The sequence below is a fragment of the Meles meles genome, chromosome 12 (genome assembly GCF_922984935.1).
Source record: "Meles meles chromosome 12, mMelMel3.1 paternal haplotype, whole genome shotgun sequence".
Classification (NCBI taxonomy): domain Eukaryota; kingdom Metazoa; phylum Chordata; class Mammalia; order Carnivora; family Mustelidae; genus Meles; species Meles meles.
In genome coordinates, this window is record NC_060077.1 from 76637841 (window position 1) to 76782019 (window position 144179).

The window sequence follows — 144179 nt, forward strand, 5'->3', positions numbered from 1 at the left end:
GGTCATGATCTTGGGGTCCTGGGATCAAGCCCTGAGTTGAGCTCCTTACTCAGCAGGGAGTATGGTTGTCCCTCTCCTTCTGCCCTCCCCCTCCCTGCTTGTGCTCTCTCTCTCAAATAAATAAAATCTTTTTTAAAAAGGAGTCTGAATAATATCAATGAAAAGAGGGTTTGAAGAGCAACTGAAGAATATGTGCTCAAGATATTTTATTATGAAGTAAATATAGAAACTCAATTTTAAAAAGCATATAGTAGAATTTTACAAAGACAAAGAAAAAGTGGGAAATAAATCAGGTAGTTAGAAAAATCTTTTAAAAATATATAATTATAATAAATATAAAAGGACAAAAAAACAAATGTTTACAGATTGGGGAGAAAATTGAGAATTATGCTGGTCCTACTAGACAAACCTTAGACATTATGATGTAACAAGATTGGAAGTAAAAAGATTTTTAAAAAAGAATATTGATAAAAAATTTGTGTATGTATATTAATAACTAAGTGGACTTTAAGTTGAACCCCTCATAGTGATAAATGATGATATGACTTCAAAATATATAAAGCAAAATTGAAAGAGGTACCTCAGTCCTCATACTGGTATCATATCAGAAGCATGTTGAATCGGGAGCGTAGGTTTCTTTCTGTTGGGCAATAATGAGACCCTCTTACTTCATGTCAGTGAAGACCATTTAGGAAACCTGGACTTCCACTGCCACCTGAGAAGTCACCCTCCCTTTCCTCACTTAGAGAGGTATGAAGGAAGGCTTAACACTAGGGAATACTAAGGAAGAGAGTTAGGACTTACCACCCATTGGTAATGAGGCCATTATCTATCACAGTGTTAGCAGAGGCCACCAGAGAAGTGGTAATGAGGCACTCCTACCCTTCCCTGCCAAGGAGTTATCAGTGGTGATCTGCTGGGAAACTGGACTCCCTCCCCTTCCTGGCAATAATGAGGAGGTCCACCTTTCAGACATGCAAGAGAAACCTAGACTTTTACCCCTACCAGGCAGTTATAAGACATTCTTCCCTTCCTTTGCTGGAGTGGTGTTAGTAGAAGCCGGCTAGAGTAGAGATTTAAAGAAGATCAGGAGTCTTATAATATAATACCCATAATGACCAGGTTTCAGTTGAAAAATTACTCCTCATATCAGGATGACTGGAATTAGGAAGATCTCACACCGAATGAAAAAAAAATCAATTGATACACACATTAAGATGAGAGAAATGTTCGGATTAGCCAACAAAAATTTTAAAGCAGCCATCATAAAAATGCTTCTGTGAGCAATTATGACTAACTTAAAACTAAAGAATAAAATAGAAAGTCTCAACAAAGGAATGGAAGACATAAAAAAGAACCAAATGAAAATTCCAGAACTGCAAAATTCAGTAACCGAAATAAAAACTCAGTGGATAAACCCAACATTAGAGTGGAGGGACATAAGGAAGAATCAATGAATTAGAAGATGGAGCACTAAGAATTACCCAATCTGGAAAACACAGAGAAAATGATCTGAAAGAGTGAGAGAAGAAAAGAAAACCTCCCCAAACAAACAAACAAACAAACAAACAAAAACAGCCAGAGCCCTAGGGACTTATGTGAACATAACAAAAGATCTAGCATTCATGTGATCAGAGTGCTGGGAAGAGAAGAGAAGAGAAGGAGGGAAGAGCTGGGGGTGGGGGGGACCAACAAACCAAAACAAAACCCACAAAGAAATAATGGCTGAAAATATCAAATTTCCTTAAGACATAAACCTCAAGATTCAATAAGCTGAACAAATTCCAAAGACAATAAACTCAAAGAAGTCACACCAACACACATTATAGTCAAATTTCTGAAAACTGAAGTTAAAGAAAAAATTTGAAAGCAACAAGAAAGACAACTTCATTATGGGAGAAAATAATTGAAATGACAGAGGATTTCTCATCAAAAACAATAGAAGGCAAAATGAACTAACATATTTCAAATGTTGAGAGAGAAGAACTGTCAACCCAGAATCCTATATCCACTGAAAATATCCCTCAAGAATGATCAAATCTGGGGTGCCTGGGTGGCTCAGTGGGTTAAGCCGCTGCCTTCGGCTCAGGTCATGATCTCAGGGTCCTGGGATCGAGTCCCGCATCGGGCTCTCTGCTCAGCGGGGAGCCTGCTTCCCTCTCTCTCTGCCTGCCTCTCTGCCTAATTGTGATTTCTCTCTGTCAAATAAATAAAATCTTCAAAAAAAAAAAAAAAGAATGAGCAAATTTAACATAATTGAATTCATACAGAGTGTATTCTCTACTGTAGTAGAATTAAATAGGAAACAAAAATGGAAAGACAACAAAAAATTTGCAAACCCTTGCAAACTAAGCAACAAATTCCCCAACAAGCCACAGGCCAAAAGGAAATCTTAAGAGAAATGGGGAAAAAAATTGAATTCAATGAAAATGAAGTGATAACATATCAATTTTTGTGATGTGGAGCTAAAGGAGTACAGAGAGAAAAATTTATAATACTAACTGCATACATTAGAAAAAGATCAATATAATAAGCTAAGCTTCTACTGCTATAGCCTAGAAAAAGAACAAAATCAATTTGAAGAAGAAGGAAGGAATAATAAACAGCAGATACCAGTAAAATTGAAAACAAAACACAGTGGAGGAAATTAATGAAATCAAGAGCTGTTTCTTTGGAAAGAATGATAAAATTGACAAAACTCTAGCAAGATAGGTAAAGAAAAAAGAGAGAAGGCGCAAATCACTATTATCAGGAATGAAACAGAGCATATTGCTATATACCATATTGACAACAAAAGGGTAATAAGGTAACCCTACACATGGCTCTCTATGCATAATTTTAACAACTTAGATGAAATGTACAAATTCTTCAAAAAACACAACTACCTATAACTTACTGAATACGAGATAGATAACTTGAGTAGCTCTATGATTATTAAGGATATTGAATTTGTAATTAAAAGGTTCCCCCCAAAAAAGTCTCCAGGACCATATTTTTTATTGAAGAATTCCATCAAACGGTTAACAGAAGAGTTAGCCAAATTTAACACAATCTCTTCCAAAAAACAGAGGAGTAGGGCACACTTTCCAGTTCATTTTAAGAAGTGAGTATTACCCCAAACCAGGAAAAGACAATTTAAACAAAGAAAATTACAGAAGAATATGTCTCATGAATATAGATGCAAAAATCCTTAACAGGATAGTAGTAAACAGAATTTAGCAATAAATAAAGTAATTATACAGTGTGATCACATTACTGATGCAGGGCGGGTTCAGGACTTGAAATGAAAGGATGGCCATTATTGCTGCCTCCTTTCAACATTTTACTGGAGGTCCTAGCCAGTGACACAAAACAAATAGCAAAAAGAGAGATACATAAAAATTGGGAAAAAAGGAAGTAAAATTTGAGTATTTGCAGTAATATGATCACTAACATAGGAAATGAAAAACAATTTACAAACTATTAGAAATAATTGGAAAATTTAGCAAGATAAACATGAAGTCAGTTGCATTTCTATAAGCACACAGCAGACAACTAGAAAATTAGAGACAAGATGACATTTGCAGTGTGGTCAGAGAATATCATGTACCCAGAAATAAATCTAACAAAACCCGACCAAGACTTCCACAGGAAATTACAAATTCTCGTTAACAAATGTTAAAGCAAACATACATAAATAAAGAGATGTATCATGTTTATCAGTAGGAAGAGTTAGTATTGTAAAAATGATATAGCCTTCATATTGATTTATAGATTCAATACAAGCTCAATAAAGTCCTAAATGGATTTTCATGAAGATGAATACAATCTTTTAAAGATTTATTTGAAGGAATGAAAAGCCAAAAGTAGCATGCAAGTCCTGAAGATGAGCAGAGAGGGGAGATGTATCCTGCAAGATATCAGAATTTATAGTGAGATTACTGTAATGAAAATAGTGTGATACCAGCAATGACATACCCCTGTTAGCCAACAGAATAGAATAGATGCCCAGAATACATCTGAGAATGTGTAGAACTTTGGAATTTGTTAGAAATGGAAGTAAGATTAATGGAGAAAGGTGGGCCTGTCCAATAAATGGAACTGGAAAGATGGTTATTGTTTGTTTAAAAAAATGCCAAATACAAAAATGGTTCCAAAGGCACTAAGAACTTAAAATCTGAAGTCTTAGTAGAAAAAAAATTAATTGAATATTTTTTACACCTTGAGATAAGACATTTCTTAAACACTACAGAAAACATTGATTATAAAAGAAAAGATTAATAAATTTGCATACATTAGAGTTAAAACCTTTTGTTCATTAAACAAATTTTAGGGATAATGAATGGCAAGTAAGGACTGGGCTAAGATAGTTACAGTATACACAACAAATAAGGATTTAGTATCAATAATATGTAATTAAATTTTAAGTCAAAGTAAATTTCAAAGCATTGATAGTAAAGTGGGCAAGAGACATGAACAGTTATTTACAGATGACAAATCACTTATGTCCATTAAATACATGAAAAGATACTCAACATTATTAGTCATCAGGGAAATGCAATTATCTAGATCTTAATTAGGTAACACTTTGTATCACTTTTATTGGCAAAATAGAAAAATTTGACACCAAGTGTTGGAGAGGATGTGAATCTACAGACTCTCTTATTTATCACTGGTGGGAGTGTGAAATGATTCAACCACTTTAGAAAACAGTTTAGTATTTATTCTTAAAGTTTAATTTCACATTCTTTAAAATCTAACAATTCTTCTCCTAGGTATTTATCCAGGAATAACTTTTGGATATGTACAATCAAATACACATAGCACATTCTTCAAACAGCAAAAAGTTGAAAATAACTCAAATGCTCATTAATAAGACAGTGAATGAATATACTGTATTATATTTAGAGAGTCAAATATTAGCTTTTAGTTGATATAAATGAGCTATGGTGACGTGAAACAATATGTATGAATGTTAACAATCATCATTAAATGAAAAAACTTAGTCTCCAAAATATTTACAAAGTGTTTATAAAGCAAAACAACTAAAATAAAAATATATTCTTAAGGAATGTGTATTGTTTTGAATGTTGTTTATGTATGCCTATTAGCCCCAAATAGTGGAAAAAAAAACCAACTCAATAGATATTGCTCGAGATGATAGAGTAATGGAATAGCACCATAAAACACTTTCTAAGAGCAGCATTTTGTTTTGTGAATCTTGGACATTGATGGAGTAGAGCGTGTTACGAGATAAAGGTAAAGGAGCATTCAAAGAAGAAAGGATTGAGAACTGTAAGTACAATCGATGATGGAGCAAATTTGAAGATGAGAAAGGAATAGACACAATAAACGCAAGAGATAGAAGAGTTGGCCACTTTTGGGGAATGGGAACAGTTTTTCTACAAGGTCTCTGGGAAATCTGTAAGCTCAAGTCTCTGAGTTTTTGGTTCTATGCTTTAGTTATGTATTGTTGAATTTATTCTTTTATGTCTTTTGGGTCATTATCAGATTTATTTTATTGTAATACTTTGAAATACTTGGTTAGGTTGGTATTATGGGTAAGTGTGCTTTGGAACATTTCAGAAGTGAAATGAAATGGTTTTAACACTAAAATTTAATTTTTTGTAGACTGAAGAATAGTTAAATTTTTAAAAGATTTTCTGGATTTGTTCTAGTGTTCTCTAACAGTCTACCATAAAGAAGAGTTCGATTGTTTTGTTTTGATTGTTTTGTTGTCATTTCTTTCTTGGTTTTGTTTTGATAGATTCTGTAACCCTGCCTCTACCAAAAGCATTTGAAGTGTGGTCTCACTTTTGCTAAGGAGTGACTATGCCTACAGAAAACATGTAGGTAGAATAAGTTAACTGCACACTCAAAATAATGTCAGTAATTATGCCCCATATTGTTCATGGGCCATATGCTTAGAACAACAATTATGGTCATACTAGAAGTAGAAAATAATCTGTCTATTCAATTAATGTTGTTCCTAACATGAGAGTATGGAGCTTAGTTGTTCATGTCGCCTTCCAGAAGAGAAGAGGTCAAATAAAATGGGAGGAGCAAAGTGGCTTTAGGTTGACTCATGTCCCTAGGAAGCACATTCTATAACAGTCTGGATCCCCTTACTATGACCAATCCTCCCCGTGTGGGCCGGATCCCTGGATGAACCTGGATCTTGCTGCACAGGTATGTTTGGGCAAACTGTGAATTAGAACAATTTCAGCTTCCCAACTTTTTGACAAGTAGGATCTGTCTATTGAAGAAAGAAAAAAATTCTCTTAAGTCTAGGAAAATTTACATTTAAGTAACTTTAAATCATTTCCCTCCCCCACCTGTCTGTGCATTCCACCTGTAACTATGGAATGCAAAGCTTACCTCTCAGATAAAGATATTCTGAGAGCAGACAGCAGGCTGCGGGTGGGAGAAATTTGGCAGGAAGAGGGGTGGGACATAGGCACTTGCATCGTATTCTGTAAGATGTACAGTGCCACGATCTGAACCTGCAGTTGTCTAGGCTCCAAACACCTACATCTGAGACAAAACTTTTTTGGGGAGGGTGGAGAGGCAGAAAATGATACACTTCGTCCTTTCCCAGCTTTCAGAATTAAATCTAATTAGCCAAAATAAGAATTCTATAAGCAGCTTAAAGCCAAATGGGAAATCCACGCACAGTGGAAGGCTAGATCAGATGAATACGAAAGATTAAAGAGAAATAGTGATGTCCTGTGGGATAAAAATGGCAAAACCAGAAGATTTTACACTTAAGCTGAAAGATGCAATAAGAATAAGAAAAGGATAAAGGCAAATATCCTTTAAGCAGATTCAAGTCAAGCAAAACACTCAATCAGAAGGTTGGCAAGGGAAGATACAAAGAGCAGTAGAAGAATGTTTTCATGCACTAGATACATTTGAATATATAAATCCTGATAATTTCATAGAGGAAAAGAAAATCCCAGCATCACTATTTTTTTGAGCATTTGTTGCTTATAGAGAATTTATGTCATGAAAGTTAATGAAAGACCAACATGATAGTTACATTTTTAAAAAGATTGTTCTTATGTAAATAGCAGTTTACATAAAACAAAACATTTGATTTAAAATGAGAAGAATACTGTCACATTTTGCATTTCCCGGAGAGGTCTTCAGTGGAGGAGAGATGGATAATAAATATAAATTTAATCATATACTGATGCAGGAGAATGAGTAGCATCATGGTCAATATCACGTTTATAGTGATCTCTCTCCTTTTGTTTCTGTGTGTGTGTGTGCGTGTGTACAAATACATTTTCATATCTCACTATTTTTATCTTTTATACATATACATGTACACGTTTGGGGGAGAGAATGAAGAGAGCAGGGCAAATCATTAGCAATAAAAAGTTGGCAGTAAATTTCTGCCATTCAGAAAGCTCAAAGACCCATGATGCATTGCAAGATGATCAAGGCCATGAAGTGCGTTCAAGAGAAGACAGAAGTAAAATTTCACTGTAGCTTACTTTGAGCTGGAGACCACATAGATGCATTGTGATGCTTAAGCATAGGGTATAAGAATTATAGCTACCAGCTTACGCATGACTTCGTTTACCTGGAACTGCCACCTTAAATGGGCGGACAGTGCTCCTTCCCTTTGTCCTTTTTGTTCTCCTTGCCTTTTCCTGAATACTGCAATTTGGCTCTTTTCCTCTGCCCCCATTTTGCCAGCCACCCCTTTTGCCACAGCACATGCCTTCTCCTTAAGTCTGGTTGCTCTTCTGAGGTATGGGAGAAACTTCTGCTAGTTCGTTGTGCTCAGCTTTACCTCCATTTCTCCTTGTGGGAGAACCTCCTTCTAATCTTATGTGCTCCTTCTAGTTGTTTGTACTGTTGTTCTATTCCACAGGGATCCAAGTAAAAGGAGAGGGCTCAGAAGGAGAAAGTGTCGACAGCTGTGTTCACCCTTGGAATCAGTCAGGGCTCAGTGTAGGGAGGAGAAACATCCCTCAGGAGTAGCTACTTCTTGGGCTACTGCTAGTGCTGGTTGGAAGCAAGGGCACCTCTTCAGCTCCCCTTCACAACAGGAAGCTGGAGAGTGGACCTCCAAAGAGTGGTGTTGAAATTTGGAAGGGTGGTGCCACTGACTATTTTCTTGCTCTGCTGACTTCTTTGTGTGTGGCTGTGTGACTGTGGAACATCTTCCCCTCAGCAAGGGTTGAGTATCTGTCATCTCACTGCTCTCAGGCTTCCGCATGTGATTTCTTTGAGCCAATGGCTCGTGAGTGGAAGTGACGACATTCCACAGCTGGTAGAAGTTTTATAAGGCATTGCTTACTTTATCCTCCTCTCTGTATCCTCTGCCTAATAAACAGTAAACAGGTCTAATAGGGGCTGTTCTTTGGCTCAGGTCCAGAAATACAGGTATGCAGAAGAGAACTGTAAATTCGCAGCCTGCCTGCAACTGACGTGTGATGTGAACTAAAATATACATTTATGGTTGTGAGCCACAGGACACTGGGTATCATTTATTACTGAGGTTGCTTTTGGTACTTGAAAGTGGGTCTGGGCTGAAACAAGACCTATTTTTTTAAGCTTGGAGAGGAATAGTAGAAGTTTAGGTAATTATTATTTCAAAACATAAAGTATTGCAAAAAGGAGAAAATATGTACACTTTGGGGGAAGCCATTCCTTTAATGATGATTTTCAAAGATTTTTGGTAGCAGAATCTTTTATTCAAATGGAACCCAGAAATAAGGGGCTTTCTTCCATGAACAAAACTGATCATTCTGCTGTCATTCTTTGAAGAGTCGGTTCCCATGAAAGGAAGTGGACATTGGGAATAGGACGACCCCGATCCCTGCTCTCAGGGCCTGGATACCAAGGAATCTGGGCATACTCAAGGATATTTCCAGGTACCTGGGTAAGGATGGCCCCAGTCCTTAAGTACTGAAACCATCTGAGACAGTTGGCAGCAGAGTAGACAACCCCCTGTGGGAAAGATCTGTTAGCTGGCTGTTTCCTGTGACCTTGAAGTCACAGGCTCTATAACCTAAATAGATGAGAGAACACAAAAGACACCTCCTCTCATTCCAGTCAACTCTCTCTACATAGCAGAAGGAAACTTGAGAGTGGGCTGATGACCTTCCATTAGTCAAATGGGGGAACAGATTTGTTGAAATGTAGATATACAGATAGCTTGATTAAGTTATATCATTTATACCTGCAAATTGACAAAATTTGAGGATGTGGTAGACTTAATTAGTGGTCCCAATATTTCATCTCCCCTCCATACTTTGTCATGTAAAGATAGCATTCCTTCCCACAAAAGATGTTATGTAACTCTATGCCACTTGAATTCGGGCTTCACCTTGCAACTTGCTTTGGCTAATGAGGTCTTAACACGCTTGATACAGCAGGGGCTTGAAATGTGCTTGGCCATGGGTCTTGCCCTTTTGCTATCATCCCCAAAAGAATATGCCCTGGCTGGCCTGTTGGTCTGAGGAGAGTGAGAGATATATGAAACAGACCCAGCCCAGCTCACTGACTGAACAAGAAATAAATGCTATTGCATATGTCACTGAGATTTTGAGGTTAATGTTGCATGACCATAGTTGACTAATATTGGAGGATATTTGCATTATGATACCAAAGTTCAATGGATACTTTAGAGACAGGAGGATGAGGATAATGAGAAGAAACTGTTCTTTTTCTGAGTAGATGAAAATAAATCCTTGTGGGCAGTAACAGGTGGTTAGAGTGGAGAGGAATGAAGGCAGGCCATTCTCCATGGTATCTGAGGAAGCAAAAGGTTGGAGTTCCCGAAGTTTCATATTCATTGTTAGATGTGAGCCTCCATGAATGCAGTTTTTACACTGTGATTTTAAGTGGATGAATGCAAGTAACAATGGACAAAAATGCAGACTTGAAGGAGAAAAGAAGAAAGACTGATGGGTCAACAGTTCTAATGGCTTCACTATTGTAGCTTTAGACTGGAGAATAAAAGTTTCTAGGCACACTGAAATCTGGGAGAAATACCTCAAAACCCCCAACTCCTAAATCCTCACATTTCTAACCATCTGATAGCCCATCCAGCTGCAAAAACCATTTGTTACCTTGCTAGGGGTTTTTGCTCTTAGAGGTAGATTGGGCTTTGTAGTGACCATACTGGGCAAATCATAGTTGGAGTGGTGAGAACAAGGGGAGAAGTGCATTTTCCCTCTGTGGCGTGGTCCTCTTTGATCTTCTCATTGTCAGAGAGAAAAGTCCCCATTGACCCACAACTGACAGGGTTCGCTTAATGTGAAGATAACAACAGGTGGATGGTACAGGGAGACCTCCCTTCTGCTCCCTGTCTGTAGCTAAAGCAGATGAAGCAAACAAAAAGGAAGATGTTGAGAAAGTGAAGATCCAGGAAACAAAAATAATTTGATCTTTCTATGGACAATTTTGTCAGTGTTCTGACAGTTGATGCCCTTGTTGTAGAAAAAGAAATCACTATATCCTTTCCAAATGAATTAATCTCAATTAATAACATACAAAAATACTACATGGCAATATTAGACAATGGGCATATCACATTTGAGGAGTATTTATTTTAAAAGTTTTTGTGGTATATTTCTTTCAAAGTACAATTCTTCAATAAAATAAATTATGTACTATGATATTCTGAATTGCTTGAGCAAAAAAGGAAATAGAAGTCTGAGATCATAAGATTTTTTTGAAGGCAGATGCACCAGAATTTGTACATTTAAATGTACAATTTTACAACTTTACTCAAAATATTAAATATGCTTCTCTTTTAGAAATGCTTTTAGAGCTTGCAGCTCACTAACATGAATATCCTCAATGATGGTACATGTTTATTTTTAAGGGTGAATTTTATTTCTGAAAATAACTCAAGTTATTTTGATTCAAGTTTTTGGGCAACCCAAAACAAAAGCTTTTAGGCTGCATTTCCTCATATGTTTAACATATTGGCTCAGATGCATCTGTGGAATGACTTACTACTCTTAGGGAGACAAACTTCATATCTTGATATATTCGATAAAATGAAATTAATCTCTGTAATCAGATCTTGTACCTGAATCAGAGGAGATTAGTGATGACTCATGCATCTTTTCACTTTTAGTTTTGGGCTTTGATTTTTTTTTTCTTTGATTTAAATTAAAAACATTGTGGCTCAGTTTGACTGGGAATTAGACATCTAGACATTTTGTCAAACATTATTGTGGGTGTGTCTGTGAGGGTTTTTTCTGGATCGGACTAACATTTGAGTTCGTAGGCTGAGTAAAGCAGGTTGTTCTCCCCTGTTGGATGGGCCTTGTCCAGTCGATACTTGAACAGAACAAAAAGGCCGAGTAAGAGGAAACTCCTTCTCTCCAATGTCTTGAGCTGGATCTTGGTCTTTTCCTGCCTTCTGACTGGAACTGGAAAATCAACTCTTTGTAAGTTTTGACCCTGATGGCTTTTGGACTGGAATTTGCACCAGTCAAGCTTGCCAACCACAAATCTTGGAACTTCTGAGTCTGTAATTCTGTGAGCCTTCCTTATAATAAGTACATTCCTCTTTCCCTTCCCTTCCCTCCGCTCCCCTCCTCTTCTCTCTTACCCCATGCACTCCCTTCCCCTTCCCTTTTTATTAATTCTGTGTCTCTGGAGAGTGCTGACTAACACAACTTCTCTGGCTAAGATTGGCGGAGAGTGAGGGAATTGAACCTTTAGACATAGAGCTTTAAATGACTTCAACTGGTAAAGGCTGGATAAATCTGAGAATGACGTTTGGTTTTATCTTAGTAACTGCTATATTGAGAACAATATAGTACTAAGTTATGTCCCTGAAGACTTCTATTTAAGCAAATAAGTGAGTTGTATTGATTTAGTGTTTCGGTTATCTATTAAATCAACACATTAACTTTAACTGAATGTCTGCCAAGTTCATCTGCTTATTGAGAGATTTGTAAAATTAAGACCATATCCAAAACTTAGATGGCACTTGATGTAATATCAACATTTCTATTATGGTTTTGTACTAGTTCCATTGTATTTCAACATCAGGTTTATTAAATAAACTTTAAGGTTACAATTTTGAAATGTGAAGGTTTTTTTCAGGTTTTTTAATGTATCGAGACAATTGAACCAGTGTTAATAAAATATTCCAGGTGCATTTTGTAATTGGTTTCTCCTTTACATATTTTTAGCAATACAATCAGGAGAAGCAAGTTAATTCTGAAGGAGATTTGCCAAGGTCATTTCCAAGTCTATATGCTCTGGGGTTAGGAATTGAGACTGGATGTTTTATTGAGGAAATATTTGGTCTCTATGACAGCATGGCTATTGTTCTGTATATTAAGAAGGCTTATGTGCTCTGATAACACTTTAATAACAAATCATTCTGAATATCTCTAAAAGGTTATTTTTCCAAGAAATTTTCTAAATTATGTGCTAACTTGTTACTTTGCCAGCTTTTCAATTTTATGTCATTAAAGAAATAAATGCAGACAACAGTAGCAAATTACAGCAGCATAAAACCCCTTTGTAAACCACATTCTACAAAGTTGAATGGAGAATAAAATAAAATGGGATATACTAGATAAGACATAGTAAATAGTAAGTATATTGAATATATTGGAACTTGCTTGGAAAATTAAAAAGTGATTACCAAATGGAAGTATTTTCGTGTTCAAATTTTCTGAATGATAAAAAACAAAACAAAACATCAACCATAACAACATTAAAAGCACTCATAGCTAAAATATTACCAAGAAATAGTTTAACAGATTTTATAAAAGGCCTTCTTTTGACCCTTACCAAAGGAATGAGATCTTTATTTCTTCTGTTGTAGAATTTTTTCAGAGTGGAAAAGAGTGTCAGACCTGTTTGCTTCTTGCTGACCTCCCATGGCCTCCTAATCACTAATGTCAATAGGAGGTAGGATTCTAGAGGACTCCCCCAGGAGAAGCTGATGTAATAAGAGAAGTTTAAGTTATAATCAGAGTAATTACTTGAAAATGTAAAAGACATACAAAAGGCTCACTACATCATTTCATATGTTTAGGCGGGACATTTTTAATTTTTTGGAAGATATACCGGTTATAACAGAACCCCTCATCAGTAATTTTATTTGGACTGACAGGGGTGCCTGGTTGGCTCAGTGGGTTAAAGCCTCTGCCTTCAGCTCAGGTCATGATCCCAGGGTCCTGGGATTGAGCCCCGCATCGGGCTCTCTGCTGAGCAGGGAACCTTCTTCCTTTCCTTTCTCTCTGCCTGTCTCTGCCTAATTGTGGTCTCTGTCTGTCAAATAAATAAATAAAATCTTAAAAAAATTTTTTTTTTATTTGGACTGACAATATGGCACCCTTCTGACCAGTAGAAGAAAACAAGAAAGGGGTGGACGGGGCTTAATTTTCAGTAGGTAGCTTCCACTTGATCCCTCTATTTCCATCAAAATTCTTCAGCTATGCTCTTGAGTTTATCAGATGTCCCCATATCCAGAATCTTTTGCTTTTGCTGAGAACTGTGGGCTGTGGGAGAAAAATTCCTGCACCGTGATGGTCCCGGTAGAGAAGGGTGGAGGGGATCCAGGAGTTTAAGTGTTCTGTAAAACAACTTAGAACCTCTTGTGTTTTCAATAACTGCTGTCCTCAATGTTTCTGAGATTCTGTGGAGCTAATTGGCTTACTTCTTGCTGATTTCTCCTCCTGCAGACACCTAGTTTTTAACTTTCTCCTCTCTGTGAAGTGACTGGTATTTATCCTTCTGTTTTTAAGCTTCTGACATAGTACTGATATATCATGTTCTTCTGTCAGATCTCTTTTTGGTTCGTGCTTTAATGATTTTTGTTTCACTTAGAAAGATCCTTTTCTGGGGTGCCTGGGTGGCTCATTTGGTTGGTTTGGCTTAGTTCATGATCCCAGGGTCCTGGGATTGAGGCCTACACGGGTCTCCTTGTTCAGCGGGGAGCCTGCTTTTGCCTTTCCCTCTGCCTGCCGCTTCCCTTGCTTATGCATCCTCTCTGTCAAGTAAAAAAATGAAATCTTAAAAAAATCCTTTCCTATCATTTTACTGGGGTTTTGGAGGAAGCAGAGAGAAATGTGAGTGTTTAATTCCCCATGTTTCATTAAAATCTCTAAAGTATTTTTTATTTCACGGTGACACTATGGTTATTCTCTTTGTCTTTTTTACATTAGAGTGCTTCCAGGGATCAGGGCAGCACTTGAATGTGTTTTTTATTGATATAAAATGTAATTGTTAATACCCATTCATGAAAACAACTATCACTAATCGGAATAGTAGGGGAATTTTCTCAATTTGATAGACTATCTACCAAAAAACAATAACTAATGTCGTACTTAATGGTTAAGAAACTCGAAGCTTTCCCCCTAAGTTCAAGTATAAGGCAAGGATGTCTCCTCTTACCACTCCCTGTAAACATCATACTGAAAGTTCTTGCTAATGCAATAAGGCAAGAAAAGGAAACAAAACATAAACAGATTTGGAAGAAAGAGATAAAATTGTCTTTGTTCACAGATGATGTGATCATCTGTGTAGGAAATCTGAAAGAATCAATAGAAAAATCTCCTGGAACTAGGAAGTGATTAAAACAAGGTTTCAGGATACAAGAGAACATACAAAAGTCAATTTCTTTTCTATATGCCAGCCATGAACATGTGGAATTTGAAATAAAAATTCAATACTATTTTTATTAGCAACCCCTCAAACAAAATACTTAGGTATAGATCTAATAAAATATCTATAAGATCTATATGAGGAAAACTATAAAACAACTATGAATGAAATAAAAAAGGAACTAAATAAATAGAGAGATATTCCATTTTGTGGGTGGGAAAACTCAATATTGTCAAGATGTCAGTTCTTCCCAACTTGAACTATCTATTTAATGCAATCCTACACAAAAGTTCTTTCAGGGTGTAGAGGAATTGATCCTGACATTTATATGGAGAGGCAAAAGACCCAGAATAACCAATACAGTATGGAAGGAGAAGAACCAGTTGGAGGACTGATAATATTTTCGTTCAGGAATTACTATAAAGATATAGTAATCAAGACAGTATGGCATTGATGACAGAATAGACAAAAAGATCAATAGAATAGAATAGCCCAGAAATAGACCGTATTAAATACATTCATCTAATCTTTGACAAAAGAGCAACGACAATACAATAGAGCAAATGTAATCTCTTTGATGAATGGGGCTGGAATAACTGGACATCCACACACAAAATAATGGGTCTAGATACAGATCTTATACTTTTCACAAGAATTAATTCAGAGTGGATCATACACCTGAATGTAAATTGCACAACTATAAACCTCCTAGAAGATAACAAAGGAGAATACCTATATGACCTTGAGTATGGTGATGTCTTTTTAGGTTTAACAACAAAGCACCATACATGAAAGAAATACTTGATAAGCTTGACTTTGTTAAAATTAAAAACTTCAGCTCTGTGAAAGACACTGTGGAAAGGATGAAAAGACAAGGCACAGACTTGGAGAAGTTATGTGCAAAAGATACATTTGATAAAGAATTGTCCTCCGAAACAAACAAAACACTCTTAAAAGTCAACAGCAAGAAAACAAACAACCTTATTGAGAAATGGTACAAAGATCTTAGCAGACATCTCACCAAAGAAGATATACAGACACCAAATAAGCATATGAAAAGATGCTTCACATCATATGTCATCAGGGAAATGCAAACTAAAACAATGAGATACTACTATGCACCTATCAGAATGGCCAAAATCCAGAACACTGACAACACCAAATTCTGGTGACAATGTGGAGCAACAGGAACACCAGTGGGAATGCAAAATGGTACAGCCAATTTAGAAGACAGTCTGGTGATTTCTTATAAGGCTAAACATACCCTTACGATACAGTGCTTGTTGGTATTTACCCAAAGGAGTTGAAAATTTATGTACACATGAAAATTTGTATACAGATATTTATAGCAGCTTTAGTCATAGTTTAGCCAAAACTTGGAAGCAACCAAGACGTCCTTCCATAAATGAATGGATAAACTGTGATATGTTTCAACAATGGAATATTATTCAGCACTGGAAACAATGAGCTATCAGGCTATGATAAAACATGGAAGAACTGTACGTGCATATTATTAGGTGAAAGAAGCCAATTTGAAAAGACTACATATATATGATTCCAACTATATGACATCCTGGAAAAGGCAAAAGGCTAGAGACAATAAAAACATCAGTGATGGCCATGGAATAAGGAGGGGAGGAAGAGACGAAGAAGCAGAGCACAGAGATTTTTAGGGCAGAGAAAATACTCTTTATGATATTATAATGATAAATATATATAATTATACATTTGTCCAAGTCCACAGAATATACCACCCCAAGAGTGAACACTAGGACAAACTATAAACTTTGGGTGATTATGATGTGTCATCCTTGGTAATAAATGTAACATTCTAGAGAGTGCTGTTGATATGATGGGGGGTGCTATGCATATTTGGGGCAGGGTTGTATAGAAAATCTCTACATTCTCAATTTTGTTGTGAACTTAAAATTTCTCTAAGAAAATTAAGTCTTAAAACAAAATACAACTGCTTGGGCATATCCAGACGTTGAAGTAGGCCCCCAGAAGGGTGTTGCATGACATTCTGAGGACCCTCTTGAGAAGACTCTGTGCTGGATGTTTAGCCCGTATTACCTCTAAACTTCACAACAACTCTGAAACACACTATGATTGCCACTTTACAGATGAGGAAACATGTTCATTGAGGATGAGTGACTTACTCAAGGACAAGCAACTAACACAAGATATAGCCAGCATTTGAAAGTGGGTCTGGTTAACCCCAGGCCTATGGATTTTCCACTTATTACTGTTTCAGTTGTCCTTTGTTACTATTAGAACAGTGTTTTAGAACTATTTATAATATGCCTTTTAGTACTTTATATGTGTATGTATACATGTATTTATGTATCCCACTTTTAAACAATGTTGTTAACTTTTATTGTGTGATTTTTCTTTTAGTGGTTATTTGAGGAAAATATAGACTAATTCTTATTTTGCACAAACTATTTAGAAAAGATTATAGCCTTCTACTTTAATTTTATAAGCTCTGTTGCCGTAGAATCGTAATATGGTTTGGAGCCTTGGGAGTGGCACTTGGTAATGTCCCCTTGACCCTGAGAAGAATGTAGTCATCCACATAATTGTCCCTTTCTGGGCAGGTGCAGCTACAGCTGCTCCAACGAGGAGACGTTGTTCATAAATTAAAACCTGTTAGTTGAGAGCAGACTACTTACATATAGGCTAGTGAAAATTTCACAAAGGATAGAGCTAAATAACTAAAATCACCTTCACAAGTAAATGAAACCCTTTGTATATGCTTGGTACTCAATTTTTTTTAAAGAGTTTTATTTATTTTAGAGAGAGTGAGTGAGTGAGCAAGAGCAAGCACAAGCAAGGGGAAAGGGCAGAGGGAGAGGGAGAGGCAGGCTCCCCGCTGAGTTGGGAGCCCAACACAGGGATCGATCCCAGGACCTAGAGATCATGACCTGAGCTGAAGGCACTTGCTTAACCCACTGAGCCATCAAGGCGTTCCTTGGTTCTCAGTTTTTTAATGAGGTAAATTCTATCAGAAGCTCCTTATACTCATTTTCCTCTGTGCCTCACATTTTTATGGCAGACTCGTTCTAACCATAACTTTTTGATTCTCAAGACATTTCCTTTGAGCAAGTGGGAATTACCATTTACTGAAGCTTAAGTTAACTGAAAATTAAATTAACTTTATATGAGATAAAGGAACTTGTACAAGATAATGGAATAAGCATATGAAATCAGAGGTTTCTCAATGCATAGGGAGATAAAAATTTCTTGCTGGTGTGTATTATTTTATATAGTATGTATGCTAAAAATATTTCTTAATCTTAAGAAAATACATATTATATCACTTTATGTAAGGGGAAAAAACATCATTGTCAAGTGATACATTCCAAAGGAAATATGCCAGAAAATATAATCTTTTGTGATATCAGAAAATTTCCAGAAAACAATTCATTGATTGAAGCTGTTGTCTCATGAAATTATGCTTACAGAGAAAAAAATTTTTGCCATTCCTCCCCAAAGTTCTTAATAGAAATGAAGACTTTCTTTACTTTCTCTGTCTCTTCTTGACTACTTAGCCGTATTAATTTATATTAATTTTCTAGTGACAGAGACCAAGCTGACAAGGTCAGAGATGTCAAGGATAAGCTGGTATTAATAAAGAGAAGCACTCAGATTCCAAAGGAGGGACTGCTGGCTTTACAAGCATTCCACAGGGAGAAGTAGAGTAAGGGGTCACATAAACACCCACACTCAGGCCTCTGCCTTTACAGTTTTCCTTTTAAATGCCAGGACTCCTTTGCTTTCCACCAGGGCTAAGAATTTTTAATCTCATATTAGAGACAGATAATTTATACATCTTTAAATGAGACTAAAATCAGAGTAAGTTGGTGACCACATCCTAGACTATAAATCTGGAGCCTGCTGTTGCTCATTGGCAGCTTTTCTGACAGAAGAAAGAGAAACTCCTAATATTGTATAGGCTTCAGAAAAGTGCAAGGCCAAGCACTAATTGGCGTGAGGTGTATTATTGGCTCTACTGCCTTTGAGCAGCTGTGTGACCTCAGGGAATTTACTTAAACTGTCTGCTCTTCATTTTCCTCACATGTATTAAGATTAACTTAGACTAACAATTTCTAACTCTTAATCCCAAAAGATCTATAATTCTAATTGGAAGCCCCAGAGTGGGAGATGATCTAAGCAGTTATGGGTAAAGATAACTTTAGGGGCGCCTGGGTGGCTCAGTGGTTAAAGCCGCTGCCTTCGGCTCAGGTCATGATCTCAGGGTCCTGGGATCGAGTCCCGCATCAGGCTCTCTGCTCAGCAGCAAGCCTGCTTCCCTCTCTCTCTGCCTGCCTCTCTGCCTACTTGTGATCTCTCTCTGTCAAATAAGTAAATAAAAAATCTTTAAAAAAAAAAAAAAGATAACTTTAATATTAAGGCAATACAAAGGCATACAGGTGCATGAGGCAAACGGACTGGAGAATATAAGGAATTCTTTTTTTAGCCAAGACAAAAACTATTAGACTATATCCTACATGAAACAAGTTAAAAATGAGGCAAAATTTCTAAAACAATACTTTTCAAGACATTAGAAATCAAGCAGCAGACAGTGCTCTCTGAGACACGGGAAACAAATGGGGTGAACTATAGAATGGCCTCAGCTTACAGCTTTGGTGTAGCCTCCGGCCATGATGCAGGGAGGTGGTCCCTGAGTTCCATAGATGGAGCTGGGGATCTGGAGAGGCTAATGTGTTTGGGGTTCACGGGACAGGATTCAGAGAGGAGATCGCTGCAGAGAGAGAGAGAGAGAGCGAGAACAAATTCCGGAGATTTGCAGAAGGTCCTTGAGTCTTCAACTGAGTCCTGATCAGTTTGTGTCCATGAGGAAACAGAGTGACACTGGGAGAGAGCTACTGGGTGAGGGTGAAGGGGACAGTCCTCAGAGCTCACACAGGGCTTTGGTACAGCTCCTGTTCACCCGAACCAGAGGGTAAAAACCTCATCATTATGGGCATGGGGTCAGCATCAGGACAGAATCAGCCTTAGACTAAATGCTGCTCTGATCCCACCTCACAAAGGTTGAAAATAAGACCTGAAAGGATCAAACTTTTCACTGAACTGTGAAACTTCTCACTTAACTGTGTCCCAAGAAGCTCAAGAATTTTTATAAGAATACAAAAAGATCCAGTACCCCAAAAGATAAAATTCATGAGTGACAGTTAATAAAAGTTACTAGGCAGGGGCTCCTGCGTGGTTTGTTGGTTGAGTGTCCAACCCTTAGTTTTGGCTCAGGTCATGATCTCGGGGTCCTGAGAGTGAGCCCTGAGCCTAGCTTGGCACTCAGAGGGGCATCTGCTTGAAGAGTCTGTCCCTCAGCCTCTCCTCCAACTCACACCCGCTCTTTCTCTCCAAGTAAATAAATCTTAATAAATAAATAAATAAATAAATAAATAAATAAATAAAAATGACTAGGCATTTATAGAAGTAGAAAAAAAAAAAAAACCCAAAATAGAAAACCCCTCAAAACCCCAAAATAAACCAACAGAAACAAACACAAAAAGATCCAACAACCACCCATAAAGAGGAGAAAAATCGTTCACTGGAAATAGGGCCAGAAATGACACAGATGATAGAATTAGTAGCCACTTATTATAACTCTATTCCAAATGTTTAAAAAGTTCTAAGAGAAATTAAATATATTGAATAGAGACAAGGAGGGCTTAAAACGAATGGGAAGACTTCAAGAAGTGTAATATATGTTTAATTGGGAGATGAGATGAAAAGAAATTATTTGAAGAAAAATTTCTAGGTTTGATGAAATCTGTAAACCCTCAGATAGATGATGCTCAGTGAATCCCAAGCACAAGAAGCTTGAAGAAATGATACCAGAGTCCTTAAAACTTGTGATAACAAGAAAATATTAAAAGCAATCTGAGGAAAGAGATCTGAGGAAAGACCAGTTATGTACAGAGAAAAAAGATAATAGATTTTCATCAGAAGAAATGTACGTTGGAAGACAATGGAGCACATCTTTAATGTACTGGAGGGAACAGAAATGGTCAGCCGAGCGTTCTGATAAATTTGGCTTCAATAAGATTAAGAACTTCTGCTGTCCAAAAGATTCTGTTAGAGAATAAAAAGCCACAGAATGGGAGAAAATATTTATGATTTCATGTATATTGTACTTCATTTAATATTTGCAAAATTTCATGTCTGATAAAGGATTTGTATCCAGAATAGACAATGGAACCTCAGAAGTTACAGGTAATACATTCTTCAGTTAAAAAACTGACAAAACATTTGCACAGACACTTCTTCAAAGAAGATATATAATTTTTATTACGCACACGAAAAGATCTTCAGCCTCTTTAGTCATTTGGGAAATGCACATTAAAACCATTATGAGATACTTCCACGCAACCGTCCGAGTGACACAAATCAAAAAGTCTGGCCAAACCATATGTTGATGAAGATGTGGAGCACCTGGAATTCTTACACACGGCCAGCGAGGCTGTAGAATGGTGCCACCACTTGGAAAAACACTTTGGAAGTTTCTTAAAACTTGAACCTACATCTACCATATGATCCAAGCATTCTACTTCTAGGTGCTTACCCCAGAGAAGTGACAAAGACTTGTAAACAAATGTTTATGGTGGCTGTATTTGTAATAGCCCCAACCTGGAAACAACTCAGATGTTCATCAACAGCTGAACTGTGAGCAAACTGTGGTGTATGCAACAGAACAGAAAACTGCTCAGCAGTGAAAAGAAATGCGCTATTGATACAGGCTGTGGTGTGTGCGGAGGCGTCTCAGATTACTACAGTGCTGTGCTAGTGCATCTCTTTTTGCATCCTACTCCGTGTCAGGTGTAATGCTGGTAAATTCACCCACGATAAAGATTGTGCTGGAAATATGGGGAGACCTGGAGGGGAGATATCACTTCCTAGTAGAGGCTCAGGGGAAAAGATAGGCAACTCATTCCTCACACAGTTTGTGTGTAAGGAGGAAGCTGACTGGCTGCAAGTTCAAGGCAAGAATCAGAGGTGATGTGGTGGGGTCTGCAGCATCCCTAATATCTCTTCTGTCTGTCTGCTTATCTACTTTTCTGTCTGTCCACCTACCTACTTACCTATCAATCTCTTCGCTTTGGAGATTTTATTTATTTATTTTTGTTTTGAAAGATTTTATTTATTTATTTGAGAGAGAGAGAGAGGGAGAGAGCACAAGCAGGGGGAGCAGCAGAGGCAGAGGGAGAAGCAAACTCCCTACAGAGCAGCGAGCCCAGTGTGAGCCTTGATCCCACGACCCTGGCTGCTTGACCGATTGAGCCACTCAGGTGCCCCATGGTTTGGAGATTTTCAATATTTTAGAGATCTGCATCTCCAAAATATCCAAAATTGGGGCGCCTGGGTGACCCAGTCAGTTAAACATCCAACTTTTGATTTCAGCTCAAGCCTTGATCTCAAGTTCCGAGTATAAGCCCCATGTTGGGATCCACGGAGGGTGTGGAACCTGCTTTAAAAAATTAAATTCAAAATCAAATGTCAGCTTTTTAATGTTAATTTTTGAAGTGATTATTTGTGATATCAGGAATAATATTTCAAATTTCTCATGGTCCTTCAGTTCTCTTTTTTTCTTTTCCACCAGAGGTGATAAGAAAGTTCCCAGAGTTTTTAGGTGAAAGTTTTTGGGCCTAATGTCAGATATTGGGAGTGAGATTCAATTACAACACCAATGGATTCTTTTTCATTTTTAAGAAATCATAATTTTAACTTTGCAATGCTTCTTTTAGAACAATGTAAGGTCAGATACAATGAAGGGCGCTAAGAAGAGATTTGAAAAGGATGTTATGTGAATATAGGCATTGGAGCCAAATTACTCTGACAGAAGCAGGATCAGGAATGACTTCAAGGAGGAGAAAGTTTTGGGTCGTGTTTTGTAAAGCAAGGTGAAACTCCAGCAGGAGCAAATGGCATTGGGCCAGTGGGCATAATAACGTGGTAGAAGAGGAGAATGCTCAGGGACAGTGAGGGATGAAGAAACCTGATTTGCTGGAGGGAGATGGAGGCTCTGTGTGCCACAGGGAAGAGTAAATGCTTTTGTTCAGCCTTTCTAGTTCGTACAATATTCTGCTTAATGAAATAGACGATTGCCATCTATTTCATTCATAGACTTCGAGTTAGGAATGTAGTAAAATGAGCTTGCATCAGTGAGAATTCAGTTGCAAAAAAATGAAATGCCCCAAATATCTTACGCAGCATGGCAGTTGGGTGCTTTCAGAACTGTCGAGAAAGCTGGAGAAGGAGATTGCAGGCACACAAACGGGCTAGGCTGGGGGTAACTGGGAGACGCCACAGCGTAAGTGCATGTTCATTTTGTGATGCCAAAAGAACTCTAGAATTTTTCGATGCCTCAGTTTGCCTGGGATTAACACGTAGTAGGCACCCTGGGAATGTTGAAAAAGATCAATGAACATATGTGAAGGGCAATATTCCATAAAAGTATAGATGTGCCCTTTAATAGAAATTTCATTCTTGAATCTCCCAGGGGCCTGGCACCATCACGCATTAGTAGGCAACTCATCAATAGGCACATAAATGAATCAGATATTTACCGTTATGGTAATTTCAAATGGATTACATCCATTTTTACCACTCTTTAAAAAGGATGTTGTATATGTCTAACTTTGAGATTCTGTTGCATCAGCACAATTGATGATATGATGCTCTTTATGTAATAAGACTTCACAATAAAAGAGGAAACTCCTTGTTTTTTTAAATCCATAAGTGATGTCAAGGAAAACGGCTTTTAAGTCCTTGAATGTTGATGTCTGCTGGTTTAAGAAATGTGCCTGAACACATTTGATCTTTTTCAGGTTGGGTGGCTGCCTCAATGCATAGCCAGAAATGGAGGAAAACACTTGGTTAATAACATCCTAACTCCCCTTAATGTTTTTGTTTACTCCAGCCTTGCATGACCAGCAGCAGGGTAATTGTGTTAAGTTTGGGTAAAATAGTTCTCATCACACAGACCCCCAGCAGGGCACAGGAAGTTAGTTTAACTAAACTGTATCTATTTTGGAATAGAAATACAAGTACTAAAATAAAAACAGAGAAAATCTTTTTCACGTTAAGGACATTAAAAAGCCGAATGGGCTTGGCTGCTGGCTCAGTTAATAGAAGGTAGATGTCATAACTTAAAATTCTTGATTATTTAGGAATTCTGAGAATCCTCTTTACTGTTAGATGAAGAATTTCTTTGTAGAAGCAGATACATCTGTCTATCTATCTAGGTATCATCTAGCTGCTTTAGAGATACAGGATATTTTATATTTTATAAATATTTTATATTTTATAGATACTTACATATTGATTTATATGTATCATACTGTATTTATAAATACATGTCTATAAAATAGAGAGATTTTGTACATATATGTGTGTGTTACATGTATATGTGTGTGTATATATATATATATATGCAGAGAGAGAGAGAGAGAGCGCGCTCCAAAATATCCAAAAATCAAGCATCAGCTTTTTAATAATTATTTTGAAGTGTTTGTTTTGTAGCATCAGGGAAAATATTTCAAAGCCCATTTGGAGGAACGTCATCGCTAAATAACCTGTAATGGTACAGTATGGGAGTATAGTCATTGAACCAGGAGTCAGGGCTGGCATTTTCCCATTTCCCTGGGTGATTTCATCTCCTGTTCTAAAAATAGGATAAAATGGAGATGGCTTCACGTGCTTCCACCTCGCACATATGTCCCAATCTTCTCCATCATTGAATTAAAAAAAAAAATGTACTTGCAAATGAATCATTAATTCCATACGGAGTTTTCTTCTGTTTTCCTGTGCAGGTAACATTTTGTTTCACAAGCATCAGTCACTTAGTATTTTGGGTTTGGCTTTTCTTATAATAAACCACATTACTCATAAATGTGAGCAACGCTTTTGGTTGTTTGTTCCAATTTGTTTCCCTTTTATGAAGCAATGCCCCTCAATCCTCGGTTTAGTTTTCAACCTGACAAGCAGGGCCAATTGGGTATCCCAAAAGGTACAGATTTTGATACCTTGATCTGAATGTGTGTTTCTGTTTAGCTTCTAATAAGATTCTGAATGTGACTTCTCTGTGACTCAAAAAAATTTTAGAAATTGCAGTTACACGGGATGTCTACTGAACTCAGTTTCTAATAAAGGAATTTTTAAACGCTCCCAGTCCCTCTCTCTTTACTCGAACCAAGAATTCATGAGGGGAAGTGACCCATGTGCCAGCTTTTCCAGGCAACTTGGGGGCCTCTGTGTCACTCCTATCTTTCATAAGGAAAGAGGCTATTATCGGAGCGTTATTTTCATTAGGAATACAGTGGAAACATCTTCATTAGAAACAGAGAGTGCGCTTGATGTGCTCTGTTGTGATAATGAGGGGAAGGGTGTGAACAAGAAGATAAGAGGAGCAAGTGTCTCCCTGGAAGCATTCCACCTGGCTTCCGCTTCGTTTTACTTAATTGGATGAGGAACATTTTCTGCCTGTGAAAACTGCCAAATGTCCCAGATTGGGAGTCGAGAAGCCAGGATTTGAGGACATCGTCGATGGCAATGCTTCATGTCCCTCGTCCTCCTCCCTACGGGTGTCTCAGTTTCCTCAACTTTTTGGAGAGCGACGGGACTCTACACCGGACATTTGGAAATGGGCAAAGGATCCAGGTTAGGGGGCAGAGGTGCTGTGGTCTTTTCATAGTCGGTCTTGAATGAATCAAAACAAGGTGGATTCTGTTTTCAAGCCTTTTTAGATTACCTTTGTGTATTTGTCTTCTACTTTTACCGTCTCTAGGCTTTATGACCATATGCTATTCATGTACTTGTCCCCTTTATAAAAACTCAACTCTTCTCTGCCCTCCCCCTCCAGATCTGTGCTAAGTAATGTTATAAGTTAATAGAATTGTCAGATTTACTAAATAAAATACTGGATGTCCAGTTAAATTTTTTTTTTTTTTTTTTTTTTTTAAGATTTTATTTATTTATTTTGACAGAGAGAGATACAAGTAGGCAGAGAGGCAGGCAGAGAGAGTGAGAGGGAAGCAGGCTCCCTGCCGAGCAGAGAGCCCGATGCGGGACTCGATCCCAGGACCCCAAGATCATGACCTGAGCCGAAGGCAGCGGCTTAAACCACTGAGCCACCCAGGCGCCCCTCCAGTTAAATTTTAACATCACATATACAACACATAAAATTTTCATCTTCATAGGTCCAATGTGGTAACATTCATTGTATATCTGTGATCCAAATCTAATGGACAGTCCTCTAAATTAGAGGTTTGCAAATTCATTCTTCAAGCATGCCTGGAGTTCAGCAGAAGAGCCATTGGTGGTAGGGCGAGGACTGGGGGCAAGGGGTGGAGGCCAGTGCTGTCACCGGCGTAAGAGGAAGGTGGACAGAGCATGGCAACTGTCTCTCCCTGTGCTGAGCTCCGCTGTCGTCGGATTTGTGTATTGGTATTTAATTTCATCTGATGTACGAGGTTTGTTGCTAAGAAAAGAAGCCTGAAAACTACTGCTTGTCCTGGCTATCTTCCATTTGTCTCTATGGATCCACTTCCCATCTTTCTGTACTCAGCTCTGGGCCCCTGGAGACTGTACACATCAGTGGGCTCTCTGCTTTTGGGCTTCCGGCGGAGCTGGGAGGAGACTTAAGACAGAGAGAAGAGTGAAGCCAGGTTATTTAGTCCCTGGCTTGTTGCCTGCAAAATAAGTCAGGTAATTTTTAAATTTGGGGTCAAAAAGGAATTATTTCAGTTGTGTGGAAAGAAGAACCCATTCACTGTGTTAACCCAACTGTGGCTTATGCGAATGAAAATTTGTTTTTCTCACATACTAAAAATTCTGGAGTCAGGCAGCTGCTGGCAGTGGTATTTCAGTGGCTCAGTGAGGGTAGCTAGCTCAGAGATACTAGCTAGCTAGAGATACTAGCTCAGGCTAGTATCTCTGAGAGCTCATTGGTGTTTCCCTCATGATTACAAGATGGCTGCCAAAGTTCCAGACATAAATACAAATGCAAAAAGAAGTGAGGAAAGGAAGAAAACTTCAATTTGTAACCCTTTATTAGAAGAGCAAAAACATTTCCTCAAGGACTCCCCATGGACTTCACTTATGTTTCATTGGCTAGATCTTTGTTATATGCTCCCTCCATAAATATTTAGATTTTCCAGCCTCTCAACAGTGCAGGAGAGAAGAGAGTTGAGAACGGTGTTGGTTTCATAAGCTAACAGTGCCTGGGGTGAATTTGCTTTTTACAGGGAAGGTCTAGGAAGTCAATGCCTCAATCCTAGGAGTGTTTTTTTTTTTTTTTTTTTTAAAGATTTTTTATTTTACGGGGGGTGGAGAGGAGCCAAGGGAGAGGGAGAGAGAGAATCCTAAGGAAGCTCCCCGCTGAGGCTGAAGCCCAACATGAGGCTTGATCTCACCACCCCGAGATCAGGGCCTGAGCTGAAATCAAGTCAGACACTTGACCAACTGTTTAACCATTAAAATGGAATCATTTACAGACACTCTAACTTGCTTATGAAGAAGTGTTTAAGGAAGGGTATTTCATCATAGCCTCCTAATTTATATTGTGTAGGTGATTTTGTCTATTCTTTACTTTTGGTCATAATTTGAAAAGCAGAATACTCTCAGAGGATTAAGGCCTTGGTCATATTATATTGCAAATACTTCCATTCCCCCTTTATTCTTCCAATTTTTTTTTCCTCTGTGCTATCTCTGTTTCCTAAATATACAGGTGAAATCAAAGTAAAACAAATATAAAAATCATGGAAAAAAATACATGTTTAGAAACTAAATGACCTCTTTTCCTTCCTTCCTTCCTTCCTTCCTTCCTTCCTTCCTTCCTTCCTTCCTTCCCTCCCTCTTGCCATGTGTGTTGAGATAGTTTTTTTCCTTTTTGTTGGATTAGATGATCATTTTGTTCAACAAATATTTATTGAACATCAACTATGAAACATACTGTGTTCCAGGCTCTAGGGACTGATGGGATGGTGATGATTCAAAGTTCTTGTCCTCATGGAGCTTACATTCTAATGGACAGAGACCCACAATAAGAAAATAAAGAAATGCTAAAAGATGTCAGCTAGTGACAGGTGCTATGCAGAGAAGCAAAACGAAGTGAGGTGAGGATAGGAGGACAGGTGCCTGTTTGACTTAGTGAGCTCCAAAAACCTCTCTGAGGAGGCAGAATTTCAGTTGCGATGGGGTAGGGAGAAGAGGGGGGAGGCACTTGGATGGTTCACTCTGTTAAGCAGCTGACTCTAGATTTTGGCTCAAGTCATGATCTCAGGGTCCTGGGATGGAGCCCTGTGTTGGGCTTCGTGCTCAGTGGGGTTCCGCTTGAGGATTCTCTCTCTCCTTCTCCCTCTGCCCCTCCCTCAATCTCTCTCTTTCTAAAATAAACAAATAAATCTTAAAAAAAAAAAAAAAGTTGAGATGAGAACATCCACAAACAAGTCCTGCAAGGGTGGGGTGTTAAAGCTTCCGGAAGAGGGAGCTGATAAATGCCTAGGCCCTCTGGAGATCAAGCTTGACATTTTTAAAGAACAAAAAACACTGAATTTAACCACCATTCTGATTTTTATGGCCATATCCCCCATTTTCTGGAAATGCAAATTCTCATGAATCTTGGCTCCGTGTCTGTTCTTAAAACATCAGTAACATACCGTCCTGCGATCACTGAGGACCTCTTGTCTCTGCCACAGGCTTAACGCTCATGGGGACAGACTGAGTATGAGGTTTGAGAGTGTTGCCCTGGTTGATCCTGGTGGTAAGTCTAGTGCACTGACGGAGATACACAGACAGCCTGTTATTGCTGCCCCACCTTTCAAGACCTGTCACTCACATGCTCCATCGTTAGAGCATTCATCTCTGATACTCTGAGGAAATGAATCCCATAGGTTCACAGTCTTTGTCATCAAGTCACTCTCCATTGCATATGTTGCTTCTGTTTGCCCTAAGCTCGATGTCCCCTCCTTTTGATACCCTGGGATGTGATGATCTAGGGTGTCAATTCCCTGAGGCCCGTTTGTAAATTAGCACCCGGCTGTGGATGGTGGACTGGCACAGGTCCCTGATGAGGTTTGCACCAATCTGCACTGAAACCGGAAACTGAGGCCAGTGACGTGCTATTTTTTTCCACAAAGCTAATTTTATGCATCTTCAAAACAAATCTTTTTTTTCCTCCGAAATCTTGTCCTTCCGAATTTTTTTTGAATTAATATACATTTTTATTGCAACGATAAAATATTTCTTTTGAGATGAGTAAATTATGTATAACCTTTTATCAGAAGCCCATTTTCCCCCCATGGGATTTTACTGGGTCTGAAATCCAAAGGCCTGGAAATGGTAGACTTGGTCAAAGCCCATGCAATCATGTGTGCAGAACTTTACACTGTGTCTCCTCTCAGGAACCCTGTGACGTTAACCAATGATCTGCGTGTTAATGGGATAGGATATGTTTGCATGGAAGGAGACTTGGTTTAGATGATTCGGCTCCCTTACCTGTTCCATTGGCAGAAAAGGCACTGCCGTTTCCAGCTCCTGCTTGTGTATTTTTGAGGGTGTGCTCTCCATATCTCTGCTTTTGTTACCTTCTAGAAATGTTTTAACACTAAAATAAAGTATCTCAATAGCTTAGATGTATGCTTTGCTTTAAAAAAACTACTTGAGGGGCGCCTAGGTGGCTCAGTGGGTTAAGCCTCTGTCTTCTACTCAGGTCATGATCTTAGGGTTCTGGGATCAAGCTCCGCATCAGGCTCTCTGCTCAGTGGGGGGCCTGCTTCCCCCTCCCGCTCTGCTTGCTTCTCTGCGTACTTGTGATCTCTCTCTCTGTGTCAAATAAATAAATGGAGTCTTAAAAACAGAACAAAACAAAATAAAACAAACTACTTGAGAGACACTTCCCCCCGATTTTCTTGGCAGTATTATTTCATAAGATAGTGGCTTGGCTGTTGTCTTACTGACGCTTCCTTGATAAATAAAGGTACATTTTTTTTGTTCACCTCGGCTTCCTTTTTTCTGTTTCCTCATTCATCCATTTGCTGAGCACTGACTGAAAGCTAAGTCCTTCTGGGGGGCTGTTGAAGAGCTTTATGAGGGGTTCCCAAACACAACAAATGATCTAAGGGCAATGCCTGGGAGTGCAGGTGTGTGCAAAGGGCAGACCGGAAAGACCCAATCCTTCTGCTTAGGAAAAGCCAGAGATAATACGGAACAGGCAATGGAGTGAACTTCCCGTTCTCTCTGCCCATTACTGGAAGCATCTAGAGTTTTCCATCACCCAAATGCAGTTGGCAGCAGAGTTTGGGAGGGATATCCTGGAACTGTGGGTCAGCAAGCTTGAGATTACAGCCAAACCTGCTGCTGGGCCGTTGTGGGACCACCAAGGTCAGACCACTCCAGTTTTCTGTGTTTCTTTGTAAACCAGGCATAACATATCTGTGACCGTGTCCTTCCTTTCTTCTTCCGACTGCCTTCAAAAAACCTCGTATCCCACATAGTCTTAGGCACAAGAGGTGCACAGATGAACGCAGTGGAGCTCGCTGCCCAGAGTGAGACAGGTCTGATGGTGGAGGAGTTCCAGGGCCCACTCCGAGTGCCGTTAGAGGAACGCCTGTCTCTTGAGGTCACTGGAAGGCAGCAAGGAAATCCTGTGAAAGTTATTTTTGAAAAGGCACAAAACAAGGAATAGGGCATGGTGGTGCTCATGGGGGAAACTGGATTCAGGGCCGAGACGGAGGCCTGCAGGCCAGCATGCTGAAATTCCTGTCTTGGTGTTGAGGTGCAGATCCTCTAGGAAAAACACATTCATTGAAAGGAATTTCAATATCCATGGATAGGCTTCTGAAATTTTCAGAGGGAGGTAAAGTTTAAGTTGGCAGGGGGCAGGGAAATTAGCTTTAGCGCTAATATTTATTTTAGGGGATTTGCTTTATTTATTATAAGCAAATCCAAAAAGCACAATCAGAAGGCATTTCAGCAGTTCCCCTGGAAAACCTGCTGCTCCTTCGAATTACCAAGATGTGTAATGTAGCCATTGTGTCCCCTGTGTTCGTCTCCTCTGTGCTGACGTTAGGGTAAACACATTTTGAAACAAATATTGTCACTGGTAGCATGGATCCTCTCCCAGAGCTGCTGTTGTTCGGAATTAGAGATAATGCAGTCTGTTGCTAGTGCCCTCTCCTTCTGTACACAAAAGTGGGGCCAAAACAGAGGCACCAGAAAGGCCTGGGTTCAGAGGTTTTCAGGCAGTGTTAGCTTCCTGTTTCCACCAGTGGTGCAAAGGAGAGTTTGGAAGTAGACAAGACATGGTTGTATTCCCACATGTGTGTTCCCTTTAAGGATTTCCTAACTCTGCTCAGCCCTTGATATACCTGAGAACTTGCTGAAACACATCAGGGATCCTGCTCTGCTTTCTCAAAGATCTTGCCTGGTTTTGGTCAACCGATGATCTTGTTTACCACCTCTTTTCGGACACACTCATCCCCATTGGAGGGGGTCCAGCACATTTTTGTTTTAGCCCAGGCAAGTCTTTGAACTTTTTGCTCTTCATTTTCTCTAGCCATCAACAGACACGGTATCATAAGTCTTGCGCACTCACAGGCATGTTGTAAAGATCAAAATGAGATAATCTGTGGGGCAACATGTTTGGAAAGTATATACAACATTATATGAACCCTCACATATAAGTAGAGTTTAGTCACCCTGCTTCACAATTACAGCCTGTGATGCGGACGTACACGCAAACACACAGAGGCTCACCGGCCCTACCCTGCCTGCCTCAGCATAAAAGGTAGCAGCATGGAGAAGGTGTGTGCCAAGGGTATGCTCATAATTCAATAAGATGTCCCAAAATCCTGGGTGGGAAGCTGAGCGTTTCGATGATCCATGTCCCCGTCAGGATAGAGAATAGGAAAAATGCTTGGTCTGTAATTCCATTGTTATTGTAGATGGTTGCTCTGTGTTAACTCCAGATTTTCCAGTACAGTCCAACCAAGGAAGGCAGGGTGGTCAGAATAAAGAATAAAGAAGTTAACCTCTGTGTCCTGGATTTCCGTTCCTCTTTCCTGGGATTCCCTTCATCCCAGCCTTGATGGGCCCCAGTGAACATAGTCGGACTGCCCAGGCCAGACACAACAAAAGGTATGGCTAGTACCCCTTGTTCTAGCCCATGTGCTATTTATTACTGTAAGAATGATGCTCATAATCCTCGTAGAATCGCAAAGACTTCACAGTAAAGTCCAAACTCCTGAACTTGGTTCATAAAGTGCTTCAGACTCAGACGTCACATTTTCATTTTCTTGGGGACGTGTACTCGTCCATCTGCAGCCTGGGCCTCAACCAGGAGAGCCACTTGCTTAAAGTTAAAACAGATGACTTCCCCCCTTTCACACAGGAACCCCTTGGGAACTCATCCTTCTACTTTGCACACTGTTCCCCTAATTACAATTTAGTTACCTTACCAGTCTCACGACAAGGCATAGGTATTTGGAGGAACCTTCCCTGACTCATTTAAGGTGATGAATATTCTGGTTTTGCATCTCCATAACAATCTGGGCATAACTTTTCTTTAACATGTATTGCTCTATGTTCCCAGTTTTAAAAATCTGATCAGCCCACTACACCTTAAAGGCAAAGTCTGATTAGTGTCTATTTTTCCCTTCCCTTGAGTGGCACCTGAGAAGCTTCCATTTGCTGAATGAATGAGGAATGAGTGAATGAATGTATACTTTCTGAGTCGAGTGTTCATGTCTGATGTGTGGGTCATTCTTCCAGGCTTTCCCCAGCTTCCTTTTCTCGCCCTTTCCAAGAGCAAAGCGCTCCTAGCAGACTCTTGATAAATATTTGTTGGAATTACAGATGACCTGTGTCTTTTGATGCTTTTAATAACCATGAGTAGTGTCTTCCGTATCTGCCAGCTTTGGGAATTAGATCCCTTCAGCATCTCTACCCCAAAGAATTACACTTACTCCTGCAGTGGCTGATGGTGCCCCAACCTAAGGGCCTGAGGAATATGCCTCTATTTCCAGCCATGAATCATGACCTGGCCTCAAGCAATTGCCACACCATCCATTAAATGAGGGCGGAGACCATCCCTTCCTTTCTTAAAGATGTTATGAAGATTAATGAGGTCATGTCTGCAAAGAAAAGTATTATTCTAAATACTGAGTGTTATGGTAGTGTTGCTTTCGTCTGTGTTTCCCATCGGTCTGTGTTCATCCAAGCAAGATGCAAAAGTAGGGGAGTTGCTTAAGCAGTTGAACGGAGAGAGGAGTCCAAGGTCTCATTCTGAGAACTGCTCAGTACCAATCCTGCACTGTGGGTGTTCCTTGGGCTTCCATCTTTTCTGTCTACAAAAGCTTGCAATGACCTAGCACTTACCCACAATCAAAAGGGTATGTGGAAAATTAATGAATTTATTTTTGTAAAGTGGATGGGTCCTTGGATAAAAAGCTTTGTAAAACCACGAGATATTATTTCAATCCCAGGTTTCTGTTTCTCTTCCTTTCTTTTGAAAGGATAGTCACTGAATTTATCACTTTCTTAGGATTTTTTTTTAATTACCCTTAACTCAGTCTTTTATGTACAGCTGCTTCTATTGAACTGCTCTGTTTCCCTCCAGAGAGGTTACTGTTTGAAATTTCTCACTGTCGTCTTTCTGTTTGTTTGCTTATAAACCAATAACCCAACAAACAGCTTTTGGACAATAGTCTCCTTTTTTTTTTTTTTAAAGCGAGGCATTATTTTTATAAGTCACAGCCCTTTTGAAATATGTTTATTTATTAACTTATAAACGGCTCCCATCACAAACGGCACCTGTGTGACTTATACTAATTAGAATAATAATGCAATGAGAGATGAATAGGCTGTTTCGATTTCTGTGCTAATCCAAGTAAACCTACTATGTAGTATTTGAGAATTGGATTGTTTATTACAACTCAGAAGAGTGCATAGGAATGGAAACAGTCTACACTATCCTGTGCCTAAGGTAATTTTAGAATTTTACTGGATAAATGTCAGAGTTTTTATTTTTTAAAATATTTATTTATTTGAGAAAGAGTCAGTGTGAGCAGGAGGAGGGACAGATGGAGAAGGAGAGGGAGATACGCAGACTACCTGCTGAGTGTGGAACCCCACAATGGGCTTGAGCTCAGGACCCCGAGATCATGACCTGAGCAAAAATCAAGTCGATGCTTAACAGACTGAACCCCCAAGGCACCCCAATGTCAGAGTTTGTATTAATAAATTTTAAAGAAATAATTTTTTTAAAAGATTTTATTTATTCATTTAACAGACAGAGATCACAAGTAGGCAGAGAGGCAGGCAGAGGGGGAGGGGGTAGTAGGCTCCCCGCTGAGCAGAGAGCCTGATGCGGGGCTCTATCCCAGGACCCTGGGATCATGACCTGAGCCGAAGGCAGAGGCTTAACCCACTGAGCCACCCAGGCGGCCCTAAAGAAATAATCTTAAAGCAAGCACAATAACTAGTATGTATAGTGTATGTATAGTGTATAATTCTTCCTATCAAGGCTTTTTTTCCCCTTGTAAGTGAATCATTAAAAAGGCAAGATCTGTCCATATTAAATTATAAATTACTAAGTATACAGCAATATACTTAGTAATTTATAATTTTGAAGACCAAGCAATCGGAAATAGTTGAGTGCTTATTTTTACATCTAACACTATGGACTAGTTTGCACACTACAAGTCTGCCAGATAAGTGCTGCATTTAGACTTTCAATGGAAAGATTAGAACAGGATAGGATAGGGTAGGATAGGATACCTAGAACCTACCTGTCAACTTTTAAGATGAGAAAAAAATTAACTTATCTGAAATTGCCATCTTAAAGATCTTCATTGACCAAAAGTAAATTCCACTTCATCCCTATAGACACAGACTTGTTCTGTATTCCAAAGGAAAAGAGTGCTATTTTTAAGAATAAATGTATCTCAAACCCTGAAGATATACCAATGTATTACTGATTATCTAAACTGAACCCATCATTTTATAGAAAAGAAAACTGAAATGCTGAAGTACTGTGAGACTAAGTGATTGCCCAAGGTCACATGATTAATTAATAATGAAACTATGACCCAAGTACCCTGGTTTCTGGTTATTAGTAATACCAATTATAATAGGTTTCAGGTGAAAATATCCAGCCAGTAGCTCTTGGTCTTGAAAAGACTGTGTTATGGAGTGAGGAGACAGACCAGGCACTGGGTTAACAGGAGATAACCCGATTCCATCATGAAATTACTCCTGCAGGAATGTTACCTACCTCTTCAGGTTTCTCTTCTTTGAAATTCAGGAACTTTGCTGGAATCTCCAACTTGCTTCCTTGCTCTGGATTCTCTGATTTTATGAATGAAACTAAACGGAAACTGAACCGAAAATTGATGTCACAGGCATGTTGGCTTAAAACCTCATTCATTTACTATCTGCTAATATCTAGTTGAAAATTCAGTACTGGTAAGGCCTGATAACAAGTCATATATTTAATGTACCTTGAACTGAGTTCTCTTTCCCAGAAGTATGGCTTAGTCTATTATGGACTTTGGATATGAAGAGTACCCCATAAGATACATTCATCATAGTAGGCATTTCCATAAGCACTAACCAATATCTGATAACTGTTATGTCCAAGATGCTCTGCTACATGCTGACTGGGCTCCACAGGTATAATGACTACATCCTTCCAACTTGAACATGTACAAGAACATTGACAGTATTTTTATGGTCATTCCATATCGAATGCTCCTATCATCGAGCCATAGTATTCGAGAATTAGAAGGGATTCTCATAGTTTCCCATTCCACATCATTCATTTTATAGTTGAAGAAGTTTTTTATGTGGAGACTCAGCTTCAAACCTAGCTAAATGTGTATAATATTTATAATATAACAAAGATAAATATTTCACAGAAGCAGTGTTAAAAAGAGAGAACGTCTTTTCCCACCATGGTCCACACAACTGTATTTCATCCTAGATACAGGTCTTTGTATCTGGTGTCTTTCAGAATGTTTCTTATCTCCCATAGTTGCCATTTTGATGAAAATCAAGGCTGATAGAGAAAAATATGTTAAGGTCACCAATCTATTTTGTTAAAAGAAATAAAAGAAAATTGTTTCCTGGAGGCTTCATCAGGTATCTTCCATAAAAGCCAGAAAGTTTTTAGAAAGTTGCCGGTCTATATGCATTTTGGTTGGAATGCATATTTTTTGGAATATTTAATTAGGTATGCATTACCTGGGATGCTCATCATTAGCATTGTAGGGTCACCAGTGTGCCCACTGTGCATCTGTACATGGGAAGAATATAACTATGTACATGCTTTCTAAAAAGTAAGCGTATTTTTCCTTAAGAACGCACACTCTGATGGGATCTGGTGTGTTCTGGTTTAAATAGCCTCCTTTCAGTCCAGAGGTCAACTCTCTTCGTTTAAATAGTCTCTACACTGATCTGTTTGGGAGAGTGGCTAGACTTGAGAGATCTGTCCCATTCACTGTTTTGTTTGTTTGTATGTTTGTTCGTTTTCTGCAAGATGGAGCAGCTAGGACGGTTTGAAGATTTTACATCTGCTTGGTGGTAAGGGAGGGGCCGACCCTTGTACTTCCTTGCTTTGGAGTGGCCAGACGGTTGGCCATCTTGCAAATTTGAGCACTCAGGGCACTGAGCAGGCCCCAACTGAAGGTGGTGGCCTGTCATTCTCATCGGGTCTCTGCACACATTGCAGGCTCAGTGCTCTCATTCCAGGCATTGGAGCAGGTCCTCTGGCATTCTCCGTACCTCAGTGACCCTTTATGGCAGCAAGGGGAACTTCTGTTTTTCCATCTGCTCTGTCTCTGGGACATTTATCCAAACCTCTTCTTGCCATCACCTCTGCATTGAACAAAGCGTCCAGCCAAAAGCAGCAATACTTCCAGGAGCTTGCTGTGCTCACTCAACCTGATATTTTCAGGATTTTAAACTTTTTTTTTTTTTTTAATTTTTACCTGTTTTTCATTTCTCTAGCCATTTCTTTAGCTCAAGGGTTGGCTTCTGGGGATGTGGGATAACATTTCTTTTACTTCTCTTTCTTGGCATTTGACTTTTATTTGATTTTCCCTAAGTCATAGCTTTCAGCTTCTGCTTTTATTCTCATAGCTCAATCCTGAAGGCCAGCTCATGCACAGGGAGAGAAACCAGCACCCAATGAAGTACCGCAAATTACAGGCCATTTCCAAACCAACTTGTCTGCTATTCTGTAGACTGAGAAAAAGCCTTTACCTCCTACCCCCGCTTCCTCTCTCATCCTATTCTCTCTCTCTCGCTATTATCTTTCCCTTCCTTCCTCCTCTCACCCTTGCCCTTCCATCTCTCTCTTTCTCTCCACCCATCCCACAACTTGTGCAAATCAGTTTACATCTCACATTTGAAAATCTCAGTTTCTCTACCTTTTCCTGGGGAAAATACAACTTCAGTCCATCTTTTATTTCTTTGCAATCGTAGAAGAAATAATCAATTGGCGGTTATAGATGATCTTGAACAACTTTAACCACAATTAATTTGAACAATTAACCATAGAAGCATTATTAATATTACTCAAAGTATTGTCTAATTTTTTTATAGCTATCTTTATGATTTTAAAATTCCTTTTCTAGACAGGAAGAGTAGTCTGTTAGCTGCACAGAATAGCACATGAGGCAGGACATCATGGGGTTAAGGAGCATGGGATTAGAAATCGGATTCCTGGGTGCCTGGGTGGCTCAGTGGGTTAAAGCCTCTGCCTTCGGCTCAGGTCATGATCCCAGGGTCCTGGGATTGAGCCCGGCATCGGGGGCTCTGCTTAGCAGGGAGCTGCTTCTCCCTCTCTCTCTGCCTGCCTCTCTGCCTACTTGTAATCTCTGTCTGTCAAATAAATAAATCTTTAAAAAATTCATAAAAAAAATCAGATTCCTTGGATTCTTCCTGAATCTGCCCCTCCAGCTTAAGTTACTTATTCAACTCATGCTTCCATTTTATCATCTGTAAAAAGGAATAATAGTTACCACATCAGAAGATTATTGAGAGAATTTAAGGACAGAATCCATGTAAATCATTTAGAATTGTGCTGTTCAATATGGAAGCCCCTAGCCATAAGCCGCTGTTGAGCACTTGAAATGTGGCTCGGCCAGACTGTGTTGTGCTATGTGTAAGTGTAAACTACACCCCAGATTTAGATGGAAAAAAACATATGTAACATACCTCATTAATAGTTTTGCGTTCATTACACATTGAAAAGATAGTGCTTTGGATAGACTGTGCTATATAAAATATAATGAAATTAATTTTACTTGTTGGTATTGGGTGAATGTTTGTATCTCCCTCAAATTCATATGCTGAATCATATGAACCTCCACTGGGATCATATTCAGAAGTGGTACCTTTAGGAGGTAATTAGGTTTCAATGTGGTCACTCGGGGATGGGGGAGGGAGGGGACCCTCTGGATGGGATTAGTGCCATTATAAGAAGAGGAAGAGACCAGAGTCCTCTCTCTCCATCATGTGAGGATGCGGCAGAAGACTGCCATCTGCAAACAGGGAAGAGGATTCTCAACAGCATCAAGAGATACTGAATCTGCTGGAACCTTGATCTTGGACTTCCAGACTCCAGAATTGTGAGAAATAAATGTCTATTGTTTAAGTCACCCAGTCTGTGATATTTTCTTACGGCAATCTGAACTATGTTACTGTTTCTTTAAAAAAAAAAAAAAGTAGATACCAGTAAATTTTACTTTCCTTATGTGGCTCACATTTGTGGTTTGCATTATATTTCTTTTGGACAGCGCCAATCTATCATACAGTAAACACTCAAAAATGTTAAGCTATTATTCTAGGGCACTTCTCACTTTCATGTAAAGAAAAATACTTGTTTTTACATACCTCTTTATGGTCCAGAGCCACATTAAAAAAAAAAAAATCATGTTAGCATCAACTGTTGTGGAAGTAAGAATGTTACTTGGTTTGGGGGGAAAGAATTGTCCTGAATTTTGCTCACTGATAGAAATGCTTTTGGTGTGATCAAATCAAGGTTTTTCTCCAACAGTGGACTGAGTAATGATTGCAAACTAATTACAGCACGCATATTGCACTTTGCTTTGCAGTAACAGCTTCCTACCAGCTGTTTCCTTTAACAGTTGTTCATTTCAAGTAGGTACCAATGTTGCTGGAAGTATGGGAGCCAGAAAGCAATTTCAATTCTTTGCTTCAAATTGAAATCTGTATTTTTTTTTTTTTTTTTCCTTAAGGGCCCTTCAAAATCTACATAGCTCTAAGGCTAATCTCTTAGCACCTTTTCTGGTCCCTTTTTCAGAAAAAAAAAATCGTTTGAAGATTATATACAGAATGATACAAAATCTCAAGTTTAATTAAGCTTTAGCAAAAAAATATCCTTTAACCATTACATTTGTTTCTTGCTTTATTCCCTCATAGCCTGCAACTCTTCTGAAGTATACTTTCAAGTAGAGATTCAATAGAGCCATTTAGAGTAGTTGTTACTGTGGATTAAATAACTATTCCCATCTGGCTCATGAAATATATAATCTGTATTCCTCTCTGGATAATAAATACAGTAAGTAACTACTTACCATCCCATAGACCATCGCTTTTGTCCTAGTGGGTTTTTCTTTATTACCTACAAATAAGGGCTTTTCTTTAACTCTTTCCTTGCATAAAAACATGTCCTGTGGGCTTATTTTTATGGAGAACAACCCTATCCTGGTTTCTCTGACCCCAAAGAGGCTTCAGATGTGTCATGTGGCTGGCAATACAATGGCTGACATTTGTTGAGCACTTACTATGTAATAGGCATAAAAGCTTCGGGCCACTGGTTAATGATCTGTAAACATCAGTATATACAGATCTTTCAAAAAACCCCTTGAGGGGCACTATTATCCCCCTCCCTTATCATCTAGGAAACCGATTCAGAATCCCACACTGTACAATTGGCTAAACAGATTTTAATCTAGTTTTGTGTGACTCTGAGTCTGGCCTGTCATCCTCACTCCAAAGTCAGGGGCTCCAAACAGTGAGCACCTCACGGCATGTGCTATGTGATACACTGGGTGTGGGGATAATGTGTTAGAACTTTTTTACGTGTGTGTGTGTGTGTATATATATATTTTCTTTTTGGGGGCAGATTTCTTTATTTGCTTATGCTTTACACTGTATAAGATAGAAAAATACACGGATGCATGTAGAAAATATCTGCATGAGTTTATGGATTTGGGGAATGCATGCTCAATTTTTTTTGATAGGTTTTTAACTGTTAAAAAGAAGTCCCAATTTTACCACAGCCCTGGAGGAATAATGCCTATCAGATCATCCACATAAAAATTATAAAACACGAGATGTATGATAACAGTGCATATGATCCAACATTCAAAACTTTTTTAACTGAGAGAAGAGTCTTCCATTAAATAAAATAAATAAAGCATTATTTATCCCTGATCTTTACTATAACTCAAGCGAAGTTCTCCATTCCAAAGTTACTTTCCCTTGGGGATAAGATAATTTTTCTCCCCTTCCTGTCTAAGTGAACAGATGCTTAGCCGCTTGACCACTGGTGCACGTTCCTACCACCTAGTCTCAGCTCACCTTGGGTCTCTGCTTGCTTTACTACTGACATCTGCTTCCTGAAACTCTGAGATAAATAGTTACCCATGATACAATGTTGCTAAGCCATGCATCTCCAACTCGGCAAAGAAGACTGTGGCACCTTTTTTTTTTTTTTTTGCCTTGAGCTCTAATTATCCCCCTGCAACTAATACAAAATTGCTTTCTATACAACAGCCCTTACTAAGATTGGTGGCTGAAGAGAGTAACTATTACGATGTAGAAAAACTGGATTCTGAACACAGCTATCTCCAGAAACCAAGAGAAAGGGAAAAGTTTTGTCTCCTTATCGTAAGAATCTCATCATTTTCTTTTTCTTCCTCCTCCTCCTTCTCTTTCTTCTCCAGGGATGGGGTGGGAGAGAAGTATTTCTTGAACCCTTCAGAATGCCACCTTCCATTCCCTTTCAGGAAAATTTTAAATCTTCATCTCTCATTGGCATGAGCTCACATCTTCCTTCATTAGAATAATACATATATACAATAATTTACAGCAAAAGACCACACATCTGAGTCACTTAGCCTAGAATAAGGACTTGGGCAGGTCAGTTTAGAGTGGGATTTACACTATAACTGCAATTCCTTCAACATTATTCCATGAGCAGAAGGCAAAAATCTGTGCCCGCCCTTCTTCCTCTATCATTTCAATCTCCTGTAGAGAACTCTTGGATGGAACACATACACATACTTACGCCTCCAAAGGACAAACAATACTTCTCCAAGATGGTAGGGCTTAGAACCATATAAGGAGAAGAAGCAGTATTTGAAAACCATATGGTCCGTGAAGATTGTCCTTGCCACAATGTGATTGTATTTTGCAATATTTCGCTAAACTGTTGCAGTCCTCATGTTCTCATCCCCCCAGAGCTGCACCACACCCACGCTGTCAATTTCAGTCTGATCAAATTCAACAACCACTTTTTCTAATATCTAGTTTGACTCAGATATTGAGATGCTAAGTGTACAGGTCAATAAAACAATGCTTTTCCTCAAGCACCTTATAAATTAGAACAGGGAGATAGACATACATAGTTGTTGAACGCAGTAGACTTATGTGCAAAAGGATTTGAAAATATTGAGGACAAACAAGAAATTTTTTTGGGGGGGGAGGAAAGATTTATGGAGGAAAAGAATAGTGATGCCAGGCTTTAAAGAACACAGATTTCACTGGGCAGGGAAGTATGACAGAGAATGCAAATCAAAGGAAAGTTTGTACCTTACTCACTTGTCCTATGCTTAAAATATCCCATTTTCTTTATGAGGCACAATGATACCATCCTGTGACTGTAAGGAATGGTCTAAATGTGGGGGGCAAATTGTACCCTTCCTACTCTCTAACATATTTAACAACACACAGAAAAGAAATACACCTGCAAAATAAGGGGAGAAAATCCCATTTTCTATCCACTTGTCCAAAATGGACCCATTTCATGTGTAAGACTGAGGATTCACAGACCTGTACCCCTGGGGCAAATAATACATTATATGTTAATAAAAATAATTAAAAAAAAATCAGCCCATTTCAAATATCACTTTGAATCGAGTTTTTTGTATCGTGTTGATTGATAATAGTGACTGTGTCATTCCTTTGGTTCTTTCTAACCCACAGGGCCTGTGCAGGGAATTGCATATGGTCGACATTTAGTGGGTTCATGGACCACAGTAAAAACCTGTCTCAGTTTGCGTAGAGAGCCACATCCACAGCTGGAGAACTCTGACATTGATGTTGTATTTGGAAGAAAATACAAAATAAAAATGTAAGAGAGTAGCATACAAACAAAAATATTCCCAATGAATTAGGCTGGGAAGTAGGGGGTGAGGAGGGACAGGACAGTCTTTAACTCACAACAGGAACTGAGAACCTCAGAGTGGGACCAGAAAATGAAGACAGAGCAGGTTCCAGAGCATGTGGTAGATTGTTACTGTAGGAAGCCAATCAGGGCCACAACTGAGGACTCATGGGATTTACCACAACTGTGGACCAGAAAAAGAGGTCTAAGCATGGTTTTAATGGTCAGATCAGGAGAACTCAGTTTTCCAAACCACTTTTCAAGATTCTCATCTGGAATAGCTACAAGTCAATCAAGGAGTTACCCCCAAACCACCTACTGGGTAAACGGAGTAGGTAATTCTGAGTTCGATATCAGGCACAGGAGGTAAGGGCTTGGAAATCTAAAAAATGGGCAAAACCCATCAAGACTGCAGGGGCTGAGGGAGAGACACGGATATTCACATAAAGAGAGGATTCCAGGGCTGGTAGCTGATCGAGCAGGTGGAAGGCAGAGCCAGGAGAGATTCCAGACCACGGTAAGGAGTGAGCTTTTTATAGGCCACATGTGACTGGCCCTGCAGGCGTCCAGTGAGATATGAAAGCTGCCAAGCTTGTCTGGAGGAAGTGGAAAGACTCAGACACTAATACCATTGAATTGAATGTTCCTATCATTATCACTGTTTTCAGGGACTTAAGTCTCCATTTTAAGGTTAACATGCCTCCTCAATGGGAACTTGCAGAGTCCACTATAGTTTTGAGTTCGTGAAAGTTATCAAAATCACAGGATTTGAGAACCAGAAAGACTTAACTTTAGAGCAGTGGTCCTCAACTTTGAGCATGTATCAGAACCACTGGGAGGACTGATAAAACACAAATGACTGGGCTCCAGCCCCAGGTTTCTAATTCAGTATGTATGGAGCAAGTCCTGACAGTTTGCATTTCTAGTATGTTCCTAGGTGATGCTGATGCTGCTGGTCCAGGGAATATACTTTGAGAACTGCTACTTCAATGTGTGGTTTTCAATCTACGTGCATATTAGAATCACCCAGGAAGCTTAAATTAAAATCTCCACACCCAGTTTGCATTCCAGACCAATTAAATCGAAATGACCAGGGGTTGGAACCCTGGCATCAGCCCTTTGTAAAGCTCCCCAGATGATTGCCATAGAGCTGTGTTTGACAAGTAGTTTAAAAGCTTTCTTAGTCCTTTTCTTAGTGGGAAGAAATGGGGCTTGCTATGGGAAGCACCTGCTTGCCATCGCTACGGGAATGTAGAACATCGGCGTGCATGACACTTACTGCTGTCCCTTAGCTAGATCCTCATTTTATAGATGGGGAAATTGATAGGATTTTACAATCAGAATTTCTCTACTACAGGTGGTAGACTTAAGGACACTGATGATCTGGGGTAGCTGAACACCATGAAGCTAAGAGTGATCCTAAGATTGGGTGAGAAATGTTTAGGCCAGATTATTGACGATATGGAATGACTAATCCTCCTTCTTTCAAGGGTAAAAGAGGAAATGGAGGAAACTTATCTGCATGTTGCTTCAAACACAACAGACATCACCATTCATTACAGACATCACCATTCATTGATGGAGTGAGATACCACTTTATTTGATTGTGGGAATTTTGGAAATGTTTCATTTCTGTGCATGTAGAAGTGATGTCACAATGGGAGAAGGCATGTCATCTCATGGAAAAGTAAGTCATTGGGCAACTCAAGCATTCTACTAGACAAAGACCATTTGGACATTGGCTAGTAGTGTGTGCTATGTAAAGAAAATACTATGAAGTTTAGTATCTTAATGCCACCATGCAAAGTTGTCTATGGAACATCTCACAAGTGAGATGGAAACAGCTGCATATCATGGCAAGTAGAAGTGAAGAGAAAGCCCATGGCCCCTTACCAGCATTGAAGGGTCATGCAGTATGCTCCACTGAGAGCAAATCTCTACCAATTTCAGCAGCAGGGAAGTGATTTGCTTCCTGGCACCTACTCTACAATCATTGTGCTACAAACCAAGAAATAAATATGGTTTAGTGATGTAGAGCACGGTAAATAGCATGTAGGGAGTGAGAATTGCTTTAATTTCTTCTGTGCTAAGAAGTCAGCAAATATTCTTCAGTCCCTTAAAGGGGGCAAAGGATTTCAGCGACTGGCTTTGGTGCTGGTGTTTTTCAATTTGGTTTTCCTTTACTGGTAGCCAAAGCCCCTAGAGAGAGGGGTTCATGTGAAGGTAAAACGAAAACATAATAGAACTTAGAAACAGAATTTCTTTCCTTTTCTGTCCAGCTTTGCACTCACTTCTGACTGTCTACTGAGCTGCCCCTCCCCTCCCATTCCTTCTCCCTTTCCAAAAGAACCAACCTTTCCCCCATCTCCATTCTCCTCCCCTTGGCCACACGCTGGAAGAGTTGGTTTAGGACCATCTTGTTGGTCTCATTTCTCTTGCCAAGGAATTATATGAGTGTGGACATGGGATGAATTCTGGCTAGAGAAATTGGAGATAATGTGCTGGGAAAGAACATTTGATGATTTAAAGGAGAAAAGCAGAAAGATAGTGGGTTCCCCCCTAGCCCTGCCCTCGGATGCAGTCATGGTTCCACAGTCACTATCTTGGAGCTTTGAGAGGTACTCAGAGAACAAGCACAGAATGGAAAGATGAGGATGTTGAGCCAGGAAATTAACTATGCCCGGAGAGCTTGTTAAATGAGATAATAAGTGCCTTATTTTAGAAGTCCGGTGATTCAGGTTTCCTGTTCCTTGTAGCTGAAGGCACAACAACTGATGCTTGAGTATGTGTGTGAGAGTTAAGCCCTTCCCAACATTTGCCAAGATGGGAGATTTTAGAGAAAAACTAATGTATATTGCCATACTGTTTTATAATTCTTATAGAATCTGCTCTTAATTTAAAAATAACTTCCCACATTCTACTTTTATTTTTCTTTCCATTTAACTTAATCTAAGCAATTATCTTGACAGATTTAAGGTAAAGTACTTCTTCATTCATGTAATAAAGTTTGATTGACAGTTTTAATGTGTGGAGGAGGTTAAGATATGACTTTAGCATTAATAATCTTTTAAGCTTTGCATAGGAAAAGCCAAACACACATTTAGAAAAATGGATACAAACCATGAAAGTCTTCCTAAATATTACCAAGAAAAATTCTCCAAAAATTAGTTTTACTTGGTGTCAATACTTATTTTTTAAAGTTTCATATTCTGTAATGAACTTTTTGAGGTGCTATTTATATGCAATAAAATAGACACATTATAAATACACAGTTTGATAAGTTTATATACTTATATAACCACCAACCCAATCAATCATCGCAGAAAATTCCCTTTTACTCCTTTGAGGTCAATGCCTCTCCTCCCATCCCATACCAAACAACCCATGTAATATATCACTATAGCTTAGTTTGGCTGGTTCTATGACTTCATGTAATCAGATAGAAAGCACATTTTGTGTCTGGCATATTTTTCTCAGCAAATCATTATTGACATTATTCCATGTTGCTGAGTATATCACTAGTTTGTTTCTTTTAATTGTTGTTTAGTATTCTATTGGATGAATGTACCACAGTTTACTTATCTATTCACCTGTTGAAGGACATGTGGATTGTTTCTTGTATTTGGCTATTATGGACAAAGCTACTATACAATTGTGTACAAGGTTTTTGTGGGCATTTTTTTTCTGGGTCATATGATAAACTTTTACAAAGATTAACTTTGTGAGAAATTGCCAAATTGTTTTCCAAAGTAGTTCTGTTGTTTTGTATTCCACTCAGCAGTGTTTGAGAGTTCTGGCCAACATTTAGTATGGTTAGCCTTTTCACTTTTAGCCATTCTGGTGAGTGTGTTGTAATAGGTCATTGTGGTTTTATTTATTTATTTTTAAGATCTTATTTATTTATTTGAGAGAGAGAGTGTGTGATAGAGACAGCACAAGCGGGGTGGAGGGGCAGAAGGAGAGGGAGAAACGCACTCCCCACTGAGCGGGGAGCCTGACGTGGGCTCTGATCTTTGGACACCAGGATCATGACCTCGGCCAAAGGCAGATGCTTAACTCACTGAGCCACCGGAGCATCACATCATTGTGGTTTTAATTTGTATTTCTGAATGTCCAGTGATGTCGTGTATCTCTTCATGTTCTTATTGGCCTATCATATACCACCTTGTTGAAATTTTTAAACTCTTTTGCCTTTTTATTTTTTTTTATTTTGCCTCTTTAAATTAGATTATTGATCTTTTTAAGTTGTAACAATACTTTATATATGTATTGGATATGTGTCCCTTTTCAAATATGTGTACTGCAAATATTTTCTCCCAGTGTATAGCTTTCTTTTTAATCCATACTCTTTATTTATTTATTTATTTATTTGACAGGGAGAGAGAGAGAGATCACAAGTAGGCAGAGGGGGGGGGGGGGGAAACAGGCTCCCTGCTGAGCAGAGAGCCTGATGCAGGGCTCCATCCCAGGACCCTGGGATCATGACCTGAGCCGAAGGCAGAGGTTTTAACCCACTGAGCCACCCAGGTGCCCCTTTTTATCCATATTCTTAATGATGCCTTTTGAAGAGCAGAAGGTTTAAATCTTGATGAAGTCCAGTTTGTCAATTTTAAAATATTGGTGTCTTTTTGTGTCCTAAGAAGAACACATCCTTTCTACATGAAGATTTTTTTCCTAGAAGTGTTCTTCTAGAAGTTTCATAGTTTAGTTTTTGTGTCTAAGTCTATTATCCATTTCCACTTAAATTTTTTGTATACAATGATGTAAGAGTTAGGGTTCATTTTAAAAAATATTAATATCCTATTGTATTATTGACATTTGTTGAAAAGATAATCTTAACTCATTGAATTAATTTGGTACCTTTGTAAAAAATCAACTAAACATATATATATATATATATATATATATATATATATATATATATATTTGTTTTGGAGCTGTCTGTTCTGTTCCTTTAATCTATTGGTTTATACTTATGCTATTACTACTCTGCCTTGATTGATGCAAGTATTTACAATAAATCTTGAAATCAGGTAGCACAATTCTTCCAACTTTGTTTTTGGTTTTCAAAATTGTTTTGGCTATTTTAGGTTCTGCTTAGTTCCATTTAAGTCTTAAGATCATCAATTAAAAAAAATCTTTCCGGACTTTTGTGTGGGAATAAATCAGTATGGGGGAATTGGTATCTTAACAATATTAAGTCTTCTAATCCCTGTACGTGGTATATTTCTTCATTTATTTAAACTTTAAGACAAGCTCAGTATGTTTGTATTTTGAAGAATATAGATTTACACTTACTTTTCATGTTTGATGCAATTATTTATTTATTTTTAAGAATTTATTTACTTATTTGACAGAGAGAGATCTCAAATAGGCAGAGAGACAGGCAGAAAGAGGCGGGAAACAGGCTCCCTGCCAAGCAGAGAGCCTGATGCGGGGCTCGATCCCAGGACCCTGAGATCATGACCTGAGCTGAAGGCAGAGGCTTTAACGCACTGAGCCACCCAGGCGCCCCTAAATTTACATTTTAATATAAAAATTTTTAAACAGAAAGAAAAGTTAAAGTAAAACAATAAATGCTCATATACCCACCATCTGGTTGCAATCATTCATATTTTGCCATTATCTTTATCATATTTATATCCCATCTATTCTTCTATCCTGTTCATCTAATTTTTTGATATATTTCTTACTGAGTTGCAGACATCAGTGTTTGCTTCATTCCAGCACTTCAGCATGTGTATCATTAACTGGAATTCAATTACTGCTTATATTTTCTTTGTTTTAAATAAAATTTACATATGGTGAAATATGTAAATCTGGTTTACTATTTGATACCTTTCAGCAAGTGCATAGTACCTGTGTTATCATACGTTCCTTACAAGCCAGTCTCTTCTCCCACATCCTCAGAAGCAACCACCGTTCTGATTTTTAAAAAGAGGTAAATTAGTTTAGTCCATTTTAGAAATTTATACAAACAGAATCATGTAATATGTACGTTTTGGGAACGATTTCTTTCAATACATGATTTTTTGAGTTTCATTTATGTTGTTGCATGCATATGTACTTTTTAAATTGCTGGTAGTATTTCATTGTAGGGCATCTCTCTCAATTTATTTAGGCTGCTTTAAATTTATCTCACCAGTATTTTCCATTTCTCAGTGAAGTCTTGTGCATCTTTTGCTGCTCTTACTTTTCTAAGCCTTTTTTAATTTTCGATGCCTTTATATATGGTGTTCTTTTGTAATTTTGCTTTCAAATTGATGGTAACTAGCATCAGTTGATGCTAGATGTACAAAATCATTGATTTTTATACATTGACCTTGTATTTATATGATAGTTCTAGTAGTTGTATATGTATACATGTCTGAGTGTATTCTTTAGGATTTTTCTGCATCGAACATGTCATCTGCAAATATTTTCACTAGGTATACAATTGTCACTTTTTATTTTTAGCACTTTCAAGATGTCATTCCTTGTATCTTCTGTCCTCTTTTGTTTTGGATAAAGAGTCATTGCCATTCTTATATTCATTCCCCTGTATCTGTTTTATCTCCTGGGTCTTTTTTCCCTCTGGATTATTTCAAAATGTTCTCTTTATTTGATATTCAGAAATTGTCTATGATGTGCCCTTCTGTGGTTTATGTACACCTGTCCTGCTTGCAGTTCACTGAACTTCTTGGATCTGTAGTTCGGTGTTATTTATCAATTTTGAGAGAATTTTAGCCATAATTTCTTCAGACATTTTTTTTTTTTACATTTTTTTAAAAGATTTTATTTATTTATTTGACACAGAGAGAGAGATCACAAGTAGGCAGAGAGGCAGGGGGAAGCAGGCTCCCCGCTGAGCAGAGAGCCCGATGTGGGACTCAATCCCAGGATCCTGAGATCATAACCCGAGCCGAAGGCAGTGGCTTAACCCTCTGAGCAACCCAGACACCCCCGACATATTTTCTACATTATTTTCATTCTCTTCTCCTTCAGGGACCACTGTTAGATATACGTCAGGCTGTTTCATATTATCCTACAGGTTCCACAGAATGCTCATTTTTCTTCAAACTTTTATCTTTGTTCCTCAGGTCAGATAATTTCTATCAGTCTATTTTCTAGGTCATATAGTCTTCTAGCATCTCCAGTCTCGTTTGTCCCATCCAGTGAATTTTTCATTTTTCTTGCTGTGTTTTCCAGATTTAGAATTTCCCTTTGCTTCATCTTCTCTCGTTTTTGAAGACTTATGTATTTTACAGGGAGAGAGAGAGAGAGAGCGGATGAGTGCTGGGGAAGCAGAGGAAGAAGGAGAGGGAAAATCTCAGGCAGACTCCCTGCTAAGTGCAGAGCTGGGTGCGGGGCTCATTCTCAGGACCCTGAGATCGTGACTGGATCTGAAATCAAGAGTCGGGAGCTCAACCAGCTGAGCCACACAGGGACCCTTCCCTTTGCTTCTTCTTTTAATAGTATGATTTGCAGAGAATCGCTCAGATCTTAAGCATATCTTAAATCAGTTTTCATATATTCATATTAAGATTCAGAATATTTTCATCACCCCAGAGAGTTCCCTTTTCTTCCAGTGGTGTCCCTTCCCAAGATAGTATCCGTGTATTATACTGGGTTATTCTAGAATATTATATAAGTAGGACAGAGCAACATGGATATTTTATGTGTGTCCAGATTCTTTCACTCAATTTAATATTTTCTAGATATACCCATGTAGCTGCATGAATCATGATTTCATTTCTTTTTATTGCAGAATAGTAGTCAACTGTAGGAATGTATCTATCTATTCTGTGTGGACATAAGTTTTAAATTCTTTTGAATGAATACCTAGAAATTGATTTCCTGGCCTATATAAACATATGGTTAATTTTATTAAACATTTTATTTTCACATAGTTGTGGATTCACATTTAGTTTGAAGAGATAATACAGAGAGATTTCTTGTACACTTCACCCAGTTTCCTCCAATGGTAACATCTTGCAAAATGATAGGACAATTTCATGAATAGGATTACCACATTAATGTGGTAAAGATACAGAAAGTTTATCACCATAGGGGTCCCTCATGTTACTCTTTAATAACCACCTTTGTTCTCTCTCAGCTCCTTCCTTAACTTCTGGCAACCACCAATCTGTTCTCTATTTCTATAATTTTGTCATTTCAAGATTGTTATGTAAACGGAATCATACTAAATATAACTTTCCCGGATCGGCTTTTTCATTCAGCACAATTCCCTGGAAATTCTTACTAGTTGTTGCATATATTAAAAGTTCATTTTTAATTGCTGTGTTATCTTCTGTATGTTTAATTTTTGAGAAAGTATCAAGCTTTCCCAAAGTGGTTGTACCATTTTATACTTTTGCCATCCATTTTATTCTTATTTTTAGTTTCTATTTTTCCAGTAAAATTCCTTGTCTGTTTACTCATTAAGGTCATATTTCTCTTTAATTGTTTGAACATATTTTCTCTCAGTTTTTTGAACATATTTATAGTAATTACTTGAATACATTTATATACTAAATCAAACACCCAAGCCATATTAGGTTTGATTTCTGTTGATTTTACTTTCTTAACTATGGATCACATTTTCCTCTGTCTTTGTGTATCCAATAATTTTTATTGTGATGTAGATGATACAGGATTTTATTTTCTTCCTCTGAAAAATGATATCTTTGTCCTTCAGCCACTGGTTGGTTATCCTGTATTGTGTAAGTTTGATTTTATACTTTCCTAGTGTTGTTCTTTGGAAAGTCCACCATGTTTCCTAAGTCCCTCTTAACTGATGGGACTCTCTCTCCTCTGTAGATCTATCTGTCAGGACTTGCTTTTATCCTATTGTGGGGGGATCTAAAGTGGGACTTACTCTAGGGCATAGCCCTTATTTTTGTAGTGGCACTTTATCGATGTTTCAGCTGGATGCCAAAAGATATTACAGGATGTTAAAAATATCTCTCCTCTCCTACTGGGTAGAACATTCAACTTCCCCAGCACTGCTCAGCTTCTAGTGGTCTGCTTCTCTCTTACCCTGCAGCAGATGCTCTCTGCTAGGCCTCAAGTAGTTTCACTCTGTGCCCTCAGCCAAGGACTTGTAGGGAAACCCCATGTAGACTTATGCAGCTCACCCTGGGTTCATTTATCTCCCCTCTAGTGCCCAGCCGTGCACATTGTAGCCACTCCGACTGCTCCAAATGCTGACCTCTGTCTCCTCACTTGAGTAGGACGCCTTACGTATTTGTATTCCAGCTGTATGTACCATGGATAGAAAGTTGTTCCTTGATCGTGGAGCTCCTCTTGTGAGTTACCCAATTCTCAATGATCAAAATCTCTAATTGCCTGTTTTCCGATGTCTTGAACATTTGTCCAGTTTCGCGGTGGTTTACATAGGAGGGATAGCCTGGTACCAGCAACTCAATCATACCTGGAAGTTAAAACTCACAGTTTACATTTTTAACCTCTTGTTTCATGTTCTGGACAGTCTGTTTGATTTATGTGAACCTTATCTATTTTGTTTGGCAGAATGTAAATTATATGCTAGAAGATAGCCCTTAGCATGCAATTTTGAGTAGTAGACTTTCAGGATCTTAGAGTTAAAGGAGCCTTAGCAACCACTATTCTAACTTTCTTCTGTAATGAATGAGGAAACAGGTCCAGAGAGATTAGGTGATTTACTCAAGGTTGCACAGGTTGTTAGTGATTTAAAGCACCTGTTCGTGGAGGCAATAAATACCATACAACTGTACCATGGTAATGAGTGGAAGCTGCTTTATCTTTGCACTATATATGAAAAATAAAAGGATTCTAATAGTAAGCATTTTCAGAGTATAAAGATTGCAAAAGGAATGCTTAGCCTGGCTAGACAGCTTTCAAGTATTTAAAATCCCTTTAGTCACACTCTTTTACATAAAGCATCAAATGTGCTAATTAGAAAAGATTCAGATCTACTAATCAAAAGTTCTTTACTTGGCAAAATTATAAGTAATAAAATAAAGTTGCTCAAATAATTCTGCTTTTGTCTGTCCTCTTCCCCCCAAGAAGGAGTAAATACTATTATTTTGATACCCTCTGAATTTGACATATAAAATAATCCACATTGTTATATAAATTAGTATTTCAATTTTATCCATGAGTGTTTAAGTAAGCATAATAAGGAAGTAATAAAAAGTTTGCTTTCTCAACTAGCATATATGTCTAAAATTCAGGTTTCTGGTTCTTACTTTATTGTTTGTTTTATTAAACTCCCTTATAGTAGATTATGTATCAATATGTCCTACCTGTCTTTAAATATGCTTTTATCAGAACCGTATGTACTATGTCATGTAAGTGTCCTACAGCATAATGCAAAAAGAAAAGAAGAATTTGAATTTGAACGCATTCTTATTAAGGTCACCCACGCACCAACTGCTAATATAATGCTTAAAATCTTGAGAAATTAAGAACTGTAAGTCTGAAACATTTAAAAAATACCCACAGTGCCCTAGAAATAGTGGCATTAGTATGTGGGAGGAAGAAGCTCTCTACCCTGCTTCTGTCAACTGTAGCATTTATAATAAACAACGATGGCCTTGCAACCCCGGGTGCTACCTCAATAAAGCAAACCAGAGATGCTCTCTGCCCTTTCTGTGGAAGCCATAAGAGTTGCCATCAATATACCCATGTTCACAGTTCTGTACACTTATACTCCCTAGACTTTTTATAGACTTTGTCTTTTTGTCTTAGAGGATAGGTTTTGCAAGTTTCAAGGAAAGATCAGACTCCTTGGTTGTCCCAACTTTGAATTTGGCTTCAGTAAATTTGTTTAAAGAACTAGATAATGTACCTTTTGTCAGATTATTCATGTAAGTCAATAGTATCTTACAGTTGCATATCTAGTAAACAAGCTTCTTTTATTCCCTAAATAGAAGCTATATTGTTGTAAGAAATCGCTTAGAACGTGGATTTCTACTTGTTACTTGTGTGTTACTAGATAATATGTGTATTGTTAAATGTTAAAAAAAATACCCACTATGTGCAGATGGTCTAAAAGACCCACTGATCTTTTAGAAAAACAAAATTTAATAAAAGAGAAAATATGTAAAAATAGCCCGTTACCAACCCTTACTGAAAAATAAATACTATTTGGTGGGAATAAAACATTATAAAACTAGGACTTAGGATACGTTGGACTGTTTTCAAGGAAGACAGCTTTCCTGAAGAGGAAGCAAAAGAACAAATATTCATAGATGGGAAGGCTCAGTATTATAACAATGCTAGTTCCCCCACAACCAATGTTTAGGCTTCATACAATTCAACATACATTCAAAATGGAGTTTTTAAAAATTTGATGTTCAGAATTAAAATCAAATGACATCACCAAACTTTTTAAAATGACACATTTTGAAAAAAAATTTGATTATATTTTTATTTAAATTTGATATATATATATATATAATCAATGAAAGTTTTTAAATTCTGAAGAATCTTTCAGATCTTAGAGGAAAAAGATGAATAATTCAAGAGAAAAAATTGGCAAAGAACATGTACAATTTACAAAATGACTAATAAATATATTAAACCTTCTGTCTCATAATTCACAATATACAAATTAAATAACACAGTTAAAACTTTCAGATACTAATTTGGTAAAGGTGAAAACAAACAACTTAATGTTGGCAAAGATTTGGGGAAAAGAGTGCTCCGTACACTCTCTACTGGGAGTGTAATTTAATTTGACAGTATGACAACCAGCTTATTCCCTTTAACAAGGTAACTTAACTTTGTGAATTTTGTTAAGGAAATAATCAGAGATATTCTGAAATATTTCAATACAAGTGGGTTTCCAACAGACTTATTTATGATAATGAAACTTTGAGAATTTTTAAGCAAGTTGTTATATATTTATATATGTGATATATGATGGTATGCTAAAAAGTCTTTACAATAATTTAGAAATATTTAATAGGATTAGAAATGCTACTTTTAATGTTGCTTATTCAGTATTACTAGTTTGATTTAAAAACATAAAAGCTAATATGCATAAACTTTGAAGGCATGCATCAAAATGTTAACTGTGGCTATTTCTAAGGGGTGTGTTTATGGATTTCTTTTTAAAAATTTCTTTAAAGACATATATTAATTTTGTAATCATTAATTTTTATTTGAAGAGTGGACTAATAAAATATGCATCTGTAATATAAATAATGAGATCGTGAAAAAAAATTGCCTAACTGTAACAGTAGAGACTGACATTCTTAGATGGTTTCAGTGTGGGTCTACGGAATCATTTAACATAGTGATTCTCAACTGGGGCATGATTTTGTCCTCTGAGGGACACTTGTCAATGCCTAGAGACATTTTTGGTTGGGGAAGCGGGGGTTGCTATTGGCTTCTAGCTGGTACAGGCCAAGGATGCTTCTGAACATTCTACAATGTCCAAGACCAAGACTTATCTAAACCTGAGTGTTCAATGGTATTGAGAATGAGAAACCCTAAAGTAGAGCAAAGATAGCACCGTTGAGATTCTGAGATCAGCATTTCTCTTGAATCCATTGATAGTTTCCTCACCTTGGCAGAATCACTTGCAGTCTTGTGTCTCAGTTCTTTCATCAGTAAAATGGAGTTAGCAATTTCTTTAAAAGGGATAGATGACTGAAAAGGAGGTTCTGAGACCAAGAGGTACTAACACACATAGGAGTAATTCCTATTTGAGAAGAAGGAGTAATTACCAGCATCATCCATTTCTCTTTGCTTTGAAGCAGACTTATAAGGATTTAAGTGTTGCATAAAGGTTTAGAGGAGTGTATGAAATTGACTGATTCAACTGTGTCTCCTGTTGTATGCATTAAGCACATAAAAGAATTTCCTACAGTCCATTACAAGGGTCAATAAAAGCCTACAAAACATTTTGAGCCAAATTGCCTCACTTTTTCCAATGTCAACTTGGAGTATTTTGAAATTATAGAAAGAGAATTTCTTTTCCACTTGGATACACAGATCTGTTTTCTTGCCCTTTTTATTTTAAAAATTATAAGTTCACTTTGAAACGAAAAGTATTTATCACTTTTTTTACAGTTATGTTAGTTTTTATTTAGCAAATTTCAGTGCTATGTAATTAGGTGAATAATGTAGAACAATGTAGAATTATTTATCTTCTTACTAAATTGAACATTTATCATTTTGTAAGATCCTCTGCTTCTGATAATGGTTTTCAGTATTTCTGTAGCTTTAATATGTAGATGTGTTTTTATTATTTGTTTTAATTTTAAAAATCAGCATATAATGTATTACTTGTTTAACAGACACAGATCTGTGATTATCACTTTTTATTTTTTAAAGATTTTATTTATTTATTTGAGAGGTGTGGAGGGTCAGAGGGAGAGGGAGGGGGAGAGAACTCAAGTAGGCTCCCTGCTGAGCACGGAGCTGAACAGAGGGCTTGATCCCACAATCTTGAGGTCACAACCTGAGCTGAAACCAAGAGCCAGATGCTTCAGTGACTGAGACCCCCAGGTGCCCCAAGGATCATTTTTTAAGAGGAAGTTGATAGACTTTTTTTTTTTAAAACAGGATTTTATATTTAAGTTATTTAGATATACAGCTAGAATTTTAGCTTATGGTGCTATAAGCACTCACTAACTCCACAAAATAAATTATTTGTTCCTTATTTAAAAAATGGAGTGATAATATTTACTTGGTGGCCACTAGGATTAAATGCAAATAGAATGCATAGGGCAGTACCAGACACGGAGTTAGTTCCTTATGGTTTCCTGTTGCCTTCACGATAGATCCTGGAGGATCTTTAATACACTCCTTAATAGTCTGGTCTCCTTCACCCTTTGCCCTTCGGGAGCCTCCCTTTCTGTTCTACCAGGCAAATACCTACTCATTCTTCAGGCGTCATGAGGCTGCTTGCCCAGGGAGATCTTCCCATTCTCAAGATTAAGTTAGGCTGTGGCTATGTGTAACTGTAGCACCCTATACTTCCCAATATACATTATCTTTATGTAATTTGATTCTTTGTTCAGTATTTGTCTTTCCTTCTCAACTATAAGCTGAGATGGAGAAAGAGGGAGAGTGGAATCAAATATAACTTATTCACTGTTATATACCTGCTCTTTTGATCCATGCCTGGTGCATGATAGCTGCTCAGTAAATATTGAGTTGAATGAAGCAAGGCATGATAAGATTGTAATCTAAAAAAGTAATAACTGAAAGCTGATCTCCTCTAATAAAATAAGGCATTAATTAGAAAGTTGCTTTGTAGCCCCACTAACAGTGGTGGCCTGTGGGTGATATTGGAGAGTAAAGGAAATTGCTTGGGCTGCCAGAGCAGGGTGTGTGGCCAGAGGGGAGTGAAAGTTGGGATGGAGGAAGCAGGCTAAGGCATCTTAGTCTTAGTCTTAGGTATGTGGAATTACCCCTTTGGCTCACACTTCCTATGACACTGATTTACCCCCAGGGTTTCTAGCCAGTAGGCCTTATGTTCCAGGATGGTTCTGTGGCTGAACCAGTACTCACTGCCTGGTAGTTCAGGAACTTATTTTCCATCATTTTGTGGACATTAGTAAGTTTTTTGATACCATCAGGAAAATGTATTTGGAACATATCTTCATATAGTTTCTGAAATAAATGTTTGTTGAAGTCATCTAAACAGTTTTGATTAGGAATTATTTTTTGGATTTTTTTTTCTTTTTCTTCATTGTTTATGCACCACACCCAGTGCTCCGTGCAATGTGTGCCCTCCTTAATACCACCAGGTTCACCTGATTAGGAATTAATATTGAATATCCAGTCTAGCAGAAAATGTTCCAACTGTATACTTACATGATTTGGGGTTCTTAGTGCCATCTATCATCAAAAATAAGAAAAGAACTGCATTATTGATGTAGAACACATCTTTGTCTCAAGCCATAGGGTAGAGTTAAAAACCCTATCTTAGTGACCTGATCCGCTTCCAGTTCTTCCCATTAAGGAGCTTAACTTACAGGTGTAGCTCACATCTGGGTACCTTTCCTTTACACTTTTATTTCATATTTGTTTTAATTTTGGTTTAAAATTTGACATTTTAAGTATTGGTTATTTGAATTATATTTTTTATTCGAATTGCATTTTATGTCCAAAAATAAATACAATTTATACTGTTACTTTTAGCATATAATACTGGTTTTGAATTTACAGAGGTGTTAAAGGTTTCCTTTTAAAACAAAAGTACTTAAGTATAATAAATGAATAAGAAAATACTAAGTGTAAGTGGTAGACTCACAAAACAAAATTTGGAAGTTTGTATATAAATAATATTTTAGAAATCTTGAAATACTAGAAAGTACTATATAATGGGGCTAGGAGTATAGTATTATAAAATGTTTTAATAGAATGCTTTTTCTTGGCTTGTACAAAGTGTAGGTGGGCATTTTCTAATGCAGAAGGACATACACACCGTTCAAGTGATCTGAGGATCTTCAAGATCTTTTGTTTTAGGTTGTATCATAGGCACAGTGTCTATTCCAACTGTAACATTTGAAATCCCAGAGGCTGGAGTTAGCGGGTATCTACTTTTTTTCCCAACAAAGCAGACATTGACATATAGAGATTACCCTATGCCACCGCCTAATTTACTATTCGTATAGTTCAAGTTGTTGCATTAATGGTGTTAGGGTCCGTTTTAGGTCTAACAGCACTTGTAACTGAAGAGCTGATGATAAACCCCCATTCTTTGGTAAAATGTTATAGTGAAGAGTCAGGTTCTAGAGTCTTCATTGAAATTTTGACTCTGCCATTTAGTAGCTCTATAACCTGGGCCATAGCTTAACCTCTCATAATGTAAGTTTCTTAATCTGTAAATAAGGGGCAATAAATAATTATTATGAAATTAAGTGAGATACATAGAGCATATGCAGTCTTGGTTATTACTACTATTAGCAATTGTTATGGGTTGAATTATGTCCCACCAAAAAGATATGCTGATGTCCTAACCCCTGTATATTGGAATCTGATTTATTTGGAAATAATGTCATTGTAGATACATCTGGTCATTCTGGATTAGGGTGGGCCCTTAATCTAATGACTGGTGTCCTTATGAGAAGGGAGGTGTGGAGACAAGCACACAGGGAGAACGTCAAGCGACAACAGAGGCAGAGGTTGGAGCGAGGCCATGGCAAGCTAAGGAGCCCCCAGGATTGCCGGCTGTCACCAGAATCTGGAAGAGGCAAAAAAGGCTTCTACCCAGAGTCTCAGAGGGAGGATAGCTCCATTGACCCTTTGATTTTGGACTTTTAGTTTCCAGGACAGTGAGACAATAAATTTCTGTTATTTTAAACCACCCAGCTTATAATACTTTGTTAGGAGAGCTCCAGGAAACCAATACAGTAAAAAAATTAAATTTTATAAAACTAAAATTACACACATATGAATTCTTCTCCCTTTTGCTCTTTTCTGTCTGCTCAGGTCCAACATTTTTCTAGAACCTCCTTGGTTCTTGATGTACTTCTTTGTACTAATTTTATTTTTCTCCCATATCCTTTCACGGTTGAGGATACTAGGTTAAACACACACACACACACACACACACACACACTTTAGCTTAGAAATTGGTTAAAAAAAAAAAGCAATTGCTCAAACAAACAAAAAGACCAAACGAACAACACACAAGACAAAAACAACAAATGACCGCGTGAGAGGTAAAAGTGGTCTGCTCAGCCTGAAGGTATGAGAAAAGACTAGCCGAGTGAATAATATGAAGATAAGTAGAAGCTGGACATGAAAACCATTATTTAGATGAGTACACAAATGGAACCTTTCCTTGTCCAATTCCAGCAACCCTGTGTTTAAGAAGGGAATTTTTATATCATAATTTCTACATGCTGAGTATAGTATAGAAACTAAATTGCTTCTCATTTGTTTTTCAAGATAAGTTCCTAAATTTTGCTCAGTTGTTCACTTTGGAAACATGTAGGTTCATTTTTGCAAAACCAATCTTAACCCTTTCCTCAGTGAGCTCATGAGGATCGAAAGCTACTTTCTCGCCTGTCTCCCCAGGAAAAGTAACTCTGAATAAGATACAGTCTTCTCACAAGGAGAAAAGACAAGGTGAACCCCTCAAGCAAGTGAGTCCACTTAACTCTCAGACTTCCTCCAAGTCCTGTGGTGTCCCTTAGTCTTCCAAATTCCTGGGTTTAGACTAAGGGTTGCATTCCTTTTGTGCCTCCTTGGAACCCTGGGAGATTCAATCTTAAAATGTGAACTCTAGAAGTGTGTTGTCAAGATAAATATAATTTATGTGTCAGCTTTATTATTCTGGTCATGTTGATATTTAATCCCAATGCGACTTGTGATTTGTTGAAAACATTTGGTTTGATTACCTTCTTTACTTTATACATCTTTCTTTCTCTGCCCTTCCCAATGGCCTTTATTTTTCAAGAAACATGGAAAAGGTGGAGAGAGCAGTTGGAGAGGAAGAGGAGGCAGGGCCTACAGACAAAATAAGTGAATCCAGTATTCTGCTAGAATTAAAGCAAGCAGCATTATGTTTTGGGTTATGGAAAACATACTGCAGTCCTTAAATATAAACATTTCTAAAGGCATCACCTGTTATTACTTATGGTTATAGGAAGAATCATCCTAGTGGTATGGTAACAAAATTTGCCCAAGACTGATTATTGTCCTTGATGTCCCTGACATTGTTTTAAAAACTCAGATATAAGGGCGCCTGGGTGGCTCAGTGGGTTAAGCCTCTGCCTTCAGCTCAGGTCATGATCTCAGGGTCCTGGGATCGAGTCCCGCATAGGGCTCTCTGCTCAACGGGAAGCCTGCTTCCCCCTCTCTCTCTGCCTAGTTGTGATTTCTCTCTGTGTGTATCAAATAAATAAATAAAATCTTAAAAAAAGACCAAACTCAGATATGAAGGAAGATCTAAGAATTTAAAAAATATGATATGACTCCATATTGACATCTTAGCATACAGATAATCAGATGTATTATACAAATTTGCCTCAATTTCTGAAATTGTTTGTTAGTGAAAACATTATTATTTATTTAGTAAATACTTTTATGGCATTTCTTATGTATCTGGCATTATTTACAAATATTTACTTATTTAATTTTTCTAACACTTCTGTGAATTAGATAGTTACCATTAATTAACCCTATTTTAAGATGAGGAAACTGAGGAACAGAATGACTAAGTAAACTTGCCCAAGGTCACACAGCCAAGGATGGGACTTGAACCCAAGCAATCTCATTACTGTGCTATACTACATCTCCTGTTTCTGTTAATCTAACTTTTTATTTGTACTTTTTTCAGTAGAAGAAATCCCATGGTAAATTTGAAATGCAAAAATCCGATTTGTTAAGTGAATTTCTATCCATCAAATTTATCTTGTATGAAAACTTCTTTTTCATAAACTGTTTTCCTTAAAATAAGATCTATGTTTAATTTCAAATGTCTTCATAATAAATATAAAATATAAACATATGGAATCTTTCCCTTGAGGAAAAAAGGATTTTGGTAACCATGTATAAAAGAATCCTTTCTACCATAAAAATTCATAGTCTTCTCTCCGATGTTTGTGTTAGAAAATTCTAAAATTTCTTTTGCATTTCTATGCTTCATTTGAATCAAGTGGTATGTGATAAAAAGCGCTGGCTCTTGGTCTGGCCATTTCTTTAAGAAAGGCAACCTTATCCACAGTTATTTTTTCCCTGCCCCTCCCAGATTATTTCCCAGTGAAGTATGGGAGTAATCATGGAAGACTGCCATATGGTAACAGTGAGCCATGTCAAACACACTCACCAATGGTAAGCAAGCCACCAATGACTAGGTGACTTTCCATTTATGACCTGATAAGGACAACTACTGTCCTAGGTACAGACAGTGCATGTTGTAACATACAAATTGAGAGCTCACTTTTGAATCCAAGGCAATTCTGACTGGTTTGTAGTACAAAATCTGAATAGTTCCACTTGCAGCCAGATGACAAAGAGATGAAACACACCCAGTCATCTCTGTGTATGAAAAACCTTGTCTCAGGAATTTGAAGAAATCGCCAGAATTTCCCTACAGTGTCCAGGTATTTTCTTCTCTATGGAACACACACAGATGCTTTTCTGTTGCTCTTGGACAAATAGCGCATCTAATGAGAATGTGTCTCCTCCTTTGGTTTCATTCACATGCTATTTCGATGACTGGAAATTTAGTCAGAATTGCTGAGGATTTGTTTGTTGCTGAAGATCTGCAGGGATAAAAGGGAGAGGTGTTATACACAGAGCTGGAGCAGTTGGTATTTTTCATCTAGTACCAAGTTTTTAAGTATCACCTACCCTCCGTATCCTCCCCCATACCTCAAGTAAACAGCAGCCAACAACCACAAACTCTTATCTCCACTCCCAGAGGACTGTGGGAGTTTGATGACTCAGGTCATCTCAAAGAAAACACTGCGTCTTAGAGAACAAGCTGTTTCTTTTAGTTGGAACAACACAGTAGCAAACAATAATACATAATAATAGCAAAGGTAATGCCACGAGCCTATGACCTCACTCCCATTGTGATTTTCCTTCAGGGCTTTCTGGGAGGGTCCTGAGAGCAGACTTCCTGAGCAGCTGTGCAGATTCTCCAGAAAGGCCCACATCTTTTACCCTCTTTTTTTCATGAATGGATCAACACAGGGAGGGGAACAATTGAGTTGTGTGTATCATCTCCAACAACCACAAAGCTTTTACTACAGATTTCAAAGGAATATGTTCCAACCACAACAAGCGCTGAAATGTGAGTACTGAGAAAAAAATCCATTGGGTTTTTGAAAGCTTGGTTTCAGTTCTGTAAAAAGCAGCAACTTTATCAGCTTATAAAGCAAGCCAGTTCTCCAGTGATTTTAGCCCATGACATGTTACTTTCCACTTTCACAGTTAACCTATTCAGAACCTGGTTGTCTGCTTTCAGTACTAGGTTTGGGTTGAGTTGGTTGATTGAGCTGGTTGGCTAAGTCGATTGGGCTGTGAGCAAGGACAGTTTTCAACTGTTGAAAAGATACAACCATTAGCAAGAAAAGATACACTTTGTCCGTTTTCTGAGATTGATTATTGGGTCAATTACAGCTGAGAAGTGGGAGATGATAGTTCTAGTTGAGTCTGGGGAACCCTAGTGATATCCAGACCTCTTGGAGAGTCCAGGACTTTGCATTCCAGGGCTTCTAGTACCATGGGCAGGGTGAGAATGTCTGCATTCCTTGAGTGGCCCATAGTCACGGTTTTATAGTTTTTCCCAATCTGCTCAAATATGAGTTATTGTGAAGCCGCATCCAGGAAACAGATACAGATACTTTATATGATGAGTGATTACCCATTTATCTGGGAGATCAAGCAGAGTCATCTTCATTAGCCGAGGGCCCCATTTCACAGAGCATGACAGTGTGAATTGGTCTGGGTCTCGTGGATTCATTTTTCATTGAGGAAGCAGACATTGAGATGAAGGTTAGAGTGTAGGAGTTTATAGTGAATACTTTTGTGATCATCACCTAGAGAAAGAGAAGTAAGGAAACAGGATTTAGAAGGAGAAGTTGGAGATTATGATGCAGTCTCAGTGTAGACTCCAGCCAAAACTGGGAGATTGGGAAGAAGGGAAGACCTTTCTAAGTTTCTTACAGTTGGATGAGGGATCAGGCCTTCATGTACCACCACCCATCAATCAGTCAGTCCATGTGGCCTGCTGTTAGAAGAGGTATAACCTTGGGCTAGGTGACACTCTTCAGCAGATACAATATGTACAGGGAGTGAGACTTGAGAGCTTTCTACCAGAAGCACTCCTAGTATCTGGGGAGTAAGTCCTTAATTTGTAAGGGGGAGTCTGAGTGGAATATTCCAGTGTCTGCCACACAAGGATGTGTCTCAAAGGCTATTTCCATACATGGTCCTTCCAGCAGCATATTCAATAGAAATTTCTGAGATGATAGACATACTCTATATCTGCACTAGTATAGTAACCTTAGCCACAAATGGTTATTAAGCACTTAAAACGTGATGGTAGTTATATTGAGAAACTAAACTTTTAATTTTATTTAATTTCAAGTAATTTAATTTTTAAATTGATACCTAATTCACATATGAGAAATTTCACCCTTGTGAAGTACATAATTAAATGGCTTTTAGTATATTTGCAAAGTTGTGCAATCATAATGACCTTTTAATTCTAGAACGTTTTCAGCACCCATAAAAGAAATCCCATACTCATTAGTAGTCAGTCTCCTTTCCTGCCTCTCCCCAGCTCCTGGCAAACACTAATATATTTGATGTCTCTATGCATTTGACTAGCCTCATAGAACAAATTATCAAGTTTTCTCTCCTCTTCTATTTTTTTTTTGAAAAGTCAAGGAAAGATTGGTTTTAATTTTTCTTTAACTGTTTGATAGAATTTACCAGTGAAGACATCTGCTCCTGGGCTTTTATTTTTGGGAAAGTTTTAAATTACTGATCCAATCTCCCCTTACATGTTATAGGTCTATTTATGTTTACCTCCTGAGTCAGTTTCACTAATATGTGTTTTTCTAGGCATTTGTGTTTTCTAGGTTATCTCATTTGATGGCATACAGTTGTTCATATCTCCTTAAAATTCTTTTTATTTTTGTAAGGTTGATAATAATGTTCCCTCTTTCATTCCTGATGTTAGTAATTGGATCTGTGCTCTTTTTCCTCTCATCCAGTCTAGGAAAACTTGTCAGGTTGGTTGATCTTTTCAAATAACCAAGAAATGGTTTTATATATTTTTTCTATTGTTTTTCTATTCTCTATTTATTTATTTCCTCTCTAGTCTTTGCTATTTTCTACTTTTTCCTTGTTTAACTTTAGTTTGTTCTTTTCCTAAGGGAGAAGTGTAGGTTACTGGTTTGGAATCTTTCTTCTTCTTTATATGGGCATTTACAGTGATAAATTTATCTCTAAGCATTGCTTTAAATATATGCCAGAAATCTGATATGTTGTCTTTCATTATCTCAAAGTACATTTGTATTTCTTTGGTGATTTCTTCTTTGATTCATTGCTTCTTTAAAAGTTTGTTGTTTAATATTTGTGTATTTCCCAAATTTTCTTCTATTGTCAATTCCTAATTTCATTCTGTTGTAGTCTGACAATGTACTTTGTGTGCTTTTGGTCTTTTTAACCTTGTTGAAACTTGTTTTACATCCAAACATGTTGTCTATGCTGGAGAATGTTCCACATACATTTGAGAAGAACATTTATTCTGCTGTCATTGGGTGGAGTGCTCTATAGATGTCTCTCAGTTAATTTTTTTTTGTTTTTGTTTTTCAAGTTTTCTATTTCCTCAATGATCTCCTGTCTAGGTTACTAAAGTCTTAAACCATTATTGCCAAAATATCTGTTTCTTCCTTCAGTTCTGTCCGTTTTTGCTTCATACGTTTCAACCCATTCCTTGAATCTAAATTTTGTGTTCTAAGGACAGCATACAGCTGGATCATTTCTGAGGGTGGCTCAGTTGGTTCAGCATCCAGCTCTTGATCTCAGCTTATGTCTTGATCTCAGGGTCATGACTTCAAATTCATTTCTGCCAGTCTCTGTCTTTTGATTGGAGTGTTTAATCCATTTACATTTAATGTAATTACTGATAAAGTACAATTGATGTCTGACATTTTGCTATTTTTTTCTATGTACACTATAAATTGTTTGCTTATTCCTTTATCACTGGCTGCTTTTGTGTTACATGTATATTTTCTAGTGAGCCATTTTTATTTCCTTGTTTTTTTCTTTGTGTAATTTAAAATGTTTTATGGTTGTCTTGGAGACTAGAATTAACATCTTAATTTATAGCAATTTAAGCTAGATTAATATCTACTTAATTTCCAATACTACAGAAAACTTTGTTCCTATATATCTCGGTTCCCTTCCTACTCCTTTGTGTTATAATTGCCCCACAAATTACATTTTTATAATATGTGCCTATCAACATAGGCATTATTGCTTTATGCAGTTGCCTTTTAAATCAGATAGGAGAAAAATAGAGTTACAAGCAAAAAAACCCTTAATACTATATATTTAATATATTATATTACATATAATATATTTACCTATAAATATAATATATTTACCTATTACCTTTACCAGTCTTTATTTTTTTCATGTGGATATGAGTTCCTTGCATGTAAGCCACATTTCCTGTTTCTTTACATATCTCATAATTTTTTGTTGAAATTTGAACATTTTAAATAATGTTATAACTCGGGAAATCAGATTTAAACTTATGGTAGGATTGGTTGTTGCCTTTTGTTTGCTTAGTGGTTTTCCTGAATGAATTCTGTAAGTCCGCATTATTTGTTACTGTGACCACTAAAGCGTCTGCTTGATTACATTAGTAGTTAGCTAATGTTTGTACAGAGATTCCTTAAATGCCTGGAACCAGTAAGTCTTCCAAGCTTTATTGAGAGGCTCTGTGTGGGTGTTGGAGCATGCCCTCTAATATTTGGACAGACAGTTTATAACTCTGCTTTAGCTTGTATTTCTTGCTTGCACAGAGCTTTAGGGTCAGCAAAAGGTGAGAATTTAGGACTTTCTCAAGTATTTTCTGGGCCTGTGCAGCATTCTGGTCATCTGTATAACCTTACTCATGCATTTAGCCTAGATTCCCAGAAATATATTAAAGCTTTCCTATGTGTCCTAAGGATATATTATTTTCCAACTTTTCCTTAATTTTTTTTTTCTCAGCTTTTTCCGCTCTAATTGTTAGTGTTGCCTAAGGCAGGTGTGCTGTTAAACAATTGCCACTGATTGTTTTCCACAGATAACTCCTGTTTTCACCAATCAAGCTGTGAGTCAGGTCAAATAAAGGCGGGCTCTGCAAGTGAAGCTTGCCAGTATTTCGGGGAAGCTTCAAATCTGGTGTTTTGAGGGAGCTTCAAATCTATTCTCCTCCCTCCAGTGGATGTTAGACAGCTGGTTTCAAAACTACAGTGTAAGGCTCCTTTTTAGGGGGCTACTGCATAGCTGAGAGGAAAGGATTGGAATTGGGTCAATTAAAATGCTACAAATATAGTTATTCTTAGCAAGAATTAGTATTTTCTTTGTATCAATGCTCCTCAGATTATTGCAAACCTTTGGTTAATTTGCAGAGTTCTAAAGATGGTAATATTGACCACTTTTTTCCCAGTGTTCTTGTTGCTTTTATAGGGGATTAGATCTTCAGAGGTCCCATTCTTTTCTTGCTGGTGTCACTCTATGTGACTACTGGCTGTTGTGCCATCCAGTTCAGATGTAGAGCCTTTGAGGAAGACTTGATCTCTGTAGAGATGATGTGAGCATGAAGACTCAAACAGAGAGGGCAGTATGCCTTGAATGATATTCAAGTTGAAGTTACATTAATCGCAACATTATAGAGTGCCTCATTCTTCTTTTCAAAGAATAACTGCTTCCCCTTAGTGGGAAAGAGAGGGACAAATGAGTTCTGAGTAAGAGCTGGTGTCTATAGACAAACAGAAGTCTTCAGTTTTGGCTTACAAAATAAACATTCTTGCTAGTAAGTTTGCGTTGTTTGGGCATTTGTCTGGACTTTCTCATACTTGGGACACCAAGTATGAGAAATCCTAAATCTTAATCTAAATCACCTCCTTATTAATGAACTTATTAATGTTTGGGTTCCTGGGTGAGAAAGTGGAGACCTATGGACTGTGTAGACAATAACTATTGGCAAATGTTATTGGTAGCACCAAAAGAAGTATAGGTTGGTATTTCCCAGACAACAGAGACATTATGGATGGAGATCCAGTAGAGGACCTGGGGACAATGATTAATGATTGACAGCTCCTTGGTGTAGTTTGATTAGGATGTTTTTTCCTTCATACCGCAGGGGCTATCCAGGGCCATGTTTACTCACTTTGGACTATGCTTGGCTTGGATGGCCATCTGTCATTGGGCCTTCAAGGCCTGGTTTACAAAGTTGCTGTAGTTTATTATGATTTGATACAGAAACAAATGCTCACTACTACCAATTCCACATGGATGCACGATGACTCTTGGTAAGTGAGCATGGGGAACTCTGGGGGACAACACAAGGTGAAGTTAGTCAGTTCCTTTTGTACTGCTGGATTGTGGCTGTTTCTGGACTGGATGTGATGCTCTAGGCTTGATCCCCAGGCTGCTTCTTCATATTTAGGTGCTGCAAAGGATGCAGAGTTTGTTCTAGGAGCACCAGCAGGAGGTCAACTAGAGAAGTTGACTACATGTGTTTCTTTCTCACAGAAAATTTCACAGGAAGGGGGAAGTTTTGATGTGGAAGGTCTTATGCTGGGGCAGGATTTGTTACATGGGGTGTAACATGATGTTCTTTATAGTAGTTAGGACAAGAGACCAGCCCCATACAATAATCCTCTCTCCTGTAGAATTTTATTCTATGACCCATTTGTTCCAGTGTAGAGCTGCAATATTAGGAAGAACTTGAGGAGTCTGATGGGTTTTCCCTCATCTCTCAGGGAAATAGAGTATGAAGAAATGGGACAGTAAGAACATTTGGAAGGCTAGAATGACTAGCTCTATTGACTGGGTTCTGAGGACTGTGACCCTTACTTCTGGCCTTGTGATTTTATCTCACAGCATTGGTTGTAAGGCTATTGAGTAAAGGGCTTTAGGTCCAAGGCCTCAAGTATGATGGCCGGCCTTGGTTGAGGCCTGGCCAGCAGTGGCACTATGGGCTAGAGGCTATCAACCAAATTAATTAATTAAAAAAAATACCGCTCTCACCAGTCTATGGATGATGCTAGAACTGGGACTATGTGGAGACAGGAAATTTAGTTGGGAGTTGAAGTTGAGAAGCTCAAGCAGAATACACGTTCAAGTTTCTAATATTATTTGTGAGGCCTGAATAAGGAAGCTGAATATGAGAGCAGGAACATAAAGTAGAAACTCTATCTGTACTTGGAATGGTTAATGCTTACTAAACATGCCTACAGTGGTCAGGGATGTTCCAGGTACGAGGGAGATGTTTTAGTAACTCATTTAATTCTTACCACAACTTTAGGACATAGGAACAACTCCTCTCTTCTTTTTATAGATGGGGATACTAAGGCAGGGTTAGTAAAGGGTAAAACCAGGATACTACCTTTGGAAGTCTGGGTCCATGGCTTGAGGTTTTGACCACTATTCTGTTGCCTCTTCTGATGCGTCTTTATGGCTTTCATGTGCATACTTCAAGATTATAGTGAGTGCATTCAGTCTGGGCTGGAGTGGGCTAGCAGCACCAGCAAAAAAGACATGCAGTAATAGAACTTTGGAATGGGATTAGGCAAGGTGAGGTGACCTGGTACTGGGAGAAATAGGATCTCAGGGTCCTAGAAAGGATGAGATCCAAGGTACAGTTGTAAGGATTAACAGAGGCAAGGGGAAGGGACAAGATACTCACCGAGTGGCAACAGAAATGAGTCTTGTTGACACTTAAGTGAGACTCATGTGTTTCATTTCTTTCACTTATGTACCAATCGCTCCCATTCATGAAGTCGTTCTTGGTGAATTCTGAAGTCATCCATTTTAGGTTTGGTTCTAAAAAATCCTCACTGAGATTTGATTTCTTCACCTATAAAATGGGGTGAGAATTGAACAAAAGAATTCATTTGTAAGACCTAGCAATGGGCCCAGCAGTCCCAAGCCCCTGAATTAATGTCTCTTTGCTCTCTTTAGTCCTTCTGTCCTCTCCCCATCCTACCGATCCAGCATATAATGAATATTGATACATAGTTGATGATTGCTTAAGTTATGTCTAGTCTTATATACATGTGCATAGTCCTGTAGGCTCAACTAAGGAAACTGAGCAAATATCCCTTCATCACCTTCCATCCTGGAGCAACTGCTAACTGGTGCATCAGAAGCAGCGTCAAGCTCCATGCTGACAGATGCACAGTCTTCATGAGCTTCAGCCGCAGTGTCGGCACCAGACACTCTAGATGACAATTAGGGAAAAGAACAAACAACTCCAGGGGAAAGGTGTCCTTAAAAGTGGTGAGCAGCAGAGTAAACAAGCAAACGGCTATAAAGGAATCAATCACTCAATCACCACTGATAGCCAGCACTGTCCGGGGGGATATTATCTGTTGGATGCAGCTGTGGAGAGGTGATCTCAAGACCTCCTCTGGATTCCCAGGCCTGTCTCAGATCTTTCTCTAGTCTTAAGAAAAATCAGTTCAACTCCTTTTGGCTTTCAGTTCCATTAATAACAGCCCACTGTCATTGAGCACCTACCTATGCCAGGCCTGGTTTGATTTTTAGTGATAACCCTAGAAGGTAGGTAAGATTAATGATTCCAGTTTGCATACGTAGAAACTGAGTCACTTGGCCAGAGATAGGATTCAAATCTGGACAGGTCAGTTGCAGAGTCCATATGCGTAAACACTAAGCTTTACTATTTCTCATATTCTAGAAGGTTTTGACCACTGAGTAAAACTGTTCACAAAATTAGTGAAGCAAATTTGTTTTTAAATGTTTGGAATCATGTTTGGATTTCGTATTTTTTTTAAAAATATTTTATTTATTTGACAGAGAGAAATCACAACTAGGCAGAGAGGCAGGCAGAGAGAGAGAAGGAAGCAGGCTCCCTGAGGAGCAGAGAGCCCGATGCGGGGCTCGATCCCAGGACCCTGGGATCATGACCTGAGCTGAAGGCAGAGGCCTTAACCCACTGAACCACCCAGGCGTCCCCTGGATTTCTTATTTTTAAAGGCTGAACAATATTACAATTGTAATGTGTCAGAGGCAGAGTAACTTCCTCAAATGCTTCTTCTTTTTTTTTTTTTTTTTACAGATTTTATTTATTTATTTGACAGACAGAGATCACAAGTAGGCGGAGAGGCAGGCAGAGAGAGGAGGAAGCAGGCTCCCTGCTGAGCAGAGAGCCTGATGTGGGACTCGATCCCAGGACCCTGGGATCATGACCTGAGCCGAAGGCAGGGGCTTTAACCCACTGAGCCACCCAGGCGCCCCACCTCAAATGCTTCTAACTAAAAGCATGGTCTTGATGTACTTCGGTCTGTTCGATGAAGTGACCCAATACTTCTTTAATGCTCTCTTGCAAATTATGAGTCAGGGATTCATTATGACCATACATTGCTCATCCTGAGCTGGCAAGCACCCAGAACAGCTTTATGCATTCTCACAAGGCTAGGAGCTAATGGAGTCAGCCCTCCAACTACCCAGGAGAACACGAAAGCTTCAAGACTAGGTACCACACCAGTGCACACCTGCATGTCATCAGTGAAGTCATTAACTGAGCAGACAAGAACAGCCTGCCATCATGTCTGCTTATTGTCAACACTGAAGAGGTATTGACAGTGTTGAGACAGGTTGTCACTGGAGGAAACTGAGACCGAATCAACAACCAGCAGAACATCCACCCCAATGGAACCCGTTCCTCGAGGTGCTACGTCAAAACAAAATGTGTGGAGGGCCTGCATCCCTGGGCAGTTCTCCACCCTGCCTGCTCAGGCAAGAAGGCCGTGGGTTCTGCATACAGCAAGTAAAGTATTGCATGGCTACACTGGTGAAGGAATGACTTCTGAACTGAGATCAAACTCAGCATTTAAGTGGAGGCAGGATCTATTCTCCCAAGGCAGAGTTGGGTTTTACTGCTCTCCTAAACGCAGATCAGATAGGAGCCGCGGAACAGCCGTGTCACAGCCTTGTGGAAGAGCAGCCCATCTCTTTTCTTCTTCTTTTTTTTTTTTTTGAACACAGGAGAGTTTGCAGCAGTTTTGGAGGAGGCCATGCCTCACTCACGGAAAGACTGATTTAATTGTGTGAACATATTGTTAAGGAAACAACCCTAAATGAAACACCAACATTCTTAGTGACATAAGTGACTTGGTATGTTCTGGAATGGTAATGAAAATTATAAACCCATAGCCTCTGCGAATTCTAGTTATGTGGAAGAAGCAAGGAAAAACAGGGTTTGTTTCAAACACTGGACAAAAGGAAACAGAGCTAGAGAAAGAGAGGGAGGGAGTGAAATTGTGTGTGTGCGTGTGTGCGTGTGTGTATGTGTGTGTGTGTGTATGCACGTTCCATCTTTGCCTAAAGATTTTGTTCCACATTTGCTTGGAGTCCCCCAGTTGCTTAGGGGATGCATTGTAGATGAGCCTGTTCCAGGTATCATGGAAAATATTTCCCTCCTTCATTGTTTGGAATTAAGACTCTGCCAGCGGTGGAGGGAAACTTTTAAACGCAATTACACTATCAAGATGTACAGTGAGTGAGTGAGTCGAAGGCCTGGATCAGCTTGGCCTGAGATGATAGAATCAGAGGTAGGTCATAAATCTCCAGCTGTGTTAGAGTGTTTGCCATGATGCAGAATGAGCCAGTGGCCCTGTTTGTGACAATATCCCTGCAGGGGTGATAGATGAGCCAGACTGACATCAGAACAGGTGGGAATATTACAAGGAATATTAACAAGAAGCTTGATGAAAGAGCCCCAGCAATTAAGTCCATGGGAGAGGCTTAATCCATGCCATAAAAGACATTGTAGACAGGAGATATCTTTCCATTTGACCAATTAAAAAAGGCAAGCCGTACTTGGAATGGTAACCTCAAAGTATTCCTAATAAGTCCATGGCATATTGTACTATTAGAATTAAACCTTGAACTTTGTTTTTTTCCCACATAATTGGGTGCCTGGGTGATCATTTTACAAGTTCTGGTCAATTGCTGCTTGCTTTCACTTAACTATCACCACCATTCTGGAAGCTGTTATTGATCATAATCTTTCAGAGAACAGGGACTAGTTTGTTGGTATAATTTGTTTGATGTCTAGGGAAGGGTTAGTCAAAGTATGAAGTTAAACGGCACCTGAGGCTGTGGTGGATAATGTCTTGTAACACTGTCCTGGTTCACCCCTGCCTTCCTCTCCTCACCCTTGCCCTTCCCTCCAGTCCTTTCCTCCTCCCCTGCCTTTCTCTCTCTCCTCCCCTCTTTCCCTCTTATGTTTCCAATCTCTCCCCACTTCCCTCAACTTTATTCAGTCTTCCCTGCTGAGCCTTCCTAGCATCTGACAGCTTGTCAGGAGAAGGCTCCTGTGGGCATTGCTTTGCGTCTCTGGTATCATTCAGAACAAAAGTTATGACTGAGCTTTTAATGGCTCTGAATCTCCTCGTGTAGAGAGATTCACCTACCACTGGGATGGGAAACTTTTACTTGCTGTAGTGGTGATCACCTGAGATAGGGCTAAGGAAGGATGGGAGTAACCGCCATAGACTGTAGCCACCCACAGGGAAATGGTAGCAAAATCTTGGAAGAGTGAACTGCTGAGCTGTTGAAGTGAAGAATGTTTAAAAGACACATAGAGGCTATGACCTAGGACTGATGTATTTTCTTGAAATGAGGAATCCATTTCTACCTCCAACTCAACTTACATCTTCTGTAGCTGGCAGAGCACATTGCACGGGAGCAGAGCACAGAGGCAACTGGTGATTCCAGTGAGAGAGATCTCCAGTGAGAGAAAGAGAAATGGAACCGAGCTGAGGCACCATGCAAACAGAAGTCTGAATAATTGAGGTCGGGCTTTTAGAAGATGTTTTGGAAGAAGCCAATCTTTTACTGCTATTCATAAAAAACTGTACTTGTACAGTTTCAACATTGGGCAGATGAATGAGCAGAGAATGCAGTGTAATGTATTATGATGTCATAAGGAGCCTGACAAATGAAAATGGCATCCCAGCATGGACCAGTGCATGATGAAAAAGAAAGGGGCACATAGAAGAAACTAGATGAGGCAAAAGAAGAGAAATCCAGGTCCTGATCAGAACAATGGTGATTCTCTAGTAGTTGTTGATAATTTCTTATAATGATATGAAATTAGAAACTCATATCCAAACCCCAATCTGGGTCACTTGTAGTTTTATGTATACAATTATGCTTAAGATTGTCCTAGAGCAGATCTTCTCAAAATTGGCTATGTTTGGAAAACACCCAAGAAGGAAGCTCTTGATGCCCATACCCCATTTCAGAATAATGAAACAGAATATCTGGGAGTGTTGCATGACCTTCAACATTTAAAAAAAAAAAAAAAAAGACCAAAAAAAAAAAAATTTCCAGGTGGTTCATCAAGATGGTGACCCACCACTCTAAAGCTTATATTGATTTTATTTCATTGTGTGGTTTCAGAGCTCTTAAATAAAACTTTTGTTGTTTTCATGAAGTACTGATATGAGTAACCCTTTGCAAAGTGGGTTTCTTAGAGTGCTAGTCCTTAGAGATATTGGAGAAAAATAAAGGATTCTTTGGTCAAGAAGTCGGGGAAGATGGGGCGCCTGGGTCCCTCGGTCAATTAAGAGCCGGACTCTTGATTTTAGCTCAGGTCATGATCCCAGGGGTGTGAGATTGAGCCCTGTATTGGGCTTTGCACTGGGCATGGAGTCTGCTTAAGATTCTCTGTCACCCTCTCCATCTGCCAGCACCTCCCCCTCCGCTTCCCCCCACAAAGAGTAAGTCTGGGGAGGCTCTAACCTTCATGACTCAAAATGCTCATTAGCATATTAGAGATTTTGGGAACTCCTGAAATACAGAAATTGACTTAATTAAGCACTTCCCAACCTCACCCCAATCTCCCAGAATGGGGAAAACAAGGAAGCCCTACAGCTTAAAGTTGATTGATTTGGACGATGATTCAGCTGGGCAGCCAGAGTTTGCCTTCCAGCTCTGCCACTTACTAGTTCTGTGTCTTTGGGTAACTGACCAGCTCCCCATGTGCTTCAGTTTCCTCACTGGTAAAATGGAGAAAATAAGTTTTGAGTTTTGATGAGTAAAATTTTTTAAAAGCACAGTGAGAACATTGACTGAACATTCATTAATATTAAAAATTGGAAAGCAGCTTACAATTTTACCATCTTTCCAATTTCCTGTTAGACATTATCACTTCAGTGTCCCACTGACTATTCAGTCTCAGCAAGATTGAACAGTACTTACTTGTTTCTCATTGAAACAAATGCTAGTGCTTGATTTTCATATTCTTTCTTTCTCTAGGACTATCATTATCATGGTCTCTTATAGTCTCCAAACCTACATGCCCTCTGTAAATTCTTCTCATTCCTTGTGGTTCACATTTAACCTGATTGCTGCCTTCTTGATATTATTTGCAGTGGTCATTGCGTCTACCCTTCACTTTCTACCCTTCACTTTCTAATCCTGGTGTTCTCCTCCTAAGAGCAGGAGTTTCTTTAAACCTGGACTATTGGAAGAGCCTCTCTTTGTTTTCTTTCTTCCAAGACATGCAGCTCAGTAGTAGCAGGTTAATCTAATAAAAATATCCATTTGAAGATATCATTATTCCCTACTAAGAGTTTGTCTCTGCAAGTTGTCTCCCCAAGTAATTATTACTAATTATTATCACCAATAATTAGTAACTAATCATTACTAAGGTTTATTGAGAACTCACTATGCATCGAGTTCCAGACCAGGCCTTGAGTGTACAAAGACAGCAAGACATGCTTGATCCTCATGACTTGGCAGGGGAGTGAGGAGACAAATAAACAATTGCTACAATGAGCAATGCTGAAATTTTACAACATGCTATATGAGTGTGTGTAAACACAGATGATAGTGTGTGTGTGTGAGTGTACGTGTACATACATGTATATAGTTAATTTTCTCTGGGGAAGGAAGACTTCAAAAAGGTGTCACTTAGTTGAATGCTTACCTGGCACCTGGTTGCAGTGAATGAGGGTGCTTGGTCATCCAGAGCTCATGTCTCCTTTCCATTCATGTCCCAACTTAATCCAGTTTAACTGAGCTCTTAGTAACCTCCCCCCACATGAATCCAGTTATTTTACTCCCTATTTTCTAAATATGCCTTGCCCACATACAGACCTTTTGTTCATTCCATTTTGTCTGGGGATTGTTTTCCCCTCCTCCACGCTCATATTTACCATTCATTTTATTCAAAACATATTTGTGATGCCCCTGCTAACGTCTGCATCTTTTGTGTACTGAGATGCTCCTTAAGGCAGGATTCATTAAGGCAGCAAAAGTGATTAATCTACTATTAAGTTTGTATACATCTATGTCAGTGAGGCAGTACATTTGTCTATAGCTAACAGAGACTGAAAGTAACAGCTGAAATAAGACATGGTTTATTTTTCATAGAAAAAAGAAATCCAAAGGTTGGCAGTCTATAGCTGGCATAGTCAACAGATACCTTGGCTCATTCTATAGTTCATTGTCTATAGTGTTAAAGGAAAGCCTTTATTCTCATACTGAGAAAATGGCTGCCATAGCTCCAGCCATCATGTTTGAGTTTCCACATATAAGGAAGGAAGGAGAAAAAAAGGGCAGAAGGAGCTCACTGGCTGAGTCAACCCCCTTTAAAGAACTTTCTGAGAAGCCCCAAGTACCAGAAGTTGTCGTAGGCCCAGACTTTATTAGGCCCAGGCTTTACAAGGCCTGCTCTGGCCCTTCTCCAATGTGCCCTCTGCGTTAAGGATTCTTTAATCCACTAGGCCAAATGAAATGCCCACCTAAAGCCCACCCCCTCCTTCTAGACAGTGCTCTGTGTGCTTTGACATTCCAGCCACAAGGGACCTGAGCCCACTTCTACATCTGTATGGGACTCTTCTATGGGTCTGTCCTCCTGTGGGCAGAACGTGCCACTGGTGTGCATAACTGCAAGCCTGGGAGTTGGCTGAGGGGAGATTTTATATCGCAGGTGGGTGAGCAGAGCTGTAGATAGAGCTTGGATGTGAAGACTGAAATGTCCACATGCATGGGCTTATTAAGTCCCCAGGCTGTGTGGACTGTACCTGAGGGTAAAAAAAAAAGCAAATTAGCAGGCTACCTGGACTTGTAAGTTGAAAGAGGCCAAGTATTTCAGGCCTTCCATATGTTATGAAGGTATACTTTCATTTAGTGGTTCAGTAACTCAATTATAATACTTAAATATTTAGACATCTACCAGGCAGACCATTTGTACTTTGTGCCCATCCCAGACATTGGGGCAGGCTTGTCTGTATTCATTAACATTTGCCACTCCTTGATCACCATGTTTGCAAGGGGCAGGGAGTTGCTAGACATAAGTTCTCTCTCTAAGCTGGAGAATGAAAGAATGGGTATTGGATTTGGGGTAGACAGCCAGCAGTCTATGCCACATATGTTTGTGAGGGGTGCTGGAAGGAAAGATGTGTTTGCCTTTTCCTGAAAGCATTAACAATTGCATCCCTATCACAATAAATTGCAAATTCAGAAACCGAGAGTTCGTAGATGAAAATGGGTAGATAATTTTCAGTATACACAATTTGGCAGCAGGCCTCACATTAGCAGCAAGGCAAAGATAAGTAAGTCTGCAGCATTGCCCTGGCAGGTACTGGGTGCAGAATGCAGATCTGGAGCTCCCGAGAGGACAGGCGGTGCTGTAGCTCCTGGAGGGGTAACCCAGGACACCCGAAGGCTGAGAGCCGAGATGCTCGGTTAGCAGCATCCAAGGGGTCAGGAAAGCAACGCAGGGTGATGAAAGGATGTTGAGGATTAGGGAGGAAGCCCAATCTCAAAAGAAGCCTGGATAATTCAGCTGAGTAGGTGCTTCCCAGTTGAATATTCTCCTTCTCACTGGTAGGAGTTACTCATGAGCAAAGTATTTTAAATAAAGGCTATAACCAATCCAAAAGGGAATATTTAATGTGGTTTTGGATAGTTAGCATGTAATAAATTTCTTCCTGTCTGTTGATCCCTTGGGTAATGAATATTAACAAAAACAACCCAAAAATATATATAATCTGCAAACATTAGTGATTAATGTTTGTGATCTGTGAACACAATGTTAGGATTGACTGACGAGAACACACTTCTTTAAAAATAAGATGCTTCCAGAGCTCGCGATCTTTAATAGAAATGCTCTAAGAAAGAAAGACGATCTCTCTTTGTACTTCCTTGGTGAGGAAAACAGAAATGCAAAGTGTCAATGAAGGCGTGGGTATTGGATAAGTGGAAAAGCTGAGTGTCTAGAGTAAAGATGTGTTTCTTGCATGAATAACTTCTGAACAATCTGCTGAGGAGTGATTTTGTATCAAGCTGAAACCCCAAACCAGCATCATTTTAATTTGCCAAGCACCTGTGAAGGAATACAGCTGCAAGGCCATGGGAAAACAATAGGAACTGTGACAGTTCATTAATATAAACCAGCAACTAGATTTATTTGGAAAAGTCATTGATATAGAATTACCCTGGAGGATGCAGCGACATTCCTGAAGCAGACCAGCAAGCAGCTAACTAAGATTATAGATGTGTGCACATCATTTGAAACCGAACAGTAATTTGGTAACTATTACGATTTATTGTGGACGTCAAACAGAATAACAAATGTGTAAAGAGCCATGATTGCTTTAGGAAAGTTAGGTTTGTGTTGTATTCAGTTGTTTGGCTTTTTGCATGCAAGGTTATTTTGTTCTGGAAAATCAAGATAATGGTGTTGCCTCTAAAATGATTACTTGTGTGTATATATGCATAGAAGGAAAATATGAAAGTACACATTCTTGTCTAACAACTCCGAGCCTTAATATAATGCTGATAAGAAACTAAAGAAGTTGTTTATTGCAATCAAGTCATTTCCGTCTTGTGTCGGTGGTGACTACAAATATTTTACGAATGATAACTCATAAGCAATCTGGCTTGCATAAAATGAAAGGTATCAACAGATCTGGAAGCAGAGAAATAGATCTGCTAACCACTCACTTTTATTGCAAACAGTAAAATGTAACTCTAGAAAATGGGAGGAAAACAAGATTCTTTCATATACTTAAAGCATCTGGGAAAATCTCAGTGTCTGGCACAAATGCAACAAGCCTGTCCATTGAACTTGTTCCCAGCCATGAACTTGTTCCCAAGCATGAGACAGGCAACATTAGCCAATAATGTAGGAGCAAATGAAGAGAATGTCCCCACACCTCTTAACATTTGCTCTTTAAATGCAAAGGAAGCACAACAGTCCTGCAGCTAATTTCCTTAGATGGTTTTCTTAATCCTTCCACCACCAGTAGTGAGCATCCCTGGTACTGTTAATAATCATTGGAAACTGACCGACTTGAACTCTTGGTTGTCAAGAGTTAGTTTATAGCGACCACTGAGGACTTGTTGAGTGGGTAACAGTGAGTAAGGACACCGTAACAGCATTGCCAACCACCAGGGCCTGAGTTTTGATGAGCCCCCTGTAAAGGTGGTCATGGTACATTGGTGTTGGCAAGGGACACGGGGAACATAGCGGGTGTGTGCGTATAATCTGCCGCTGGGAGGAAAGGAGTTTATAGACCAAGAGCATCTCACTGGTCCCTTCAAGTATTGTCTTAATTCTTAAGATACTAAAGCTCTTTTTTTTTTTACTCAAAAAAAAAAAAAAAAAAGATCTTCTATCCAGGAAAGATCTGATTCGAAACAGAAAAATCTGGGATTTAGGAGAGGCAATCCATTAAGAGACTATTTAAATGTATGATTTTAAAAGATGGCTCATGCATTAAATTATTTGTGCTACACGGTTCTTAATTTTAGCATTACTTTCATTCCTTTTTCAAATCCTCTGATTCTAAGACTTTTCAAGGGTTTGGAGTTGCAAAGTACATTATGTGATGGGAGAACATCCAAGTCTTGTTCTCATTTTGTGAAATTCTTTAACGGCACTACTTAAAAACACAACTTTCCAAACAAAATACCACAACTTTTGTTTTGTTGTTTGTTTGGTTTTCCCATCACGATAGAAAAGCATTCTGAAAATATGAAGCAATTATAAAATTCTCCAGGTTCCCCTGTAACAATAGTGCTAACGCATTCAAAACAAAGGCAAGTCACATAATAAGTGAAAGATGTGGAATTTCCCATAAAGCTTTGGCCACTATGTTGACTTTTTTTTTTTTTAAGATTTTATTTATTTGTTTGACAGAGATTACAAGTAGGCAGAGAGGCAGGCAGAGAGAGAGGGGGAAGCAGGCTCCCCGCTGAGCAGAGAGCCTGATGAGGGCTCGATCCCAGGACCCCAGGATCACGACCTGAGCTGAAGGCAGAGAGGCCTTAACCCACTGAGTCACCCAGGCGCCCCAGCCCTACATCTTTTATGTGGAGCAAAAATCTGTGTCAAACTCATGTGTGACAATACAAGTCTCACACAACAAATTTCTGCTTACAGTTGTTGACACGTGTTTGAGGAAAGAAAACAGAGGTTGGAACCTAGAAAGAAACATAGAAACCAAATTTGATGTATGGACAGGTTCTATTTAGATATTGCCTATAAAATGGTTGACAACCTTTAAAATTGGGAGTTATGCATTCAAAGTTGGATTTGCAACTTTTCTTGAAAAATTGGAGGATGTGATACCTGAGCTCATGGTCCTTTGTTACATACTGCAGGTGGGGGCAGGAGCAGTATTTGCCAGTTGGGGCAGAGGCTCTCTGTTAATCCTTCCAGGTGACTCTCCATGCCTACTGGTTCCACATGTTCACACATGCTATTGGGGCATAGATAATCCATTTGGTTTATTCTAAACTTCATGTTTCCAAAGATGGCCTGGTGCCCTAAGCAAGACCAGGGACATAATTGCAAGGTCCAGTGCAAAATGCAAAGATGGAACCTATTGGTCAAAACTTATTAAGAATTTCAAGATGATGGCAACACAGAATTAAACCACATGTGGGGCCCTTATAAATGTGGGGCTTTCTGTGACCACATGAAGCCAGCCCAGGGCCTAAGGGTCGCTTTGGATCCAGGAGGGATCTTTGGTTTCATTCTGAAAACTCAAGAACTATGTTGCATGGTTTTCCTGGAAGATAAGAAGTTCCCAAAGATTTCTGAAAGAACTTATTATCCCCAAAGGAATTGCAATGGGCAAATAAAGTCCCAGAACATTAAAGCAAAGGGTAGAGGTATCTTAAACCTTTCTTCATTTGTTTGTAGAAGGTTTTAAAAGTTCAGTTTTATTAAGCATAAGTATTTTTAAATGATAAGAGTAGTACCTATGTATGGTAAAAATTCAGTAGTATAAAACCTAAAAAATGTTTCATTCCTTCTCAGAGCTTCAAACTCACATCCTAGTTGCTTCCTACACGTTCTGTTACAGATCAGTTATTACATATCCTTCTAGAAATTTTCTGCATGCCTTCATCTGATGCAAAGGAGAGCATACCTTATTTAACACCTGAACTTAAAAAAAAGTATTTAATATAACTTAGAGAAGATTCTGTTACCATTCTGAACATGGAATTTACCCTAATCTCTTAAACTACTGCATACTATTCCTTTTCATGATGCCTAATTTTGCTTAATCCAATCTGAAAAGATGAATGTCATATTGTTTCCATTATTATTTCTGGTTGTTCGTTTATTGTGTTGTTATTCGTAACCACTGTTACACTACATGCTGTCTGCGCAGATGTTTGCATGGTCCTCTTTCCCCATCACTAGATTTTGTTTAAATGTCACCTTCTTAGAGCAAACCTCCCTCTGTCATTCTCTTCCTCTTGATTTCGTACCTGGCTTCTCGCTACCTGAAATTAAATGAAATATTTGCTTCTTTGTTCAGAAAAGTTTTGTCCTCTTTATTCACTAATATATCGCTCTCAGGGATACCCATGCTTTGTCACATGTGGGGACTCAAAATCATTGTTTAATAAACAAGTAAAAGCTTTACATACATGTTTCCCCCTTTGGATGGAATTAAACAAGTTGGTAATACAAAGTCCAGGTCCCATGTGTGTCATTTTTTTTCCCCTAGCTAGTGGCAAGTTGCTTCACTGAAGGTTGCCTCAATTTATATTTCTGCTAACATTGTTTTCTTTCACTGTAGTTAATGTCATTTTTAGAAATACTTCTCAGGGCACCTGAGTGGCTTAGTGGGTTAAAGCCTCTGCCTTTAGCTCAGGTCATGATCCCAGGGTCCTGGGATCGAGCCCCGCATCAAGCCCCTCATCGGGCTCTCTGCTCAGCGGGGAGCCTGCTTCCTCCTCTCTGCCTGCCTCTCTGCCTACTTGTGATCCCTATCTGTCAAATAAATAAATAAAATCTTAAAAAAAAAAAGAAAGAAATACTTCTCCATCTTAAGCAAGTTTTTTTTTTTTTAAGATTTTATTTATTTATTTGACAGAGAGAGGGATCACAAGTAGGCAGAGGGGTGGGGGGGGGAGCAGGCTCCCCACTGAGCAGAGAGCCCGATGTGGGACTCGATCCCAGGACCCTGAGATCATGACCTGAGCCGAAGGCAGCGGCTTACTCCACTGAGTCACCCAGGTGCCCCAAGCAAGTTGTTTTTTTGTGTGTGCATTTCTTTAAGTGTAGCCCGTATTTTTGTGCAGGGCTGGTATTCTGTCACAGGAAGTTCGGGAGGAGGGGGATAAAAGGGGACAGAAAAGTCTGGGAAAATTATAGGCTCCCTTTCTGTAGAATTCTCCATGAACTACTGCACCAATCTGTGTGCTTAATGCTGTCACACTTGCACGATGGCTGTTCCGTGAGCCTGGTGAATTCATCATCCACTCCTCTCACCTGTCACCAGTCCTAGTCATTCTTTACTCAAGGACCTGCTCAGAGGTCAGTTTTTCTAAGAAAGCCTTCTCTTGTCCCCCTTCTCCCTCTTGGTCGGGTCGGTGACCTAGCCAGTCGCCATCTCTGGTCTAGCTTAGCCTGTCTTATGTGTGGCGGGTCCAAGGCACGGGACCGTCTGGTCCCCGTGTGTTGGAAAAATCTCAGATCTGTAATCTCTCCACATTCGAATGTGTGTTCAAATGATGATACAATATGGCCTTTTGAGACCAAGGAGGACTTCCTCCCTTTAGAGAGTCCAGCTGACAAGCCCCCAAGCTCTCACTCCCTTCTTCCTAGAGTGCCCCTGCCTGACCTGGCCCTTGTTGGCTCTGCGGGCTCTGAGATAACAGCAGGACTGGCCCCCACGTCACCGCCCTCCAGGGCTCCCAGGCAGAGGACGCGTTTTAAGCCCACCTGGGGCTTTTGCCAGTACTTTATCTGTGTCACCCGTATCTCCTCAGAGTAGGAGCACACAAAACCACAGTGCTTTATCAGGAGTTGTAATTCCTTACATCTCTCTTATCACCTGAGATTACCCAATCCTACCAGAGCTGTGGGGATCTGCGCGCAGGATAACAGGACCCTTCTGGTAGCAAGTGGTCTTATCGCCCTCACAGCACTCAAAGGGTGGGAGGAGGCTTTCTTTCTACCCTGGTATTTTTCCCCGATACACTTGCAACTTTTCTAAAAGGCCTGGCTCTACGACAGGGGTTAATTGTCCTTATGAGACTTCTTGCCTCAAGTCTGTACGGCATTTACATCCTAAGCCAGCAAATGCAAGTAGCTGGGGTTTAGGAAGTGTTCCTTGAGTTTCAGACTCCAATGTGGTCTCGTTTCCTCCTCACCGCTACCGTCAGAGACACTAGTGACATTTTGTAAATGAGGAAACTGAAGCTCCGGGCTGGGGAATGATGCCTCCAAAGTCACAAAGCTTTTAAATATGGGAGCCTGAATTTGAAGCCAGGACTATGACGGACTCCAAGGCTTAATGTACCCCTGCACGAGTGTGGTTCGATTTGGGATTTGGTCTGGAACCTGGCTGGCAGCTTTGAATCTTGACCTCCCTACTTAATTTAGCTATGTGATTTCAGGAGGCAAATTACCTAATTCTCTGTGCCTCAGTTCTTCATCTGTAAAATGGGGTTAATAATAGTATCTATTTCATAGAGTGGGGAAAATAAAATGTTTATCTGTGTGTGTGTATTTGGATCAGTTTTTATTCTATAAATAATGGATTAATAATCTTATTTCCATTAAAACTTCTGCCTCTCTGAAACAAGGCAAAGGAGCATTGAAGCAATTGTCCAGATGATTAAAAAACTAAACATATGGAAGGAAGGAGAAAGATCTAAGGCAAGAGAACAGTGTTTGCTTGTTTGACTGTCATATTCCTTCTTTTGTTCTTCCTTTCTCTGGAAGTATATCTGTTTCCCTTTTTGCTTTGGTAATAGACATCTGTCCTTCTTTTGACTTTCCACCCTGGAATGCTCTTTACATTGAACAAATATGAAAACACGCGCACACGTAATTATTTAGTTGTCCATGCATGTTTCCTCCTTTGTAGCTCCGCATGTGCACATATGTCGAAATACATAAAGGCTTAAACGTACACACATACTTACCTTTTGTTGGCATCTGAGAGCAGGCTATTCCACTCCCACGAGGGTGTGTGTGTGTGTGTGTGTCTGTGTGATAGGAATCAATTCCTCATTTGTTATCACAGGTGGGGACTTTGCCTTTCATGAAGTTAAATACTTGTCTCACTCACAAACTCCTACACTCTCAGGGTTGGAAGGGATCATAAAAGTCACCTAGTCCAAACGCTCTTCTGATGTTTGAATTGCTTCTTGTGACGTCCTGGCTAGGTAGCCCAGGAGCCTATATTAGGATATTCCCAATGACAAGAAGTTCACCAGCTCCCAAGGCAGCCAGTTCCATCTTTCCATCTTTCCATCTTGTTAGGGTCCACAGTCAAAGGTGACATTAATGCTAGCTCTTCCAGGCTAACAGGGTACATCTACTCAAATTAAGCTTTTTTTTAAAGATTTTATTTATTTATTTGACAGAGATTGAGAGATCACAAGCAGGCAGAGAGGCAGGCAGAGAGAGGGGGGAAGCAGGCTGCTCACTGAGCAGAGAGCCCGATGGGGGGCTCGATCCCAGGACTGTGGGATCATGCCCTGAGCCAAAGGCAGAGGCTTAACCCCCTGAGCCACCCAGGTACCCCTCAAATTAACCTTTGAAGCCATTTTTGGCAGGAAGAACTATTTTCAACGTGTCAGACAAAACTCTATGAAAAAGAACTTACAAATTATAAGAAAATGACATACACTCCACCCGGAAAAATAGGCAAGGTAACACCTATTAGTAATTTACAAAAGAAGAACTACCAGAGGCTAAAAAGTGTGCACAAGATATTCAACCTCAATAATGATCAAATAGATGCTATCAAAATAACAGTAACAAATCCTTTGTTAACTTTCAGATCGGTAAAGCTAAAATGAACTCAGGATATTCAGGACTGAGGGTGAAGGTATGAAGGGGGGAAGGGCCGTCTCCATCACAGCTGGTGGGGAAGTGTAAACTCAAAAAAAAAAAAAAGAAACATTTCTCGAAGCAATATTGATCAACATTAAAAATGGGCACAATGACCCAGAAATCCCACCTGTAGGAGTTTATCTAGATTTTTCTTCAGTGGGTAATCAAAGAAGCACACCTGTCTATATGTGGACACATGTGTCTGTGTACGTATTCATGCACACATGTATTTATCTGTAACTGCTCTATTGCTCTACTAAAATATCGGTAATGATTTAAATGGTATGCTGTAGAGCTATTTAAAAGGATTATATATATATATATATATATATATATATATATATATATATAACATGTGTATATATAGGGAAATATATTTCAGTAGGGAAACATACCCAAGACATATTTTTGAGTGAAATGCCGTGTTACAAAACAGCATGAATAGCATTGTCTAATTTCCATAAAATTTATATATGCAGATATATCTCAGTCCCTGAATTCCACCATGAAAGAAGTAATCCTATCTATGCATATGTGTGCATATGTACGTATATCTGTATATGTATGTCAGTCTTTGAAATGTAATTCACAAATCATAAAATTTGTCATTTTAAAGTGTCAAATTTAATGGTTTCTACGCTATTCACAGAATTATGCAACCATCACCACTACCTATTTTTAGAACATTTTCTAAACAACCCCAAAAGAAACCCTGTGCCCGTTAACAGTTACTCCCCACGTCCCCACACTGTCAGTCTCTGGCAACTATTGACCCACTTCCTATCTGTACGGATTTTCCTATTCTGGGCGTTCCTTTCGTGGAATCATACAGTGCAACTCACTTCTTTCACTCAGCTTGTTTTCAAGTTTCCTCTATGTTGTAGCATGGATCAATACTTAATTCCTTTTTATGGCCAAATAACATTCCATTATGTGGGTATGCAACGTTTTGTTTAGCCTCTCATCAGATGGACATTGTCCTCATTCTGTTTGGGGCCCATTATGAGTAATGCTGCTACGAAGTTTTGTGTCCAGTTTTTTTTTTTTTTTAAGAGTTTATTTATTTATCTGCGAGAAAGAGAGAGTGAGAGATCACAAGCTGGGGGGAGAGGGAGTGGGAGGAGCAGGCTCCCTGCTGGGATCACGCCCTGAGCCCAAGGCATAAGCTTAACCCACTGAACCACCCATGTGCCCCGTGTCTAGGTTTTGGTGTGGACATATGTTCTCAGTTCTCTTGGGTATATATTTAGGAGTGTAGTCGTTGGGCCAAATGCTAACTCTATGTTTTAAGATTTTGAGCAATTTCCAAACTATTTTCTTTTTTAAAAAATTTTTTTATTTATTTCTTATTATTTTATAAACATATAACGTATTTTTATCCCCAGGGATACAGGTCTGTGAATAGCCAGGTTTACACACTTCACAGCACTCACCATAGCACATACCCTCCCCAATCCAAACTATTTTCCAAAGTGGCTGTGCCATTTATATTCCCCACCAACAGGGAATGAGAGTCCTAATTTCTCCACAACCTCTATGCTTGTTATTGTGTGTCTTTTTTATTACAGCCACCCTCATGGGTGTGAAGTGGTTATACATACTTAAAAAAATTTTTTTTTAAGTAGGGTCTACCCCCCAGTGCAGAGCCCAATGCTGGGCTTGAACTCACAACCCTGAAATCAAGATCTGAGCTGAGATCAAGAGTCAGATGCTTAACCGACTGAGCCACCCAGGCACCCCTATATTTTTTAACCAATGCAAATCCAAGTCCAAGCCTTTGTCCCTCTGTTTTGGGATGGAATTCTGTCTCTACAATTCTTGAGGCCACAGATTTGTGGAAAGAGTAGAAGGAATGGAAAGATGGAAGGAATCAGAGTTGGTTTAAGGTAGAGATGACCAGGAGAGAATGCTGAGATCTTAGCGTGATCTAGACAAGAAGGGTCTTTTGTTTGATTCTAGATCAAAATGCCCCAAATCAATTTGCTAGATGATCAAATTGCTGAACTTGGATATTTACCCAAAATGTTTCTTTTAATTGTCATAGCAATTCATACTGAATGGGATGAGTTTAACAGATCTTAAAGATTCTGTAGAGTTTTAGTGGATTGGTTTTTATTCCATCTTCATAGCAGTATTTTAAATATTCTGCCTGTACATGCTAATGGACACAGGGTGGTTTAATTTTATGAGCTATTTAATATTCAAAATGCATTATTAGGAACCAGATTTCTATATTTCAAATACATGTTCAAGTGATTCATGTTGATTCCTTTCAGGTCTTTAAAAATAATTTTCTACTTTGCTCATGTTTTTGCATTTTCTTTAAAGGTCTCTTTTGCCTATTTTTAAAAAGTATGCCCTGTCACTTTTTTAGTTTATTGCTGTTATTACTGTTTGCTTTTACTCATCTTTTGGCACTTTTTGGATTTTTAAATTAATTTGTTTTTTAATCCTTTTAAAATATTTTCACAGTTATAGATAATGTATATCAAAATTTGAAGCATTAATCATATGAATCATTTTCATAATCTTCTCAAGGTAGCTTCGATTCCTTTTAACAGATTTATCCTTTCAAGTCCTGCCTTCTTACAAGCTCTTAGTAAGTCAGTATACCCCAACTGCTCTTTATTAGAAACCAATATTTTTGCATTTCATTAAATTCAAGAATTATACAATATTTGTTGCAAATCATAGGATTTGGTGGTTTTTTTTAGCGTTTTAGGTTTAATTTGGTTAATTTCAGATTTAGCTTAGGCTCAGTGAAGTCGTTTTGCCAAGTGGTTTTGCAGTAATTTGTGAGACCGCCTTCGCTTAATGTCCATTTCATGTGTGATTCAAATTTCAGACATTGGCCGTTTCTCAAATGCTTAAAACTAATGGAAAATACTCATTTCATTAAGCAGATTTATGTAACTGTAAGTTTCAAAGTGTGCAAAAGGCAATGATTTAACTCCTGGATACCACAAACAGTTAAAAGTAGATGACTAGGTTGTCTATCATAGGAATTGCCCCCAAATCTATTTTTTAGTAAACATTTTTGGAGAAAATTATAACTCTGTGCACCATACTGTGCCATTCTTTAAATTAGATTTGCCTACATATACTTCCTTGAGCACGACCTGCTGGTGCCACCGCAATCTGAATAACAGCGTGTTATTCTTAGATAGCGTCCTGTGGATAAGTAAATCAAAATAAATTCTTCTCATTTCAAATAAGGGGATTTCTTTTAGAGTTGGCTTCCAACATATGACTTCCTCGTAATGATAGAATTGAGGATCTGGTTAGAGCTTGCATTTAATATTAAACTGGAAGATTCTAAAGGGAAGCTGTGTACCAATGGATGTTTACCATGCAGTGATGCAATGGGTGTATGATCCACTTTGGGAACTGCAGCAGGCTCCCCTGGCCTTGGCCCCAATACCAGCATAGAACAAGCACAGTGACTACTGGCTGAAGGTGATAAAAATTGCATGGTATTGTGGGCTCTGATTCTAGAAAATATTCCTAGGTGCAGGTAAGTCTTCTACATTCTGATGCAAGGAAGAAAAGATGTATCCATTTGCTCCAGAGACCTTTATATGCGCTGAATTGTGCCCCTTACCCCACCAAATCGTATGTTCAAGTCCTAACCTCAGTACCCCAGAATGTGACTATATTTGGACATTGGTCTTTAAAGAGGTGATTAACTTAAAATGAGATCATTGAGATGGTCTCTAATCCAATATGAGTGGCGTCTTTATGAGAAGAGGAGAACTTCTAACTGAGGAAAAAATGACCCCAATGTAAAAAAATTACAGTGCCTTGCAGGTTACCTCAAGACTGAGAATACGAAACAGTTAGAATTTTGAGTTTCAAACTGATGATGTCTGAGGGTAGCTGATGTTCTCCTTTTGCTCCCAGCAACTCTCAGACCCGATCAGAATAACCCAGGTTATTTCTGGTTTACTCAGGATAGTGTATGTCTTTTCAGAGAGTGCAGGGTAGCCATTGGTCATTCTGTAAATGAATTCAATTTAAATTCACTTGTAAGACAAAACAAAGAAGAAAGAAAACCACACCACCAGTTCACAGAACTTTTCTTCTGGGAGTGCAGGTAGCGGGACTCAGGGGCAGAAACGTTGGGAGCATCAGCTTTGGGCCCTTTTCTTTAACATGTCCAGGAAGTGGCAAGGGACTGAAGACCTCCAGAGGGCTTGCTTTGTGAGGAGTTTAGGGAATCAACAAACCTCACACCATCCCATTCCCCACAACCACTCAGTCCGCGTGGGGACACTGCTGTGACCAGAATACTACAGTCCCTCTGCCATCTCAGGAACTTCCAGCAGCAGGGCCCAATCCTGAGGGGAAACCAGCAGCCTCCAATTTTGAAGCCGGTGGAATTTTGCCTCAGTATCACCACACTGCATCTCGTCTATGTGGATATTATCCTCTGGAATTGTGCAGTGTGCAGCCTACATGACCATACACATAGCCCCTTTTCAGTTCTGACTTCTATACCTCAACCCCTATCTGAACATCTTCGACTGAGTACCTTGGCCCTCATCTTGCTTCATGCAGACCCAGACTCTCTCTTAGGGAACTTTCCATGGACGCTGAGCTTCCTGATCAGGACCTTATATGCTCTGCAGCCCTGTCTCTTTCCATTAGTACTTGTCTGTCCTTTAGATGTTGGCCTTCTAAGAGGTTAGACTAACCTGAAAAATCAATTTATTATGAAGTTGTGAATTGCTGCTGCTGACATTGTATGTACAGTATGAAGATGGATTCTAATGGGATTTCAGGAGGACTTGTTAATATTAGTTTCACTGATGTTTTACTCTGTATTGCTGTAGGCATGCTATTTGCCTTCTAACAGTGGTCTCTAAACTATTAACTGAAGAAATGAATTTCTAATGGTAGAAGTCCCATCACTGAATAAGTTAATTTTGTAGGAAACTTTTATATAAGGATGATATTGGAAGACCTAAAAAATCCAAACCACCAAACCAGACAAACAAACAAACAAAAAATCACCCCTCTTTGATCTACTATAGTATTAGGAATTCTGCTACCAGGCAAATTGTTCCTTTAATTAGTGGGAACACTGTGTGGTATGGGAGTTCTTAAACGTGACATGAACATCAGAATGAGTCCTAGGCTACATCCTTAAAGTTTCTGAGTCCTGAGGTCTGGGATGGGAGATGGGACTTTGCATTTCCAACAGTTTTCCCCGTGACAGTGATGCTCTTGGTCTGGAATGGCTTTGAGAATCACTCATGTAGTGGAAAGAACAGTGGGTCAACCAGAGAACATACAGGTTCTAGTCCGTCTGAGTTTCCCAACATGTGAGATCCTAGTCAAGTTTCATAAATGTCCTGGACCTCAGTCTTCTCATGTGTAACCGGGGGGATGGGGGGGATGGCCTAGATTTCTCCAAGTTTCCCTCCAGCTCAAATTCCTTCCAGTTCACATTCTGAGCTGATCATACCACATGGTCCAGGGTGTGGTGGGGAACAGCCATAGCCTCACTGGGGACAGCTTCCCCTATTTGGGGAGATTCTTACTACAGTCACAGGTGCAGCTGCTGCCTTTAAGGGTCCAAAAGAGGCTTTCCTCCAAGGGAGCATGTCCTGGAGGCTCAGACGCGGGAACTCACTGGCTTTGGCAGTGGCACCAGCAGGTGCCACTTCCCGCCACACTCAGGGCTCCTGTCCTAAAAGTCATCTGTGTTCCACCCATGCATCCCTCCCCTTTTCACTTCCCCTGAAAGCCACTCATCTTTGTACTGCCTCCGTAGTTTTGCCTTCTCCAGAATGTCATGTAGTTGGAATCATACAGTATGTAGCCTTTTCAGATTGGCTTCTTTCACTTAGGAATATGCACTTAAGTTTCTTCCATATTTTCTCATGGCTTGATAGCTCTTTCTATTCTTTCTTTTCTTTTTTTTAAAAAGATTTTATTTATTTATTTGACAGACAGAGATCACAAGTACGCAGAGAGGCAGGCAGAGAGAGAGAGAGAGAGGGAAGCAGGCTCCCTGCTGAGCAGAGAGCCTGATGCGGGGCTTGATCCCAGGACCCTGAGATCATGACCTGAGCTGAAGGCAGAGGCTTTAACCCACTGAACCACCCAGGCGCCCCATCTATTCTTTATTTTCTTATTTTAAAAATTTTGTTTAAGTATAGTTGACACAATGTAAAATTAGTTTCAGGTGTACAACACAGTGATTTGACAAGTCTATAGTTATATTATTCTTACCACAAGTGTAACTACCATCTGTCCCCATGCAACATGGTTACAAACTATATGGTAACTTTCACCCCCATAACTTATTCATTCCATAACTGGAAACCCATATTTCCCACTTCCCTTCATACATTTTGCTCATTTCCCTACCCCCCAGCCCTCTGGTCATCATCAGTTTGTTCTCTGTATTCATGAGTCTATTTCTGCTTTCTGTTTGTTTTGTTTTTTAGATGCCACATGTAAGTGAAATTATATGGTATTCACCTTTCTCTGTCTGACTTATTTAAATTAGCATAATACCCTCTAGGTCAATCTATGTTTTTGCAAATGGCAAGATTTCATTCTTTTTTTTTATGACTGAGTAATACTCCATTGAATATAGCTAGCTAGCTAGCTAGATATACCACACCTTCTTTATCTATTTATCTATTGATGGCTACTTATGTTGGATAGCTCATTTCTTTTTAACACTGAATAATATTCCATTATCTGGATGTACCACATCTTTCTAATCCATTCAGCTCTTGAGGGGAACATCATGGTTTTTCCACTTTTGGCAGTTATGAATGAAGTTGTTATAAACATCTGTGCTGCAGGTTTTTGTGTGGATAGAAGGTTTCAGCCCCTCTGGGTACATACCAAAGAGTGTGATTGCTGGATCGTCTTGTATGTTTAGTTTTATAAGTAGCTGCCTGACTCTCCTCCCAGTTGGGTTTACCATTTTGCATTCCCACTATCAATGTATGAGAGTTCCTCTCAGTCTACATCTTTGCCAGTATTTGCTGTTGTTAGTGTTCTATGTTGGCCATTCTAGTAGATGTATAGTGGTATCTCCTTGGATTTACCTGTTCTTAGTAAACCTATGTTAGGTTCAATGATTGCTTCTTCTTTTAAAAGTTATTCTACTCTTCTATTCAACGATTAATAACTCATTAGAAAATATGAGTGAAAATAAGCATTAAATTCACTAGTCTAGTAGTTTCTGAAATTTGCCTTTTATATCCTCCCCTTCTTTTTTTTGGAAAGACAGGACAATATTTCCTTATATTGTTCTGTTATTTCTCTTCTTCTCCATTATTTTTCAAAGACTTTTAACATTGATGTTGTGATCACATTGGCGAGTACTTTGGGCATGGAGATCTGAATATAGTCAACATGGCTAGTTGCAATCATTGCTCCAAGCTTGTGTTTCCCTCCTCTCCTAGTGCTATTTATTACCTTTAAGGTTGGTGATCATGGTGCTATAGTGAGTACATAAGTAAACAGGAGTTACTCTTTTATCCAGGAATGATATTAACCTATTAACAACCATGTGGCAGGGAAATGAACAACCAGAGTGAAGGCCTGTTTAGGTGTTTGCTGGCTGGATGTCAGGTTGCTTTTATTCCCAAGGAGATCTCAGGGTCCTGGGTTCTTTCTTTTTCACCTAACTATGAACATAAGCCATTAGAGTGTTGCTCTGTAATTAGTTCTGTAATACTGATAGGAACCTGTCTGGGCTCTGGATGATCTTTTTCTGTATTTGTTTCTGATTATGCAACTGCATTGTTAACTCCGCGAAAACACAGACATTTTCCTGTACCACTTTGCGTCTTCCTTGCTCATAGCAACCTGCTTGTTACTGATGTGGATATCTCAGTAATATTTTCATTATTCTTCAAAGAAAAATCTAAGAATTTTAAAAAAATTGAACCCTGGAGCTTTTATGCCTGATAATCCATTTATATAGAAGCATGTCCCTGACTCTTACCATTTTCCTCCATTTTTCCTAATGCATAAAAACTCCCACAAACACCTTGCAATTTCTACTTGGTCAAAATATATTTAAGAGTTTGGGGAGCCTGGGTGGCTCAGTGGGTTAAGCTTCTGCCTTCGGCTCAGGTCATGATCTCAGGGTCCTGGGATCGAGTCCCACGTCAGGCTCTCTGCTCAGCAGGGAGCCCGCTTCCCATCTCTCTCTCTGCCTGCCTCTCTGCCTACTTGTGATCTTTCTCTCCCTGTCAAATAAATAAATAAAATCTGAAAAACTGTATATATATTTAAGAGTTTAAGTGAAAGCCCAGTATCATATTTCTGTTATTTCTCTGGAAACTTGTGCAGGGGAAAGTTTGCAATTGCAGGTCTCCATTAATCTCTGTTGGATGCTTAATTCTTAGGGAGGTTTACTAAATACTTCAGGTGCAATTATAAAACTGGAGCTCAAAGAAAGACAGGGGATCAGAGAATCAAAGTGGAAAGGAAAAAAAAAAAGCAACCTCCAGATGAGAGGCTCAGCCTGGTATGTCATCGCATTTGTCTTGCAGAAATGAATGGTTCAATGGGTCCTGCATCTCAGGTCAGCAGGCTCGGCCGGCTGATGGGGCTCTGGCTGTTCTAGGGTGGGCTGGCGAGCGAGACACCTGCTAGTTTAAGTTCCAAAGGTCTCCTGAGTCATATTCCAAATAGAATCCTGGGGAATTCCACTGAGCTGCTTTTGAAGCAGTTTACGTGCACTGCAGTAATGGGTAAACTAGCTATTTTGACACATTGCAAGAGAATGTTTTTGAAAAGAGAAGCGCTCCTAGTGAAAACAGACAAATGATTGAGGGACATTTCATTGTAGCTGAACTCCGTGTTGATGTAGGTGTTTAAACAGCCAGTTCCCCACTCGCTATTTAAATATCTATACACTGAATTAGTTATTCACCAGGGGGAGATGTTGAAGAGAAGCAAAAATGATACAATTAAGTAACAAATACAGGAGATACAGTCCAAAATATCCCAACTGTCCTCTTTTTCTTCTTTAACGAGTGTCATTATATTTTGATGTGTTTAATAATACAGCAGAGGTTAAATGAAACATGAAAAAGGGATGTACATTAAAATTGAGATAACTCTTCCTTCAGTGAAGTGGAACCCAGCAGATGTAGCTGCACACTGTAATTGCTGCCTGTTTCCTGTCAGTCTGATTAAGTTGCGTTGTCCCGGCTCCAAGTGTAAGAATCAGTGGCTTCCCATAGGGCACAGCATGGGATGACGGGCTGAGGCAGCGGCATAACTACGCGCACCTCCTGCTTCTCCTGGTAATAGTGTAGACATACAATGTACATTGATGACATATAAAATCAATAGGCTGTGGAGTGGATTAAGAGCACACTGTAATCCGTCTTCTCGAAGTTATATCCCAGGAAAGCCAAATAAACAATAACACCCTGAAGTGGGAGGCCCGGTGGACCAGTCTGCTTGCTCCAGAGCCAGCGCCCAAGGGGAGGCTCATTTTTCAAGGAACGAGTATACGTTTTATGTAATCTACATGTGATCGAATCTGGGATCCATCTCCTGCTTTTAATTCTTTCCCCCATCCCGACAGAGTCTTGTGGTTTCTGAACCATTGGTCAACTGACCAGTATTTCCTGGGCACCAAAGGAAGTCCAGCCTTGGGCTAGGATTTGTAGGGGAGTGACCCCAGAAAATTTATGATCCACTCCGGGAGACAACACCAACGGAACACAGAACAATTAAGAGATACACTGTACTTGCGAGAGTTTGGGTAAGGGGCAGCTTGGTGTGGTGGGAATGACCCGGAATGGTGGGAAAGACATTGCTGGAGGATGGAGCTTGAAATAGGCCTTGGAGGATGGGTGGGGTGTAAGAAAGGGAAGGGGAAGAGGGAAGGCTCAGCACGCGGTGAAATCCGGGTGGCCATCGCTGTTCTGGTCGACTTGAGCATGGGAGGCCTGGAAGAGCCTGGTCTAACTGGAAGGCATGGTAGAGGAATAAAGGGTCGTAGGGATTTATTGTATGAGAATCTCAGTAAAGGCACTACCCTGCAGTGAGCTTTCACCCTCTTTAAAAATAAACTAATCCTAATAGCTATCAATAGAAGCTATTGATTTACTTAAGTTCCACCGGAATTGATTCTGTTTCACTGAGAAAGTCTCTGATGTGCGTTTTCATATTTAACTTAATGAAATTCATGGTTGCAGTAGAAATGGTTGAAGAATGAGAGGAAACGCATCATTGGATTTGGTCCCCATGAAGTGATTTGACCAGCTTTTTTCTGTGTTAGAGAGATGTGCTGATCTCATGTACACATAGCCAAAATGGACATAGGATAAGTGAACTTAAACATACTATAGCATGTTGGATGTAAACAATTTGGACTTCTCACCTAAAAGGGAGGACATTCAGTTCTGGACATTCAGTTCCGGAAACTGTCCTCAACATGCTGACTTAATAAAGTCTGAGAGCGAAGATGAGAATTATGAATAATTACATGTAATTGATAAATTATAACAAAAACAATAATTACACATAAATAAGAATACCACATAGATAGGGCTAAGAGGACAGTGTCTAAGGAAATTCAGAGGAGGAAGGGATGACTTACACCTGCCAGCAATCAAAGCATATGACTTCTTGTATGCAGGGGTTTCTTTTAAAGCTATTTATTTATTTACTTATTTATCAGAGAGAGAGAGAGAAGCAGGGGGAGCATCAGGGCAGAAGGAGAAGCAGACTCCCCGCAAAGCAGGGAGCCCGATGCGGGCCTTGATTCTAGGACCCTGAGAGCTGAAGGCAGATGCTTAACTGACTGAGCCACCCAGGCCTCCCTTGTCTGCATATCTGACTCCAGTCTGACATCAAGTTCATATCCTCAGGCAGTACGTTTCAGTTGGGGCCCCGGCAAATAAGTTCCTAGGTGTCATCAGCTTGGACTTAATAACTTCTAATCTAATGAGAAAACTTCAGATCTTGCAAAAGAGGAAAAAGAAGATCAGCCACTCAATCAATTATTACGGGTAAGCTCTTGATATAACTTTGGCATAAGCATGGTCCTTTATATGTCCAGAAAAGAAATATTTCCTTTGAGCTGTGTAGACACCAATGGACTGAAATGAGGTTGAATTAACTGGATTTATTTGTACAGCACTCAGCTGGTAAGAAGACAAGCTGTTTTAGATACTGTTAATGATTGTAACCTGTTTCCCTAGCTCATCACCCTTAGCGTGACTGGAGGAATTCCGTGGACCCTTCACTAATTTCAGACTTCACACTCTTGGGAGAGTTGGCTTGTGCTTCTGTCTGCAATACCGTTGACTTCCACGGGGCACCTGTTTTGACCTTTCCCCTGGCTTCAGTGTCTAGCCTTCTGGTTCTCTGTCAACATATTGCCCAGGAGGGGTCTTTATCTGAATGTCATGGTCAGGTGACATGGGTCAGCATCTCTTGCTACAAGGTGTTAATCCCTGGGATGTTCTCTGTTCTTCCCTGTCAGTCTCAGGGGTTTCATGGAGGACCAACAGTTACCTCCCCTCCAAGCTTCTATAAAACCAATTTACATTTTTGGTAAAATTTGGTACATCATATATTTATTTCTTAGCAGTCTGACATAAGTTTTTGGTGGGAATGGTAGAATCAAAGGATAATACCACCAACTAGTTTTAAATTAGTTCTTTCTCTCACCCAACAGCTATTAGTCCTTGGACCAAGATGGTGTGACTCCATGCTTTCTTTTACAGCATATACTTTTCTTCTTTTTTTGTTTCTGAATTTTTAAATTCAATTTAATTGACATATACTGTGTTATTATTTTTAATAGTATAATTTAGTGATTAATCAGTTGCATATAACATCCAGTGCTCATTACATTAAGTGCCCTCCTTAATGCCTATCACCCAGTTAGCCCATCCCCCTACCCACCAACCCCTCCAGCAACCCTCAGTTTGTTTCCTAGAGTTTGCGCTTGATCTTAACCAAAAGGCCGAGAAGCGATGTTTCCTCGAGTTCAGTCTCACGATTTGCTTCCCTGTCTGTTTTCATCTTATTTTTTTCTCCTTCCTTTCCCTACGTTCATCTGTTTTGTTTCTTAAATTACACATATGAATGAAATCTATAACATATACTTTTCTAAGCGATATCTTGGTCCTTAAAAACAGACGCATGACAGAACAATATACTCCATTATCCAGACAAATCACACATACTGTCTTTCGCATAATGCTATCTCTTTAAATTAAGTGGGGATAACATTTATTGGAAAGGAAACTACTTGCTAGAAAGGAAAATACAAAAGCAAAATATTAGGGCAATGATGACACACACACACACACACACACACACATACATATACATATACACACACTGAGGTAACCTTAGTGTAAGGTTTCTCAACGTTGGCAGCATTGACGTTTTGGACCGGACAAGTCTTTGCTGTGGCACCTGTCCTCTGCATTATAGGATGGTTAGCACATGCTTGACTTCTACCCGGTATAGGTCAGCAACACCTCTCCAGCTAATGACAACCAAAAATATCTCCAAATATTGCCAAATGTCTCTTGGAGGGGGGCGCAAATGGCTAGTTGAGAATTACTACTCTAGAAAAGTTACTAAAATCCGTATTTTTAAAATCTAAAACTACGCTACAACAATCGTGTTCCAACTTGAACTAACATTGCTGTCCTGGAACTAAAACTAAGCATTTGGGAAAGGTCATCCAATCACTGTAAATCTTTTCAAGTTTTCTGCAACTTAAAGGAATTTCACATAAAATCTCCATATCAGCTGGTAATCCTTGTGAAATGCCAAAGAATGTGAAAAGAGGAGTTTATAAGCTATGGAATGGTAGGATTGATAAACGTTCCCAGCAAAGTTATACAGCATATCATTAAACAGGTGGTTTAATTTAGAAAAGAAAGTGTAATCATAGGCACTATGATGAGTTTATGAGAACTAAGCAAACAAACAACCTAATTTATTTTTCTTTATCTTTTGGATACGTTATTAGTTTGGGTTGTGCTCAGACACCAACTGGGTGCACAGCAATACAATTCTGATGCTACACCCCTGGGGTTAGCAAACCTCCCCATAAGTTAAGGGCTCAGTCCTCCATGGGATTCTCTGCACTTCCGATGTAAATGGAGTCTTCAGGACACCCACACTTCTGGCAAACTTGCTTCTAGTCCAGGAGATTCCCATGATCCCCCTCCTCAGGTGTGATGATGCACTAGAACTACTTACAGAACTCCAGAAAGTGCTATACTTACAGTTACAGTTTTATTAGAAGAACATACAGAAGGCTAGGGCTGGGAAAGAGCACAAAACTTGCATGCTCTCTTCTTTGGGTGCCAAGTCCTATCACTCTCTCAGAATATCAGTGTGTTCACCACCTAGGAAGCTCCACTGAGCTCTGGTTTTTATTGGGGTTCAGGCATGATTGATTAAATTATTGGCCATGTCCTTGAACTCCATCTCCGATACCCCTCCCTTCCCTGGAGGTTAAGGAGGCTGAAAGTCTCAACTCTGATCTTGTGGTTAGTCTTGCTGGTGACCAGCCATCTTTCTTGAAGCTATCTGGGAGTCCACTAAGTCGCTCATTAACATAACAAAGACATTCCTATCACTCAGGAAATTCCAAGGGCTTTTGAAGCTTCCTGCCAGGACAAAGACCGGAGGAATTCTTTATTATACTACAGGTAGATAGGGAGAATTGAACAAATCTGTCTTTACTTTAGCAAGACGTTTCATAGAGTGTCTTCCCCTCTTAGTGGAAAATATATAGATATATTAGTTAGTTAATAGTATAGTTAGTGAAATTCATAGTTAAATAATTATATCCAAAGGGCATTATAGAATGGATTAATCTGGAAGAATAAAAATTAAACTGGGCCAAAGAAGGCATATGCCTGTCAGGTTTCCAGATGACATACAACTATGAGGGATCGCTAATGTTTTAGAAAAAACAAAGGTTCAAAAAGACTTCCCAAAGAAGCAATCCAAAGACATGCACCTCCATAGCCATGAAGGACTCTGGTTCCTTCCATCATTCTGCTCCACCATCTTTACTTTCCATTCTCGAGGTCACTTTATGGTCCAAGATGACTGCTGGAGTTTCAACAATAACATTCATATTCCAGGCAAGAGGAAGGCAACAGAATAGGAAAATGGGTATATATCCCAGTTGCTTTCGTGTCTTTTAAAAAGCCTTCCCAGAAGTTCCCCCAAACTTTCACCTGCAATTCACAGACTTGTGCTTAGCCACTTAGCTGCAGGAGAAGCTGGGAAACAAATTTTTTTTTTTTTTTAACTTAACATAAGGCTGTCCTACCTCCAAAACCAACCACCTAACCAAGCAAACAAACCAATAAACAATAAACTTTAAAATCTTTTAAGTCTGAAATATGATAAATAGTAACAAAGTGAAACTAGCAAGATGAATAAATCATCTTGATTTTATATTAAAATGAGTTTAAAAATGATAACAAATACCACTTCTAAGTACAGGTGAAAAGTTTGCTAAGTAAAACATTAGCAAATGTAATCTGGCAATGTAGTAAAGGAATAATGCTTGTCAGAATAGGGCTTATTTCAAAATGGAAAGATGATTTAATATCTAAATCCAATTTGTCACTCCTCTGCTCAGAATTCAGTGCTTGGGCTCCCCTTTTGACTCAGGAATTTTTTGTTTTTAATTCTTACTCTTCAAAATTAAAAGCAGTGCTACGGAGAGTATACAGGCAGTGCTGTGATAAAACTTTTTTTTTTGCATCTTTTAGGACAATTCATAGTTAAAAATTCTTTTTTTCTTTTTAAAAAGATTTCATTTATTTGACAGAGACAGAGATATTGAGAGAGGGAACACAAGCATCGGGAGTAGCAGAGGGAGAAGCAGCCTGATGAGGGCCTCGATCCCAGGACCCTGGGACCATGACCCACGCCTAAGGCAGATGCTTAATGACTGAGCCACCCAGGCACCCCAACTGATAGTTAAAAATTCTTAAAAATGGAATTGTTGGGTCAAAGTGCAGGCACATTTTACATCTTGTTAAATCTGACAAGCTGCCCTTCAAGGAGATAGTATTGATTCACAATTGAAGGCATTGTGCAGGCGTGCCTGTTCATTTCTAACTTTGCCTAACCCTGGTTATTATCATGTTTAAGGGAAAAAACAAAAAACCAAAAAAACCCCCAAAACCAACAAACCTTTGGCAATGAGAAAACAGAAAAAAAGTTAAACTTATTGTAGTTTTAAAGATTTTACACTCGATCTTAGCCAAAAGGCTGAGAAGCGATTAAAGATTTTATTTATTTGAGAGAGAGTGTGTGAGAGAGTTATCACAAGCAAGGGGCAGAGGGAGACGGGGAAGCAGGGATCCCAATGTGGGACTTGATCCCAGGACCCTGGGATCATGACCTGAGTGGAAAGCAGATGCTTAACCTACTGAGCCACCCAGGTGTCCTATTGTAGTTTTAAATATATTTCTTTATAAGTGAAATTATCATCTTTCAAATGCCTATTGATTATTTTTTTTCCCTTTCCACATACCTCATTTTCTTGTCTTTTTTCATCATTCCCCTATTGATTTGGAGAAATACTTTCTATGTTAAAGATACTTTTCCCAGTTTGAGATTTACCTTTTAACATTGTTTTTAGTGTTTTTTCCATAGAGATGTTGCGAATTTTTTAGTTGTTTAATTTATTCAATTGTTTTTTTCATTTTTTAATGGCTTTTAGTAATACTGACATGTTATAAAAAGTCTAGTATCTTCTTCTAGTATCCTTTTTTTATATAAATATTTAATCCATTTTAGTTTTGCCTTTGTGAATGGTATGAGATGGATATACGGTGTTTTCTGATTTAGCATTTAGATATTTTTCTAATACTTATAGAAATGTCATCTTTATAATATACTAAAGTTTCATTTATATCCAGGAATAAATTTTAGTATAAACCTATAGGACCTATATGAAGAAAATTATAAAAATGAACTGAAGAGCAATTAGTAAATGTGGTAAATGGAGAGTCAAACCATATTTCCAAATTGGAAGTATCGCTACTATCCATACTGTATAGGTTCCCACTTTTCCCACATTCATATATAGATTTATGCCACTCCTAAACAAAAGTTCAATAAAATATTTTTGGAACTTTACAAATATGGCTTGAAATTTAACCTGAAAGAAGTAACCCACCAAGAACTGGAAAAGGAAACATGATGAAGGGATGATGACTTACAGGGTATTGAAATATATTTAAAAAGTGGAATAAATAATAGCAAAGTGAACTGTGCAAAAAAGAGGCAGACAAATGGGCAGAATTAAAAACCAAGAAATCAGGACACCTGGGTGGCTCAGTCGGTTAAATGTCTGCCTTCAGCTCAGGTCATGGTCCTGGTCCTGGTCCTGGGATGGAGTCCCCCATCAGGATCCTTGCTCAGCGAGGAGCTTGCTTCTCTTTTGCCTGCTGCTCCCCCAGCTTGGGCTCTCTCTCTGTGACAAATAAATAAATAAAATCTTAAACAAAAAAGCCAGGAAATTGTCTCTAGTAGTTAGTAATTAATAAAACTGACAACTTCAAACCAGTGAGAAAAATACATATTATTTTAAAAAGAATGAGAGACAGGGGACTAGAATATTATGATACAGTTATTTTACCAAAAATGTAGGTAGATCCTTACATCACTCTCATGGATAGCTTAGAGAGTTAGAGAGAATTCTATTTTTAGCAAAACATTTCAAAGAAATAATCAAAGGTATATACATACACATTTGTGTACACACACACACACACACACACACACACATATACATATATAAACATGAAGAACACGGAGTAAAGCAGTGAACACCCATGTGTCCAGCAACTGTTCTTTATATGTTGATAAAGAAATAAATCATTATCAATAAAATTGAAACCCTTTGTGCATCTCTGTGTCCTGATGCTTTCACCCATTTTCTCTCCAAGGGTGAATGCAGTTTTTGAAATTACGATGGGCATTATTTAATTACAAACTTCCCATATGTCGAAGTTTGAGGGAACTGATTAAATTATGAAAACTTGAAGTGGTGAAATGTTATTTATTAAAGTAAGGAATTAAAATCTATTTTTATTATTATACATGTAATACATACACATTATCGTACACTTAGAAAAATAGTATCAAAATGAAACAAAATTATAAAATCACCCACAATTCCACCAGCTGGATATAACCATTATAACTTCTGTTGTCGTGTCTGTTCATCATTTAATTTTTAAAAATATAGCTACATATTATTTAGAAATTAAATCACAAGATGCACATAGTCTTATAATTTACCTTTCCTCTTAGCAACCTTCAATAAAACCATTTCATTTTATAAAATACTCGTGTAAAATTTAACAGCTGTGTCATATTGCATGGGTGAATATTTACTCTGGCTTTTGATATTTTTTTTTTTTAAAGATTTTATTTATTTATTTGACAGAGAGAGATCACAAGTAGGCAGAGAGGCAGGCAGAGAGAGAGGAGGAAGCAGGCTCCCCATGGAGCAGAGAGCCTGATGCGGGGCTCGATCCCAGGACCCTGAGATCATGACCTGAGCCGAAGGCAGCGGCTTAATCCACTGAGCCACCCAGGCGCCCCTGATATTTTTGTGTTATTTCTATTTTTCCTTGTTATAAATGAAATGACAGTAAATTTCTCTGTTGCTAAAAATTCACTATACAACAACACTTATTTATTAGGTTAATTCCTAGAAGTGGAATTTTTGGTTTAAAGTTTTAAACAAAAACAATCTTTAGAAAGACATTTAGTGACATGACATATTGCTAAGTAAAAAAGGAGACTACAAAAATAATATATACAGTATGTTTGCAAATGTTAAAAGATGTATGCAAATGAAAGGCTGGAAGGAAGTACAGTATATCAAAATGTTAACAGGATATCTCTGGGCAGGTGTATAATGAGTTATTTTTATTTGCTTCTTTATACTTTTCTGTTGCTCAGTTTTTATACAGTAAACATTATTGCCTTTTTTGATCAGAAACAAAATAGTTTTTTTAAATAATTGAATGAATATAGGAAAAACATAGTTACAAAAAAGAATAGAGAAAAATTGCATATGTACAAGGTTTGGTCAGGTTTCACAACTATCCTTGTGAGAAGATCTGGAGGTTATAGTGAACCACAAGTTAAGAAGGTATTAAAGCTGTTTAAGAATAAAATGCATATTACATTGTCTAGAACAGAGCAAAATAATAGTCCTCCCACAGTCTAAGTCTGCAGGACTACACATGCCATGCTGTATTCTATAGAGATGAAATGCTGTGTTCAGATAAGTGGCACTAGGTTGTTAAGAGGGGTCGGAAGCTGGTACAAATTACTGGGCCCAGCCATCCAGAGAGGCACCAGGGGCTGATTATACTGTATGTCAACACAAATCCACTGTTGCTGGGGACGCCTGAACACAAGTTTTTTCATTAGGGTTCTAACCCCTTTCTTGGCATCCTTCTCTTTAGAGCGTGGAAGTCACTAGAAGCCTGAAGCATGGTATGGAAGGAGGAATGGTAAATTCAAGTTGAATCAAGGCCAGCATTTAACTCTAAAGGAGTGTAATCTGGGGACTGGGGCAATCAGACTTCCAACGGGATGATGAGAAGGAGGCAAGTTAGTGCGCCGTGATGTAGCTACCCTGCAGGGTTGGAGCCCGCACTAGAGAGGACTCCATCCCCGGGAAGAGCAGGTTAGTTTTCCAGGAATTGCAGAGTCATTCAGTGACAACTAGCGTCTCTGTTAAAAGTAGGACAGCAGGGAATGTAAAATGTAAAATGTAAAACAGTATTTTTCTATGAACCTAAATTTCTATTTTGAATTCTACCTGGTGGCAGAAAACTTAACCAGGTTCATCTTTGTTTACTTAATTACTGATCACTTCAGTATTTTTCTACTCACTTTGGGTCTATTCACAGATACCTTGGGACTCTGTGGTGACCTACAAGCTTCTGTCCAGTCTTCCTTTCTGGGATAGAGTCTCGACAAGTCAGCAGCCTCCTGATTGGGATTCCCTTGCCAGGTTTTGGAGTCATCACTGACCCCCAAATTTCTCACCCCTTGTTCTGCCTAATCATAGGTTACTCTGCTCCAGCTGCCCATCCAGAGTCGGACCCTGGGGCAAATCCCTTATGATGCACCTTATCCCAGATCCTAACTGGATCCTGATTCTCTCACCTCCCGGTTTGTTCTTCCTGGGCTCTAGTAAATCCCCAGTTCTTCATTTATAGCAACAATTGTCCTATTGCTGTTTTATTCTTATACAAAAAGACAGTGGACATTCTATATTATACAGGGTGAAACTGGACATTCTATATTATACAGGGTGAAACCACACATTCTGATCTCCTCCCTTGATTTCAGAAATTTTAGTAACATAATTGCGCAGAGTTTGCTAGAAACACAATTTCATCATCAATCTCTCTTGAAGTGATTTAAATTATTTCAAAGCAAAAGAGAGGTAGTATGTAAAATTAGGACATCTTTCTGGTATATTTATCATGCAAAAGAAAATCCAGAGCTACATGCAAAATGAAGCCACCTCAAAAATGGCAAATAAGAAATTCTTTAAAGGAGCAGACAAACCATGGGAACAGATGGGCAAACCAAAAACTTACCAAGTTTATCACCTTCTAAAATAAGCTAAGTGACTTATTGGTAGATGTAATTTGTGTCATATTAGGAGAGGGTGCGCTGACCAGGAGCAGATCTCAAAGAGCTGACAGTAATTTAAAGGAGGGAGAAGGATCTGGCATAAAAAATAGGAAATTGATACTACTACTTAATCGATAGCATTTGTTGATTATATGGGAGCGGCACACACACACACACACACACACACACACACACACACACACAAGGGAGAGAGAGAGAGATCCTAAAATAGTGCCTGCCAATAGTAGAGGCTTAACTGATACTTGAATGAACACAGTGGGGTTAGTTGAAACTCCAATCACTCCAAATGGAACGGATAGAAAAGTCCTCCTCTTCAACAGCTTAAGTTCAATTAAACAGATCTTTCTTTTTTCTTTTCTTTTTTAAATAGATCTTTCTTTTCTTTTTTTTTTTTTTTAAACAGATCTTTCTTTGAAAGGAACCTCTTTTTTGTGTGTGTAGGCACTTCTTAGGTCATATTTGCAGGGTTGGTCCTCAGCAGAGATATACTTAGTGGCCAGAACTGATGCTTAGGATGACTGACGTCTGTTCTGATTGACTGATGTCCTGGTAGTAGTGGCAGTTTACTACAGTGTCCTGACCAGCACCTCTGCGTCTGTATTAGCCAAGAGATCTCTGGTGTAGACGCACAGTGAGTTGATGGGGAAGGGATGGATGTTGAATTGATAGGACTGGAAAAACTGCCTAGCTATTTTTGGGAAAAATCAGATCCTTACTTCATAACACAATAAGTTACAGAAACAATGAAAACTTAAATGTAAAAAAAAAATCATTTAAAAAATACAAGTCAAAAAATAATGAGCAAAGATCTGATTTTCCATAGAGGGACGAAAAACAAAGAAAACAGTCATGGAGACATGTTTGATACATCAGTCAAAGTAAAAATTTTAAATTTCATATATCAAAAATCATGAACAAAATGAAAAGGCAGATATAAGATGGGGGAAAATAATTTGCTACAATTACAAAAAAGGATTGATGATATAAACGGTTTATATAAATAGATTCAAAAAGCATTAAGCCTTCAATAGAAAAATGGGCAAAGGACATTAATAGGTAATTCACAAAAGAGGAAATGGCTAATGAACATCTGAAAAGCTGTTTGATGACAATAGTCTCAAATATATACAAATAAAACAATGAAAGCTTTTTAACCCATCAAATTAAAAAATATTTTTTAGCAATGATATTAGTCATTATTGGGGACAGTAGGAAAGAGAATACTCTTTATATATCACTGCAAGGGCTGAAAATTGCTGCGACTCCTCCAAAATTCCATTTGACCATATATTTCAAGAGCCTTAAAAAAGATTTATATATATGGATCTAGTAGTTCTAATTATAGAAGTCTATTCTACAAAAGAATCTTAAACTCAAAGATTTATGCACATAGATTATCATTTTACATAATTTACAGTAGCAAAACTGGAATCCACAAACATTCAACGAGACAGAATTATGTTATATTGCTGTGATGTAAAATTAGGCAGTCATTAAAAATGAAGTAACAAATAATTTTTAGTGATACAGGGGGAAATAAGTGTAAAAGGCAGAATGCAAAATTTTATACACAGTAGGTTCCAACAGATTTCAAAAAAGAATGGAAGGGTAAAAAGACTGGAAAGAAATCATCAAAATTTTAACAGTGGATAACTCGGTGGGAATAAAGGTGTTCTTGTTTTCTTCTTTATAATTTATTCTCATTTTATACTTATGATACGTTGTCTACACTAAGATATATTACTTTCATAATCAGAAAAAAATCGTTATTTTAAAGGAAAGTCTCTAGAATTAACTTGGTTTTTACCTGACAAAAGACACTAAAGGAGAGCATTTTGATGACATTTTGTTTTGCCATACTTTTTAAAGCAGGATTTCATAGTTATTTTCAAACACAAGCCCCAAGGTAATAACTTTTTTTGGCAGAGGAGTAGTAAATAGTAACTAGGGAAAAGCTGTGTGTATTTAATCTTGTTTTTTTTTAAACAATGGTTAAAATATCTCTGTTTAAAAAAAAAAAAACACTGCAGAATAAGATTCCCTTAGCTCAAGGTTTTAAGAAAGAACACAAACATTTTTGTCTCATGTCATCTTTATTAGCTATTTAAAAAAATTACACAGGGGCATTTTGCTTCAGATTTCATTTCTTGCAGTTTCTGAAAGTATTGTTGTTTGATCTCAAGATCAAGATGATTTATGATGTGGAGTTAAGGTGCCCCATGCTTTCCATAAGCATTCTCTTCCACCTTGTCAGACCTTTCATGGCTTGCTTTTATCGCTATCTGTCCTCTCCTGGGAGCAACAGTAGATTCACAGAGTAGTGAGAACCCATGTCTTTCCCCCAGAGCCAGCCCCAGGCAAAATTGTCGAAGAGCTGGAGTTAGTGGCACTTCCTTTCTCCAGCCCCACGTCTGGTGCATTCCCACCCTCTCAAAATCTGCTCTCACATGCTTTAATCACACTAAGCGACACTCACACTTTTGAGCATCTACTATACACCAGGCATTCTGTTAAGGGCTCTCACCCACACTGTTTTATTTTATCCTCACAATAACCTTGCAAAGGTTTATTTGCCTCATTTTACGGATGAGGGTGCTGAGGCCCAGAAAGGTTAAGAAAGTTGGCTGTTGTCACACAGCTAGCCATTGCTGGCCCAGTGCAAATTCACAGCCAGAGCTGTCGGATCCCAAAACCGTGCTTATTCTCAGGGCGTGAGGCTGATACTTTGGATCATCAGGACCCTTTCCGTGCCTTTTAAACTCAGATCATACAGATACTTTGTTTCCTAACTGAAATTCGAATTATTCTTAAATTTGAAAGAGTCAAACACTTTTTACTTTTCTCCTGAAATAATATAAACTTCCTAAAGAATGCTGACATGTACCTAATTATAACCAGTAGGTCTATCAGTTGAAAAGAACATTCTTAAATGAACATGGGCACCATTCAGTTTTCTCAGATTGTCACACCTTTCCTGATAACAAGAAAATTCACAGGCTTGTCTGTGAGTTTAACATCATTTTCCCACTAATCTACAGATCCTCCCAGAAGGTAATTTATTTCCCATCTTCCTTCTATAACTAATCGAGATTTAAAAATACTAATTCTCAAGGAATTCTTCTTTACCCCTTAATCAGTTCTAATTCTGCTCCTAAGTAGCTATATGCCCTCAGGCAATTTACTTTAGGCCTCTGAGCTACAGGTTCTCAACTGTAAGAGGTGGATTGGATAAAAAATCAGACCCTTCTGCCAAGGTTATGGGGAGAATTAAATGAGATAAGGCAAGCAACGATTTGAATGCATGGGGAGCTTCCTTATTCCAAACTTCCTTCTCCTTTGCGCATTGGTACTCTATTTAAAGGTCATCAGATCCTCCTAATGGTTTTCTTGACCTTTTTTTTTTTTCCAGGACACTAAATAATTTCTATTTCTTAATTCTTTTCCAAGAGACCTTGTTTTTCAATCATGTACTGATTGCAGTAAAGCAAGTAACGAATCTCTTTTCTGTCTCCCTTTCCACTTGTTCCCTCCCCCCTCACGAATTCCTCCCCCCCAGACTACACCAACTTAGCCAGAGAAACAGGGACCCAAGCCCCTCAGAGCGATCAGTTACACAGTCTTCCTTCAGTGGTCGAAGACAGTATGTGTGTCAAGAGGGTAGTTTAAAAGTAAGGGGGGAAAAAGCAGGCTTTTCCTAACCAGCTTTCTGTTTCCCATCCATCAGCAGTGCGCCTGGAGTCCAGGCTTTGCCCACGGGCACGGTTCTGTGGGGGGGATAAACCACCTGGTGTGGGTTCGTGGGAAAGCCTGGCCAGTAGCTAACATCTTGGGTCACAGAAATGTTTATGGTGAATATGATACAATGAGCTAGGGGAACCGAATATTTTCCACCCAGTAATGTTTAATGGCAACGTTTTTGCTTGCTTGATTAGAAGGAATTCTTGGTGGTTAAGACCAAAGGATTGGGGAGCTAAAATCCTGCAGCGGGGGGACAGCCGAAGAACCCACTTCACCACTTAGCGCTCAAGGAATATGAATTCTGTGTTCAGAAAACTTCCCCACACGCTCCTGTTGGTACATCGACTGCTTTAGAAAGTGCCGGGGGAAAAAAAAAAAAAAAAAAAAAAAAGTGCCAGGGGCCCTAGAAGTGTGATGTTTCTGATGGATCTCTCTCTCTCTCTTAAATTTGCTCAGGGCTCCAGACAGTTGGTGCTTCAGTGTCTACAATTTAAAGTTTTACATCCCTTCCTTGGGCTGTCATATGTCTACCTATCCCATCCAGGACATTTCCCTAAATAATCTCTGAGTGGAGAATGACGACCCTCTCCTAGGGGATCTCTCCGAGAAGGAACGTGCGCGGGGCGGTTCAAATTCCGCAGCTCCGATTTCGTTCCCTGCAGGTCAGCTGGTGCGGTCGGCGGGGCCGGCGCTGTGCGCAGCTGTCCCTACGAGAGGCAGGGGCACAGGTGCTCGGCCTCCCGCCACCGAAGTCGTAGGGACACTGCTGCACGGACATGTGAGTCGCAGGCATTTTAACCTCGGATGTGCGAACCCCGTGGGCACAAAGTCTGAACCACGCACAGGGCGACCGTCACGATTAAACCCCCTCTGTCCTTCGGCTGCCGGCCCTCCGTTCACACCAACGAGGCGGCTCGAATTTGCACCTCGCTGCGGAAGCCTCCGCGTGCTCCAGCCTAACGAGCATCCTTCGCTGTCTGGACGCGCTCGGAGGCGGCGGTGGCGGAGTCCGAGTCGGTCTCGGGCGGGCGGCGGTGAGCGCAGCCCTCGGCCCGCGGTGAGGACGCCCCCCGCACGTCCCGCGCCCGCCCCGAGCGCCGCTGCCAGGGTCGCCGTCCGAGCGTGACGCGAGCTTCCTGCCGGCGGGCCTCAGCGCAAGCTCCTGGCGGTCCCTGCGCCGCTCCGCGCGCCCTCCAGCCCCGCCTCGCGTCCGCGGGAACCCGGCGCCCCGGCGACCCCGCCCGAATCCGGGCGCAGGGCGCTGTCGCCGCCGGCGTCGCCACGCGGTGCCTCCGCCCGGGCGCCGAGCAGCAGCAGCCTCGCCCGGCCTTGCCGCGGATCGCGCTGCAGCGCGACACCGGGGACCCAAACCGCGCCGTCTCCTCGCTGGCCCCGCGGCTCCCCTGTGGTCTGGCCGCCTCCCACCTAAGAGAAATTCACATCTGATGGGGTGTCTTATCAATCCTAGCGCTTCCCCAGGTGTTCAGCTTCCTCAATTTTTAATTATTCTGCATTCCCATATGACTCATCTCTTTCCTCTTCAGGGTTGCAGATGGTTCAAAGTTTAGGCTTGGAATATTAAAAAACGTTACCCACTGTTTCATAAGGAGGGATAAGTGGGGGTGGGGAGCTGGATACTGAGTGGGGATTTAATTTATGGACACAGATCGTTTCACTGCTGACCCAGGCTCTTAATTTCCCCTTCTCAGCCTCAACTACTTCATCTATAAAATAAAATTTAAAACAGTTATAGCTCACCTGCCTTAAAGTAGAGAGTTGGTCCGAAGACCTCATGAAGTATCTTCCAGGTCTAGGATTTGTGTGGTTTTGTGATCCGTAGATTTGAAATTTAAGTTTAAACATATACCATTTCGTTAAAGCAATGAGTGAAGAGCATTTATCTGTGAACCAAGTATCAGAAGCAGAAGGTCTTTTTCTCTCCCTCCCACCAGTTGGGGCAGGCTTGGGGTCTCCACAATGTAAGTGTCACAAACACTTAAGCAGGAAATCAGATAAGTGGATTATTCAGTCTTTCAGAATTCTTTCTGCCATTGATTCTCTCTACTAATATTGATAACAGAAATTTAATTATATATTTTGAGTTTTTCCTTCTTGCCTCATGGTTTCCATCCTGCTGGAGAGAGAGAGAGAGAGAGAGAGAGAGAGAAAGCCACCAGTTCTCTTCTTTAAAAAAAAAAAAAAAATCAATCCCATTGATCAATGTGGAATACCAAAGACCCAAATCCCTTCCATTACCCTCCACTGTGATTAAAATTGGAGTGTTCTGAAAAATGCCATTTCCAATTGAAAGGAAGCAGAATCTCTCGTTGTTCCTGTCTCTCTCTCTCTCTCTCTCTCTCTCTCTCTCTTTCGTTTTAAAGGAGGCACAGGGGATCTTAGGGACATGTCTTTTACATCTTTTTTTGATCCAGTCTTTTTAAGAGGCCACAACTGAAAGCTGGCTGGGTTGGCTGAATGCTGACTTTAGGTGTGCCCAGTATGAGAAATGTAGTCCCCTCTCAAAAAGAATCCAAAGTATTTTTACAGAAGGAATTGCCTGTGTTTACATTACTGAATCATTTTCATATATGTTGTTATTTTGACCCATTCTTTCCCTGGGATGCCAGAGCCAACCTTCAGGGAAAGGGGGATAAAAAGAAGGAAGATGTGTGAGCTCCCCCTGGTGCTCTCCTGTATTCAGGCTAACTGAAAGGAATTGCAAGGAAACATGTCTACACAAGCATAAGGCAAAAAATTATCTGGATTATTTCCATTTGAAAGACCCATTTCTGTGCTGGTGGGCAGAATGTTTCAGATCAAGGACTCCTGGCTTTGCGCTTGGATTCCGTATATCACCTTGTCAGTGTAGACCTGGCTTTATTATCTAATGTCATTCGTGTCAAGAGTTAGAGGAGGAATCCCTGCCTTGTCAGAGAACATGTTTACAAAGTGAAATTTGAAGTGGGGATTTGGCAGCCGCCTTGTGGATGGGATTATTCTTGGAATCAAATTGGATTACTTTTTGTCCAGAATTGTTCTCTTTGTTAGTTTATAGTTATTCATTTGACTGAATAATTTTCACACAGTCCTCTGTATGTGCATAGACATTACAGAGATGTCATGGGGTTCTGGGATGAGCCAAGTCAACCAGTGGAACCTTTCATTCTAGACCATACCTTCTGGCCCCCTAATATTCTGTGTTCGTGGTGGCCTCTTTAACACTCAGGTCAGAGACCTCTGAGGGCTCTGGTCATCTGTAAAGACTGGGGAGAGAAATTCCATGCAATTACTGGATAAATTAATTACGGTGGACTTCAACAATTTTTTAACTTCAAATTATTAACTTCAACAATTTATTATTTAGTGAGTCCTGCCCTTGGTGCATGCTGTAGGAAGTATAAAAGATGCAGGAACCATAATCCCTGCTAAGACCTGGTCCGATCAGCCAAGGGTCCAACTTCTGTATCCATTAACATAGAGGGGTCAGTATTATCATGTTTCTTAAGTAAACGCCTCATAAGTAAGCGCAGAGCTTTTATTTCATTTTGTTTTGTATGTGGGATTTTGGTTGAGTGGGAATCTCTTGGAAATCCAAAAAGGGACCCCGACTTTTCTGATGGTTCCTGGTGTACTCCTTTTCCCTGGACTTAATCCCAACACAGTGAAGCCCACTCAGAAAATCACAGCAAGTTTTAATTAATCTATCTAGTTAGTAATCTCAAGTTCATTCTGCTCTCCAGTTTTTATTTCTCCCAAAGCATCCTGCTGATTCTCCCTCTACCTCTTTCCCGGGTCGGCACTGGGCTCCTCCCACTGACTCAGCCGTCCAGGGACTACCGTTCCTTTTGTCCGGAATCAGTGGGGCATGTCTTTTTCCTCACAATCCTTACCTGTTCAAATCGCTCCCTTTTCTAACTCTTTTTGGACTTTGTGTTTGCACCTCACAATGAGCTCTTCCTATGGAGAGCCCCATGCCCTCGTTTATAAATCCCACATGCCTGTATTACCTCTTGTTCTGAATTGGAAGGTGTATGGAGAAAGGGTAATGTCTTCCTTTTCTTCTGTATCTTTACACTCCCGAAGTGGTCCTGAGATTTTTAAACAGTTCTCTGTTCAATGAGTAAATTGAAATTATAATCTTGGGGGACTTTTTTTAATCTCAAAAAAGTTAAATCCCATGTCTCTTAAAGGAACGATTGTCAGATTAAAGTGACATTTCCAGGATTTTAATTTATGTATTAGTTACGCTTTTTGTCCACCCCAAAAGGATTTAAGGTGGGCTTAAAATATTATGAAAACGAGATAAGATTATTAATTCCATTCCTGCAAGCTCTAAAATCATATAGTTTTTAATACCAATTCAAACAATGGAGAGGTTTTTTTTTTTTTTTTTTTAAATAAAAGGCATGCTTTATGATATCTCTCATTATCACGTTATGGAAAAAAATCACAGATAAAAAATTTCAGAAATATTTTTGCGTCTTCTTTGCATATCACACACACACATACATACACACTCACACTAGAACTGTACTGGCAGTGAACATGGGTTGTTTAAAGTATAGCTATTCAACTGTCATATAAAGTGAAATCTATATTTTCTCTCCTTATATGACTATATATTTAACATCTCTATGCATATGTGTGTGCATACATATGTATATGTTATATACACACACTCCACATTATTATTTCAAAGGGGATTTTGCTCCTTCTGGCTACCAGCAATAACTAGTCAATATTTACACTCTTGAATATCGATGATATCGTGCATACACAGGAAAGCTGTGGAAAACATCTCCATTTTCAAACAGAGTTTTAATTATTTGTAAAGACTTCAATTGTTCACTATCTAATGTCATGGATTGGTCCTCACAGTGTGAAGTGCAACTGTCCAGAACCCCCACAGTATTATAAATAGGCTTCTAAAGCCTGCTTGATTGATGTTTGGCATAAAACGCTATTCCTCTGAGCACATATATTCCTTCTGTTCACCATTTTCATAGAAAAATACCAGGGCTGATTTTTTATTCAAATCTCCAATTTATGCAGGGTTTAAACTACTAAATACTTAAAGCCTTTTTCAGATCTTTTTTCCCTTTTCTGTTCGGTAGGTAACTAAATCTTTTGCTTCAACACAAATAAGAATTGGAGATTTAGCAGATTCCTGTGGGGGAGAGAAAGAGTTTATTAATTATATTGAGAATCAAATAATATGCTTCTTTGACACTAATGTTCCATCTTTCTCCACCCCAAGTATCCTATGGGACAACTTTAAAGCCTTTATCAGGGTCTAGATTACTGCATTTATGGTTCCTTGGAAGAAGGAATTTAATGAATGGCATTCTGAATTGAAGGGAGAATTTGAGATGTTTTAAGATTTAAGCTGTAACAGTGAGCGATTTTTTTTCAAAGTATGTCCCAGGGATTGTAATATAAAATGTCAAAAAAAAAAAAAAGCACAATAATGTACATTTTCATGAGTTTTAATAAATTGTTAATACTGATGAAATGTAAATTTTTCCTTCACGGACCCTTATCTGCATTTGACAGAGTCCTACAGAAACTTTAAGTACCCATTTAAAGCAATTTACAAGATATTGTAGAGATTCCCAGCAATAAAGAATGATTAGTGTTCTTCTTAAAAATTTTTATATTGACAATATTAAACCAAGTGCCTTATCCGGATTGAACTGGTTCTGGCTAGTGTCTGTATTGGTACCTTTATCAAGAGTGCACATTTACTTTATAGGCTCTATATTAGAAACAAATTCTACGTGAATGCCATTCTGAAACTACCCTTACCTGATGGGTAACAAAGTAGTTAATATTTACTGGGTATTTTTTACATATCAGACACAGTGCTCGGCACATTCCCTATATTACTGCACTGAGTTTTTACTGTAATAGAGGATCATACCTAGTTATCAGTCTTTTTTTTTTTTAATTTTATTTATGTATTTGAGAGAGAGAGTGACAGAGGAGAAGCAGAATCCCTGATGAGCAGGAAGCCCAACCCCAGGATCCTGAGATCATGACCCGAGCTGAAGGCAGATGCTTAACCAACTGAGCCACCTGGGTGCCCCACATTATCACTCTTTTAAGGATGAGAAATTTGAAGCAGAGAGAGTGAAAGTGATTTATCCGCTGTCTTAGTCAGCTTAGGCTACTAGAACAGCATAGCCTACAACAGCATATCTCCAGTGGGTGGGTTATAAACAGCCTAGGTTTTATTTCTCACAGTTCTGGAGGCTGGAAGTCCAAGATCAAGGTGGAGCAGGCGAGGGAAAACACTTGGCTGTTTTTATATGGCGCTGATCCCATTCGTGAAGACTGTACCCTCGCGACCTACTCACTTTCCAAAGGGACCCCCCCAATACTGCCATAATGGGGTTAGATTTCAACATGTGAATTTGCGGGGGGGATGCAAGCATTCAAGTCATAGCACCTGCTTAGTAAAAGCAGTGAATGTGAGAACTGGCCAGTAGCAGTCCAGATCCACTATCTACTGTGTGGAAAGGGCCAGAGAGTAACTATTGTACGCTTTGCAGGCCATTCCGTCTCTGCGGCAGCTGCTCAATTTGCTGCATTAGTGTGACAGCCATCACAGTTAAGATGTAAGTGAATTGTGGGGCCGTGTTCCAATAAAACTTTATTTAAGAAAAAAATCAGGGAGTGGGTTGGATTTGTCTTTTGGGCTATAATTTCCATCCTGTTTTGCTTGCTTCTTCAGTGCCGAGAAAACCCACTAAATGCACATGATTTTGGAAATGGCAGGTCTCCATGCCAGGTGAGTCTTCCGAGCGGGCAAAAGCAGTGTGAAGTGAGGACCTCAGAAACGACCTCACACCTGAGCACTTGACATAAACATCATCGTCAGACATTTTGGAAGGCTCCACTTAGGATATACTGTACTTATAGGAGTGGGGTCTTGAATGAACTCTTGAATTCTTGTTATTTTGCTTTGCGAGTTGGATTTACTATCATGAAGCTAAATTCCATGCCTGCCTGAATTTCTGATGTCCTGAAGACCATTTAACCTGGCTCACAAGACAGCCTTACGTCATTTTCCAGGGGTTGTTGGAGCCCGCAGTTATTCTTTGTTTAATTGCAGTTTTAACCTGTTCCACTCGATGTGGCTGGGCTGGCGACTTACTGGTTTTCTAGTCCACTGAGTCCTAAAGATGTGTCTAACACTTCCAAATCTTTAAATCAAGAACTACACCTATTGGCCAAGCTTTTCTGGTGCCAGCCCTCTCTCTAGAATTCTACTGTCACCTGTTCCCAGATGCTCTATTACTACGATTCATCCATGACCACGTGTTAGAAAGTAAGGACTCTTTCCCCTGTCAATGCCAGATCCATTGTCCTCCTCATCAGAGACTGTATTCTGCAGGACAAATTAAAATTTTTTAGCTACTAAACCTTACCGCTGGCTGCCTGCTTGCCCCAGTGAACAAATGAAGATCTAGTCTTGGATCCTGTCCGTTGGCTTTAACGGTAGGTTATCAGCCCATGCTTGTCCATAGGGCAGGGATAGCAACATGGGGCAAGGCACAGAAAACAAACTCCCCTACTCTACAGTGTTGCCTAAAGTGAAATGTTACCTTTCTTTCATTCTCAAAAGCTAAGTAATATGATCATAGAGTGTACTTATTATAAGAAAATTGCATAAGGACTTGACCTTATATTTTCTGAAATGGCAAGATAAAGAGAATACAGTCTTGGCCTGATTGGTAAAATTACAGATGCAACTGAGTGAAAGAGAAACCAAGATGATAGTTGGTAATTAAGAAGAAACGAGATTAAACTTCAGATCTCATACGATTAACAATGTTCTCACTTCCTCAAACCTCTTTTATAAAACTCAGTTTTTATCATAAATCTCATTGATGATTTTTGTATTAAAGAACTTAGTGAAATCTTTAACCAGAAGGAAAATTCTCCGGTGTTGGATTTAATCCTTGAAATCAATCAACAAGTCTTTTAAGGTCCTTTAAATCATCATGACATGAAAGGGCTCTTGGGGCTCAAAGCCAAAGAAGTAATCCGTTGTCTTGTGTGTGACCGAAAAGAATGATTGTAAGCATGATCCCTGCTCTTAAGTAGATTATAGTGTCATTGCAGAGATAAAATTAAGACATGAGACAATTAGACCAACTAAACAGGTTGGCACTTAGTCTATGATTCAGAGTAGGAAGGGATGATGGAATACTACAATCAGTGCTTTGTAGGGAAGGTTGGGTTTGAGGCAGTTGGTATCTGGGAGCCACTGATAGTTTTATACAAAGGAACAACTTGAATGTGGGTTTCTCGAACTTAGAGGTGTCTTAATCTCTTCGGTAACTCAAATACAGGGTGTACATCATGGCACAGGAGGTGTTTAAGAAAAATTTATTTAGTATGAAAATGGAATTTCAACGGTATGGAAGATTTATCGGAGGGATTGGAGTCCAGAAAGAGACATGATAATGTCTTTGATGAGCAGCAATATGCCTGACTGTTTCTGCCAGCCAAGACCTGTAATAGCTACCATTATTGGGTCCCCTCTCAGTACATATTCAGTAAATTCGACAAATTAATCTTGGACATTGATCAGCAAGTTTTCTTCCAAGTGTTTTTAATACTCCAAATACTGTAGGTTTCAAATTTAATGCAAAGAAATAGATCTGTTTCTTGAGTGAAACCACAGAATGATTGTGACTGATTGTTTTTCTTTTTTTTAAATTTTTATTATTTTTTTAAAGATTTATTTATTTGACAGATAGAGATTACAAGTAGGCAGAGAGGCAGGCAGAGAGAGAGAGAGGAGGAAGCAGGCTCCCAGCCAAGCAGAGAGCCCGATGTGGGGCTCGATCCCAGGACCCTGGGATCATGACCTGAGCTGAAGGCAGAGGCTTTAACCCGCTGAGCCACCCAGGTGCCCCTTAAATTTTTATTTTTTAATTAACATACAGTTTATTATTTGTTTCAGGGGTACAGGTCTGTGATTCCTCAATCTTATACAATTCACAGCACTCACCGTAGCACAAACCCTCCCCAATGTCCATCCCCCAGCCACCCCATCCCTCTCATCCCCCTCCCCTCCAGCAACCCTCAGTTTGTTCAAGGGAAATAGTGTGGAGACAAGCTAATGGGCTCGGGACTCAGGTCACAGTACACAACATGGTCACATAAGCTGTTTGTGCGTTATTAGCTGGGGGACCTTTGGTAATGTCCTTTTCCTGTGCCTCAGTTCTGTAACCTGAAAAATACAGGTCATGATAATCTATCCAGATGGATTTTGGTGAGGATAAAACATTTATAAAACACAGACTCTTGTTCAGGGTAAACCACCGAGACTCTTTTCACTTTCCTTTCTCTGCCTACAGCATTGAATGGGAGCCTGGATTTGGGTACCGCCGGGGTGTCTTGAAGGTCCTGGGTCTGTAAGACTGGAGCAACATTCGTGCCGTGCATGCCATCCACCTGTAGGTCAAGACCCTAGTCCTGAACATGAGGGAATTCTGCAGTGAGTGCAGACAGAAAGGCGCCAAGCACTGAGTTTGCCTTGTGGAATAGCCATTATTATGGCTCAAGGCATAAAAGGAAAAAGGCTATATATATATTTATTTATTTGACAGAGGGAGAGAGAGCACAAGCAGGGAGAGCAGGAGAGGGTGAAGCAGGCTCCCTGCTGAGCTGGGAGCCCAATGTGGCCTGATCCCAGGATGCTAGGATCATAACCGGAGCCAAAAGCAGATGCTTAACCAACTAGCCACCTAGGCGCCCCTATATTAAAAACAAAACAAAACAAGACAATTTACTTGCAATGAAAGGCAAACGAGCAAAAACAATGATATTGTTGGTCCATAATAATACTATGTAAGTGCTTTAGATTTTTGCAGAGTTAATTCACTGTATGTACACTGGTGGGTTAACTAGTAAAAATGAGTTGTAATGAAAGCTTAAAGTGAGCCAGCTGTGTTCTGCTAGAAAGGAGTTCTTTTTCTTCTTCATGGCAGCAAGAGGAGTAGGTCTGTTAAATTAAAGAGAAAAATGCTGGGAAAAATTGGGGCCTGATTTTATTTCTGCAGTGGTGGAAACCAGTTTTCCAAACAGTTGAAAGCGGATGCCTCCAGACCAGAACTGGAATTTTCTAGAGCCTGGATATTTCCCAGAAGAGCTTCCATTCAATGGATAGCAGGTTGTTCTCATAGGCTATAGTAGACAGAACCACTGACCTCGGGGTGGAGGTTGCTGCTTAGAAAGCCCACCTTTTCCCTTTGACTTCTCCCTTTATTATCTTAGCCCTTGCCCTGGGTGCATAGCTGTGCTGAGCGGCATGTTGTCTCAGTGGCTCCTAAGACCCTCAGGTGTGCTCTATGCTGGTTCATCCTTGGCTGCTGTGGCCTCATCCTGAATGTGGCTAGGCAGGCTCCTCCTAGCCCGGGTGCCCCAGGGCAGTGCACTGCGGTATCAGCTCAGCTGCCCACGGCCCACATGGGATCTGTTCATCACTATGGTCCCCTCTGAAGTCGCTGAGCCATTTGCCAAGCTTTACGGAATAGCAGATAAGACAGCTGGAATCAGAATACAGGTGTTTGGGTTCTTGAGTTGTTTCTGCAGACCAGTGAACATCAGATAGGGGAGGCAACTCCCTTCTGCCCCCACCAGGAGAGCTTGCCATAATTAGGCGAAGAGAGTGAGGCTCAGAAAAACACATTCAAATCACTGTAAGCACCAACCCACCAAAGGTAATCCTGTTCAGAATCTTCTTGGTTAGTGAATAAGCAAATGTTGTGGGTGGCCCCAGTGACACTGTGACGTAGTGACATGCGCTTCGGAGACAGGAAGGAAAAAGAGAACTGAGAAATGTCTCCTGGATTTGCCAGGTAGAGAGGAATGGTGACCTTTTAAAGTCTAGTTTTGGTTCTGTAATCAACATGGAAACCAGGCTGCAGGAATTAAGAAAAGAATGGATAAGGACAAAGTATTGGTTAGGCATGAAATGGCCCTGTCACTTTTATGTAATACCATGGGATACTTAGTAGTTTATATTAGAAAAGGGGATGAATTGTATTCTAATGTATTAATACAGTTAATGTATTAGTAGGTGTTTGTCTATCCCTGGGATAATTTCTCTACTTGTAGCCAAAGGAACTCCCCCATCGCGCTGCTCTCTGCAACCCTCCCCACCCACCCAGGACTAGACAGCTAGACAGTGAATCACCCAAAACAAAGGCTGAACACATTTGAAAATCCTCTGGTCTTAGGGTAAATCAGAAAGATTTGGAGGCATTCTTGTTGAGCAAGTTTTTCCTGCCTTGAGAGACTAATGTAGTTGAGAGATGAGATTGTAGATCCCCAAGGGCAAGGGAGAGGAGGAGGTGAAGGTATCAGACCAATGGAGAAAAGGAGATTAAAAAACAAAAAAACCCCCCAAAAAAAACACAGGTTTCTCACAGGGAAGGCAGCCTTGTCCCCCCACTCCAGTGAGGTGCATGGAAGTTCACTTAGCATCCAAGTTGTCCTTCTCATCGCCAACTGGTGAGAACCACGCTTGGGCAGCAGTCAGTATGTCACTGGAGAGCTGGGTTTGTGCATTCCTCAAGATCCCGTCCCCTGCCTCATCTAATTTATTATAACCCTAGTTGGTGGAGCCCAGTGTGGTGATAACAAGGAAAGGGATCCCCTCCTCCTTCCCAAGGTGCCATTAGATGGAACCAGATCGAAATCTTCCACAGGTCGCAGGAAGTATGGAGCCCGCTGACCTGTTATGTAGGCCTTTATGAGTATGTCTTACTCTTGAAGGCAAAGAACATCTCTTTCCAACTTTTGGGATAATACCTGACACAGAGCTTAATTCGTGTTTTTGAATGAATAAATGAATGAATGGCTGATTGATGAAGAAATAAAGGGAAAACGTTTAGAAGTGGAAGTCAGAAGAAGCCAAAGGAGAGAAAGAGAGACTAATGGTTTATGAAGAGGATGATTATTTGAAATGCATCAGGAGGTGATTGGGGAAGGAGAGGTTGAAAGATGAATCCAAGTCCTTTCGGAGCTTCAGGAAAGGGACAAAAACGGTAGATGGAGAGTCTCTGACATGTTGGCATGAAAAAGGAAAGGATTTTTTTTTAATAGCCATAGTTAACACGAAATTTATCTTTTTCATAGTTCCATTTCTGATCATAATATGTGTCCAGTAGAGTTAGCAGGTAATAAATTATCAAGATGATCTGAGAATCTATAAAAGATAAAGTCATGGGGTATTATTTTAAGTCTTTGAGCCTTCCTCTTTAGAAAAGCATGTCACGATCATCATCAGATTATTCTCTTTATGATCTGAAAACAGAATTCTGCTGTGCAAGTATGTTCCAAGTGCCAGATAAAATTGTGTGTTCTTAGAGTTTCAAGGGGTTCCGTAGTTATTCATTCACTAATTTTTCTTTTTTTTTAAAGATTTTATGTATTTGACACAGAGAGAGAGATCACAAGTAGGCAGAGAGGCAGACAGAGAGAGGGGGAATCAGGCTCCTTGCTGAACAGAGAGCCCCATGCAGGGCTTGGTCCCAGGACCCTGAGATCATGACCTGGGCTGAAGGCAGAGGTTTAACCCACTGAGCCACCCAGGCACCCCTCAGTCACTAATTTTTCACTCTGGCTCATTTATTCACTCATTTGGAGGCATGAACTAAGCTCCTATTATGTGGAGACGCTATGAGGCTGCCCAGGATCCAGAGAGGAACACAATGTGGCTGGTCTCCAGGGAGCTCACAGTCTAGCAGGGGAGACAGACACCTCAATGTGTACTTAGGGGTCAAGGTGCTTCTTCAGCACTGGAGTCCAAGGGCATGAAGGCTGAGTCTGACCCCTCTCTACCCTGTTCTGCCATTCTCAACCCAAACTAGTGGATCAGCTGCCTGCTTCCTCAGCTGCTCTCAGTCAGGACCTTCTATCTAGAACTCCAGACTCTTGCCAGGATTGGTGCTCTGAAGTTCTGCTTGGTTTTCCCCAGTCTCTTCCTAGGAGCTAGATCTTGCCTCCTCCCCAGCAAACAGCTAGACCTTGTGTTCTCAAATGGCCTCTACCCCAATACCACTTTGTTCCAACTGTGGCTCAACCCAAGTCTGACCTTGACATGGTCTTTGCACACCAGCTCTGGGCTACCTGACTAGGGCCATTCTTGGCATTTAGGTCTAGGCATTTCAACTCTCTCTTCATCGCAGCTCTGTCCTCCCTCGTGCAGTGACTTGCTTCGAGGTCTGCCGGTCTGTCTCAGGATAAAGTCAGTTCAAGACAGTCCCTCCTGTCTAGCTCTGCCTATGCCCCTGAACTGGGATGGTCCTTGTAGATACCTCTTTGGCCTGATAAACTTCCTTCCGATACCCTTTAGAAGAAGAGAATGAGTTCTTGCTCTTGTCAGGGCTGGCCCAAGCACTGAGCAGCCTGGGCCTTCCTGGGGCCTGTTTCACTGGGTGGATGCAAGGAAGACTGGGGAGATATGAAATGTATGCTAACCATCCATCAACCCCATCACATAGAAGCCGATGCGTGGTGCCCATTTCAGGGAAGTACAAAGCTGTGGATCAAATGACTTGATAGAATATATGCAATGTTAGCAGAAGAGATATAAATGGAAGGAAATATTTCTCAATCTCTAGTTTCAATCTCTAGATCCTGTTAATAATAATTTTGGCATATACTTTTTAGTGTGAAAGGATATTTCATTTGGAATGTAACAAGGTTTAAGAAAAACTTTCTTTACATAATATCACTCCTTAATTTAACTAACCTTTAGAATTACTTTTGTTGCTGAACCGATTTGTCAATTTGCCTCACAGTGTTGTGTTTCTCTGTGCAAGAATAACTGTTTAAAATATATAAAGACACCACAAAAAAGAGAAAAAAAAAAACCAGCCCTCAAACTGTTATATTTTGGAGGCAAGGGAGCTATTTCAAAATCAGAGCACTGCAGTCTTAATTTCCAGCCTTTCAAGTCTGTTAAAAAATAAGTATTTATGTATTTTAAAACAGGCAGAAATAACTTCTTTATTATAAACAGGATATCACTGGAAATTCAAATTTTTGAGCCGATGTGGGGAAAAATCGTGAATCATCAGTTTGTCAAATGTCAACATTAGCTCAAGGAAATTTGGGTTGACTTTTCAATAGGTTTGTAATAGCTGGGGTAGCGGAACCCGCTAGGTCTGGGGAGTGGATGAGGAGGAGCAGGCGAAGATGTATTCCCCGTTTGGGATAAATGGCATCTCGATGCTAAAACGAGCTTCACACGTTAGCCGACAATCATTAGATTGGTGACTTTCCCCATACCCAGGAGATGCTTGCACTGGGAATAAATTTCTATGTAGAAGCATTTGACAAGCCTTAGTTCCTGATGTCTCACACCCAAGCCTTACTTTATAGTCACATCTGTTAGTTTAAAGCATTTTTAGTTTATTGAAGAAGCCTTCACAAAGAAAAAACAGATGATGAAAATCTCATCTGTCAAAACTGTTATTAAAACCAGTAACAGTGTGAAATTTTGTTTAAATTGAAAGCATCATTTATTTTTATCAAACATTTTATAAACAATCACATTTGAGAAAGATTTGGGGGACCTGGAGAGCCCTCAACAAAATGCAACTCATTATGTCGCTTTTTTCAGCAATAGGCTGGGGCTACTTCCCCCATCCCCGCGTGAGACCAGAGGGGTGGAGACATTCCCAGGAGCAAGGCTGCCAGCTTGGAGGAGGGAAAGTGAGCAGGACAGAGGAGGAGGAGGCCTGAAGTGGAGGCTGGAGACCGACGTGGCGATGGCAGACAGTGGGGGTACCTCACCGGCTCTCTTCTGATGGACCATAATGGGGGACAGAACATGCACCTTCAAGCCCCATAGAGGGTTTGGGAAAAAGAAAGGAAAGGAAAGAAAGGGCATTCATGGAAAGAGTGAGCAAGGCTTCCTTTCTTTTCTTGTGTGCAGACAGTTGATTTCATGCTCAGATCTGCTGCTGATATCAAAGGGTGTTTCACAGCCAGAAGGAGTAGAAGCCAGCCTTCAAAGGGGAAACAAGAAGAACATCAAATCCATTTAGCTGGATCCTCATTCAATCCAGATGTTTGGCAACGTGGAAACAAAACATCCGACACTTCACTATTGTGTAGACTCAACCTTAGAATATACAAGAGATCCAGTTTCACGTTCTCAACTGTGTCTCATACTCCTTTGGCTGTTTGGTATTAGCAGCTTTGGAAGAGAAAATGTATCTAAGGAAAGTAGAACCATGCAAGTCTGAGTGATTTGTCCAAACAGTGACCTTTCTTTTCTTTTTCCAGGCGATACTCCGCTTCATTCTGTCTCGCTTTGAAATAAACCCCTGGGGCTAGCAAAGGGGTACAGCCTCTGGAATAGGGGTGCCCAGAGCGTAGAGCAGCTTTCCAGAGCCTGGATTTTCCATTCACACTTTCCTAAAGCTCACTGCTCAAAGGACTTGTCTCTTCTCCTTTCTTATCTCACCTTTGCAATGCTTCCTGCTTCTATTTGTGGAAGAAAACCTTATCTCTAACTCATCCTGGATCTCACTGGAGAATGCTGGCCCCGGGGGTGTCAAGAACTTTCTATGAAAGGAGAGTTTGTTGGTGTATTCTGAAAGCGTATGATGGTGGATATGAAATTAGGTTGTGTCTCTGTCATTCAGGGGTCTGCTGGATGGCACACTCCACCGACAGAACTGAGCTGCATTTACTAGAAACTGGTTTACAAAGGCGTGGACAGGGTGATGTGACACCTAATTGGGGGCCAAAGTGGGTGTGAAGGGAGGAGACAGCCACCTGTTCCTGGAGAGTGACTTTATCTGAGGAGAGAGCTCACCTGTGGTAGCTGTGCAGGTTGGTGGAAGATAGAGCTGACCTGCATTCTAGAAGGAAGGAAGCCAGGAGAATAAATGTCTTGACTGCGCTGTCCCTGCTGTCCTTCCCATTTGGCTCATCCCAACTTATTACAAGTGGTAACAGGCCTTAATTTTTTACAGTTACTGTTGAGAGCTGTAGGTTTTTGTTTGGTTTGCTTTGGTTTTTGTAGATATCCTTCCTCAGATCAAGGAAGTTCTTTTCCTGTTTATAGTTTTTGAGAGCTTTTTATCATGAGTTTCTGTTGAATTTTGTTAAATAATCCACTGCATGTATTATGATAATCATGTTTTCACTTACAGCCTATTGATAAGATAGATTATATCAATTGATTTTTAAATGTTAAAGTAACCTTGCATTCTTGAAATAAACTACACTTGGTCATAAAGTACTATCCTTTCTATGTCATGCAAATTCTATTTGCTGATATTTTATTAAGAATGTTTGTGGCTGGGGCACCTGGGTGGCTCAGTCGGTTAAGGGACTGCCTTCGGCTCAGGTCATGATCTCAGAGTCCTAAGATCAGGACTGCTCAGTGGAGAGCCTGCTTCTCACTCTCCCTTTGCCTGCTGCTCTGCCTACTTGTGCTCTCTCTTTCTGTCAAATAAATAAATAAAACCTAAAAAAAAAAAAAAAAAAGGAATGTTTGTGGCTCCATATTCATCAGAGATTTTTTTCCCTTTCCCTTTCTTTCTTGTAATCTCTGTCTTGGCTTGTTATCAGGGCAATGCTGGGTCATAAAATGAGTTGGAAAGTATTTCCTCCTCCTCTGTTTCCTGGAAGAGTTTATGTGGGATTATTTCTATTATTTCTTCATTAAATGTTTTAAGGAATTTACCATAATATCATCTGTAGTAAGGCTCCCTTTTTCATTCCTGATATTAGTAATTTGTGACTCCTCTATTTTTTCTCTTGATAAGTCTAGTTAGTAGATCACCATTTTTACTAATCTTTTCATATTACAGCTTTTGGGCTCATTGATATTTTTCTATTATTTGTCAATTTTCGATTTTATTGATTTCTGTTTTTAGCTTTATTATTGTCCATCTACTTTATGTTTAATTTGCATTTTTAAAATCTTCAGGTGGAATCTTAGATCATATATTTTATTTTAATTATAAATGTTTAAATCTATAAATTTCCCCAAGCACTGCTTTGGCCACTTCCCATAAATTTTGACATGTATCTTCATTTTCTTTCAGATAAAAATGATATCAATGTCCTTTTTGAAATTTTTTTTGAACTGTGGTTTGTTTAGAAGAAGTATATTGTTTGTCAAATTTTCAGAGATACGTTCAGATATCTGTTACTGGTTTCTAATTTAATTTCAGTATGATAGAGAACATAATCTGTATGATTTCAATCCTTTTATCTCTTGAGGCTTTTTTATGGCTTGGAATACGATCTATCTTTGTGCAGTTGAACCCTTTATGTGCAGTTGAAAAGAATGTTCTGCTGATATTGGGTGAGTGTTTTATAAATATCAGTGAAATCCAGTTGGATGATGGTCTTGCTCTATTTTCTTATGTTTTCATTGAGTCGTTCTATCAATGGCAGGAGAGATGTCTCAAGGCTTCAACTGTAATTATGGATTTGTTTATTTCTCATTGTATTTCTTTCATTTTTTTGCTTCATGTATTTTGAATTTTATAATTAAGAGTGGTATTGGTTTCTTCAGAGGAGTAGAACCAATAGGTGTATATGTGTATATGTATAAATATAGATAGTAAATTAAATATTACATCATATTGTATAAATTTTTATATATTAAATGATATAAAATTAGTATAATATTAAATAAATCCAGTAGATACATAGATAAATGGATAGGTAGATAGATACATAGATTTATTACTAGGAATTGGCTCATGCAGTAATGGAAGTTCAGTTCTATATCTGCTGTTAGCAACCCAGAGCCCAGGAAAGCCAGTGATGTAAGTCAGTCTGAGTCCAAAGGCTTGAGAACCAGGGGAGTTTAAGCTGTAAATTTCAGTCTGAGGCCGAGATGTCTTAGCTCAAGCAGTGAAAAGGGGCATATTCCTCCTTCCTCTGCCTTTTATTCTATTTGGGACCACAATAGATTGGATGCCTCCCACCCACATTGGGTAGAGCAAACTGCTTTACTGACATCCCTAATTCAAATGCTGATCTCATCCAAAAACACCCTTATAGACATATCCAGAAAGAGTTTGATCTGGGCACCTTTGAGCCAGTCAGGTTAACATGTAAAATTAACCATCACAGGAGCATACACATGGATTATGTCTTTTTTTTTTTTTTAAAGATTTATTTTATTTATTTATTTGACAGAGAGAGCTCACAAGTAGACAGAGGCAGGCAGAGAGAGAGAGAGAGAGAGAGGAGGGAAGCAGGCTCTCTGCTGAGCAGAGAGCCCAATGGGCTCCATCCCAGGACCCTCGGATCATGACCTGAGCCAAAAGCAGAGGCTTTAACCCACTGAGCCACCCAGGCGCCCCAGATTATGTCTTTTTGATGAATTATCCTCTTTGTCATTATTTAATATCTCTTTTTATCCATAATAATGTTTCTGTTCTGAAGCCTAACTTCTCTGATATTAATATAGCTATTTTAGTTTTCTCAAGATTGGTATTTGCATGATATATCTTTCTATCCTGTTATTTTTAGTTAGCTTTATATTTGAAGTGAATTTCTTAGAGATAATATATAGGTGAGTCTTGATTTTTCATCATTTCAGGAACCCAAGTCTTTTAATTAGAAAGTTTAGACCATTTATTTTTAATGTAAATATTGATATGGTCAAGTTAAATTTTACCAACTTGCTGTTTTTTCTATTCCATCAGTTTTTTAAAAGTCATTTTTTCCTGTTTTTTAATTTTTTAAAATATTACTGTTTACACTTTATTTCCACTCGTGGCTTGTTAGCTGTAATTAGTGGTAACTCTAGGGTTTGCAGTATGCATCTTATTTAAATCTTGTTTATACTGCTTCTGATATAATGCAGAAATCTTATAATAGTGTATTCTATCCATCACCCTTTATCTTTTCTGCTACTGTTGTCATACATATTGTCATACATATTATTTCTTTGCCAACAGTGGTTTTTGTTGTTTTGACTTTCAGTTGTCAATTATCTTTAAATAAAAAAAAGAGGAAAAAATAGTTCTTTATATTTCTCCATAAATTTAGTATTTTTATGTTCTTTATTTCTTTTAGTAAAGCCAGTTTCCATCTCATATCATTTATCTTCAGGCTTTCTTTATTTTTGTAACTTTGTAGTGAAGTTCTGCTGGTAAAATATTTTCTCAGTTTTTACTTTTCTTAAAGTCTCTGTTTCACCATTATTTCCAAACTATATTGCATGAATATAGCATTCTAAGTTGATTGTTTTTTGTTTTCTGTTTTCCACTACATAAACTGGTTTCTGCTTCATATAGTTTCTGATGAGAAATCTGGTGATGTTTATATTTTGTTCCTTTTTTTATAATGTGGATTTTTTTTCCTGTTATTACCTTTAAGATGATCTTCTTTTCACTGTTTTTCAGTGAATTTGATTGTGTTTTGGCTCCCTCCTCATCCTTGCCAAACCTGCCTGGAATTATTTGAACTTCTTGGAGCTGTGGCTTTATAGTTTTCACTAAATTTGGAATTTTCTTGCCATTTTTTTTAAGTATTTTTTTTCTGATATGTCATTCAACTTGCCTTCTGGGACTCCGATTGTACTTGTGTTAGACAGACTGATATTTTCACTTGGGTCAATGAGTTGTGTGTGTGTGTATCTGTTCTTTTTTTCCTCTCTTTTCTTCCTCTGTGCTTCATTTAGAATAGTTTATATTGTTATATTATGAAGGTCATTGATTTTTTTATTCTAATGTGTCTAATCTGTCAGTCTCATTCAGTGAATTTTTCATTCCAAATTTTGTATTTTTTATCTCTAGAAGTTATTTGTTCCTTTTTGTTTGTTTGTTTCTTCCATTTCTTTTCTTATGTACATGTTTTTCTTTAAATTCTTGAGCATATTTTGCATATTTATACTGGTTGTTTTAATGTCCATATCTGTTAATTCCATCATGTCTATCATTTCTGTGTCTCTTTCTTTTGGCTGGATTTTCTGTTGGTATGTATCATATCACATTTTCCTGTTTTTTTTTTTTCATGTATCATATTTGATTTGTGAGGGACATTGTGAATTTATACTTCTGGGTACTGGATTTTTATATTTTATAAATATATTTTATAAAATATATTATATTTTATATTTCATATTCCTTTACAGAATGTTAGACTTTGTTCTTGTCAATAGCTAAGCTTCTTGTGACTTAGCTGAACAATTTTAAGGCTTCAAGTCTTTTTAGAGCAGGTCTAGATTAGTCTATACTCTTGGACAAATTTAAGCTCTTTTAAAAGTTTATCCAGTATGTACATAAATTGCTATTCTGCCAAAGACTCAAGAAGAACCCTATTCAAATTTCTGGAGCTTTTCTGTGTAAATTTCTTTTCTCTGTTAGCCTGTCTTGCGTATTTTAGCTACACCTGCCACTCTGAACTGTGATCTCTATCTCTTCTACTCAGCAACTCTTGAGTTCCCCATCTGGGCTTGAGGTGTACACACTACTTCAAGGCAGAATGCCAATGCAAATGAAGGATTCACCTTATTTTTTCTCTCTCTCTCTCTTTTCAGAGATTACTGTCCTTTGTTGCCAATTGATATCTGAAGACAGTTGCTCCATATATTTTGTTCAGTTTTCTGTTTGTTTATGGCAGAAAGATATATCTGGACTGTGTTATTTCCTTATGGCTGGAACCTAATATCCTTGTGTCATCTTTAATTTCTCTCTCTCTCTTTTTTTTGCTTCTGTGTCCATGTTGTTTCTGTTCCCCCCAAGTCCTATCATTTCCGTATCTCTCACAAGTCACCTCTTTCCCATTGCCCTGGCCTTCCTTCAGTCCACAATTGCCTGTCTCCTGATAATCATAAAAGTCTTTTGTCTGGTCTTCCTGCTTCTAGACTCCATCCCCTCAAATCTAGCTGGTTCACTCTGTTTGACAGAATGATCTGCCTAAAATTCTGCGAATTGTGATTGAAAAATCTCTAAAACACACACACACACACACATGCACACATGCACACACACAAACAAAACCCCCCAAATCTTTAAAATCTTCAGTGGCTCCATCTTGGTGGCAGAGTCATTAAGCACTTTTTAATATTGGTATTAAAGCAATTATGCTTTATATTTTATTATGCTCTTCTCTTTTGCTTTCATCTGTCATTTTATCTACTATTATTTTCTTTCCCTTTCCTTCTTCTCGAATCTTTTCCACTATATTTTATTTTCCCTGCATATTAAAACTCTTCCTATTTTTATGATCAAGACAAAATTTATGTCTTTTGCAATGCTGTCCTCAGTCTCATTTCTCTTCCTTCTCTGAATTCTGAGAGTAAATTGTTCATACTTCTCATGGCACTTAATTTTTTTTAGTTATTAAAATATAACTACATACAATAGTTTATTAGTTTCAGCTATACAATATATTGATTTCACAATTCTATATGTTACTCCATGTTTATGGTAAGAATAATCACCATCTGTCACCATATGTTATTACAGTATTACTGGCTATATTCCTATATTCCCTATGCTGTATTTTTAATTTTTGTGACTTCTGTACTTTATAACTAGAAGTTCGTACTTTTTAATACCATCCATGTATTTCACCCCTCCCCCACCTCTTTTGTGGCAATCACTAGCTCATTCTCTCTGAGAGACTGTTTTTTTGTTTGTTTGTGCACTTGTTTTGTTTTTTTAGATTCCATATGTTAGTGAAATTATATGGTATTTGTCTTTCTTTGACTTATTTCACTTAGCATAATACTGTCTGAGTCTGTCCACATCCTTGCAGATAGCAAGATCTCATCCCTTTTTTATGACTGAGTAATATTACATCATATGAACAACAACAAAAAGAGATATACCACATCTTTTTTATTCATCTATGATGGACTCTTGGGTTGCTTCCTTATGGATCTTGGCTATTATAAATAATGCTGCATTAGCCAACATATCATTAGTTTCAGATGTAGAGTTCATTAATTCATCAGTTGTGTTTAACACCCAGTGCTCATCACATCACATGCCCTCCTAATGCCTATCACTCAATCACCCCATCCCCCTATCCTCTCCCCCCAGCAAATCTCAGTTTGTTTCCTAGAGTTAAGAGTCTCTCATGGTTTGTCTCCTTCTCTGATGACTTTCTATTTAGTTCTCCTACCCTTCCTCCACATGATCCTCTGTGCTGTTTCTTATATTCCACATATGCATATCTTTTTGAATTAGTGTTTTTGTTTTCTTTGGGTGAATACCCAGTAGTGGAATTACTGTATCATATGTTTTTTTTCTATTTTTAACTTTTTGAGGAACCTCCATACTGTTTTCCACAGTGGTTGTAGCAGTTTACAATCCCACCAACAGTGCACTAGAATTCCTTTTCTCTACATCCTCACCAACATCTTTTCTTGTCTTTTTTATATTAATCTTCTCACTAATGTGAGGTGATATACTATGGTTTTGATTTGCATTTCTCTGTGATGCATGATGCTGAGCATTGTTTCCCATGTCTGTGGTTCATCTGAATGTCTTCTTTGGAAAATATCCATTCAGGTCCTCTGCCTATTTTTAAATCCGATTGTTTGGGGGTTTTGGTGTTGAGTTGTGTAAATTATTTATATATTTTGGATATTAACCTTTTATTGGATACATCACTTGCAAATATCTTCTCCCATTCACTAGGTTTCCTTTTTGCTTTATTAATGGTTTCTTTTGCTGTATGAAAGCTTTTTAATTTGGTGTAGCCTCGATAGTTTATTTTTGGTTTTATTTCCCCTCCCTGAGGAGACATATCCATAAATACGTTGCTAAGGGACAATGTCTGAGAGATTACTGCCTATGTTTTCTTTCAGAAATTTTATGGTTCAGGTCTCACACTTAGGTCTTTAATCCGTTTTAAGTTTATTTTTGTGTATGGTGTGAGAAAGTGGTCCACTTTCATTTTTGTTCATCTGTGATGGACAAAGCAGCTATGATGCTGCTTTGAAAGCATCTATGATGGACTGCACACAGCAGTTCTGTTTTCCTTATACCATTTATTGAAAATATTGTCATTTCCCCAGTGTATATTCTTGCCTCTTTTGTAATAGATTAATTGCCCATAGAGGCATAAGTTTATTTCTGAGTTCTCTATCCTGTTCCATTGATTTATGGGTTTATTTTTGTGTCAGTACCATAGTACTTTGATTACTGTAGCTTTGTAGTATATCTGGAAATCTGGGATTATGATACATCCAGCCTCGTTCTTCTTTCTCAAGATTGCTTTGGCTATTTGATGTCTTTTGTGGTTCCATACAAATTTTAGGATTATTTGTCCTAGTTCTGTAAAATATGATTTTGGCATTTTGATAGAGATTGCATTGAAACTGTAGTTAGCCTTGGGTAGTACAGAATTAACAGTATTAATTCTTCCAATCCATTAACATTGTATATTTTTCCATTTGTTTGTGTTCTTTTCAATTTCTTTCATCAATGTCTATGGTTTTCAGAGTATAGATTCTTCACTTCTTGGTTAGACTTATTCCTAGGTATTTTATTCTTTTTGGTGAAATATAAATTATTAATTCCTCTTTCTCCCACTTTTATTTATGTCCACATTTTAATTTTTTTAGATGCTTATGTTTCTTTTTTACTAACTTGTGATTTCCCCACAAATAAGTTTTTTTTTAAAGACTTTATTTATTGGGCGCCTGGGTGGCTCAGTGGTTTGACCCTCTGCCTTCGGGTCAGGTCATGATCTCGGGGTCCTGGGATCGAGCCCCGCATCGGGCTCTCTGCTCAGTGGGGAGCCTGTTTCTCCCTCTCTCTCTGCCTGCCTCTCTGCCTACTTGTGACATCCCTGTCAAATAAATAAATAAAATCTTAAAAAAAAAAAGACTTTATTTATTTATTTGACAGAAAGAGAGAGAGATCACAGTAGGCAGAGAGGCAGGCAGAGAGAAGGAGGGAAGCAGGCTTCCTGCCAAGCGGAGAGCCTGATGCAGGGCTCTGTCCCAGGACCCTGAGACATGACCTGAGCTGAAGGCAGAGGCTTAACCCACTGAGCCACCCAGGCGCCCCATCAGCTCTTTAGCAGTGCTTTGTATACACAATTAGAGGTAATACGATGTAGCTGTAAAAACTCTATTTTCTGAGACACATACACACACCCGTTTTGTTTTACTGAGCACGGGCTATCACGTATTAATGATACAAAAAATAAAATAAAAAATTGAATGTAAAATACTGCTATTTTATTGAATATTACTTGTGTAATGTTAGAAAATAGTATTAGAGTATTAGCCCTAACATGTATAGTCCATAACCGATAGTCAGAGATTCTTCAGTTTCAGTGACTCAAATTATGAGGATTCAATTATTTTCTCTAGAAAATACTTGTTTCTCTCCACGTCATTACCAAAACATTTTCTGCATATTTTGCTTAAAATTACCTTTTCTCCATTTTAATTACACAACTCCAAATCACTTTTCCTCACTGGTATTTGATAATTATAAGCAAAGAAGCAAATATAAGAACAAGAAATACGTGAGCAATGCAGTCATGTGTCTTTCTGTTGATAGCCCTGACTTCATTGAAATGAAGTGTATTTAATTTCAATTCACTGAATGACCACATTCATAATTTGAGTTCATTTCCATTTTGGGCTGATTTCTTTTAAATTTGATTCAATATACATAATTTTTCTTTAAGCATACATGTCTACATTCCTTTGAACTTGTTTTTATCTAGGGAAGGGGAGGAAGGAAATTAACATTCATTTTCTATCTCCTTTTGACACTGCCTGGTTTTGGCACTTGACACATATTATCTCATTCAATTCTCTCCACAATCCTGAGAAGCCAGAATTATTATTCTCATTTTAAAGATGAAAAACCAATGGCTAGAAACCAACATGCCCAAGATTGTTTAATTAGGAAATGACAGAACCAGAGTTAAAACAAAAGCATCCTTTTTACTTTTTCTTTTTTTTTTTTTCCTAATGATATAACATCATTTATTTTCAGGCAACGATTTTGCAAAAAAAAGTCACAGGAGGCTAGACAGCTAATATTTTTTTTTTAAAGATTTTATTTATTTATTTGACAGAGAGAGATCACAAGTAGATAGAGAGGCAGGCAGAGAGAGAGAGAGAAAGGGAAGCAGGCCCCTGCTGAGCAGAGAGCCCGATGCGGGACTCGATCCCAGGACCCCGAGATCATGACCTGAGCCGAAGGCAGTGGCTTAACCCACTGAGCCACCCAGGCGCCCTGCTAATAATTTTTTTTTAAAAGATTTACTTATTTATTTATTTGACAGACAGAGATCACAAGTAGGCAGAGAGGCAGGCAGAGAGAGAGGGAAGCAGGCTCCCCGCCGAGCAGAGAGCCCGACGCGGGGCTTGATCCCAGGACCCCGAGACCATGACCCGAGCCGAAGGCAGCGGCCCAATCCACTGAGCCACCCAGGCGCCCCTAATTTTTTTTTTTTTTAAACATCATATTGGTTTATCTGTGGTGTGTGTGTAAAGTCCATGTGTTAAAAATGTTTATCAGAACATGGCACTTGAACAGGCTGCACTGTAGAATATTGTGATGTTTCTCTGTTTGCTGAAGTATGAGAGGAGGCTTCAAAGAGAAACATTCCAAACCTACATTGTGAAATTGTTTTTTTCTATAAGGGCTCTCAGGTTGTTTTTTTGTTTGTTTGTTCTTTGTTTTTGTTTTGTTTTAAAGACAGTGATAAATTGATCTTAAAAGCCTATGGGGATTAAACTGGGTGGGAGCCACCTGTGCTTTTAGCATCACCCATAAGTGTGTTAGGTTCTGGGTGACAATAATGGAGAACGTGATCACATTCATTTCCACTCCCAGCAATTTCGTTTCATCGGACGTGCCACAGGTTTCCCCAGGAGTCTTGCTTAGTTGAGTTGTAACTTAGCCCTTTTGGAATTATTAAAACTCTAAACATCCCAATGAGAGACTGTAAATTGTGGATTATGATGATACTTATGGTTGTTGTTATCTTAGTAACAACACTGTTATAAGTGTGAGGCAGTCTATAGGAAACACTGCAGTCAGCTCTGGAAAATGTAAATTATAATCTCAAACTAGTTATATGAGCTAGGTCAAGTCACTTAACCACTCCCTAGTCTTGGCTGTCTCCTCCATTAAATAAAGGTGTTGAACAACAAAATCGCCAGTGAAATTTCCTTTTTAAAACTATTTTCCCCATGAGGGAAAAAGTAATAAATGAATGTAATAAAAAATATATATAACACACACACACACACACACACACACACACACGACAGAAAAGGAAATACAGTAAAAAATATTTGTCCCAGTCCAGCCTCCTAACCCTTCACCTTAGATGCAACTGTTAGGACCAGATTTTGTGCACGTTGCAACACATTTTCTATGCCTGTATAACCAGGTGTTTAGGTATCTGTGTGTGATATGCAACTTTTATTTTCGTTTTAGCTCAAATGGCAATATACTGTATGCACTGTTCGGTTGAATTGACAAAACGCCATAAATCTTGGACATTTTTTCTATCACCACATTGAGATCTGCCACATTATTTTTAATGGTTGTATAATATATCTTTGTATGGATATGCTGTGGTTTATTTAATTAGCTTTCTGTTGATGAGCATTTAAGTTTGTCACAATGGCAATAGTTATATATATGATATTGCAAGTATATGTAGGCAAAACAATATGTGGAATGGATTCCTAGAAATGAAATTATTTGACCAAATTAATTTAAAAACAATTTTAAGATAATGCACAACTATTTTTTTTACGGTGTAATATTCTCTTTGAGGAGAAAAATTATACAACTTATAAAAATTCAAGCAATAAACAAGAGTAAAAAGAAGAAACAAAAATCATTTTAATTCACCACTACTTCAAAATCACCATGTTTTTACATCAGTGGAATACCATAACAGACAGCTATTAATGCTTATGTGAAAAGAAAGCTAGATAGATAAAATTTCATTAAAAAGAACCATGATATATATACTAATTTAAAAAATATATTACATTCAAATTTTATTTGGATCTCATGGGATAAAAAGAAACAGGTAAAACTGAAGGCATCTCTAACTTTTAGATAAATGTTTTATCACCAGAAGAGATATTAGTTGCTAAAAGTTGCATCTAAAATTAAAAAGGGGGACACTTGGGTGACTCAGTTAAGCGTCTGCCTTTGGCTCAGGTCATGATCCCGGGGACGTGGGATCAAGTCCCACATGGGTCTCCCTGCTCCATGGGGAGTCTGCTTCTCCCTCTCCCTCTTCCATGGCTTGTGGGTGCGCGCTCTCTCTCTTTCTCTCTCTCGCTAATTCCCTCTCTCAAATAAATAAATAAAATCTTAAGAAAAAAAAAGGAAACTGGCAGCTTCCATTTAAAAAAATTAAATTAAAAAGGAAAATTCTAAAAATACAGAGAATGTCCACTGTGATTCTAAATGTCTGCATAAGATTCTAAAAATATGGAGAATGCTTCCCCCAGAGATACCCACCTCCAGAATTTAACTTAAAAATTTTTTAAGGTCTACAAACTTTACAGCTTAGTCTATAATCATTATTACTAAGTTTTTGTTATATCTTTAAAATTAATGGATCCAGGACTCATTATATTTTTAAAATCCCATGGCTTTTTTATTTTTGAGTTCTTGACTGATTTAATTGACATCATTATTTTTTCAAGAAGGAGTCAAATTACTATTTTTCTAGGTACTTGAGAACATGATTCAGCTGTTTTTATAGAAAAGGGACCCAATTGGCCAAGGATAATATCATTGGGTCTCATTTTCTTTCAGAATTTCCTAGACCCTACTATCTTTTAAAATTGAGATTTGCAGTGGAAATTGTCTGAGTCCCCCTTTAAATTCTCACTTTGAATATGACTTGCTTTTGCTATATAGATGCCTGAAGACTTATTTTTTCACATTAGAACAAAAATTTAATTTAGATACATTTGATACAGTGTTTCTTCTGTGAGAATTTCTTGGAATATGGTGCACATTTCTGATCTGCACATTTACTTTTTCCTTCATTCCCAGGACTTTTTAAAGTATTGTGTTCCATAGTACTTTTCTCTTTCATTCGTAAACATTTTCTAATTTGATTTATTTTAGAATAGAGCAAGCATGTGTGAGTGGGGGGAGGGGCAGAGGGAGAGAGAATCTCCAGCAGACTCCCTGCTGAGTGTGGAGCCAGAAATGGGGTTCGATCTCACGACCCTGAGATCATGACCTGAACCGAAATCAAGAGTCAGGTTGCTTAACTAACTGAGCCATCCAGGTGCCCCGACATTAATCATTTTATGTTGAACCATTTTTCTTGATCCTTCATATCTACTTTCTTCTCTCTGATGTCTGTTTCAGCTACAGTTTTTCCTACCAGCAATTTGATTTTCAGGTATGTGGACTTTTCTCTTGCTAACATTTCTGTTAAATCTGCAGTGCTATTTTTCTGGTTCTCTATTTTCTCAACTCTGTAAGCTCCTTTTACTTTTTATTTTGTGTGTTTCATTATTCCCCGCCCCCCAGCTCTTACTGAAATTAATTCATGATATTATTAAGTTCTCTTCTTCCTTTCATTGTTTTATTCCATGTAAAATTTTAAATGTCTTTTATTAAATTTAAATGCCCCATTCATTGTACTTACTAGAAATGGTGCCTGTCTTTTTCCGTTACTGAAATTCTGGAGGGTCTATGGGGAGCCTCTGCTGTTATTAGTTTTTGTTCCTAACATTTCCCCAGGCTGTTTATTCACCCACTCAATACATTTCTCTCTAAATTGGGGAATATTCATGAGGTTAAAACAAAATTTTTTTTCTTACATTTTTCTCCAGTTCTATTTCTGGGCAGTAAGAGCATAGTGGTGGGTAGGGAAGAGCAGCATCAATATCTTTTATTTATTTCATTGGTCACAGCATTTTAAAGATTATGGTATGAACTTGTTACTCCTTTCTTTGACTATTCACTGCTGATACATTTTTTTTAAACCTCATTTTGTTAGATATTAGCAGAGTGTTTTAATTGCCTTTTACATAGAAGTGCTGTCCATCATGAATCTTGAAGATGGTAGCACCAACGTACGTTCCACCCAAAGGGACTGTGTAAACCCAAATTACCACACTCGTTCCTCTTTCCCAGTTAGGCATGTAATTATGTCCTTGTCTTAGTGGACAGCTCTTATGAACACGTTTGGGTGGAAATACTTTCTTATTGATTTGTAAGAGTTCTTTATGTGTTATGTGACGTGGCTTTTGCAAGCATTTTCTCCAGTTATGTTTTCTTTTGGCTTTGATTATGATGGCTTTTTAAAATATTAATTTCTAATTTTCATGGAGCCAAGTGATTTATTTTCCTTATATTTCTGATTTTTGTGACATGCTCAGAGAGGCTTTTGTCAGCACGAGGTTTAAAAAAACGTATTTCCTGGAGCTGAAAAAATAGACTTTGGATCCGCCCCCCACTCCCCAGTACACATACACACAGGTAAACCTGAATCCGTGGGCGAGGGACCTAACGTGTATCTTAAAAAGCTTTCCCTCGCTAAGACCCACTGGGCCTTGATCATCCCTACTGTGCCTTGCAAACGTGACACGGCGATGACCATCAGTGCTATTTCACAAATAGGAGAGTAACACAAGTTCTGTGAGGGGGCAAAGACACTAGAGGCGTGTTTTTTAAAAAAATTTGCATTTCCACATCAGGACATTATAACATATAGAGGTTTATAAAGTACAATTTATTCCCACTATTTAGAGAAACATGGTAAAATCTATCGCTGTCCGTTGTTGGAGGACTTTGCTGAGATCAGAAAAGGGAAAGGTGAGTCGGTCTTCTAACCACAAACCTAAATATGCCTTCATGATAAAAAACATTTGGTGAAGAGCATGAAACAAGAATGGGTTATTGCTAGATTGGAAGCCGAGCAGATCAAAGGGACCAGAAAGGGAGGAAGGGGGGAAATGAATATTTAGTAGAGCCTTATTGTCACTGTTATCTCAAAAACACATTTTATCAAAGAAAAAAAGAAGGCTCAGTTAAATTATTACAGACATGTGCCATCCCATCTTCTGAAGTGGTTCTATTAGAATATCCTATTGTTATCGAGGGTGTTTCATAGACAGGGTATCTTTTCTGTTCCACATGATAAGGTGGAGAACATGTAGCCAAGTGAAATTATCCAAGTGGCAGAACATTCGCATATAAAATAATTTATAGTTCACCATAAATGTTGTGAAATCTGGGACTTGTACAATGCTGAGTTATGAATTCAGCCCTTGTTAATGTTTCCTTTGCAAGCTGTGGTGGGAAACAGCTATTAAAAATACTAGCGTCACTATTTATTCAGATTCCACATCACCAGAATAAATTGCCTGAGAGGAAACATCTTGTTCGTAATGATTTGGAATACAGAGCTTAAAGTTTCATGCACTGAATGTTTAGCTTTATAATAAGGAAGCATTCATAATATATGTGTGATATTTGTTCGTGCTCAAGATACAGCTAAATGTTTCATGAAAGAGCTATTGTGCACTTGATTTTACAATAAACAGTTAAAACTCCTGGAGTAGATTGGATGCAAGTGGAATGTTTGCTTAGATTTAGCAAAGAAAAATACTGTAAATAATTCACGGGGTGTAATGTGACTCGGTATTTTCCCTGGCCTCTGAGGTATATGGACCTACTACTTTTCCGTGTAGCTTTGCTCTTTTCTTCAGGTAGCCGTTCCTCAAGGTTTGTTTGCAACTCAACCCTGGGGTCCATTGGAAAATAAATTCGGAAGATAAATTGGTGGAATGGTATGTGATGGATCAAGAGGGAATCTTGTGGTTTCTTTTCTACATCGTCTCAAAGAGCTTTGGGGGATCACCTGCCACCTCCTTTGAGAAGGACAGTGATAAAGAAGGGAGGTAGTAGGGCTGAACTCCGTGGTCACTCATTTGTTCCCGTTCTTTAGTGGCAAGGGTCTCTGACTCTGACGTCTCCCTCCAGCAAACCAAATGGAATTAGGTGAGAAGTGTAAAGCAAGACCAAAATAAATGCAAAAATCTGGGGACTTAGGGCATTGTACCGTGGCGTGGGAGTAGTTGTCCATTACAAACTTGAACTATGATACTCAGGGCTTTCCCTAGGTGTTGTGTAGGGCGCAGTGCCTCTTTTCCTGGCAGTTACATTCAGGCAAAATCAGCTTCCAAAGAATATCAGGGGCAGTTTGAAGGGAAAGTGGGGAAAAATGGTTAATGGAGAAGGTCCAGCCATCTTTCTTAGTGATATTGAGGGCTTCCTCTGAAAACAAATCTTGGCTAATTTCCTTGCGCCCTTTTAAGTTATAGGGATCTAGACATGTTATTCCCATTTTCAGTGATGATCCAACTATAATGAAGTTCTCGGTTATTTCCTTTCTTTGATTTGCTATTGATACATCTTTAGAATGCTGCAGAGCAAATATTATTTTTAAATTGGCTGGAGATAATGAATTCATATGGACGTTTTGAGTCTGCCGACGGTTTTTCTTTAAGTAGGAGTCGTGCAGAAGTAGGCTTCTGAGAGGTGATTACCAGGCCTTATTCTTCCTCCTTTCCCCCCTTGTCCCCCCACCCCCACCACAATCCACCTGGAAGGAAAAATAGTCCTCAAGGCTGCAAGAACGAAATAGCCTCAAAGGCATGATAAATCTCCTTAAATCAGAAGAGAAAAAACTGTGTAGAAAGACATCTATATCAAGAGTACTGAAACTTTAAAATAATGAGGGAGTGGTGCATAAATCCTTTTTTATCTGTCTTCATGTGTCTGAGGTGGAGAAAGGAGAGCTGAAATCATGTTTCCTCAATGAGCACCCTATAGATAGGACGCTGTTATCGAAAGCTCTGGGAGCCAGGAGATGGGAATTCTGGTCTTGGCTCCAACACCAATTAGCTAGTGAAATTGGCCCCTTTCCCCTTCGATTTCCTTATGCATAAGCTGATGGAGCTGGTGAGAAGTGATTCCAAAATCCTTTCCAGCTTTAATCTCTGCTTATTCAAGCCGAGTGTTTCCTGAGTTATGACCCGAGACCTACCAGAAATGGGCCAGAGTTGAACTACCAGGTTCCAGTGGAAGAAAAGTTGTTCCTTATAATGTGAACTAAGGAGATGTTCTCTTCACCCAGATAGGAACTTGCTGAGAAGGAAGGATTCTGAGGATGGAAGTCTGGCGGGGGTGGGGAGGAGGGTGGGAGAATGGTGACTTTATCTAAAAACAGAGGCTGGAAGAGGAATAGTTACTAACTACAGATCCTCAATTGTCAACTAATATGCTGTCTTTGAAGCCAGCATGACTCCCTAATAAGCTGAGGACTACAGGAAGCACAGAGAGTCTTTGGGGTGCTTTGACGTACCCTGGAGGGCCTGGGCTATTTCGGTTACTACTAAAGACTCTGTAAAAAAGTCAATATATGCATCATGGTATTATTATGTGATGCTATATTACGTATGCCACATGACATTGTATCATTCCAGAAGGGGCTCGGAGACCACGGAGCCGTCCCTTGATGCCTTCACACTGTGAGTTCCATTGCCCTCGAGAAGTGGCCCTCAAACGTGTTGATCTACAGATCACTTCTGTTGGCCAAGCCATCCTTGTACCCCTCTCTTCTCTTCCAAACCATCCATGACAAATCCATTCAACCACCTCTCCCAATCCTGGCTCCCAACTACCAGAGCAAAATCAACTAAACCATAACTGATCAGACCAAGACCAAATTCCTTTAAGTGGGAAGAAAAGGATGTTTTAAATGCAAGAACCGAGAAAAAAAAATGCAACAGATAAATAATTTTGTGCCAGGAACCAAAATACAGGCTTGGGCATATTTCAGACACTAAGATTTCAGGAGTCCTTGTGTTATCTTAAAGACCCTTGTGAAGACACTTTGAGAACTCTTCCCTTAAAGCAAGTAATTTGTCCAGACAGGGTCATCTGCAGCTCTCTCTCTCTCTCTCTTTTTTTTTTTTCTTCTCTTCTTTCCTCCCAGTAGCCAGGAACTTAGGGTTTGAACCAGTTTAGAGGCTCCCACATCTCTTTTTGAGTCACTGCTTTCTAAGGTAACACTCAGATTTTCCTTGGAGACTGTCCATTCGGGCAGTGACTGGGATGGAACCTATTTAGCTTCTGAGACCTGACAGTTTCATAGCCAGTGGTGGGTTGAGAAGCAGTTCATCAAAGTTCAGACCATGATAAGGAATCCGGCCTGAAATGGGAGACTGGACTTGCCATAGAGGGAGGTATTATTTTGGGAAGGGTTGGCATGTTTATGATTCTTGAGGCTATGTGAGCTCAGTTTTTCCCCTTAAACATCTGCCACAGGTGCTGGGGAAACACTGCTTGTATTTTTGTATGAACGTGGTGTAAATAATGTCCACTTTCAATAAACCTTTAAAACCAAAACAGCTGCCATTTGGGGCTTAAAAACAACTTGTGACTTCCCGTTAAGTCTGAAGGACCTTATCACTATTATCCATTTAAACATGTCACCCCTCCCCCACCCTCGCCTTTGGTCTATCGCCTTGTAAAGTTCATAGCCCTTGACTGTTTTTCACAAGTACAAGGCAGTGACTTTAAGAAATAAATAAACACTTGTCCAGGATTCTTGGAGGAGGTGCTGGACTTGGAACATATACCTCTACCCTGGTACTTTTAAAAAAAATTGTTTTAAATACTCTGATACTCGGAGGGCCTTTTAAAAATGTGTGTGGTTGTTTTTCTTATCTGTGTTGTTTGTCCAGTATTGCCAGCCACAACAACTCGCACTTTATCTTCTAAATTCTTCTCTGAGTCCTGAAGATTTGACCTAGGGCAAGGAAGCCATCTATAAAGCTATGCATGTAATAAATATTAAGTTTGGGGTTTCAGACTTTATGTTTTCTTTCCTAGACACACAGGATTTTCTTCTTTCAACTCCAGTAGATCCAAAGTCTGAGAAAGACTTTCCTTTCATGTAACAGCAGGCTCTTCTCCGTCCCGGGAGCAGATGGGTGGTGTCCAAGAGACGGTGGGGTTCTACTCTCACTTTTATTACAAGATGGTTTATCTCTCTAAAGATTTTCTTTGTAAAGATAAGATGTGAAACGATGGAGCAAAAATAATCCAGAGTACTTTTGCATGTTGTGTGATTTTTTGGTGTGTGTGTAAGGATTCTTAGTAGCTGCTGGATTAAGTAGTTTAGGGAAAGCTTACCTCCATGGATCACTAGTTTGCTTGGTGAAGACCTCTGGCCCCGGTGACTGGGCCCAGTCCTTCTCATGTGGGACAGTTTTACCTCACAGGGGACACAGGGCAACATGGTTTCATGATTATAACTTGGGGCGAGAGAGTTACCGGCATCTGGTGGATAGAGGTAACGGTTACTGCTGACTATGCTACGATGCGCAGGGCAGCCGCACACAAGGAGTTATCTTGTTAAAATGTCAGTAGTGCTGAGGTTGAGAAATTTCTGGAGAGAAACGTGACAGTGGAGTGAACACAGGATCGAGGGCCAACAGTTCAAGAGGGCCCAAGAGATTGACTTGAAGCTTGCAACCTTCAAAAGCTGGCCTGCCATTATGCAAGAAGCAGAATCCTTCTTCAAGGCTCCAGAGCAGAGTTTTGGGCAGTGGGAGACGTGGCACCCAACCCCAGAGAACAGCACAGACCTCCGTGGCATTTCTCCCACTCTGTCATCAATCTCTAAGAGGCAGAACCTGACTTCTATGAGAGGTATTTCTTTAATTCACCGGACATGGGGCGCCTGGGTGGGTCAGTTGGTTAAGCCTCTGCCTTTGGCCTCGGTCATGATCCCAGGTCCTGGGATCGAACCCTGCATGGCGCTTCTTGCCCGTAGGGAGACTGCTTCTCCCTCTCCCTCTGCCTGTTGCCCCCCCCCCCCCCCCCCGTTGTGCTCTCTCTGTCAAATAAATTAAAAAAAAAAAAAAGCTTGTAATTCATTAGGCATTCCCATTGCCCACTTGGCATGTTCTTTTTCTTTTTCTTCCTTTGTTTCCTCCCTCCTCTTCCCCCACCTTCTTGATTGTTACTTGAGAAGATACAAGCTATCGGAAGCTATTTATATAATATGCAAGTGTCTAAAGTATCTTTTCTCCCCCTTTTCCAGTCATGTCCCCACTTCGCTGATGTAATGTTGCATCAACTGTAGATTCTGTAGAAACTGAAGATTCACAAGTGGATCCACTCTTCCCCCAAAATAACATATAACCCTGAAAGTTTTTTTCATTTAACAAATATGTGGTGGATACTTTTCAAGCTTATCTCATAGAGATTGACCTTGCAATTTAAAAATTATAAAAAAATTTTTCTTACATTAAGTTTTGAATTTTAATTCTAGCATAGTTGATGTATTACAGTGTCATATTAATTTCAGATGTACAATATAGTGATTCAACAATTTATACATTACTCAGTGCTCATCGTGATAAGCGTATACTTTCATTATGAGACTTGATAATTTGTAAATTGGCTGCATAATATTCTATAGAATGAATGGACCATCATTTATTCAACCATTCCTCCCTATTTATCAACATTCCTGTTGTTTCAAGTGTTCTGCTGTTAGTAACAGTGCGGCAGTAAATACCTCACCTCTCCTAATACCACACGGTTTGACTCTTGTGGCCGTATAATAAATTTTGATATGTAGTAAGACAAGTTTCTCTGCTTTTATTTTGTAAAATACATATAATACAAAATTGGCCATTTAAACCATTTTTAATTATAGTCTAGTGGCACTAAGTACATCCACATGATTGTGCAGCTTTCACCACTGTCTATCTCCAGGATTTTCTGTCTCCCCCAGCTGAAAACTCTGCACCCATTAAACACTCATTCCCCATCCCTTCCTCCCTGCCATTCATAGCCATTCTGCTTTCTGTCTCTATGAATCTGACTGTCCCGGGTACCTCATGTAAGGGGAATCATACAATATTTGTCCTTCTGTGACTGGCTTATTTCACTTACCATAATGTCATCAAGGTTACAGTGTCTTAGAAAATGATCCTTTTCATATCCATATTCTAGTGTATGTGCATAAACCCTATATCACATTCCCTTGAGGTTTTAACATTTGTTATCCCTATAGCTGAGCCCCTCTTCTCATTTCTCAAATTACTTGTGTTTTCATTTTTTCCCAATCATATTTGCTATACTTACTCTTCAATTAATAATCCTTTACATTTATTGAACAAGGGAACTATTTTCTATTTTCTGTCTTGATCTCCATATACTCATCTGGTTTTTAACCCTTCCTCCCTCCATTCTTCCCTCCTTTCTTCCCTCCCCCTCCCCTGTCCTGATTCTTTCTTTCTTCCTTTTAGCGGGAGGCTTATTTGTTCTCTATCTAGCTTTTAAAATGTGTGCCCAGTTCACTTATTTTCAATCCTTTCTTGCTTTCCATGAAGTTCCAAGTGTGCCTAAATTTTGATGTGTAGTGGTCTGAGTATGGTTATTTTATAAGTAATTTGCAATATAAATTATGAATCTCTTTTAAATTCAAGAGTAATTAGAACATGCTTTTAAATTTCCAGTGGATAGATTTTAATTTGACCATTTTGATTGTGTTTTAGTTTTATTGTATCATAGCTGTGGAATACAGTTTGCATGCCTTTTCCTATTAAAAAAATCTTTTGAGAATTTTTTTTGTGGTAGAATATATCATCAGTGCTGTAAGTGTTCCATGGGTAATTTAAAAGGATGCTTATTTTGC